Source organism: Agelaius phoeniceus, chromosome 2, assembly GCF_051311805.1.
Source record: "Agelaius phoeniceus isolate bAgePho1 chromosome 2, bAgePho1.hap1, whole genome shotgun sequence".
Classification (NCBI taxonomy): domain Eukaryota; kingdom Metazoa; phylum Chordata; class Aves; order Passeriformes; family Icteridae; genus Agelaius; species Agelaius phoeniceus.
The window spans coordinates 115,510,826-115,636,612 of record NC_135266.1 but is presented as its reverse complement, the minus strand read 5'-3'; the positions used below and the strand labels follow the sequence as shown (position 1 = coordinate 115,636,612).

Sequence of the window (125,787 nt, the reverse complement as noted above, 5' to 3'; positions counted from 1 at the left end):
CAAAGGACTAAAAAAGTAAAAATAAATTAGTCATTTACTAGGCTTCTTGCTGCTCCTTGACATTATTTTCAATGCCATCAGTGGCACTTAATGTGGCACTTGGGGACACAGTAATGGCAATACAGAAGCAAAAGCAGCTGCACAGGGAATTTGTGCTGAGGAATCAAGGCAATTAGGAAAAGGTGCTAGAGCTGGGTTGAGTCAGATGTGAAAAAATTGCACCCTGAAATGTGATGGTATTGGTAATCATAGGCAGAAGAGGTGATTTTCTCAAACTGGGCAACTTCCAAAAGATGGGAAATTATTCAGAGGTAAAAATCAGAATTCCAGCCAGCATTCGGCTACATATCTATTCAGAGCTGAACTTCACAACAGCTGCACTTATAATGCTGCTTTGCAGATCTAGCACTTGAAAGATGTGGAAAATAAAATTCAGGATGAATTTTAAGAACGCAACAGGAATAACCAGCGTGGCAGATGTAGATTTAGGGTATTCTGCACTTTCTGAAGGATTTGTTTTTAATGTGAAGTATGTACCTTCACACTCTGTAACATGTGCTCTGATTCCCTGACAGATTCGTCCTGCACAGTCCCGCTGGAATATTGGCACTCACACCATCTATAAACAGACAGTCAAGGTTTGTGTCTGTCAGGACTGGACTTCATTTTATTTACTGCATGGTCTTTGGGGGTGGGAAGAAAGGGAATTAATCAAAAGAAGCATGCAATTCTCCCTTCCTCCTTCTCTTTATTTATTTATTTTTGAAACTTGAAAGCTCTCAGAGCTCCTCATTATTCCCAGGGTTCATTTTTTATTCTTTTTTCCCAGTAGGAAAGCAGCTGATCTCAGCAGGTGAGGGGCAGGGCAGATGAGCTGTTGGAGACAAAAGGCATTTCCAGAGATCATCACAGAGATAAGGGGTCCTCTGGTGATTACTAGGGGTGAAGGAGACAGGGTGCAGAGGCACTGGGGGGCTGGGGGAGGAGGGTGGAGGTAGAGGGTGCAGAGCAGGAATAGGCACAGGGAATGGTCTTCCAGGGGTCACAGTGGGGAAATTTGCCTTTCTGCATGCAATGTGTTATCCGTGAGTGCTGTGCCGGGCATTTGTGGGATTGCCTCCAGTCTGGCAGATTTAATGCTGGTGGAAACCCCTGTGTGCGTGATGTACTAGCAGTGTTTCCTTGTGGGACACTCTGTGTGCTCCAGCCTGTCAGTAAGGAAAAACCCTACAAGGAGGAGGCCCTTAGTGTTAAGTGGTAGTTGAAAATATTTTTATATCGCTTTGGTCATGGGTTTTGTTTGCCTTTGCCCCCGGGGAAGGGAATTTTAAGTTTCTTTTCAAAGGACTGTTTCAGCACTCAAGGTCTGATGTCTCAACAGACTGGGAGTAGCACAGAAGGTACACAAAGGATAACAACCATCAATGACCAAACAACACCCCTGGTCAGAGAAACCTGGTCCCAGAAAAACTTGATAAGAGAATCAGGGAATGAGAACCTAATGAACATTGAAGGCAAAGAGATTGATAACCAGTAGGAAGCCAAATACTGAGAACTGTGTATCTTGGGGCCAATGAACACTGAACCAATGAATTTCTATGGGCTTTGACTCTGTGAAAAATCTGGTAAAATTGACGTGTGATGGAATGATTTCCTCTGCACAGCTTGGGCCCTGTGTGGATGAAATTATTTCTGTTGCACATCCTGGCCAGAACAGCATCCTGGCCAGCATAAAGTAATGCCTTGATTCTCCAACATTAAAAATGCTGTTGGTGAGTTTTTATTTTTCCTGCAGTTATAGAGACAGCAGGGAGACAGCTCAAAATTACACATATTACGGACAACTGAGAAACTCCTTCAGGGCCAGTGCACTGCCACATATAGTTCATGACCACCAGCACAGAACAATGACAGACATTCACTTCGAGGACAGGAAGAGTAACAGCCTGCAGTACCCTTGTGGCAATCATTTCTTTTACAGGCAGGAGTCTTCTAGTTCAACTGAAGTAGAACAAGCAGGATTACAAAACTTGGCAGTGTTAAAGCTGGGATAAGAAGCTTCAGCGGGAATGAGAAAGCGAGCGATGGCTCGGAGAGAGCGGGATGGAGAAGGGAGTGGTGCCCCCCGCTCAGGGTGATGCGCACCCGGGATTTAATGACCTGAGCCATAAAACCGGAGCCATGAACGTGGCGGGAGGGCTCGGGAGGAGCGGGCAGAGCCCCCAGCCCCGCTCCATCCGCAGTGCGCGCAGCGGCCGCGTTGCGGAGCTCTTGGCCCGCGGTGGCGGCGCGGCCGCCGCGCTCCGCAAGGGAAAAAGGCAGGAAAGGCAGACAAGAGAGCCCGCCCGTGCCACGGCAAGAGGGAACGAGCTCCGCAGGCAATTGCTACCGGATAAGTCGTGGATACTGTGCTCTGCTCCGCCCGCACGAGAGGGATCCCGGCGCAGCATCCCGTGCGCGCTGTGAGCATCTTCCGTGCGGGTGGCAGCGCCTGGCCCGGCCGGGTGGCACTGGCGCTGTGTGCCCTGTCCCGGGGGCTCTCTGTGCCCTGTCCCGGAGCATCTGTGCTGGGCTGGTTTAGCATCGCGGAGCTGCGGGAGCCGGGAGGGCACTGCCCTCCTCTCCCGCCTCGCTTCACGTAAAGCAGGAAGGCACAGAGGTCCTGCAAGAAGAGGGTGGCTGCAGCAGGCAGATTTACTGACTAAAACCCCACCGTTTTGGCCCAGAGTCTGGGGGAAAACTCCTGGATGGGATTTCCCTGGGGTACAGCCGTCGTTCCTTAGCAGCAGGTGTCGGGCACGCTGAGGAGGCGGCAGGAAAGGTGATGGTGGCATGCAGTGATGAAAGGCAGGAAAGGAGTTTTGATGCTGAGGTGACTGGGGCACTGTGGGCAAGCCCAAATCCAGCTCGTGGCTGGAGTTGGAAGAGCAGCAGTACAATTATGGGTCATTTCATTCTCGCTGAAACCCTGGCTCTACCAAGCTTCGTAATTGGCAGTGCTCACCCTGTGCAAGGGTGTTTGCAGCTCAACAGGTCTTGTTCAGGTTTGCAATAACTCGTGATGCAGGGAGGGCACCCTAATCTTGATCTGAAAAAATTAAACAAAACCCAAACCACCCAACTTCACCCCCCTGGCAGTTCATTTCAGGGGGTAGCTGTTAAAAATGTGTACTGTGCTTCTCATTTTCAATGACCTGGATTTAGCTGTCAGCCCCTGCCTGGGGCCATTCCTCTCCCTGCCAGGTCCAGTCACCCTTCCTAGAGCAATAGAACCGAGGGCTGTTTGCATTAGGGATGTGTTACTGGCCAAAACCTCGGGCTCAAGTTTGTTTCCTTTGTGAAGAAACAATGTCTGTGCTGTTGGCTATCCTCATCTCACTGAAAAACTCTCTTCCTACTCCTGCTGTGATGATGACAGGCTCCAACCTGGGGCAAATCCATGGGAACAGTGGTTTGGAGGGCAGTGGCCCAATGCTTTCACACTGGAAAAGCAGCATTTGCTGGAGAGAGTGAGGAGCTTTTACCTTGGCTCCGGCCCACAGGCTTTCTTCAAAATATCCCTTTCACATGGAAATTGCTGCCAAGTGAAGATTGCTGGCTCTGGCTGGCATGTCAGCCAGGCAAGAGACACAAAGGTTCTGTATCAGTGGAAATACGTGACACAAAGGAAGGAGAAGGGGTTATTTTGTGTTGGATACTGTCATTGGCCAGCAGCGTCTTTGTGGCAGGACTGGGAGAAGGGGGAGTGGGTATAGGAAAAGAGAGCTAGATTTATTAACATTAATTCCAAAAAATCAGTTTTCTGCTGAAGGCAGCACCGCTGGTCTCAAATTTCCCTGCCTCAGAGTCACTTCTTGAGTCCCTTGCCTGCTCCATGGCCAAGAAAGCACACCTGCATTAACTCTGCTGCACGTAATTTATTGAGCCATTTTACTACAATCCATTTTTTGTTCCCCATCTCCAGCAAAACAAGAGACACTCCTAGCATGGCCATCCTACACATTGGTTTTTAATCAGGATTCCACTGTGCAAACAAGGCAGGTGTACTCTGAGGTACAGTCCCTGTCTGCATTTTGACTGTCTTTGGAGATTGGTCTACGGCAAATTCCCAGATTTTTCTAGGAAATCAAATCATACTTTTGTGAAATAAAGTTAAAGACAGAAAGGCACCACTTGGTCTCACCTTTCTTACCCCAAACCAGACAATCAGGCACTGAGTACCAAAAGCATATTGAAAATTCCCACCTGAGGTGTCTGATGTGTGCAATATCTCACAGGAACCTTGACATTTCCTTAGAAAGGGTAAGTTGTGTCTCAAGGGAAGAAATCCAGTCCATGGTGGACTCTCACAGTGCACCTGACAGTGCAGAACTATTGCAACATGAGCAAGGGTGATAGTAAGAGTGATCCACCCCTTCTGAACCTGCTCGGAGATTCTGGGGATCTGGCATCACCAGCTGAACTTCTTTTTCTCTATGGATCTCTGTATTTTGTTGTACAGCCATTTCCATCAGGTTATCAGGCTGGAGCTCTTGCAGCACGGTTTCCTCATCATCTTGCTTGAAAGGCCTTTTGAGAACTTCTGTTTTCTTAGAAACTTTTAAATGGTTGCTTTAAGATTTATTCACAAATTAGTGAAGGTGATAAAGAAATGCAAGGTGCTGCACCTGATCTTTGGAAGTTGCAGACATGAGGACCTCAGAGCTCCTTGCAGTGCCTGAAGAGGGCTTATATAAAAATGGAGATTGACTTTTGCATGGGCAGACAGTGATAGGGCAAGGGAAAATGGTTTTAAACTAAAATAAGAGAGATTTGGGGATTTTAGAAAGAAATTCTTGACTGTGAGGGTGGGAAGGCCCTGGCACAGGGTGCCCAGAGAAGCTGTGGCTGCCCCTGGATCCCTGGAAGAGCCCAAGGCCAGGCTGGATGGGGCTTGGAGCAGCCTGATCCTGCCCATGGCAGGGGGTGAAACTGGTTGAACTTCAAGGTTCACCCAAACCATTCCACGATTCCATGAAGTGATTAAAATGTGATTTTGTGCACACGTTGACTTCAAATGAAATTATTTATTCTCTCCTTGAAATTTCTATTGTAATGTTATTGTTTTCTAAGTCATCCTGAACAGAAAGAAGAAGACTTATTTTGAAACTGTGGTATTTATTGTGTAATTTTCCTTTCTTCTTTCTGGAATAAAAAGTGAATTTTATTCACATCTCACTTCAATTCTGTGGATATCTGGAAATTTATGGGGAATGAAACCAGAGCTATTGAATTTCAGTGCATTTTAAATACTTGTCAGCATCAGCTTCTGCTCTTTCCTACAGGCTTACATGGTGCTGTGTCTCCATGGGCAGCTTGCAACAAGAAACTCACCACACCTGAAACCCTCTTGATAAGGAAAGACAAATGTTAATGGGCTTGTTTCTTTTCTCTTTTCTGCTTATTCTCTGCTTTTTGGAGCTCTCTGCTATCCTCATTTTTAGGCAAACATGCCTTACCCCATTTCTGTCACTCACATTTCCTTCCCTCTGTGCTGTTCACCTCCTTGTGGAGCCTTAAATATCTCTTTTGTTGCATCTCACTGTTCATTAGGATATTTAGGCATTTTCCAGCTGCTCCATCTGGGGTTTTTAATTGGAACAAGGATGCCTGAGGGCTAAAAGAGGCAAAGAGAAGATGAGGGAGCAAGTAAGGTGTGGGTAGGGCAGAATACAGATTTTTCACAGCTGGGAGAGGAAGGAGGTTCCCTGCAAGCAAGCAAGAGAAGGGGAAAGAGATAGGAGGGAGCCAGGTGAGGGCCAGGTGAAGGGAGTTTAAGAAACTCTGATTAGTTAATGTTTGTAAAGTGCTGCTGAGGTGGCAGAGTCAGCTGTGAATGCTAATCTACTAATCTGTGTTTTGTGGAGTGTCCTGGTTCAGGAGTCTTGGCTGATTAATCACAGCTGATTTGTCAATAGCAAGGGCTGATGGGAGTGTAAGATAAAAATTAGGCAGCAAGGAAGGTTAGGCTTTTCCTCTTCTGGAGCAGAAAGGGATTTTACTTTGAGGAACTTTTAGAAGATTTCCTGTTTGAGTGGAGAGAGCTCTTCCCCCAGCAGAAGGACACCCTGGCTCACCCTGGTGTGCCCCTGCCCTGGTACAGAGAAGGTTGGTGAAAGTTCCTCTCTCATTTCTGTAACATTTTCTAGCAATATCAGGTGGAATGACTAATTAAAATAGCATTGTAAGAACCCTTAAACAACTCTGTCTTGTTTCAGGTGGTATAAAAATCTCATCTCATGTGGTTTGTGGGAATTGAATACAGAGGTTGGGGGAAAGCAACAGGTGACAAGAACCTTTTTGTGTGGCCCAGTGGCCAGCCCAACAGTCTGTGTGAGCTGGGTCTGGTATCCAGAACTGACATGATAATAGCAATGATGGCAAGGGAGAGAGATTATTGCTGGAAGGAGCTTGTTTGGTCATCTTTAGAACTAGAGTTGGTTTGTAGTGGGGTATTCGAGCAGAAATTAAAAGCTGGTGATGATGTTAGATGGAGGGATGGAGTTACTCCTTGCTGGCTTGGTCTTCATGATCATGGTGAAAGTTCTCTCAGAAGAGATGTGACAATCAATAGCTGTAGCAGCTTTTGTTCTCCCTGTGTCTGTGTCAGGCTTGTGGGCCTGAGCTAAGGTATCCTGAAATTATTTGGTGTTGGTGAATGTGAGGCATTTTTTTTTGTTGTTTGCCTCTTTTTGGAAATGAGTATAGCCTCTGTTTGTGTTAGTGCTTTAGCACAGGTGGTGACCCTTCTGAAAAACCTGAGTGCCTCATGTCTGGTCTCTGATAAGTGTCTTCAAAAAGTCCTGGTGCTCTCTTCTCTCTGCTGCTCCTATACCTTGGTTTATCTACTCTCTGTGTAACCGTAATTAGAAGTGCTATTGCTCAAGAGCAAATCAATCTCTTTTTTAAACACAGTCAGGACAGAGAATCACTTCTTGTTTTAAAAGAGAAATCAGAGTTTAAACCTGCATGTTAAAAGGGCAGTTAGAAACAATGCTGACCTTTACCTGCTAATTTAATGTTTCAAACACAGGAATGATGTGCAACTTCAGTGGCAATGAGGAGAGTAAAAACCCCAACCTTTGCTCCTGTCTGTGATGTTCTGTTCAGGCTTTCTTCATGCCTGTGATGCCAGCAGTGCTGCTTCCTTGTCTGATTCCAAGGAGCTATGAAAGGAAAGATGTGTGCTTGGGATATCCTGGTTCTCCCCCTGCCTCCAAAGAAAACTTGGCTGTCTGGGGGAAAATCCTAAATATGTCAAAGCAATGAACTGTGGATAACAATGTTTTCAGAAGGGATGTGGCAGAGCTGTTTTTCTTTTGGGGTGTGTAAAGGTGAAGGATTGATGTAATTTTCAGGGGGTAGAGAGAGACAAAAATAAATATTCTTCTTTGGAAATAGAAGATGAAAGACTCTTGAGTGATAGCCAGAGCAAGGATTTTGGGAGCCTCCTTGCTAGGTAACAGCCCCCAGGTCTCTGTGTCCACTGGTAAAGAAGGGCATGTGAGATGTCCCAAAAGCCTGAGATTTCTGGTCATGGCAGAAAGGCTTTCCCCTGCTGTAGCTCCTGCTTGGAAAATGAAGAACATCTGCAGAGAAACACTCGATGATGTCCTGCTAATCTGCTCAGTTGTGCACTGCAGAGGGGAGCCCTCAGATGAGACTCTGGCAAATAAACATCAGCTGAACAATCTTCATTTTATTTGGCTGTGAGACAAATCTGGGAAGTGTCCAATGGGTTTCTCTGTCTGTGGTGCAGTGGAAATACTCATGGATGGTTTTGTGCCCTTGAAGTGCTGGTGCTGTAAAATGCAACATGAAATACTCTTCTGCTATACAGTGACATGAGGCTCTGTGGGTTTAGCAGTAGTGTTTTGAGCTTTATTTTTTCAAGGAACAAAATAATAATACAAGACCCCTGTTCTAGCTACTCTTGATGGGAAGGTCACTAGGTCAGCTCTTGTTTCTATGTCTGATATCCAGGCCTGAGAGAGTAATTTTCAATGGCTGTGCCTTCTCTTGTTATCATCTTTGGAAGCCACTGTTTCCTTTTCCCTCCATACCAAAGACAATATAGGGCAAGGACAAAAGCAAGGATGCTGGGCTGGTGGGAATCAGGGAGCATTTGGACACTGATGCCCAAACATGAACATTAAGATGAGTTGGGGTGCAGGAGCTTAACCTAAGCAATCTATCAGAGAAGCCTTTGGGATGGGCTGGCTGCTGGAAAAATGAGTTGCTGCAGGTAGGCTGTGTAGTGGCACCTCTGGTGTCCCACAAGTTGCCTGCCCTACATACTCTGACCTATATAGTAAAAGCTGAACCAGGTTTTGCACTGAACACACTTTTCCCAATCATTTGGGAAAGCAGCTTCGTCACTGAGTTCTGTTTGTCTGAAAAACTTGAATTGTTTGTGTTCTGTTTGTGGCTTCCTGGAGCTGAAATCTGCCTGGCTCCTGACCTTCAGCAGATCCTTTAGGACTTTCCCAGTAAGGACTTAACTGAGATATTTTAATACCATGTGTTTACAAATGTGTGCTGAAAAATGTGCAGCTTATTCTCACTGACCATTCCCCTGTCCTTTCTCCCACTCTTTTATGTGGAAGTATAATATTGCTAAAATAGCAAAATCTGTAGGATTTGACCTGGAATGTGGTTTGGATGCTGTGCTTGGGAATAACACCTTTAGACTTGTGTTTTTCCTGCCATCTTCTAGAAAATTATTCTTACCTCAAAATATGTATTTATTAATGGAAATACTCATTTCGATTAAGTTCTGAAATGGAAATAAATGTCACCAGAGTTTCTCCATATCAAGTTATTCACACAGGCATTTTTAAATGTTGCTTTACATATTCATGCTAATTTGGGGGAAATACTATTTTATGTATGGGTTTGAGGTTTTTTTCTTTTGGGGAGGGCTGTTTTACAGGAATGTTGCAGGATTTTTTTTTTCTTTTAACCTTGTTCATGTTTAGTTAAACATAAACATAAAAATTGAGGGAGGAATATATTAAAACAGAACAGGCAAATCTATAGACTTCTTGAAGGTTTCCCCACAGTCTTAATAGGGACCAGGATTTAATCTCAAATAAGTGATGTGGTTTTTGTCCTGTCCTCACAGCTTCTTCTCTTTATGTTTAAAAACAGTTTTTGAATCTCCTTTTGTATCTGGATATTCTTCCTTTATCCTTGTCATATATCACTGAGGGAGGAAGGGAGCAGAATTTTAGGATTTAAAAAAAAATTGCATGGACATCAGTTTTCTGTTTGGTTTTTTTTCCTCTCTGGTATTTCACAGGGAAATGTCCCTGGAATGTGTGTTTCTCTGAAAAAAATAATTTAAACCTAAGTCAAACTTTTTTTTGTAGCATCTGTAAGGGATCCATGGAGCTGATAATTGTGTTAATTCAGCTTAATTTCTTTTTTTTTCCAGTGAATTTCATGTACTTATTCTGGATTTGGCGTTAGCAGGGTCTGAAGCTGGCCTGTGCTTGGGTTTTAAAGGATAATGGGCCTCAGACCTGTTTCAAAGACTTGTTGCAGGATTAGGGCTGTTTGATTTTGCAGTAGGAACTCTGGTTTTTTAATTTGATATACATAGATGGATTTCTGGGACCAACAAACCAAGCTAAGGGAAAAATGTCTAGGCACACTTCAGGAACTTGGAACGTATTTTAACAGCTCCTGGATATGAATGTTCAGGTGCTCATCAGTAATTTGCAGGACTTAGGACCCATAATTTCTTTAACTCTTTGCTTCTCTATGTAATTCTTTCCTAATCCACTCCTGGTGTGCCATCTTGTATGTTTGGCTATTTTTTAGTTCTGGCTGTATGGCATGGACAGCTCCTGTATAATTTGCTGTCTGCCCTAATTTTCAGACACAATCACTATAGTAGGGCACAAAAGGAAATGCTGCCTCATCTTCGTTTTCACAATGATAAAGCTTTTTGACCTTCCTAGTATTTAATTTCTGTCTTTTCCCTCAGATCTTTTCAGTGTGAAAGCTATTTTTTTTCTGGGAGTGAATAAGGAGGGAGGGGAATCTTGGAATTAAAACCAACCCCCCATCTAAACCTGTGTACCAAATGCTAAAACAAAAATGGATTGCTTTAAGATAAAATTGGTCTTTGACTGAAAACATGTTTATCATACAGTGCTTAAGTCACAAAGCATCATTTATTGATGGGAAGTGATGAAAGACAAGGTTAGTCAGTGCAGACTTGATCATGAAATTGCAATTTTATTAATGGATGCAGAACCTTATTATTGTTTTCCAGAATAGTAAAAAGAGGCAGGGTATCTGTGGCTGTGAGTGATGGATAGCTCACTAAGCTTTCCTATAATTTGCTTAATTTCAGTAGGATTTGTATAGTGAAAGTCAGTGTTTTACAGGTATGTGAGCCTCTTAGGTTTGTATTTGGAGAACAATAATTTATTGGCAATTCCTCTTTGGGAAAGGCAAAAAAAAAAAGTGTATCAAGAATTCCACACAAATGCCAGTAACTTGAAAAAGCCATAGGCATTTTGTGGCTTTTGAGCTACAAAATAACATCATCTCTAAAGCCTTAAGTCCCAAAGCATAATATGGAAAAAAGGGATTTGCCTAATGGAAATTAAAAAAAAATGTTGCTCTGCCACAGATTGGACCAGAAGCAAATGCTGAAGAGGTAGCTCATCATTATTCTCTCTTCTAAAAGAGGAGAAAATTGAGGGACAGCAGCCTTGATCTTATTGAGAAGAAGATTGAAGCAAAAGACAAGGTTGGTTGTTCTCGCTTCAGAAGGGTCTGAAAGCTAAATTGCAAAATCAATTTACTGTGGTTACTGTAACAATTTAACTGACGTGATGAAAAGATGGAGGAGGAGGAGGAGGATGGATCAGAGAATCCACCCCCACAAAATATCTGTGTGTGCAGGTGGCAAGTGTTGGAGCTGCCAAGGGTAGAGCTGCCACGACTGCCTTTCCTCTAATGTGACAGGCAGCCATCTCCTCCCCTTTTCCATCTCCTCCCAAGGTCTGTGCTGCTTTCCCTGCTCAGATTTCCCTCATCTGGTGATTTTTAGGGGTTTTAACACCCTAAATCTGATTTTTGGGTGTCACTCACATGGGGTGAGTGACACATTTGAGTGTCTCCTTTCTCCATCTTCTCCGATGTCCGTTCTGGTTTATCTACTCAGCTTCCCCTCCTCTGACAATTTTTGGGGGTTTGACCCCCAGTCCTGTTGTTTTGGGTGTCCCTCAAACAGGTGTCTGTCTCCTCCCCAGGTCTGTGCTGCTTTCCCTGCTCAGATTTCCCTCCTCTGCCAATTTTTGGGGGTTTTAATCCCTTAGATTTAAATTTTGGGTGTCACTCACTTAGGCAGCCATCTCCTCTCCTTTCTCCTTCTCCTCTGATGTCTGTGCTAGTTTAACTGCTCAGCTTCCCCTGCTCTGAGAATTTTTGGAGTTTTAACCCCCAGTCCTCTTTTTTTGGGTGTCCCTCAAGCAGGTGTCTGTCTCCTCCCATTTTCCATCTCCTCCTGAGGTCTGTGCTGCATTCCCTGCTCAGATATCCTCCTTGTGATAATTTGTGGGGGTTTTCAACCCTAATTCTGTTTTTTTGGGTGTTGCCCAAACAGGTATTTGTCTTCTCCTGAGGTCCATGCTGCATCCCTGCTCAGATATCCCTCTTGCGATAATTTTTGGGGGTTTTCCACCCTAGTTCTGTTTTTTTTTGGGTGTTGCACAAATGGGCAGCTATGTCCTCCCCGGGTCTGTGCTGCTTTCTCTGCTCAGGAAAACCTTGTGAGCGTTTTCACCCTCAAATCCTGTTGGTTTGGGTGTCTCAGACCTGAGCATCCTCCCTGTCTCATCCTGCTGGTGTTTGCACAGCACCAGGAGACATGTGCTGCCCACCAGCTCCCGCCTGTGCCCCGGCAGAGCGCCGCAGTTCACTGCTCTCCCATCTATATTAATTGAACATGCTGTATTCTGCATACACCACTGATTACCCTCATTTATTTCGGCTCCTAAAGACCCAAGGATTTCTGTTGCTTTGCCCTCCCTGCATTGTTTTACTCATTTGGCTCCAATTAGCCTTGGCTAATGAAAATACATTATACTGAGCCTCTCGTTACCCTGTTGCAGTTTCTAATGACATAATTTGTGAGTTTTGAGCCTTCTCAAGTAGAGACGTTAGGAATTGCATTACAGTTTCTTTGGTGGAGTGGAGAAATATTAATTGCAGGCATCTGGGCTCCTTCCTTTAAAGAAGGCTGGTGATTTTTACTTAACTAATAAATGTTGACATAATCAGGGAGGTATCAGCACCATATGTTGGCCTTTTGTGAGATGCAGATCTTATCCCTGCCTGGCTGGGTAAGGAAATGCTTCAGTGTTAGCACCATGTCTTGGTATATTTTTAAAGCATCACTCAGCACAGGCAGTTTGCTGTGAGAGAAGAGATGAAACCTATCTTTAAAGAGCAGGTGGGCCATTTCCCCAGCCATCCAGGTGAGGTTATCTTTAATGATAAACAGATGCCAAAAGCTGCGTGTGTGCTACCGTGCTTATCTCGCGTGGTATTTGCAGAGCCCCTTTTTGTTAGCAGAGCTTTGCCCTGGGGACTCTGAGGGAGAGGGTGGAAGGGAGCCAGATGGAGCAGTCAGCCTTCTGTTCGTGTGGGGTGTGCTCATCTCCTCTCCCTCCCTTCTCCTTTCGGGAGCGGCGTGTGCAAACATCGGGCCCTGAGGATGCTGCGGCAATTAATGAGATTTGAGGGTCAAACCTGAAGGAGAGGTGTGCTCCTGCCCTTTACGGAGGGATTGTTGGTGCCACTCTCCTGCCTCACCATGCCATGGAATTAATTCAGGGAAAAAATGTACCAAGATTGAAGAAAAAAAATAAATTCACATGGATGTGATGAGTACTGCCAAAAGGCAACAATAATTCTTCATTGTGTCTAGTCCAAGCTGGGTTTTAACAGAGCACACTTCAGCCCTGAAAGCTCTGCACATCCTCCTGTTCCTTCCTTACCTGTTGGCTCTCTCGACAAGGAAGCTTCACAAAATGTCCCTCCATCTGTCTCTATTCTTTGGAGGAGTTTCTTTGGCTGGAAAAAAATCCTCTGGATTTTTCTGAAAACTTCTCATGGCCTTGTTTCTGAGAGAAAGGGAGATGTGATCTGGGGGTAGCTGGCTGGATAAGGCTGCGGTACCTCAGGGATGTTTTCTCGCTGTCAGTCTTAAAAATGTGTATAAAAAGAGGTTGTTTAGCCCATAAGTAGCTGTTAAAAAGGAAGGGGGGGAGCTATGGGGAGGCATTATAAGCTGTGGCATGATTTGAGTAGCTGCCTGGTAGCATTCCACATAGCCCTCTTTGTTTGAGGCAGCAGTTGGCTGCGTGGCAAGGGCTGGGAGGATCAGTTCTTCTCCATTAATCACCCAGCTCAGCATTGCCTCTCCTGCCAGCGAGCAGAGTCGGATTCCCCCAGCACGAGGTGTTCCATTTCCCCATGAATGGGATCAATCAGGCCTGCCCAGCCCCATGGGGGTGGCCGTGGCTGGCTGGGAGTCCTCCAGCTGAGCATGGGCTCAGTGGCTGGCAGGGCCTTGTCCTTATCCTGAGGAGCTGCAGCTGGCACAGCTTCCACGGGGATGAGCACTTCTGGGCAGGACAAGTGCTCCTTCACTTCAGGAAGTGTCACTTTATTGTCACACTTCTTGGTTTCAGGTGTTTGTGTTGTCTTGCTGAATTTTTCTCCATGGGTTTTATGGAGCAGAGCAGTCCAATACTTTGCTCCTGACTCCCTTTCAATCTCTCTGCATGCTCTGAAGAGGTGAGATGGGCTGCTGCTGTATTTATCCTTCTTTTGGTTTGGCACTGGCAAAAGCGAGAATTATTTAGGAAACCCATTATCAGGTTGCACTCTGAAAGCAGCACACAAATGTGTTTACTTGATTTGTTGGTTAATATCCTTTATTTCTTGCCTGAAGGCAAGATGGGAGTTGATATGTCAAGAAGACAAGCTGAGAAGAACTTATTTATTTATTAATGAAATAAAATAGTGCCCCCTCCAGTAGCTTGTCCCATTTTAGCATTAACTGCAGGTACTTCCTCCACACACATCCGCAATCCAGGCAAATGCAAGCCTATAGTGTCCCTGGAGGTAACAAAATAATGTTTTCCAGCAAATGAGAAATAAGAGTTAGAGTTAGGACTGTTCCCTAACCAGCCATGTGCCATCTTCTCAAAAAGAACTGCCAGAGAGAGTTGTGTGACATAAAAAGTACATTTTTACCTCAAGAAGTTTGTAGGATGAAGAACTTTGCTCTAATGGGCAAACTTGTGTTTTCCTGAGGATGAGGATGGAGGGGCATTGCTCACCCCTTCTGGGCTGGTGGTTTGAAGAGTAACAATGAATTTTATTGTCTTTTGTGACTGGGGCTGTCCCTGGCTGAGGTGGATCAGTGTCTCATAGCAGGGGTCTTGGTGGCCTGTGTGAAGGTGGGGATGTGCTGGGGTGGGTTTCAATGCCAGCTCTGGCTTTGGAGCTGGGGGTGCTTTTTGCTTTGCTGGCTCTTCTGGCGGATTTGCAGAGCAGGGAGGGGCTGGAGCTGTGTGAGGAAGAAAGGAGAAGGTGGCTGAGGTGCCACTGGAGGAGATTTGGCATGTGGAGGGGGCAGGGAGCCAGAAGGACTTGTTCTCCTCTGCTGGCAGGGTGACTCTGAGCATGCAGAGTGAGGAAAATCTACTTGAAAAATGAATTTTTAGACAAGAAGTGTCATTTAAGTAAGAAAGCAGAATGTGACTGCTCTTCTCTATTAAGATGTGACACAAAGACATACAAACACACTTTGGGGTGTCCAGAGCACCATGACCCAGATTCTTCTTGATTCTCTCCCCTGCTCCTTTTTTTTTTAAATTTTGGAGACATAGTGCTAGAATACAAGACAAGAACAGAAATCATTGGGCAGTCTTCAGTTAAGAAGACTTTTATCCTTTAAATAAATCCATCCTGCCACAGAGTGGAAAGCTAAGTGGGGCAAGAGGAAAAGAGCCCCTGAGAGGACCGGCTTATTGATCCCTGTAATGAATAGTCTTGTGTTAATCTTGCTGAGGCAGCGTCTCAAGACTTATGGCATTTGGCTGGAGGTAAAAAACGTGTGTGTGTGTGTGAATTCATGTCTCCATGAAGTGTTCCAGCCATGTTTTGATGTGCTGGCTGAAATATTATGGCCAGGCTAAATCAAAGCTGGCTGCTTTGGTTTGCCGGCTCAAATCCTGCCTCCACCTGTTTTGGAGGAGAACAGGAGATTGTTGGAAGGGATATGTGATTCTCCCTAACAACAGCAGAGTGTAGACCATGATTATGGTAACTCTGTTTGGATAAGGTGGCTGAGGAGACATTTTTAAGTGTTTAACCTGAATAAAAGGCTTAGAAGCCATCACTGGTGTACCCTGGTACATTTTGGTGACAGTCAGTGTGTGCATCTGGCCAAGACTTCATCTCTGCGCAGTGTCCCCCATTACAGCTGCTGATCCCAACTGCAAAGCTAAAACTGTGTCCTTTCTGCTCTTTATTAAAGATGTTGACAAAATCTTGCCTTTATTAATTAACCAAACCCATGCCCACTGTAACTGGAGGTAAATCCAGTAATTTTGTGGAGTTGATTTGTTTATTCAAGGTTAAAATCTGGCCTAGTGGCCTTTATTTGAATGGGGATTGAGTAATGTCACCAGCAAGTTTCAGTGCAAGTGTCTTGGGGTCATCTCCTTGTTTAGATGTTGCATTACCCTTCCCTATTTTTAATTGAGGTTCACTCTGTCTGGGCCCACTTTACTTTCTTCAGCATAGGAATAAAAATTTTTGAAGAGTTTATTTTTCAGAGGTTCAGTGTCACTGTACTTGCTGGATTGATAATCTTAATGGGTTATGTTTGGAATGGTTCCAAATTCTAATTTTGGAAATTGAATTGTTTTAGTGATTAAACAAAGTAACTGAGGGCATCACCCTATTAAATAAGATATTTCATGCATATGATTAATTGTAATCTCAATGTAAATCGTTTTGATTTAGAGATTAATGTTGATTCTTTGCTTCAAATTTACTGTCCATTTGTTTTCTTAATTAAAATTAAAGGTAGAAGACAGATAGCAGAAGAGCCTCTTCAGGATGTTGATGTTCACTTTGTTAAATAGAACATTTTTCATTAGGAGGCTCAGAAGTAATAGGCTTGGTATAACTGTATTAACCCTCAGACAATAGTGGATAGATTGTATGGGTTTTCTATTGCTGGCTAAGCTTGTCATGCTTTAGATCACTTAAAAAATATTGGTAGCTGATTTTCTGGCTTGAATGCAGTCTCTTTCAAAATTAAAAGGTAGCCTTTGAAAAATAGCTTCCTGCTTTTTAGAGAGGAAATTTCTCCACCATGCTACTTGAAGAGAGTGTATTTAAAAGTATATCATGTTCCCAAGTCAAAATAAGAGTGTGTGGGGGTAGAGGGAAAGTCTCCTGTTCCCCATCACACAAAGCATCTATGCCTGGTCCTGGTCCAAGTGGCTCCAGCATCATATCAGCTTCTATAAATGGTTATCTTCTCATTGCTCAGCTGTTCAACTAAATCCAGTGGGGTGTGTTAATGCACTGTGTTATCTCTGGGTATGAAAGCCAGGAGCAGTACAAGGGCAGTATTGACACAACTCTTGTGTTTCCAATATATGCTGAACAAAATGTACATAAAATACTTTATAATACAGAGGGAAGCCATAGAAAGGATTTATTGTGTTCATGCAGTAGAATGGTAACAACATTAAAAGCTTTTTAGTGCAAGGATGTTGGGCTTCTGGGGAAAATGAATATCACTGATAAAGCTGCAAATATGCTTTGTATTAATGGGGTATGTTATGATACAACATGAGGATCTTAATTCATCTTAATAAGAATACAAATTATTGCTACAGCAAAGCAGTATTGAAAATCATTGGATATCAAATAATGACAGCGAATTCCCCAACGTCACCACTCTGGTGCCTGATTGTGATTTACAGCAGCAGCATCTCATGCTTGATTTCTAGGAGATCTTGAGATAAGTTTGATCAAACTACAAAGGCAGAGGAAACTTGGAAAAACAAGAAGTGCACCAGAGAGCCATCAAGTACACTGAAGTAATTTGTGATGGATGTCTGACTGATCTGATCCTTGGCTGCTGCTTGGTTTTCTGTGCTGTTCCTTCCCAAGATGTGTTTTTATGGCTTTTGATGCAAATGAAAACTTCTCTGCCCTTTAATGTGTAGACCACCTGCCCTCTAGGAAGGTGGAAATCATCTGGCTCATGTCTACAGCCTCTTTCATTAAACCAAAGTAATCTCCTTGCATAACTACTTCTGATCAGATGATATTAATCCATTTTCAGTTGTAAGCTTTTGGAGTTGGGGTTTGTGAGATACAGCTCTGATAGAGTAGCTTTTTTCCCTCCACAAAATGGAAAATTCTTTCAATATGGAGGCTCCAGCTACCATTTCAATAACAACCATTTAAAATGTAACTTTTATTAAACTGTGAATGGTTGAAAACTTGGTTCTGGTGCATTCCTGGCATTGCTCATGCAGTGAGCACTGTTAAGCATTCTGAAAACATAAACTTAATCTAGTATTTCCTGGTGCACTTCTCCTATGAAAACTGATTTAAGCCAGTGCTAATATAGGGAAATCCTCCATTGGTTTAATTTTCCAAAGAGTATGTTAGTTTAAAATTTAAGGAAAATTTTCAGAAATCCTCCTATAATGTTTGTAATATCAACACAACAGTGTATCAACACAAGACATCAGTGAGATACAAGATTAAAAGCAGCTTCTGCTGCCTCAAAATGTGCTTTCTCACATGTCCTGCAGAACCAGCTTGTTTTCAAGATCTGTTACTGGTTGCACTGTAGCTCCCAACACTGTTAAAAATTTCCTTCTTTTCCAGATGTGTGTTTCCTTATTTTCTGTGTGTTTATGAGGCAAGCAGGGTTTGGGCTCTGTGTCCTTGTCAGTTGTGCAAACACAGCTGGATGGGAGAGGACAGCTCAGTGTTCCCCCTCTGCTATTTGGTTTCCTAGAGAAATCAAAGATAATGATAGGGGAATGCTGCCCTAATTTAGGCTTTATTGGAGCCAAGCTACCACTTTGTAACCACTATAGACAGAAATGTGTGCTCCCACTGATCCTAGCAGTGTGCAATTCCCTAATTATCCCCTATCAATGGAGAACTTCCCATGGAGATCAAGGAGGCACTGAAGAACTGCAGAGAAGTACCTGTCTATTTATCCTTTCAAAGACCTTCTAAGGGAGGAAAAGGGAAGCCCTTGGGCTGCTCTCCCATTAGTTACTCCAGGAGGAGGGGGACACCTCCCCTTTTGGTGAACTCCTTGGCACAAGAGAGCAAATGCATCATCTTCTCTGTAGGGACAATGTCTTGCTTTCCTTTGTTTCCTCTTGTTAGATGTGAGCCAATTTGTTCCTGATGCATTTTGTCCCTTTCTAGTTAGCTTTGTGTCTTGTCTTTAATGCACTGTGATTAATGTTGGTTCTTTTGTATTCCTCAGCCATGTAAACTTGTTTTTGACATATGATTTATGTTTCTTTCTGTTTTCAAGTGCCTCTTTCTGGCACAGCAGTGATGGTCTTGCTATGCATTCTGTTCCTCTCTATCAGAAGAAAAGCTGTTTTGCTTAAAATAATTATGTATGTATATACTCATGCCTTTTTTTTTTTTTTTTGGACTGCTTTAATCCACAGTGTTATTTATTACTCCCATATGTCAAATTCTCAATTGCTTCTCTTCTATTCTCCTGTTAGTCAGGACTGGAGCAGAAATAACTCCCCTCTAGTACTTTCTCTAAATTTATTTTTTGTGATAGCTGGAGGTGGTAAGGGGAGTTTATCCAGAGATTATCCCAGTGAATTCCAAGTGGTCAGTGTGGCTCTGTGCTGCTTTATCAACATCCCAACTTCATCCAGATCAAGTTCTCTGCTGTATGCATCAGTGACTTCTTTTCTGGGCTGCTTTAGATCTGGTGATAGTAAATAGTGACATCACCCTTTGGGCTTTATTTTTCCTTTTTGTTTGGCTTTATTTTTCCTTTTTTTTTTTTTTTTTTTGTCTTTTTTCCTCATTTCACACTGAATTTCACTCAGAATTTAATGTAATCAGTTCCTGTGTTCTTCCTACAGAGTGAGTGGTGCTCAGCTGTAGAGTTTGCTCAGGAAAGCCTCTTCTAGTGCTGGTTCAAGTATTAGAGCTCCCATTTGCTCCTTTCTCCCTCTCTCCCCTGCTCCCAGGGCTGCTGAACAGACATCCAAGTGAGTTTCCCTGAGTGTCAGGCTGCTGCTCCTTCTGATAGACTCTATTACAGCTCCTTATCACTTCCCCAGATTTCAGCCCCCTGGGCCAGATCGTTGCTTTTGGAACACTCGAATTTTGTTATCCTCTGCTGTTCAATCTGCCTGCAGATCTCTCCCACTTGATAGGCAAGCTGATACTTTCCCCCCTGCTCCTCTTAACTCTGCTCAGAGACACTTCTTGGTGGGATAATATTTGCTAGTTGGAGGAGCCAGAGATGCCTTGCTGGTGCCATCTGCACAGCTACAGAGAGGCATCTGTCTCTGTCACTGCCAGCCCACAGGATTTGTGCCTGGGCTCCAGCCTGGCCCCCACCCAGCCCCATCAGTCACAGGTGAGCCTGGTGCCCTCCAGCTCCTCTGCAAAATCAGGGACCTGCTCTCCAAGAGATGGGCAAGGGGAGAGGAAAAACATCCACAAAATCTTGCTTTAAATGTGGCTTCTGTTCTGTATCAACATTTGGAAATGGAGGTGGTTTTATATTAACACAATGGAATTACAAAAGGCTTATCAATCAGAATGGTAAATTGTAAAGGAAATTAAACTCTTTTAAACTGCCTTGCTGTGGAGTGCCTAATCACTGCAGGGGATAGTGCTTAATCTGAAACCCTTCCTGATGCTGCTTTCCTTGCAGGGGTGGGAGATCACCTGGAATAGGAAAGCAGTTTTTTTCAATCAATTAAGCACAGTATATTTACTTTATGTATATGCATGTATATTTTATTCCTTATGTCACTGCTTATTAAACTGAAATCCATCATCATAATTTTTCGATGACTTATAATTTAACCTTTTGCTCTACATAAATATTCAGTTCTCCTTATAGCAATCAGAAGAAAGCCTGGTGAACCTAATAATGCAGGATTTAATACAAAATATGTGCAGGAGATAATTGGTGAAATGACCTTTCGTTTGTGGCAATAACTTCATACTCCTGATTCAGAATTATTCCCCTGCCTTCTACCTCTTTAGCCTTGTTGTTTTGAATAATGACATCTCTCAATTGGCAGATAGCAGATCTGAAGGAAGGAATTTTCAGGAGGTGATTTATGCCCCATGGACCCACTTCTGCCTAGGGTGGAAATGTCTGAGAGCCTGTCAGTAAATGAACCTCCAAAGTGAGCACTCTTGGAATTGCCCAGGCTGGCATTTCACACTGAGCATGCCCCAGGACCCTGTCTAAACATTTTTTAGCTTTTAAACATTTGTAATGAGAGGACCCAAAGGTGATTATGGGGTTTCAAGGGTTGCCAAGTGCTGCTCAAAATCGAGGTTTTTCAGGGCTGTCAGTGAAGGAACCATGACAAGGAGTTAAATCCCAAGAGTGGAACTTCTCACACGGGCAAAATCTGTAATTCAGGGGATAGGCAGTGACTGTGTGAGCTGGGAGAGGTGGAGCAGATCTGGGGGTGGTTTCCAGGAACCAAAATTTGAGGCTTTAGCCAGTGTTGGGAGTCCTTCCCAGGAGCCATCTCTTCCCAGCTGCTTTGTCCCATAATTGTGCTTGTGTGGCAGGAAGTGAACATTTCTCTCAGTTTCTGTCAGTGTGGAGGGGGCACAGCTGTCTAGGAGTCAGCATCAGAGGGCAAGGATTTGTTTCTTGTTTGTGCATGGGAAAAGGAGCTCCCTCACCTCCTTGGTGTGCTTGGCACCAGCTGGAGTCACTGTGGTGAGAAATGGCAGCTCAAGAGGCAATTTAATATTTCAGTGCTGGATAAGAAGTGTGCATGCCTAGGGAAAGGCTGTTCTCCACCTGCCTGGTTTTGTAGGGAGAGAATTCCTGTCATTATTGCCCAAGAGCCAGCTGTGACCATGGACAGCACCCCCTGCAGCCCATCCTGCTGTTGGAGGGCATGGATGCTGTTTAAAATCAGGGTATTTATGGTTAGAAGGGATCTACAAGGTTTGTCTCATTCAACCGCACCATATTCCAGTTCCCCAGAACTTGGACACTGCAGCTTGAGGATTTTGAGCTTAATTGTTCATTGCTACCTGAATATCTCTGATTGGAAAACATATTTATGAATGGCTGTAGGAAGCTGGACTTTATAAACATTCCAGAAAAATAGTCTGAGAACCAAATGCTACCAGATAACAATTACTAGTAAGGCAAGAAATGTGATTGAGTTAATAGAAAATACCCCAGATTCTCCAGTTGGCTTTTAAGCTAACACTATTCCTTTTTTTTTTTTTTTAAGATGAAAGGTAAAAATGTGTGTGTTTTCAGTACCTTAATTTTAGTGCCACTGTTTCAGCATTGGCCTATTTTTTTCCTTACCTTTCTATTCCCATATATGTAAAAATAACTTATTTGCTAAAGGGGCAATTTAAAATTCATTTCACAGTGGACAGAGGAGACCAGAAAGATTCCTTAAAATACTTCTCTTTATTTTACATCTTGATTGCTCCTGGACACGATGAAAGCCCATTTTCCTATCAGAAGCAGCCAAGAATTGAGGCCAAGTGCCAGCAACAGTGGATGGTGCTGCAGAAACTTCCATCCTCTGCCTGCTCAGGCCCAGAGGAGCTTTATGTGAGGAAAAGCATCTTAACTCACACTATTTAAAGTGCTTTGGAGCTGAGAACTGTTTGCTTTTCCTTGTGAGTCATTGTCCCTTGAAGGAAACCATCCATTTCCATGCAAATATTTAGTGGAAGTGTTTCTCCTTGGTTTGGTCTAACATGTAGGAATTGTGGGAACTGACAGAGACAATATCTCAATTTTCTGTTCCTTGGCAGCTTTGTCGCAGGAGCAGTCACTGGCCATGCTGCAAAGGCCATGTACCCTAGAAAAAGTTTTGAAGCCATGCATCACTTTGGGAAAAACTGACCTTCAGAGCATAGTTTTTAAACCATGTAGTGTCCTATGTATGAAAAATGCTATGTGCCTTCTGTCTCCATGGAAAGGAAAAGGGGGAGGTCCTATGGCACAACAGTTGAAGTATTTCTATATCACTTACTTTATTTTAATAACTTGTATCTACCTAGCCTGAGATCTATTTTACTTTCCACAGTGTCTGGGATCTTTAAAGCTGTATTCCGCACAATTTTTCCAGTGAGAAATTTTTATCATTAGGAGCCCAAACAGGTTTGGAAGGGTGTGATGAACATGAAACTAGCCATGTGGTCTTGGAATATGAATTTGGTGTGCCATTTACCCTTGACTTCTGAACAGAGAGGCTGGAGGTATTTGCTTGTGGCCAATTAATTTTCCAGGAGAGTGTTAGCAGGTTATTGCTATGCTTCAAAATAAATGAAGTTTCCATAATAGGTATAATTCCCATAAAAATATGTATTAACTACCTGCAGATTAACAGCAGGGGAGAAATAAATGGGAAAAAACCTCACCACAAAGATTTTTATGGGAAGTTGCCTAGAGGAAAAGGAGCTGGGGGTGCTGGTGGCCAAGGAGGCCAAGGATCAGGAATAGTGTGGCCAGCAAGATCAGGGCAGTGATTGTCACCTGTGTTGATGAGGCCACACCTCAAATCTTGTATCCAGTTCTGGGCCCCTCTCAACAGAACAGGCATTGAGGAGCTGGAGTGTGTCCAGGGAAGGATCTTGGAGGTCTTTTCCAACCTAAATTATTCTGTGATACATTTTTTTGAGGCCAACTCTTTGAAAAGAGACAAATGTTTGTGGAGGCGGGGAAGGGTGAAAGCCCACTGCTGGGAATGATTTAGTAGGGACTTTATTCAAACAACTTTTGTTGTGCATTTCAGAGAGTTGTTGGTACCATAATGAACATGTGGGGGAAGGATTCTGGGTTATTTGAAATAAAAAATGGAGAACTAAACAGCTCAGGTGAGCAGGCAGGATTCTTACCTCATGACTGGTGGTTGTCTCATAACCCAAATTTTCCTGTCTTGTGTTGTCCCCTGTGCTGTGTCCCCTCAGGAAAGGATTTTGCAGGAATGTGAAAACTTTGACCACTTCTGTCCAGTATTGAATGAGGTTGGGGAATGTGGAGTGATGCCAAATAACAATTGGTCTTGCACCAGGGAGTTAAGCAGCACCTCCCTCTGCTGACAGACAGGGACCTGATCTGGCTGGCTGGGGGTAGGAGGAAAATTATTTTAAAGTAGCTTCCATACACATTTGTTTTGTTGAAATTATATTGTACCCACTGTTTCCCCACCACCAGAACCCCAAAGTGTATGGATGCCACTTCATGTACCAAAGGGAAGAATTTTTTGCTATAATATTTGTAGTTGTTCTTGGCATTTCTTTGCTAGAAAGATGTGTGGCTGGAAAGTTTAAGGTTACTGCTATAAAAATGTCATCTATTATTTGAAAAAAAAAAAGAAAAAGTGATACATGGCTATATGATAATGAAGCACTTTGATTAAAAGCATCCAACAGCCTGTGATGTATGGGAGCTCGCTGGAAGACCATTGGAGTGTAATTAATTATTAGCTGTTCTTTATGAGCTCTGGTTGCTCTTGCAGGATTGATTGTGAATGGTGGCAGAGAAGCAGGCTCTTGTTTGGAGTGCTACACAGTGAATATCTGGGTGCTGGCAGGAGCAGGTGGTGTGAGATGGCTGATGGAGAGCAGAGCATTCCCCCTGCAGCCACTGAAGTCAGACAAGTTGTTGAGGCCATGGAGCTGCTGCTGGTGGTCTGGTTGGGAGCCAGCACAGCTCCTGCCTGGTGGGTGTGGAGCTGTGTCCTAAAAATTGTGGTGGAGCACAGCAGGACTCTGCTTGGGCTCTCAGCTTTGCCTCAAGGGCTGGACACACACTCTGCCACAAGGTTTTTGTGCTGGTCTCCATGGCCCCTCCTCTGCTCTGGGGTTAAATTGAGAAGTTAACATAATTTCTCCCCTTTTATGACCTCTATATATGCTTTAAATTGAGCTTTTCTGAAAGGAATAGTGCTAATTCATTTCAAGAGACATCATCTGAGAAGTTTTAGTACTGCAAAGGAGTTTTGTAATTAGTCAATCAATAATTTGAGTTAATGAAACTAAAGCGAAATAATAAAAAATGCTTTCCCTTATTTTCAGAAATCTTTGTTTCCTGTTAATGTTGCTCTCTGTCACAGAGTAAAACATTTTAGGCTATCACTACATCTGCAAGCATCAGAACCAATTTAATACAATTTTTACATATGTAAAACCCTCACAAGAAGTTAAAGGTTTGTCTTACTGTGGTTATTGGGCTAATTTGGCCACCTGAACTCTCGGGAGAAAGAGCCTGAGATATTTCCAAGATCTTGTTTCAAATGCAGATGAGAAACTTAAGTTGCTGTTTTTATTATTATAATATGAATTCATTGAAAGCTGTCAAAAGATTTTTCAGATGTACTTTTCTGGATGAAATTGGAAGAAAAAAATCAGATGCTAGACATGCTGCTGAATTTCATTAGAAGCAAAAAATCAGAAACCCCCAAAGCAACAAAACAACCCCAATCCAAAAAGCATTTAGTGATAATTTGAAAAGCAAACAGAACACTTTGACTTTGGATGGATCCTGGGAAGCATAAGACAATCAATCCATGTTGAGTATAGGGTTATCCCATGAAAGAACAGGTAAAATTTGGAAATGTTGAAACTCTGTCTCAACACTTTGTACCCTTACTCTAGGGTAAAACTTGAGTGAAATTGAAAACTGCTCTTATATTATGCTCTGGTCTACATCAAAATAAAAGAATAGTGCAATTAGTCTTAAAGATTGTCCTGTTACTTTTGGATTAGAAACTTTGTATTAAAACAGTTTTCTTTTAAGGGTCTTTGCTGGTGCAATCAAGAAAATCATGGGTGGTATGTTTCCAACCAGTCCTTTGCACAACAAATAATGGAGAGCAGTGGATGACAGTCAGGATTGGGATTATTTTTACTTTTTCTGGAATCATCTATTTGGGGCAGCTGCAAGGAAAAGAGTCTGGGGAGGAGCAAGCGTGGCTGGGAATATTTTTTATTAAATACGTGAAGGAATGAAAGGCCAAGCACCAACTGCCTGCAAGGCTCCAGCCTGCCCTGATGATGTGAGAGGGAGGGAAAGATTTCAGGGCTCTGTGAAACAGCCCAGGGCTGCGGCTCTGCGTGTGGTTTTCCTGGATGTGGTCAGGAGCTCCCAGTTCCCGAGCTGAAACCTGGAAGCGCTTGGGCTGCAGATCCCCAGCAGTGGTTCCTGCAGGTCCAGCCTTGGGGAGGCATGATGTTGGGAGGTGAGGGTTTCTTTCCCTCCCTCTCGATGGGAAGGGGATCTGTGCTTGGAGGGGGGTCTCTTCCTTACTATTCAGTTGGGAGATAAACAGGATCCAGCTATGGTCCTACTCAATGTCTTTTCTTCCTGAAATGTCTTTTTTTTTGTAGTGCAGTCCCACTGCCACTTACTCTGTAGCTTATTTCATATGGGAAAACAATAGTTTATAAATTACATTTGTGGTTAACTTTTGCTTATACATCATAAAGAGAAATATCCTATAATTATTATGGTCCCCTAGTAAATGCACTGTTATTACCTAGTTATTTTGGCCATATGGATTACACCATATTCAAGGTCCCAGTTCAATAAAAGTACATCTGGTTCCTGGGCTGCAAAAACCTATTAAAGATTGAGGAAACCATGCAAATAGATTTATATGGTCTTTTGTTGCATTTTACAGTGTTTAATTGGCCTTTCTATTGCGAGTAACCATGACAAACTTGAAAATCTGGGAGTAGCTACTTTGAGCAATAGGCCTGTAGTTCCTACAGAGTTAATAATATCTGCCATTCTCCTGTTAGGACATGTTTTAAGGGTCTCACTTGTTAGAGTCTCCTCCACTTCCTTTGGGAGAATATCCCACAGCCTCATAGATCTCCATGTCAGGAAGTCTTTGACCACAATTTATGTAACTGCATATGTTTCATATGGATTTCTCCTTGGCCTGTGCAAAATATGACACAGGGCTTCAGCAGGGATTAAAAAAAGAAAAAGGACTTGAACATGAATGGCATTAGGAACACTTTCTATGTAGTCTATAAAGCTGGTTCATTAAAAAAGCTGAAAATGGGCTAAAGGGAAATTTTTGGGGGAGGGATTCCACAGCTGCAATTAGCAGCATTTCAGCTCATGGAAACAAGTTTACTAGGAGCAAAGTAGTAACAAAAATATTTTTGCTTCCTCTCCACTGATAGGCTCCTAGCCAAGCAGACTCTGAAGTTTTCTGATGTTCTTGTGCTTCAAACAACCATCACTTGCAAATTTTCAGACTTTCTCCCCTATTTTAATTTACATGTTCCCCTACCTTCAGAACTTTTGAAGTACTTAGTGTGTCTAAATTTGTTGTGTGTATTTACAGCAAATTTAAGACTTGTTCCTGGTTTAGCTCAGGATATTGAGTGCATGTCCCCCACCAGAACTCCTGATAATGCCAGTGGAATTGTGTGTGGTCTTTTGTCAGCTCTGAAATCCAAGCCCAGAACCAGCACTTCTGTGTTTTAGATGGGAGAGATGGCTGATGTTCATTAGGCTTTAATCTGCTGCTGGAAGTTTCTTTGAAAAACTGCTGCAACTTTTTGCCTTGGTTCTTTTCCTCCCCTCTTTCCTCCCGAGTAAATCTTTAATGAGGATCTGAGTAATTTAGTGTATCTCTGTTTCTGAAGTGAGAGGGCAAAAGTTTTGCTTTCCTTATTAAGATATTTGTCTAAGATGGTTCTGGATCATTTTCTTGTTGGCATGATGACGACTTTTTTAGCTTTAGGCTCATGCTCTCAGCTGTTATTAAAGTGTGAAGTGATAAACTCCTTTTATCTGAAAAGATGTTGGAGACTTAATCACAAGACATACCCAGATAACATTAATTTCTGCTAACCCATTTTAAGAGAGTGAAAGTTGAAACTTTTTGACATTTTTCATCTTTCTGTAAGGAAAAATAACTTTGGAAGAAACTTCATCTGGTAATCCATGCAGGAATTAAAATTACAGTGCAGGAAGAATACCTGGCCTACCAGAGCTGAGTTCCTGTGCAGTCAGCTTACTTAAAATGGGGAAAAAATAGGATGAATGTCCATAGGATTCACTGGATTTCTCTTTGGGACCAAGCATTTCCTTGGGGCTGCCCCCCAGGGACATGGGCTATGCTGTACACTCAGGGGGATAAAAACCCTTCTCTTCTTTTCTCCAAAACCAAAACTTCAAACCACCTATACCCAACCTTTGCTTGTGCTAGAGCCCAAAGTGCAGCTTCTGTGCATAGAGGGCTGTGACACATTTTTAGCCTGAAAACACCTTTATTTTATTATTAATGATCTGGACTTTTTTTGAGGGGGGGGTTGTGAACAGAGATTGGTTTTGCTGTGTGAGGGCACGTTCCACTTACAGCTGCAGAGTGCTGTGAGTGGAAAAGGGGCAGGAGAGGAGCTGCAGGCAGAGACTTAATGAAAATGGGAGGGAAAGTTTCATAGGAAATCCATCTTCCTAGGAAAAGAGACAGAGGAGAGGGCTCCAGCAGCAGGTAGCTCAAAATCCAGATTTGAGTGAAGGGCTGTGAGGAAGGGAGAGGAGCAGGAGAAGGAGCTCCCACCTGGAATGATGCCACCAGGAGCAGCTGCTCACCCCACTCCTGCTCCGGAATTTGTAAGGGCAGATTCCCTGCCAGGGGAGGGGAAGGGGGAGCATCCAACATCTGCCACATTCCTGGTTTCAGTGCCTGCCACAAGCTGCCTTTCATGGGAACACATCAAGGCTCCCTCCCCTCAGTGTGGTGTCTGGCAGGGATGATGGGAAATGACAAAGCTGAACCAAAAAAATCCCATCCAAACATGTTATTTGGCTAAAATGTAAATAAAGGTCTTGCAAAACCAGTGACCTATTTCCTGCCCTCTGGCTCCCCAGATATGTCTGGAACTAAATGTTTGAGTTTGAATGGTTTTGCAAATCAAACCCTTTATTTGGGTGAAAGAAGTAGGTAATACAGATAAGTAGAATAAAATTCCCCATTAAAATGAGCATGTAAAATTTGTCTTTGTGGCAGTGTTGTCATTGTCTTTACATTAAAAAAAAAAAACAACTTTGAAGCATCCAACTTCAGTTGAAGTCTGATTTCCTTAGAGTTACCTGCTGTTTCACAAGAAATAAACTGTATAAAATGTAATACCAGATTTTTTTTTTACTTTGTGTGAAATGTATGGGTATGCTTGACAGACTGACGCAAAAAACAAGATCCTTAGGAAGGCAATATGCTCAGGGTCACAACATCTGTCTTTAATGTAAATTGGACCCTCTTCAGGCATTTTCTCATGTGCTGTGTTTGCACGTTTTTGTTTATTATTGTCAGATGATTTGCCTTTATGAAAGGGCCATGATCTATTAACTATTTACATACACACATCTGTCTTGTAGGGAAATCTACTGGCACAGGAGAGTGTGTTATGGCTCGTAAGGGTGCAGGTTCAGCAGATTGCTGCTCCTGTGATCTGCATGAGCTCTCACAAGCAATGTTTGCTCAGCTTTGCAGCTGTCTTAGCCTCACACATGCATCCTCCTGGGCTGTAGCTGTAGTTTTCACTCTTTCCTGGAGAATGTTTACATTAAGATGCTCAAAAAATCAAGTAGACTAAAAATTAAAACGGAAATAAATCCTGAGCAGATGTAAGCAAGCAGAAGTCTGGTTCAGCAGTTCTGGGTTTGGAGTCCAGGAGCTACAAGAGACTCTTGCATTTCTGTTTATCCTTTGAGTAGGTTTCTAGCCCTGTTCCAGGTCATGTTTTTCAGATTTTTCCCTGGAACAACACAACTAAGAGAAATTAAAAAGAAAATAAATAGCATTTTCAATTGAGTGCAGAATTTCAGGTAGGACAGCCTGATCCTTCATTGGGGTTTGACAATAGTGTGCAGGGTGAACTGCAGAATATGAAAATCCATGTTAGATTATTTTTTTTAAGATAATCTGCTTGCTGCTACATGCTAGACATGGTGAATGCATAGATTACTGCATTGGCTGGGCAAAAAACATTCTGTTTGTGGTGGAATAGCAATGAGGAGAGCAGGGTGCAAACTCACTGCCATTCTGAGTAAAAGGAGCACCAGCAGCATGCTCTTGTGGTAAAAACATGACAAAGATCAAGGCAAGAGGTTTCCAAGCTGTCTCCTCCCTCAGCACCATGGATCCAGAGCTGCCAAGATCCAAATTCATCTTCCCTTTGTATTTAAAAACTACTCGGAGAGGTTTGCTGAGATGTTGCATTGTCACACTTTGCTCTTCTTACTGCTCTCTGCACAAAGGGATGTAGCTGTGACTTCTCAAAATCATGAATATAAAACTTTTCTGTTTTTTCCCCTGTGATTTTTTTTCTCTTCTTGCAAGGTTTATATTTGCATCTCCCCTTTCTTGTGATCAAGTTCTAGCAAGCTACTTAGATTTTTCTCATTTCTCTGTGACTTAAGAAACAAACCAAAATTATATATGGGCAGCTGTTTTTTGTGGGTTCCCTCCCAAGCTTTCCTTATAGGGGTTCTGGTAGGAATATTTTACTTTTTCTTGTACATTAACACTAAAAAAAAGTACAGAGGGCTGATATTATTTGAACACAGGATTTTCTGTGAAGAGAATTCAGCTTGGCTTTCAAATTCGGAACTCACGTGCAAGTGTCGCAGGGAGAAATCTGAATTCCAGCATCTTCAGTCTCTACTTCAGACTTGTGTGGTGTCTGCTTATGGGGCGTGTGTGTGAGGTGGGGTTTTTTGCATGTGGTTAATTTTTTAGGTTTAGTTGGGTTTTGTGTGTGTGTGTGTGCATTTTACATTCAAGTTTAGATTTTTATAACGGCATGTGGGGGTGGCTTTTTCCATTCCACTGTTCCTACCTAGATGATATCTCAGCTTTGGAATTTTTTTCTGAAATGAAATTTAGCACAGATATCTTCATCCAAGCAAATTTGAAACAAATATGGTTGTAAAACCTGCTCATGTTTTCAAGCAGATGTTCCAATACAGTGTGATCTACTTACCTGGTCAGTACATGACAAAAAATGTCCCATTTTAGATGCGTGGACTTTTCCTGAAGTTGCTCACATCTGGTGATATTTTCATTCTGGGTCATTTTGTGGAACCTTTAAAATGAGAGCCCTTTCTGGTGAAGATGTTTAGGTTGTGCCAGGTGAGGGTTGTCACTCTTTACAGCTGATGTCAGGAATGTTTATGGGATGGGATTTGAATCCTTGGGATTACCCAGTGTGGGTGAGTCATGTTTTCACTGCACTCACACCTAAGCTGATGAGTTAGGCTCTTCTGGCTGGTGCATGTAGCAAAAAGCCAGGTGTGATATTTGTAGCACATTGGCTCAAAAATGTCTTTTTGTTTTTGAATTGAAAAGTTACAGGGCTTGTACAAATGTGCATTTTTTAACTGGGGAAAAAAGAGGGTGAAAAAAGATCTGTTTTCATTAATTAGGCTTTTTCACCATCCCATGCCATTTCTGGTTAATGGTTATTTATTTTATAGTTGTTTGAGTTGGAAGAGAGCTTGGAGAACATCTCATTCCAACCAAAGTCCCATGCAGTGCCTGGTAGAATCAAATCCTCTGCTGGGTGTAGGGTACTTCCATAGGTTTGGAGCAGCCTGCACAGCCCTACCTATCCCCGTTTCTGGAATTGCCAGCCCTAATTTCTTGTCCTTGCCTCTACCAGTAAATAAAACACTCCCACCAAGAAATTCTGCCTTCTTAATCCCCAGTCATCCCTTATCTGTTGGTAGCTTGAAAGCAAAATTCAGATAGCAATATATTGATTTCGATGTCAGGCTATCAATTCACTGTTTCCGATTAAAAACCCAAATATACAATATCTAATTATGTTGATAAATTTTGGAAGGAAGATTAAAAATACTTTAAAAATCAACTGAATACAAGTCTGTATCTTTTTGAAATGTGGATTGAATGCAGCTGTCTCTGGCTGTGCATTTTTAGGCTTGCTATCACCCTTTAGAATGTCACTGTTTTAAAGCTGAATAAATATCTAATAACCAAGCGATAATAAAAATGTTTTTTACTTTTTTACTCTTCTCTTCCCAGTGGCTTAGGAAAGGTTACAAACCCTGATATCTGATTAGTGCTCCTAAGGGTTTTCCAGTAAGTTATTTAACTATTCTTTTATTAATTTAATTTATAGTAGTCAATGAGAGCTAAATGCAGGCACAGTATTCAGGGTCCCAGAAAAACAGACATAAATTATGAATAAGTTTAAAGAGCATGATGTATCAAGTGATCATCCTGGTAAACCACCAGGAGTTTGGTGTCTGTACCACAGACATTTGCAGTAATCCAGCTCTGCCTTCCAGGACAGAGCTTTCTTTTAGTCTTCTTTGCTGCTCTGCCAGTTCCCACTCATCTCGTCTCTAAGACAGGGAAAGATTTCAAAGCTGGCATTGAGTGAAACATATGAAGTGCACTTAAAAATGCAGTGGATGTTAGCAAATGGGTGGAGTAATTCTGTATGACATTCTTACTGTCTGGTATAGAACTGCAGGCACCTCCATGTGGTGTCTGGAAAATTAAGAAAAAAATACAAAACAAAAAACTTTGTTATATTCTATTTGCCTAGATCAAAGCCAGTTCACAAATTCTTAGTGTTATGGAACATCTTTCTTAAATCTAAATAAAATTCTGTCCACTCTTTGCCAGGTTTTAAGGTCCAGATGGCTCAAGCTTGTATTTGTGCTGAAGGAAAGGACTCTAATCTGTCTTAATATTCTTATAGTAATCACCAAAAATGTTGTAGGGTCTTGGGGCTGGTTCCTTTGAAAACTTAGATGTGCTAATAGGTGTTTGTCAAAGCGAGGTCCTTGTGGACTCAGCCCCTCAAAAAGGTGGTTGAGTCAATGTTTATTTTTCAAGGCATGCAGGGATGCAGAGGTTTATATAAGATTATGTATATAGAAGTTAGTGGTGTAGAATTATGAGCTATTTGATTAAATGGGTGCTGAAGTGTTCAACTCCTTAAAGACCAGTTTAGCCTGGGTATTTGAAAACAAGAACCCTTAATCTAAGTCATTACAGCTTTGGTATTGTAACCAAATATAACTGTGCTCATAGCAGCTGTGGAATAAAATGGAAAGTGAAAATTAAACAGGGGAAGATTTACTGCTGTTTCAATCATGCTGAGTTATTGTAGTCATGTAAGAACACTTAGAAAAGCATGAAGCACTTAGAATGCCAAGTTTCTACAATATTATCTGGCAAATAAAATGGTGCAGTATTATATAAGTTAATATTTCTTGACACATGCTGACATTTTAGTTAAAGCTTCTAAATTATTTTAGACTTTAAGGAGAATGTACATATTTTTTATGCATTCCTGGCAAAGTTTTCAAGTTGTTTGGTGTGGAGCTTGCTTGATTCTGATCTGCCCTGTACACTTGTAACTTAGAGGTTTTAAATTTAACTTGGGCACTTGTTGGTTCTGCACAGAGGTTGAGTGGGAAGTTCTCTGCTCCGATAGCATGTGCCCCCCAGTTTTAATATTTTATTGTGTGAAGGTGTTTGGAGGTAACACCATCTTGTGACATGATCACAGTTCCTTTAAACTGTGGGAATATCATTGTAGGGAGTGATCATGCTGAGCTCTGGAGGAAATCCAGAAGCTGCTTTAGGAACTACAATTAGGTTTTAGTTAGATGCAAGATGTCAGTGCTTGGACCTGAGAGGAACTTCAAGCTGGTTATCCTGGTGCTGTCTTGCTTAAACCTGACTTTAGCAGGTTGTTGGAGAGGTACCTGGAACATCCCAGTGGAATACCAATAATCTGTGCACTAAATGCAGAGTGTATGGAACAGAGACTCTGCATGGATTACAGAGAAATAAATTCAATAAAGTCTGCGTGGCTGCAGCCAGGCTGATTCCTCCTTGATGCACCTCAGACATTTCTGTGCACACATTCCTGGTATCCAGAATGCAGCCAGACAGGGGGACAACCCTGATGTCATCTCTCCTGGGTCTTTGGAGGGTAAGAAAAGAGAGAGAGACTCCCCAGCTAGCCCTGGGTGGGCTATTTCACACAAAGTGGGACATGATTATCCAGTTCTTTCCCTTGTGTATTAAAGAGAAAAATAACCAAGCTAGGCAGATTTGATCCAAAGCAGAGGAAGCAGACAAACACCCAGAGAGCATCCAAGGAGTGTTTTTTCCCTCTTGGCTTTCTGAAGAACATCCAGCTCAAGGCAGTGAGGGTGAGAAATGAAGCCTGCACAGATGAAGGGGTTGCTGTTTTGTGATGTGCAGGGTGTGAGCGCTTACCATGCAGAATGCACTTCTTTGTGACAGGAATGTGCCCATGGCACCTTTCTGGAACCTGGATCCTGCTACCCAAAGAGGGAATATGTGGAAATTAATTTTGGAGGATGTGCTACTTCCTAGGATTTGAGGTGGGAAGGGAGGGTTGAATTAAGTGTGAAGGAAATAAGCTGAGTCAAGTTCCACAATTGTTTCATTATGGTCACCACTCACTGTCTGGTGGATAAACTCAACCACTTTAATAAGTTTTGGGGCTGCAGTACACTGAACTTGCTGTAGGAAAAATTGGAGAGATAATAACTACACCTCACAGAAGTATTCAAATCATGTAGCAGAGGCTGCATTTCACAATTCCAGCGGCTGCCCTATGGGTCACTGTAGCTTTACTGTGCTTGCTCTGAATTCTAAATATTGTCCTGTAAGCTCTTGCCTTTGGTCTGTTGGTGCTTCATGAGAAGCTCTACTAAAATATTTTAGTATCTGTGGCAGGATAAACCTTGGAAGATAAGAGAACTTCAAGTCTTTGTAGTGTCTTGGACATGATTTAGCTGCTTTGCTTATGTGAGATAATAAGTAGTAAAATGAATTATTTACATCCATATGAGCTCCTCCAGTAGCAGTGCAGGAAGAGAGCAAAGAGAGAGGATTTTTTTGGAAGAATTTCTGTGTCAGGCTGCATTGTTTCCTAAGCCATAAAACGAGCTGAACCACACACAGTGGCTGCTGTGAGGTCTCTGCTCTTGTGCTGCTGCTGTGCTGAACACCCACCTCTGACCGCCTGCTCTCACTCACCCCAAAACATCCAAAAAAGAAATTCAAACCACAAAAAATGCCTCAGAAACAACTGCCCTGTCCTATCCAACCACACAGTCATCCTCAAGCTGTTCTCTAAAATAGGCCTTGCAGTGAATAATATGGAAGGGCAGGTGAGTAGGAGGCCAAACAACCTGGAGATCTTTCTTCTTTATAAATCAGTGCTGGAAAAATTATCTTTTATTCAGAGTGGGGATTCAAAAGTCAGTCTGTATTCTCAGCTATTTCTAGTTATATTGCAGATGTGTTCTGCTGGAAAAATTCATGGTTTCAGATGTGATTGCACCTGAAGTTATCCTCTACTTATTTGACCTCGCTTCACTGGGAAAAAAATTTGTCTTTATTCTCTCATTAGGAGACCTGGTTCCAATACTGTGAAGCTTTGCTTTTTTTGTGCTTACTTTTTTAGTAAAGTTAATTAACTATTTTCTGAAACACATGTAAAATACAATTAGTAATATATTTTACTGTGTTATTTTTGACAACAGGCAGATAATTACCTTCAAAAAAATAACAGATTTTAATCTAAATAAGTATCTAAATTATAGTCGTTGAGCTGTGAAGAAAAACAAATCCAGCTAATCCTTATTTGCATGTGCCAATTAGCTAAGTGTTAATCAATCTCCTATATAAATGAAAATGAGGAGACTCAGCTCTCTGGTAAGATAATGTTTCCCATTAACAACAAGTAAAACCTTCTATTGCTATTAGAGGAGAAAAAAATCCACTTCTCTTCCTGTTTAAAATGCCAATAAAACACAGCAATAAACCGCTTTTTCTTTTTTAAAAACTCAGTTTTTACATACCTGTTTGTTGAGAAACTTTTGGTCCAAATTTTATGATGGCTTTTATGATTTGTGAACACCAAAAAGAATGCAGGAATGGTTAAATAAACAAGCAGTTTTGTTCTCTGCCTTCTTTTCCCAGTGCTGCCTCCTAGTTCTGAAGAATATACCTTAGTACAGATACTACTTGGAAGTATGAGCCCAGTAAAAAAATTCCCATATGGGGAATTGTGATGTTGAAAGTACAGTGTTTTCTTGCATGGGGAAGCAAGGAACAAGCATTTTGATTTCTTTTTTTAAATATCATGCATAGGAATGTGAAAATAACTATGTGTGTGCACTGCAAAGAAGTTGTGTGTGCCTGTGTTTGTCCAAGATTTATCTTGCGCAAGCTACGGGATGATAATTCCCTTGAAAGAGAAAAAACCCCTTGATTGATCCCATTCTGCACAAGGGCAAGAGATGCAAACCAGGACTTAATAACAGCTCTGGGAGGATAAATGCCAGCTTACTCTGGTAATCTCTGGGTATTTCAGAGACACCAGTGCAAGGAAAGAAGGACTATGTGTAGCAGCCATGAGGAATTTCTGCACATGCCAGAAATTGTCTCTGTAAGCAGAGCCATGTCAGACTTCCCATGCTGGAAACTCTGCCTGGTTTGTCAAACCACTTCAAGGAACATGATTGTAAGCATGTGAATATCCTCAGGACTGCTTAAACAAATAACATTTCCATGTTAACATCTATATCTCTATCTCCTTCACACTGATTTTGATATAAGGGTGTGGGTTTTTATGGGTTTGGGGGTTTTTTAAAATTTTTTTTTGGGAGGAGACTTTTTGTTGTGGTTTGGTTGTTGGTTTACCAGAGTAAATTCAACTTTTAGATGTGTGTGTCCTTTTCAAGCTGAAAAATGAAGCAGCAGACTCATGCTGTGAAAAGTGAGCTTTTTCAGAAAGGTGTGCAGTGATCATGGAGTGATCACCACAGATCACCTTTGGAAGGATTTTTCTGTATGGTTGCTTGATGTTTTCAGGCAGAGTGTGAGTTCATCTGTATTTTCAAGTGTTGTAGAAGACAAAACTGAAGCATTTTAATTTCCTTTCTATTGTCTAGATCAGTATATATTTTTGCAAGAGATTATACGTATACTTAGCATAAATGTTAGTGTTTTAAATATCATTTTAATTTGTACATTAAATTATAGTTCCATGCAGAGAAGGTGGACAGTGAAGCCTATAATGTTTTAGGCAAAGGGTAAATTTTGTGTCATACCTCTGTGATGAGTGCAAGTGTATTTTGCTAAAAATGAATTTTATTTAAAGAGCACACAAAACTTTTCTAGTCTATTTGAAATTTCAGGTTTTTCAAGGGCCAACTTTAACATGTACAAGTATTCTCTGAAAATGTCAGCCTGAAAATTTGTTAGCAGGTGTCAGGATTTTGAGGAGTAAATGTACGCTCATGTAGGGTTTTGAAATTCAGGTGTCTATTGTAGCAAGCTATTCACTTAAAAAAACCCCCCAAACAACAACAAAAAGAAAAAGACAACACACTCTGTCCCTCCCCTCTGCAACTGGACAAAGGAAAGAAAATATAACAAAATATAACCTTGTGGGTTAAGGACAAAGATCACTCACCAAACACCATCACAGACAAACAGACTTTACCTGGGAATGCTAATTGAATTTATCACTAAAAAAATCAGAGTGGAATAATGAGAAGTGAAGTAAATCTTAAAAACAATGCTATGCAATAAAAGCTTTGTTAATAACTGTATTTAAATCCTCAGGCTAGACAACATTTTTTAAATGTCTTTTTTTATTCTAAAATGTGAAATTCTGGAGTTTCTACTAAAAATAACTGCACAGCCATTTCCGCCCCAACAAAAAAACCCAAAATCTCAGCAAGGTCCCCTAAAGAACACTGGCAAACTGGTGGTACTTTGAGACTTCAATTTTCCTGCTGGTATTTTGTGGGGAAAGAAGCACTGAACCCGAGTCAAGTTTTAAATGCTGACATTAAGCCACTCCCTCTCTCCCTATACCCTTCTTCCTTAGGAAGAAAAGGACTATACAAAAATTGGTTTCATTAGTTCTTGAACTCGATATTGATCTCACACCAATTTTGACTCAGTCCATTTGACGAACTTGAACAGAATTGCTCTTGGCTGAGGGCAGTGGAGAGCTGGAGACCAGAATTATCACCAATTAGTTAAGGATAATTACTCATTCTCTTCTCAATGGGCTGCAGGTAATGCCCAAGTTAATCTGCTACATGACATGCCTACTATTTTTTTTTTCTTTCTGTGTTTTGAGATGAGTTAAAGCAGTAAAATAATTTGCTCATGCATCTCATAGTAAGGATAGATGTGGCCATTTTAGCCAATTTGTTATGAAGGGTTCTTTGGGCACTGAAATAAGACATTCTTCAAGTATATGTGTATTTTCTGGTGTAGGGATGGAGTCCCAGTTAATGCTGAATGAAGCAATTTTTTGAGTTGACTGTTGTGCTCACAGGGCTCTTTGTTTATCAACTCTAATTTGTTTTATTGCTGTACAGTGTGATGTGTGAGTAGGTGATAATTCAGCACTTGTGATTTCCTTCTGACTAGTCAAGTATTCATTGTTTGCTGTTGTTAGAGAGGTGAAAATGTGGAGCAGCCTTGGGAAGGTTTTCCAGTTCTGAACTCTGTGAACATCTTTCCACACTTCTTGGAAACTTGGGTTTCCATTAATTATTTTTCCAGACAGCAAGTTGCTTTCAGAAGTAGTCATGAGGGAAGACTTTCATTTTTAGAATAATATAGAATGAAATGTGTGGAATTTCAGCAAGTACTCACATATAAAATACTTGGATGTGGAAAATTGTGATCTATTTTTTCAAGTTCATGTGGAATGTCAATGACTAAACTGCAAATAACCCCACTAATGAACAAACCCCACATATTTTGTATGGATCACTTCAAGCATTGCCTTGGTACCTGAAGTAAACACAAAGAAAAGCAGTGAGACAGCTCTTTACCCATCCCACTTAAATTAAAAATGAATAACCAACTTCTTCCACCCTCAAAACACCCTCTTGTGTCCCTCTAAACCTGACAAGTCCATTGATTTTGACCTTTCTTCTTGCAGTTGCCATCAGCCTCGCTGATGTTTGATCAAATCAGAAATGAATTGATATTTGGAGGTGATGTGTTCTGGAGTCCATGACACAGAGTGTCTTTTTTTTCAAGGGATAGAGATTTACAAAACCTAATTTTCCCAAATATCATTCCAAACTATCTGTATTTCTTGGAGTAAGTGTAAAGCCTCTGTTTCCCACCATGTCCTGCAGTTTGATATTTGCAACGATTGGGAGTTAATGAGAAGGGAGCTGAAATTCAAGAATCACTCTTGTTCTGTGATTGGCTGACTTGGAGCTGAGAGAGGTCCTGATTTGCATTAACTGTCTCATCTAGGAAGAGGGAGCACAATAATTGTCATAAGTTCATCAATAGTGGGAATAGAAAGCGATCTAACAGTATTTAAAATGTCTTGCACACTCATATTGAAAACAGCATGAACAAATTATTGTCAGATCCACATGCTGTGGGGAAGAGAGATGAGCTTTTAATTGTTCTATCACAGGAATAAATTAGAAAAGAATGGTTTATTCTTCATGGATAGGGAACTGCCATGGTGGGCATGTATTTGAATTCTTTTCAGTGCTGAATCTCTGTTATATTTGCATTTGTTCAGCTGACCTGTGAGCCTGCAGATTTAAACTTTAATAGTAACCAGAGTCTCAAAAGTCCTTTTGTGCCCTGGCAACACATTGCTCTGATTTGTAAATAACCTTAATTTTTTAGATATTTCTCAAGTTTTAGAAAGCTCAGGTATTATTTATGTGAGGCATGAATTTTTCTTTGCTGTAATTGTCTCACCTTTCTTTTTTTTTGAAATTTCCTGGTGATGCTGTTTCACTGGCAGCAGCAGAACTGCCAGTAAGACAGGGAATTTCTTCTCCCTGCATGTTCTGTGAGCAGAAGACAGTGGATGACACAGCTGCTAAAGCTTTGCACCTTTATTTTGACCATTATTACAATTAGAAATGGACTTTTAAGGACCGAATCTTGTCTGGATGTGTGGATAAAGTTATGACAGACAACACTGCTTGTGCCAGGGCACGGGAATGTTTAAGGCTGAGGGACATACTGCATAACCAGGAGTGTTCAGCCTCACAGAGAGGAAATGCAGAAAGTTCTCATTTCAGCTAATGCAGATTTTCATCAGTTCCTCACACACAGTGCAAGTTTTTTTAAAGTTTTCATATAGCCAGTGATGCTAAAATAGTGTTGTCACCATCATGCATCCACATGGATGCATGGGCTCCATAGCTGCATTTCATGTCTCATTTAAACAAATAAACAAAAAAAATTGACTGATGTATTTAATAGATCTCACACTGTCAAAACAAGCTGCTACTTTTTTGTTGTCCTTTGAGGCAAAGTAGGCTCAGAACAATCTTGACTACCTGGAAGCAAATTGTGGTGAGGTGTATGTTGGTCTCTTCTCCAAATTAGCAAACAACAGGACAAGTGGAAATGGCCTCAAGGCAGCTCCAGGGAATGTTTAGATTGGTGATGAAAAAAAACTTCTTCACTGAAAAGCTTGAGGAGCTGCCCAGGGCAGTGGCTGAGTCCTCATGCTGGTGGGATTAAAGAGAATTTTGGATGTGGTGCTCAGGGAATGGCTCAGTGCTGGCCTGGGCAGTGTGAGGTTAATGGTTGCACTCAATGATCTCAGGAGTCTTTTCAAACCCAAATGATTCTATGACTCTGTGAAATTAAGTCAATTAAAATTTCATACCAAAAATTTATAGAGGGCTGGAAAAATGAAAGCTCAGCAAGACCCAAGCTTTCAACCAAGATCAAGCCTTGTGCCTCCACTAGAAGGATGGCTGCTAAAAAATGGTGATATAAAATAGAACCTATGATGTCATTTTATTAACCTTTAGTATCTTAATATTGAAGGTGTACCTGAGCTAGATTTTACATATTTTCTTTTAAGAAAGAGTAGTTAGAAATGCAATAAAAAAAACCAAACAAACAAACCAGTCATCTGATTATTTTAACTCCAAAGACCAGGGAATTCAAATAAACCTCTGTTTTGATGTTGCGTGTCAGCAGCAATGGGTATAAAACCTAAAAGTGAAGGAATGTTTTTCTTTTGCATATGCACGGTGAGTTTGTGTGATGTCTGAAGGTTGTTTGTTAGGAAAGCTGAATCTTTCCTTCAAATATTTATATTCATGGATTAAATTATGCTATACTCTATTTGGAGACCTGATCCTAGTTGGAAATAGCAATTAAGAAGTGTGCTATTAAATATCAACTCAATTTTTGGTCAAGATATGACATGTGAATTTTATCTCTAGTAAATAAAGTTGCTGATTTCTGCCCAAACTCCAATTTTTTGCACTTGGATGTATAGCCAGGAAAGAACTATTTCTGTCATTTGGGCAAAATGGTGATAAGAATTTTCCTTGGGTAAGAAGATCATAAAGTCTTACATTTACCATCACTGTCTACTTTTCAGCTAAATATTGAATTTAAACTCATTGGGCTACCCTCAAAGCATACTAAAAGGTCCAACAAGTAAGAGAAAGAAATGCACAATTTTGTTAAAGGAATTTAATCCAGCAGCATTTCTTTATTATGCCTTTCTTGTATTTGAATTCAGCAATTATTTTTTAAAGGCTGAACAGCATGAGACAGCTTTTACTCCAGCGAAACACTAATTGGTGATTTGAGAGAAATGTTAAGTATTTCCTACATTCCTTAGTTCTATTTTTCTGCCTCTGCAGTAAAAGCATAAGGAGGGGAAACCTGACAAAGGAGGAGCCCACAGTTAGTAAACTCTTCACTGCTGGTATGTCTGTCAGGAAATTAGATCAATGAAAATTAATTCACTCCTATAAGAGTAATTTCCTCACTTAATGTCTTCATCTAACATGAGGGTGCCTTCTCCCCTGCCTGCTTTGAGAGCAGTAAATCAGTTGAGCTCTCTATTCCAGCCAGTGCTACAGAGGTCCTTAAATTCTCAGTATGATATGGTAACATTTTCCTTTCCTTTTTGCTATTTTTTCTGAGGCTGAAAGTATCCCATGAGCTCAGGAAGGAGTTGTGATTCTGTGGCGATCTTGGTGCAGAGAGCATGCTGAAGATTTTTCAAATTACCTGCTGCTTTTTGAGCCAAAAGAGGCTGTTTCTTAATTTTATTTTTTTTTCTGCCATAACCTGTGCTTTAAGTCACCCCACTCTTCTCCTTCTTTTTCCCATGTAGGACAGCAGGATTATCTGGCAAGGCTTGTCCCCTTTAGTGAACATAAAAGTATTGAGAGGGGAGAGGGAATATTTCATGCTGTGATTCACTCACTGAGCAAGGTTAGGACAAATGTTGTTTTAGTTACTGTGACTGCCTTTCTTCTCCAGCCACTGCTTTCTCTTGGATGGGATAGCAACATCCTGGGGCTGGAATTGTGGTTTTATCACCTGCTCAGTGGGACAGATCTTCTTTCTGAGATCTTGTGTGGGTGCAAGGTCCTTTCCTTTGGTACAAAACTAGAGGACAATGATATGACAATATCTTGATCTAAAGTAGTGAACGGTATTCATATGGCCTCCAGCCATATTTTTTCTTAAGCTCTCCATGATTTTCTTAAGGACTTTCAAGAACTGCTTTTAGCTGTTATTAAAGCCTGAAGAAACGGAGAGGATTCAGGGAAATAACTCTTTGCTGCACAAGTTTTCCATGCTCAATAATCTGTGCTGTAACTGCTGCAGTAGGAAGGCTGGGAAAAGCAGATTCCCCAGGAAAATGGAACATCCAGATCACTTCCAAACACACTGGGTACTGTTTTGCAAGAACTGTTTGGGAGCTGGGCATCAGATGTTTTCTTCCAACCCAGTAAAAATGGTAGGGACTATGATTAAGTGTTGACATTTCTGCTCCTCAATTACTGTTTTCTCCTAAGCTATCTCGGTGTTATTTGGCTGTGCTGACCTATAGGGCTTTCTTAACCTTTCTGTAAACTCAACTGCCAGTCACAGGATGGATATAATTACTCTTTGGTGCTGAAACAGACCTTTTCTCCAACTTTGAAGGCTGAAAGATTGCCTCAGGTATTTGGTTAACTGGCTGAACTTTTTTAATTGGTACAAACTGTCTGTAAAAACTTCTGTTTGCCGGCCATGCACCAGCTTTGCTATTGTAAATTTATACACTCATTCTGATTATATTCCCTGATACAGGATATCAGCATATGATCAATGAAGCATGGCAAGATTCTGAAACATCCCTGGGGGCCATCAAGCCAGAATTAAACACTAATACATAAATTGGTATCAGTTAATCTAAAATTTATAAGATAGACTGGCTGAGTTAATGCTTAAAATTGGATTATCTTTTAAATGCTGTTGTAAAGTTTATTTCCCCTTACTAGTTCACATGAAAACCACATTAAGGAATACTCAATTAATTTTGGAGTTATGTGATAAAACTGAAAAAAGGAACTGTATCTAAGGTTTGTATGAGGTGCAAAATAATAACAATGTTTTCCTTAAATAATGTGTGGGCTGATATAGCCAACTTATTTCAATTCTATGGCTTTCTGTCCCAAAAAAAAAAAAAAAATTGCAGTCAACATTTGCAGATCAGTTCAGATGTTCAGAATGCAGTAATTTTAGAGGATAGGAACTTTGTCCAGCTTGATAAAGACTCCACAAATGCTTATGAAAAATAAAAGGAAGGCAAAACCTCACCAGTGCCCATCACAAGGGGAACTTTGGATCCTTTTAATTGAATACCACCATACTTTTTCAGAAAACTTATTTTGCTTTTCTAAGCAGTTAAATTCTCATTAGGAAGGATCTAATTATATGGATCTGATATTCAGAACTAACCTAATCCATAGAAATGTCTGAGTTATGTTTCTGTTCAGGAAATCCATCATTCTCCTTAAGAGGAATTCTGGCTGTCTCAATAAGAGAATGGCTTATGGCTTACAGGATTGAACGTGTGATTTAATTCACAGGTCACTCATAGACGAGTTCTGCTGATGGGGCAGGTCCCTTAAGTGCTCCTTACTCTCATTTAATTTCCTTTCTGTAAGGTGGATTTGTGCACTCTGCTCTCTTCCCCCATCTTTATTTTGTCCATTTAAGTCCAAACTGATCTTGTGTTTGCTGGCCATCTTTCCTGTCCCAAAGGCAGACTGGTTGAAGAATTATCCTGGAATGGGCTGAAATCTGGGTGGAAGGAGTCAAGGGGCTGCACATCACTCTGTCAGTCTGTCATTGCAGTCCTCATGCAGGAACTTGAACAGCTCTGGGTTTCTTCTCCTCATGGAGAAGAAACCTCATCCCATGGCTAAGGTGATGCTTTCAAATGTCCCAAATCTCCAGTTTTTTTGTGTAGTTAAAGGCTGGTAAGGCAGTGTATTCCTGGCTTCGCATCTCAGTGTTCCTGCATATCAATTCCTCTTTGCATGTCCTTACAGTGAGTGGCAGCTCTGGAGCACTTTTTCCTCAAATTTTTTCATTCAAAATGTCTGAAAGCTCAGATTTTGGCAACTAGAAAGTGCAGACTCTTTAGGACTATGTGATGTACTCAGGATCTGAGAGCAGACTATCTTAAACCCCAGTTACCTAGACTCTTAGTGCAATATTTAGTTTTGGCTTTCAAGTTATTGAGATATTTTTATATTTTGTATACCTACGCATATATTTATATCCGTGATGTGTGTACACACATGAACACAAAGATGTTTACTTTGCAATCTTTTTGCTGCAAGTAAATATTACTATTTTTGTGAAAGGTGTCATGGACTGACTGACTCCTGTTTTCCCCCGAGAAGCAGTGGAGCAGTTGCAGGTGCTGAATTACCTTCAGAAGCAGTCCATGAATTTCAAGAGGATTTAAACCTCAATCAGAAGAGACAGTTAGGCAGGCACCTCTTGACAAGACTTGTAGGAAAAAGAACCCCAACCTATAATCCCAACTGAAACTGCTGTAAGATTTCTATCAAACTAATATTTATCACAAAAAGCTTTCTTTCACTGGATATTTTGGCTAGCCTTACATATTCAAGTTCATGTAAGTGTTTTAATACTTTGATCCATTTACAGCTCTAAAGCAGCTTGACATGACTGGGCCATTTTTTTATTCCTCACATTATAAAGTGCATTTGTATAGAAAATTTATGGGTTGCTGGTTATACACCTGCATACATTTTTTCCTTCAGTGGATGTAGCAAAAAGGGAAAAAAAAAGTTGGGAAAAGATATGGTTGAGAAAATGAAAGCAAGACTTCAATAAAGCTTGCTACAGAACGTAGAAGAAACAAATATGATTACAAAAATGGTTTATGTGTTGATGGTAGCCTAGAGAAATTAAACTACTGCAGGACAGAATGGTTACAGGAACTGAGAGTGCTTTTAATCTGCTAAACTCTAGATCACTGGCTCTGGCTCACCTTGGGCTGTAATAGTAGAAAGTATTTAATGGATGACTAATGAAGTGTCAGCTGTACCAGCCCATTCCTCACAGGGAGTGCAGGGAAGGGGTTTATGCCTGCAGCCACTGCATTTGGCTTTCTAGACAATGCAGAAAATAGTGCTTTGTGGCTTGACGTTTTATTATTATTTGATTTGTTTGTACTGTGGGTATTCCTGGGGCACTAGCGTGATTTTGCTCCTCAGCCAATGGCCATCCATGGGACCAAAACTCTGTGGATGTTGCTGTGCTGTCAGAGGTGGCACTCAAAGGTGAAAACCTGTCAGGGAGCAGCAGGGGCAGTGCTGTCACTGGGCACACACTTGCAGGACATCACTGAGGTGATAGCATGGCCTCAGTGGCACTGAGCTGCTTTGGGCAATGGGTGTGTTCCTTCCAGATCATCCCAAAAAATGCAGTGGATGCAGTGAGTCAGGATCAGAAAGGCACAAGACCTGCCTAGGCACAGACTTGTCTGTGGTGCAGCTCAGGTAAAGATCAGGGCTCACTGGGAATGCAAGGAAAGGAGAATGAGGGAGGCTGGGAATATCTCCAAATGCTGCTTGAGGAAGGTTTTGAAATGTGAGGGAACAAAGCCTCTGGGTCTTTTTGTAAAGGCAATTTTAGTAGCCCACAAATATGAGGCACCCGCACAGGCTGAACTCCTCCCTCCAATCCAGAGCTCATCCTTTGATATTAAGTGCTAACAGAAGTGTTAAAATCCAGTGGTTTTCACTGGGAGCACCACATGGGCCCTTCCAGTGACCTAAACAAGTCCCACAGCCCAAGAGCTCTGTGGTTACTGCATGCCCCATGGTTCCTCTGCTGTCAGCAGCCCCTCACTTCAGCTACTTGCTATCTCCTTGAAAATTCAGGATGAGATCTCAATGGTAGGAGGAAGGGATTTATTTTCATCACCTGCTTTTTATATTTTGGTCTCCATGCTTCATTCCCTGCCAAGTCCCTCATGCTTGAGTGTAGCTCTTCCTAGCAATTCACAGAGCCACTTCATTACCATCCTTTGAAAACGTCTTCATAACTCCTACGCCGCCTGACAGTTGTCGGGCAGCACTTGGAGAGCAGCTCAGATGAGGTGCTGAGAGCGTGCTCTGTCACTCTGGCCAGCCCTGCCTGTCACCCAGCCGTGTCCCCAAGGCCCTGGCAGACGGATGGGACCGTTCCCCCGCGCTCGCGCTCCCTCGCGTCGCCGCTGACGCCCGCGACTGCGTTTGCCACCTTATAATTGAGCTTTCACTGGGTTTTGTTGCTGTGCTGAGGCTTTTTTGGCCTAGTGCCACATCTTTCTTGGCAGTACTGCTGACCAGACAAAGCGCATGTTGGGCCATGAGTGCCCATACATATTTTTTTTCCTTTTGTGGCTGCTCTGAGGTTGTTTTTTCTCCCGGATGAACAATGAGGATGTTGTGTGACTGCCTGTTGGGTGTTGTCAGTGCAGCAGAAGGATGAATGCCCCTGATCCAAGCTGTGCCTGGGAAGCCCATGTGCTGGATCTGGCCTCGGCAGGAGGCTCTGGCCCTCCCAGCTTGTCTCCTGTGAGTTCTGCCAGGTGGCTGTGCTGGTGCTGAGCGGTGCCTGCAGCAATGGGGCAATGAGAGAAATGTGGCTGGTCTGAGAGATGCACTAGGAGAACCACTCTGCTGGTCTGGAGCTCTGTCCCAGCCAGCCCCTACTGTCTGTGTTCTCACCTGATCTTTGCAAAAGAAAATCCTGCCTCTTCTTTTAAAGGGATGCATGGCTGAAATAAAGAGTAAATTTTGAGACTTATTCTTCCCCAGCTGTTGGGAAGATGAGCAAGGGCATTTTCCATTGCTGTGCACAAAAGACACACCAATCCAACCTTCTGCAAAGCTCTGGGCAGCATGAATTACCTGGGGCATTGCTTACCAAGGCCCTTGGCAAATTTCTTCCCCTCTGGTTAGGAGGTGGCGGGACTTCTTTTTCCCCCGATAAAATAGGGGTTATCAGATCTGCAACTGCACCAGATGGACCCAGTGAAAATAGCAATGCTTGTCTGGGAGTTGCAAAGGGGAGTTGAAAGTGATGCACAGGACAAAGATATTTCCATTCAGAAGTGTCAGACAACAGGAAGTGTTCCCAGCAGTTTCTCCAGAGCACTTCAGATGAGCTCTAAAAACGTTTCCCAGTTTTCTGTAAATGAATTGCTGGTGCAAAATCTCCCTCCGCCTAAAATTAGGGGTTAAAGCTAGGTAAGCATTTGGTTTTGCTCTCTGAGGCTGTCCTGTGCTACAGGGGATGGCAATTCTGTTCCCAGCCCCCTGGGGAAGGAGGGACATCCTTCTGAACTGCCAGGGAGGCACCTGGAAAAGGGATCCAGCTGCTGAGAGCAGGGACACTCAGGATCCCTGCTGCACTCCTGCGTTTCAGATTGCAGAGAAAATGGCAGATTTCACCCCAAAGCACAACCCTGTAAGCTTTTGTAGCAGAGCTGCCTGATTCAGAATGAGTTATCTCAACTCTATGAGCAAAAGTACACCTGATGCCTTAGAGATGGGGGAACAGGCTGTTCCTGCAGCAAAACAGAGTGGGAAGAGAAGCTGGGAAAGATTTGAGAGGTTAAACAGTACCTGTGACTTGGCTGGCCTGGGAAAACCAGCCCCAGGTCAGGGTTTCTTGGGCTGTTCAGTGCTAGGTGGCAGGTGGTTAATTAACACCACAGCCCCAGGCACTCTGGGTAGGCTCTTCTCAAAGGAAGGCATGGTCCTGCCTCAGAAATTTCCATTTCCAGAGCCCGGCCAGTTTCTGCACAGGCCACCAGAGGCCAGTGTTAGTTGTCCCAACTCTGAGTATCCGTGTGTGTCTCCTTTACTTTGTGTTTCTGTAATGCTGAGGATGAAGAGGTCCTGCCTTGCAAAGGCACGTCAGTATAAAATAAGATGTAGAGTAATCCAGTTATAGTGCTTTGTGCTCTGAGAGATCTCAAGGTAGTAAGGAGACTAGCAGGGCACCAATTTCCAAAAAAACCCCTTTTGACAGTGTATAAATTCAGAGCTCAGCAATATGAGGTGACAGTAGCAGTGGGTTTCTCTGAGGTGCATTGTGTATCTGCCTAATGAATGCTTTTCTTTGTGAGCCGTGATCTTTTTCTCCCTTTATCCTCACTATTCCCTGTTGGATGTGATAAGAGGTATTAAAAATAAGTGAGCATGATGTAGCCTTTTTCCATTTTAAGAAGGCTAATTGCTTCCTGATAATTTGATTCCAAGTGAACTAAATAAAAGCTTCTAGATTGTGGAGACATAGATATGAAAGCAGGAAAGGATCACTTTCAGCTGTTTTACTTCATCTTGACCTAAAATGCAGTTGGATTTATTAACTTTTTTTACCAAGCCCAGTGAACAATGACTGCAGCACAGCACCTCTTTTAGGGAGAAAGATAAATCTTGCAGTCTTGATTAAGAATCTTCTGTTAAGGATAATGTTTATCTCTCTTGAACAATGTCTGCATAATTACTGTTTTTGAAATACAGGAAAGCTTGAGCCTTTTCCAAAAATGTTTAGAAGCATGTTATTTGTCTATTTCTTTTTCAACCACCAAAAAACTCTTTCTGATCTTTCTTTGATCTTTCTGATGCTCTTTATTTAGGTTGGGGCTGGTTACAGCAATGTATGATAATCTCCAGATATAAAAGATGAATCAAGACATCTCAATATTAGATCTCTATTTAGGACATGTAATGAAGCAGCACTCAAGATCCTATAAAATAGAATGATTCAGCAAAGGGACTTCTGTCACAGCTGTGGTTTTGAGGCTGTTTTGGGGTGGTGATGTCTGCAGTTTGATTCATGCTCCTCCCTGTGTGCTCCAGTCCCTTCTCAGAGGTAAATTCTGGGTCTTTGGATGCAGGCAGAGCTGGGAGCGTGGAGACATCTCCCCTGATTGAATGGAGCTGTGGGATTTCCCCTCAGATCTCTGTGTGTGCTTGGTCATTCCTGGGTCAGGTCCTGCGTGCCAGCCCTGTAACCCTGTCCCTGTCCCAGCTGAGCCTTGCATGAAGCAGAAAAAAATGAAATAAAGGGTGGCCCCCAAACCTTGTGCATACAAAAAGAGAGGAGAAAGTTTGATTAAAAAAAGCAGAAACTCCCAGAAAACTGACATTAATTTTAGAGTAGTTCATTACTCATATTCATTACATTAAAATATTGATGCATCACTGAGATCACCTTCAGTCTGTGCATCATATTTTCTTAGGGTATTGACAGGGAAACCTAATTGAGCAAGCATTAGACGTAGGAATTGGGAGTGGGAGAAAGAGGAGCTCAGCTGAATGTGGCATGATTCACAAGGACTCCTCCCCAGCCATTAATCTGTGGTGTGTCTGCAATAGTGTATCCGTAATTAAATATGGAAAGGATGAGTTAGTGCCAAAGGGATGCTGCTCACAGGCAGGGAAGGAGCCCCAAAATAATCACTGTTGTAGTAGTGCTTGCTTTCTTTTAATATTTAGATGCCACCTTAAGAGAAGTAAATCTTGAAGTCATCTTGATAAAGCTTGTCTTAAATGGTGTTATTGCACTCACCTGGTATGGAACTACTTGAATTCTCAGCTTCAGGCATAAACCCACAGTTTTTCTCACACTTGATCTGTAACAAGTTAAAAGGTTTTGTGCTAAGTGTTTCTGCAAAACTTGCTCAAACTGGTGGGTTGAAAATGAGCGTACCAGGACTCATAATGAATTTTAATCAGTATTTTTTATCTTTCTTCTAAAGCATTTGAAAGTTTTGTCATACTGTTTCCTCAAGGTTCAGTTGCAGATATTTTTTTTTTGGTGAAATTTGAGCAGATGGTGATGGATTGTCAAAGGTTTCCTGTCCTACACCTTCCACTTCTCTCGTCATTGTCATCTCTGATTTTGATTGCAAACAGGACATCTTTACTTAGCCAAATGAATGTCTATGTTTGGGCAGACAAATGTTTCAATGTTAGATTGGGTGTGGATTTCTTTTCTTCCTCTCCTAAATTTCCTGAAAAAAAAATTAACAGGACATAATGTCTAGTTTAATTAAAAAAAGAAAAAAAAGAAAAGAAAACAAATCCAAACTATAGTTCTTAGAAGAATGCCAACAAAGATGACCCCGCAAAATCCCTAATACAGAAAACCCCCAACCCCTTAAAAAACCAGAATCCAAAAGCAATACCTTCAAAGCAACTTGTGCTTGTTAACTACACCCAGTGCTCTATCTGAAGGTAGCTATAAATGAAGTAGAACTAAAACCTGTTTCAACATGCTTGTCAAGGAACAGTCACCTCAGTTGTGAAAATGCAATTCCTCACTTGTTAATTTCTTCAGAAATAGGCCTTTTTTTTTTATTAACCATTCTTCTAGTCTTTTTTCTTTCTCTAGGTAAATTCTGTGATTATGCTGTGCATTTTAATGAGTGTCTGCTGTGAGGTTTTCTGTGTGGTCTTCACTTAGAAATACTGCTGTCCTTTACAACACAGCAAAGCTTCAGGTGGCATTGCCCAAATTCTCTGGGGTCAGGGGCAGAGGAAACCTAAATGGAAATTTTCTGGTTGCTCTGAAATTTTCTGGTGCCTTTTTGGAGGGAACTGGGGCTGTGATTCCAAGATTGCAAGGTTGTGCCCTCCTTGTGCCACAAGAATAAAGCTCCCACTGAAGCCCTTTCCCAGCCTGGGGGCTCCCCTGGCTGACAGCTCCCTCCCTTCCAGCTGCCATCCAAAGTCTGAGGCACTCAAGATGCCTCAGCTCATTTTCTGAGCTTGAGTGAGCCTCCTTGCATTAGTGTGAGCTGTCCAGGAGCCTGACAAGCCTCTTTCCCTGCAGCTTAGTGAAGGAAAGGGGAGACATTAGCATACAGTTGTCCTTTGTGAGTGGAAAAACATAATAATCCTTTTTTCAGAGCCAGCGCTGCGCGGACACTCGGAGCGAGGGGTTTATTCTGTCATTTCTGTGCCTGAATAATTGCTATTGCTAATAATGGAAATAACATACTAGGTGACTGGGTTACCACGCTGATCATATGGGATTTGGGCAAACTGCTCCTATGGCTCATTTAGTTTGCAAGATTTCACACTCTGTGAATCTTCTCACACTCAGTAGGAACTGGCACGGCTCTGCAAAACCATATCAGAGGGAAAACAGGAGTGATGCAGACACATGAATTGGGGATATCTGCCTGAGACAGGGCCCCAGTCTCTCAGGGAACAGAGCTGGTGTCAGTGTGGACCCTTGACATGATGCCAGTACAATTTCACCTGATTTTTCTGCTTTTTGGGTTCAATATAGTTATTTTTAAGGCCATGTTATATAAGTGTTATCAATGCAGGCTATATTGTCTCTTTAGACAAACTGACCTTCAAGTCTACACTGACAAGAATATGCTTTGAAGCTTCTTTCCACAAAGATATTTTCCCTAATAATTTCTATTTTGGCAACAAACTCAGACTGCTGAAGGATTTTGGAGCTGTCCAGCTGATGAAAGCATTCTCTTTGTCTCATTATTTTTTGAGGTCGGGAGAGAAACATTTTCTTTTAAAAGCAAGTGTACACATATCCTCTGGATTACTTGATTGTGCATCTGCTCTTTTCAGTTTCTGTAAATATTTATACAAATCTTCATGATTTCCTGTTCACTGTAAAATTTTACTGGGTTGCTAATGCTGATTGTATCTCAATCACCCCCTTAAATCTTCCAATTCAGGAAGAAATGGGGAAGGCAAACACTGCACATTTCAGATAGAGTTTTTATTTTGTTTTATCTTCAGTGAAAGAAAACAGTTGCTTAATATTTATTACTTTTAACTAGAAACTGATTAGAGGCATTTGGACCAAAAGGTCCAGTTAAATCTTTTTATTTCTGTGTTATATTAACCTTGGCCTATGACAGAAGTGTGCTGGTGGCAGATCAGCCAGGTTTTTCTAGCTAAGCATTGTTCATTATAGTGTTCAAGCTCCTCCACAATGAACAGTCTTCAGAGTATTTTCATGGCAGGGTGCAAGTCAAATTGCAGAAATGTGCAGTCCCCTCTGACCCTTGCAGTTAAGGGCCCTTGTTCTCATAATTTTAAAATGTGTGAAGTAACCAAGTGCTTTGAGCAGGCATTTACAGCTGTGTTTAAAGCAAATACACTGCTTCTTAATAATCTTCTCCCAAAGAAATCCCTCAGAGTGCCTTCATATCTGTTCCAGCTCCCTGAACTCATTAAGTCACATGGATACTGTTCTTAAAATCTAAGATCTTCCCAGGATGGAGAGGTCCAAACAGCACAACTTTATGAAATTCTCTTTAAGAGTAAGCTTTTTTAAAATTTTTTTTTAAAACAACAGGAAAGCTTCAGGATTTAAATGCCAAGTGAGTTTTATGAAATTCTGTTCAAAAGAGTTTGGAATGAGTCAGTCCTGTATTATGATGCCACTATTCACATGTGACTTAAATCCTGTCAGTGCCTCAGAATGGAATACAGAGGTTTTGCTCTGTTCCTGCTCAGGCACTAAATAGCTGGGCAAAGCCTGTGTCAGGAATGAGTATTAACTTCAGCAAAATTGGGTGAGTGAGTGGGTGAGAAACTCCAGCTCAAGACAAGCTGTTTGGTGGCCTGCCAGATCAGGGCTGCAGCTCAGACAGGGACATAGGAGCAGTGACTGAAGTGCCCTGTGTCCCTCTTGCTGCCTTAAAAAGAGTGGAGCTTAAAAACAGCACCAGTGGAGCTGTTACACAATGATCTGTAAGATGGTGAGCAATGAGTGGAGCTGACTATGTGCCCTGATTTGATAATGGAAACTTATTTCCTAAGAATCTGCTTAAGTGCAAGTGTAGATCCAGGAAAAGAGGGGTAAAAAGGGCAAAGAAAAACAGAGCAGCAGGAATCAGAGAGGATCAGGACCTTGCTGGCTCAAAGTCCTATTTTCTTCTGGCTGGATATGGGATCTCAAGCTGGTTTTGATGAGTTCTCAGCACCTGCAGCAGAACCAAAGAGCAGCAGTGGCTCAAGTTCTTGTTCCTGGTGCAGAATGGGTTGACCAGATGCAAACTGCCTGCTCAGATCTGCAGGGGAACCTCTGTGCTGTGTGGTCCAGCCCTGCTCCTGCACCATCATGTGCAAAGCCACATGAGACCTGTGGAGTGTGGAGGACTTTGGTTTATGCCCACAGACCTGGTGGGATTGTATTTCTCTATTTTTCATTTTTCTCCTTCTCTCATGGCAGAAATCTGTGCAGTATCTGTACCAGCTGTGTCCTGTGTGTGCCTGCTAAACACCTCACTGGTTTACTTTTAGAAACACCCAAATGCCTCCCGCAGCTTCTGTTGTCCTTGAAGGACAACAAGCCCCCTGTCCTGATAAACACAGAAATGCTGTGAGCCAGAAATTGTGGTGCATTGGGTGAGCCAGGCGAACTCTGCACATTCTGACCTCACAAGAGATAAATTTAAAGGAAGGTTAGTCTGCAATCCAGAGCAGGATTGATCAAATTTGATCTATCTCACTTTGCTGCTGAGGCTCAGTGGGTGCTTTGGACCTTTGCTGTGTGTTTAGATCTAATTTAGAACACATTATTAAAGCTTCATTGCCTAGCACTTTTCTTTCTTGGAATTCAAAGAGACTTCCAGGTTCTTGGGCTGGTTTTGTTGGTTTTTATTTTGTTTCATTCTTGGCACAGCTGATGCAGTGTGTGGGAAATGGGAAAGTGAATCTCTGCTGTTACTGGTTTTAACTGAGTGCTCTAGAGTGTTTGCACCTTAAAAAATAGGAGAGAATGTTGAATTGAATAATGCAAGAGTAAATACATTTTTATACATGCTTGATTGTCTTATACTTTATTCATATAATTATCCAGTATACCAAGACTTTTCTATTCAAATTCTTTTGGCTGAGTTGAAAAAAGAGCAATGAGAAAATTTCTCAGTTCTCAAAGTCTGTTTATTGCCTTAAATCCTCTATTTTACAATCAATATTTGCACAAGGATTGTTTGCTGTGCCGTACTTTCTAGAAAAAATTCAAGTTGCAGAATGTATAGTTTCAGTAATATTTTTGTTGCTTTAATTTTTGAATAATTTAATATTAGCAGACCTACATGTGCTGTCATTGTGGCCAGCAGGACTGTGTGGCATACCTGCTGCTTATATGAACAGAATTCTTGGAAGAGAGGAACATGCTTGACATGATTCTGACTTGGCCAAGTTTTATTTTGGAGTAATATCTAAAACAGGAGCAAAAAAAAGAAAGTGGAGTAAGCACCTGCTTGAGGAGTCCTGATTGTATTATTATAAATATCATATATTTGCATGACTCTTATAGAAAGAGGGAGCCAGTTGTGACATGAGATGACAAAGTGCCACTGAATTCAGAAGCATGTGACAACATAAGCAGAGGACTGATCTGTTGTTTTTCAGTTGTGCTACAGCTGACAAGCAATCCCAGAGCTTTCCCTAGGGAAGCCTGTCCTTTTTGTGAGATGCAATTGATTTAATCCTTGAGTGCACCTCTATCTTCTGACAAACACCGTAGGTCACGTACGTTCCCAGTGCGCACATCCAGCTTTTCTGGGCATCGTTTGCTCCTGGAAAAAGGGTGGTGCTGGCAAAGGACATCATACACTGCCCTGAGACTCATCTCCTCCTGATAAATATGGTATGATCTAGCACTGGGGGACAAAAAATCCCAGACCTTTACTGTGTTTCCATGTCAATTCTTACAGTCATCCCTTTCTTTCCTTAAAATTAATACTTTGCACAAGAAGGTTTACTGTGAAAACAATTCAAACTCTCTTGTTTTAGGTGCACCTGAATGCACACACAGATACATAGGCACACATCAAACCCTGAAAATAAAGAAACCTGGATGATTTTAAGGCAGTCTCATGATCCCAAATTGCTCTCTCTTTCTTAATGCACTTCTTTAAATAGGCAGCTTTCCTCTTCTGCATGGGTTCTCACTGAAGCAATGTTTGGTTGCACCAATTACGTGGCAGAATTCTTTCAAGCTGCTGTTAATATGAAAATTTTATTAGTAGGTCAGTCATTTTGCTTTCAAATCTCAGTTATGAAAGATGTGTAAATATCATTTTTCTGCAATGTCTTTTATTGGTCTCCTGCAAAATTCAAGGGTAGCAGAAGAAAATGTTGTGTGTGACTCAAGCTAATGAGAGATGGAACCATCCTAATACCCTGAGGAGATCACATGGGTGTAACAGGGAAAGGCACAAAAAGGTTTCATTTCCATTTAAAGGAAAAAATATCAGAGAGCAAATAAACTATCACAACAAATATGTTTTACAATATTCTGTAAAATAACCCTAAGTGTTCCTGAAGTTCAGGTCCTTTCATTTCACCAGATCTTTTGCATTTTGCATGGTGCTGTAGCTGAAAAACATTCCTTTGTTAATGTAACCTCGGTGCTGAAGTAAACCATGCCACAAAGCCCTCAGTTTTCCTGTAGCTCAGGCAACAAACCCAGAACACACTAGCACTGATTTACCATGGCTCTAATCAGCATTTCGCACATGGAAAACTCACCATGTGTTTCAGAACCCTTTGACACTCATCTCTTTCTAATACAAGTGCCTGTTTCTCCCTCTGCTGGTTTCAGAATAAACGCCTTGTCAAAAAAAGAATTAGATTTTGACAGCTTTTTTCCTATGGTTAATTGAGGTGATAGATACACTTGACATTTATCTCGGCGCAGAAAAGAAGATTAAGACATATTTTTCTCCGTGCATTCTCTGTATTAGAGGAGGTCACTTTCCAGGGTCTTTTTAATATGCCTGTGCAATTAATAGTGGTGATAATTCCGCTCCATATCACAACCTCTTTAAAGTTCTCTTTCAAACTGACAGATAAAACTCTCTCTTCTGTACACAGGACTTGAATTAGACTAATCTTTTTCAAGTTTGCCCTGCAGGCCTTCCCCCTTCACAGTCCTGAAAATTAATACTGTCTGAAAAACACAAAGGATATCGTGCTAACTCACTTAGTTCAAAGCAAATGAAAAAGAGTCATATTTCAGTTTCCTTTAATTATTCCCACTGAATTTTTGAGGGCGTCCCCCTGAATTGTTACTTCTGCAGTAATGCGATTTGAACGTTCCACTTGTTAAGTGTCCAAGCCTATTGTGCAGGGCTTTCTGCTCCTTGTCATGCTGAGCAGCTCTCAAGATTTCCACTGAAGCCACCAGATGAATGCAAAGTTTGGATAAATACATAAGCCCTGGCTTATGTAATGTGGTTATATAATAATAATAATTTCCAGAGTGGAATTAATTAATGCTGCTCAGAAGCCCCGACGATTAATTCATACAGTTAAACCCTCTTAAGCAGAGTTATTAAAAGATCAAAGCCCACATATCAACCTTTCATATCCACAAAAAGAGTGCAAGTGTTCAAAATCTGCAGTTCACACATGCAGAGCTTTGGATTAAAGGCTGCTTCTCATGTAACATTATTATTGTTTTAAAGGCTGGCATATAGCAGAAATAGTCTGTAAGGTGTTAAAATAATTATTTTCAAATATTTTCCCAGGTCTGTTGACATCTCTTATCTCTATTAATTACTTGGATTTGACATCAATAATTTTTTTAACATCCCTTTTCCTGTTTAAAACATGATGTTCTGTGTGCTAATAGTTCAGGGAACATGTCAGGTGTGCTCTTTCTTCCAAACATGTTGCCTTTGGATGAGGCTTGAAGCTACTAAAATTTTACATATTCTGTTACAGAGTGTATAAGTATGTAAATATTAATAAGGAATGTGTGGACTTTGGGAGAGTTATAAATGCCAAGTGTTCCTGCTGCTTTCCCCACAAAACTCTTGCTAACACTTGAGACTGTTGGTGCTACCAACATTTGCATGAGTGGTGTTTGAAGGATGAAACATCCAGCATGAGTATGCTTCACTCCATTTTTTTAGGCTTAATTTTTGGAAAGCATCTTCATTTCTCTCCTATTAATTGTTGACTTGGACCAGCAGTCTAGCAAAGTACTATGTTTATTGGTCCCTGATGAGAAAAACAGATGTGGTGACGGTCCTTTTGATATGGAACGTGTTTCAGTATTTAGCAAAGAATTTTTGTTTGACACGTGTGGTTGAGACCTGTTTAGCTCCCAGTTCTGATCCTGTCAGCAATCCCACAGGTACACAAATTGTATCCAAGTGCAGCAGTCCACACTTGGAAACTGGAGTTTTTAGATTCCTATCAAACATTGCTGTTCTGCATTGTAGATCTGTGCAAAATAATTTTGGGTAAGCACTTAATTAACCTTTTGTCTCCAGCTTCTCATTCTCCAAAAAAGTGTGCTTGGGTGGATTTTAGTTTAATCCAGAACTTAGTTTGGACTTTTCCACAGATATTTCTCAAAAGAAAAGGTATCAAACCTGAAGTTAGGAGAAGTATTTGCATTCCCATTGTCACTCCTTTTTAATCTGTCTTTCCATCAGATGCTCATCCATTTCATGCTCATGAAGAAATTATCAGGACTTTGACACAGAGTTGCTTGCTGCTGTTTCCATGGAAACAAAAACTTTGGGTTGAAGTTAATACAGAACCATTATGTGTGTGTATAATAAGTATATCCACATGAATGATGTGAGAAAAGGTTTCTTCTGTGGAGTGTAAAGGGCAAAACTGGCACAGCTCTTTTGACCTTTGACTGATAAATGAGGGGCTGTCAGCAGAAAACCCCAAATCTCTCCTTTCAAGAATGTATTTGCTACCTGCCTGTTGTAACCTGAAATTGGGAGTTAAATTATAAAACTAAGGATTAACTTATATTTGGTGGAGAGGTCAATGCAAAATGCATTTTTTTTATCCACAGAAAAATGTGTTTGTTATAGCTATCTCTTCTGTGTGTTTGAGTCATGTTGTGGATCTGAGCTTCTGTAGGGCTCAAAATAGCTGGGATTTTCTTTCTTACCCTGCATGGGTAGTTTTTTTTTGGGAGCTGAGTTATTGTTTGTTTAGTTCTTTATGCTATGAAGCAGGACTTTTTTTTTGGTGCATGGAATTTGGAATTTTTGGAATTTTTTTATGCAAGGATGGTTGGTATTCTGGTTTAGTTCTGCATGGGGTTTTCTTTGTCTTGATTAGGTTTATTTCATTGGTTGTTTGCTGTTAATTCATGTCCTTACCATTTTAGCAACCAAACTGCTTGGGAATGACACAATCTCCTGTGCCATCCTTAGAACAAGACCTAAGGAAAAAAACCTTGAAATTCTTTTGGGTAAAGCTCAATGAAATGTTGATACATATCTCAAAAAAGGACATATTTTAGAATTTACACCTTAACTCCATTTAATTAATATGATTCATAGGGTGCATTTGATTAAATGACTACAGAAAATTTCTGAAAGATCTCGGTGTCACAAAACTAGTCAATGCAGGTAAAATTTTCCTGCAATTTTCCAGGAATGTGGTTTTTTTTTGTTGTTGTTGCTATGCCTTATTTTAATAGATAGTTATCTTCCAAACATGGCATTTATTTTTGCCCCAGTGATGTCCAAGTTTTAAAAATGCAGCACTCTGTGTTAGATTTTGAATGCAAGTGCCAAATCACTATTAAGTTACATCAGCCTGTGGGTAGCTGATGCACAGGGCCCTGTGTGTATTTTTATTGCAGTTCTCAATTCTCAGGAGTGAGAATTTAAAAAAAAAAAGATGCTTTTCAATGGTGTTTTTTGAGGATGATGCCTACTCTGGAAACAGAACATGTTCAACTCCTTTTTACCTCATTAGTCGATCTTTCCTTCACTTTTTGTCTCCAGCTGGCAGGCAAAAAGATACACTCCTAATTTCCTGTCTTTGCACTCTCTAAGGAATGCTGAAATGGATGGTCCTTGCACTTGTTTTCACTGTGGAATTGGTTTATTGAATCAAAGAAAGGCACTTGGCACTTAGTGATTTAGCATCAGCTTTCAAGTTTTTTGATGATGCCTCATGTCCTGCCTCCAAGAAACTCAGTTGCTTCTTCTGATGGATTTGAAGGCTACAAAGGGATATGACTCATTTTAAAAAGGGAAGACAAGCTTCAATTATCTCTGGAGAGGTCAATATCTGTCTCTTAAAACTCTGGAGAGGCTGAAATTCTGAATGTTTATCAAGTGCCAGTTCCTTTGGTCACAGCTGCAAGGAAACAATTTTTAACCTTAGGCCATGGCAGAGGAAAGTGTGCCAAACCATAATGAAAAGATATCTGTGTCCTTTCTCTTCACTTGAAATAATTAAATGTGCCAGGGGAGGTTTAGGTTGGGTATCAGGGGAAGGTTCTTCCCCCAGAGGGAGTTCAGGCACTGAACAGACTCCCCAGTGAATGGGCACAGCACCAGCCTGACAGAGCTCAAAAAATGTTTAGACAATGCTCTCGTGCACCTCCTGGTGTGATTTTTGGATTGTCCCATGCAGGGTCAGGAGTTGGACTTGATTCTTGCAGGTCCCTTCCAGCTCACGATATTCTCTGATTTCACCTGTCCTTATGCCTTAAAAAACAATAATTATGGAGCTACAGTGCAATTGTTGTTGAGTGTTTAAGCAGCGTGTACAACATTTACTGGCTTCTGTTTCTCCATGAAAACATGCTAATGCTGTCTGTTTTTCCAAGTAAAACAAAATGAATTGGGTTTGTAAGAGAAGGATTAACATGGGACACCTGGAAACCAAACTCCTCTCTTGAATTACTCTGCATGCCTCTGCCCAGGTAATTTCAGTGCTTTATTCTCCAATTTACACCCACAACTGAGGTAATATTGCTTGGCAGAGGTGTCATAGGTTAAAGTTTTTTAAACCCTAAGATAGAAGAAACTGTGCAAGAACAAAGTGTTGCACATTCTCTCTCAAAACCAGACGCACGGTTTTGACACCTCTGTGACATTTTGGAGACATGAATCAAGTCCTAGCAGTATCTGTATGAAGTATCTTTAACTTGATAAACAGTAAAGCAGATGACAATAAAAGTAATTTTATTTCAACTCCTTTAGGGATTAAATACCTCTGAGATTCCAGGTATCATATATCAGGATCTGGAAAAGCCTAACAGATGTGGGGAGATGCTGTTACCATTTATTTTCTGGGTTATATTTAAAATCTGGTTGTTCCTCTTTTTGGCCAAGCTGGCATCCCGTTGTGTCCCCAGGCACTCAGTCACCTCTGCAGCCTGGCAGGGAGCAAACAGCTGTACTTGCCTTGGTTATACCTCATCAGAGGGATTTCAGCCTGGGGAGGGAAGAGGAAAGTAAATTTTTCTGTCCCACTGAAAAAGATGAGATTAATTTGTGTTTTGTAATTTTTGTTATGCTGGCAAAGTTGTGTGGTTCAGGGTGCCCAGCCCAGAGAACTTTTCAGGGCAGACAAAAGTGACCCTGTGGCTTCCTGGCCCTTGCCTCTGTGTCACCCCCAGACATGGAGCAGGAGCCCTTCTTAATTTTATGTGAAACTACCATGTCCAAATGGTGGCATGGGGCGGAGTTCTACTAAGCTGAAATAGGCATCAAATAATGTAGAAAATTGTTTTTCTAGCTGCTGCTTTTCTGGAACAGGACATCTGAGGAAGGAGGGAGGAAAAAGAAAGTAAAATTAAATGGAAAAAACAAAAATAAATGAAAGAAGAAGCTTCTCCAAGTGCCTCTTCTCCCAGTCTTACTAGAAATCAGGTTGGTGTGTTTGTTTGAGATGAAAAATCCTGTTTTGGCAAATATTGGCCAAAGTTTCCCTGTTGTTAGTCTGACTTCATGAAAAAAAAGATGTCAAGATCTCAAGCTGGCAGATGTTCCTCTGTCCATTAAAATTCCTGCTGTTGGAATAATAACAAGGAAAGAACACATAGGGTGATGTTTTAACCATCCAGTGCTGGTTAATGTGCTAAGTTAGAGATGTATACAAAATGTTGCAGCTTTGATACAGACACTCCCAAGGACCTGGTTTGTTTATTTTTACCATGTAATTTAATTGCTGAGAGGGAAAAATAGACAACTCCTTTTTTTTCTCTACCTAATTAAAGAAATAATTTTTAGAAGAACTCTTATCTTTGCAAACAAATGTTTGCTTTTTTAAAAACTGTTGTTTGCTTTTCAAAATGGGCTGAAACTGAAGGCTTAAGCATCAAAAAACATTGTTTCAGATGAAGCGAACTATTTAATTCTGAGTAAATTTGTTGCAGTTAAGGTTAGCTCATCAGTGGAAAAATATTTACATTGGTCTACTTGGGACTATTTCAGAACAGCATAAAATTTAAATTATCTTTACATGAAGTTTAGATCCCTTAAATGTAAGATGCCAAAACTGTAGTCCCTACCTCCTTAAGGATTTTTTTGGGATTCTAGCCAAGAATCTGTTCATCATAGTTAAAGTTGTCACAATTTTGGATGCCCTATTCACACCATCAAATTCTGCTTGAAAAGTTCAATGCTAGAGGTTATGCTTCCAAAATCAACTACTTAAATTCCTCCCTGCCATCTTGAGGAAATTTGTCAATGTGCTCTGAGATGAAATCCCAAGATAATTTTGCCAATAGAGGCAATGCTGACAATTCTCACTTCTAGGCTCAGTTTTTTCAGCCAAAAATTGAGTTTATTCAGCTCCTTGCTTGTAAGTGATTTCACATCTCATCTTTTGTCCCTTGGCTGATTTCAGTCTGCTTCCTTCATTTGTCAGAGCTGTATATAATTTTTAGAGAGCCTCGAGTGTACCAGGAATGATATCATCTTCTTGTAGTAGAGCAACATCAAAGGGTTTTTAAAATATTCTGCAGTCATTGCTTATCTTACAAGGAGATCATTATCATTGCTCCTGTTCTACACATGCTTAAGTGGATGCAGCAATTTGGTTAAAAGACTGAGGCATATTTATATCTTATTTTAAAGTAGGTTTGATCTGGAGCTCAGTGTTCAAGCCTTTATTTAGCTCCAGGCTTTTGATGAATTTATGGGTGGTGGTTTAATCTGATGTATTGCCTGCAAGCAGTGCTGGGTGTTGTGGTGCCTGTTCCTTCTCAGGCCATGTCTGTCCTCAAAAATGTGCCCAAAATTTGTCCCAGGCTGCCCAAAAGTGCTGCTGCCACGTGTGGCAGGATGGCATGTTCAGTATTTGTTCTCTGCCTCAGGGATTAACCCTGGGAGGACCCTCCCTAAAAGCAGCTCTGTGCCATATGGCACCCCCAGGGACATGAGGCAGAGGATGGTAAATAATGCCTCAATTCAACCTTTTCATGGTCTACTAATAACCCAGTAACCTTAATTTAGTCCTGTGTTTGGGAAAGCATCAGCACCAGCAGTGCCCTCTCCATTCAGGGGTGTTGGCTGATAAATATTGCACTTGGCACTGCAGGCACCGTTTTTCTTGTTGATAGAGGCACCGTGGCATTTTATGTAATGGAAGTCATAAAATCATTATTGAAAAGCTCTGGAATTTGATCAGAGAGAGAATAACCTCTGAATACCCACTGGTGAGCCTGGGCTCGTACCACACAATTATTTCAGGGCACTTAGTTTGCTAAATGACAATATATTTCCTTCAATCACAGACAGGTTTACCTTGTGTTTTATTGGAAGGCTCGTGGACTGTGTCATGGGATTATTGGTCTCAGACCGTGCCACATCTCTCAGCAAAGACAAGTGTTGCAGTCACTGCTACAGAATTAATGCTATTGATCAGTAATAGCTGAACATAGCTGCATTTTTGTAGGGCATGAAAGCAATGCTGGGGCCCAATTTGATTTCCTGATGTAATTTAGGTGATGAAACTTCACCTAGGAATTCCTGCATTGATGCTCTTAATGTGCTGCTAAACAAGGTCATCTGTTTCAGGAGTTTCCACAGCTGTCCTGCTGGTGGCTGTGTGGTCAGGTTGAGCCATTAACATGAGCTCATAATTTGTAGAATAATTTCTGTCTTGCACAGCTTTAATTCTTCTTAGAACTGACAGTGAGTACAGATTGTTACCAGACAGAATTCTATGGACTTTCCCAGTCTCTTCTTCTCCAGTTTTGTGGTGATTTCTGGTTCATCTTTGCAGCATAGGTTTCTCCCCAAATATTTATTTCTGTCACAGCCTCCAGGATGTTTCTGAAAATAAAGAGCATCCAGGCTCCCAAGGGACTACAGCCTGCATATGCTCCAAATTATTGGTGCTGTGAGGAGAGGGAGGAATTTATTTTTTTTGGCTGCTCCTGACCAGCAGGATCATTTTTTTTTGGTGGTCTCAATATTGCCTAGAGCTTTCCTCTTCTTCTCTGACTTGGAGAACATCTGAAGTCAGTGTTTTCTTGTATGCTTTGTCCACTGCCCTGGCAGAAATCAACAGCCTGAAATCCCATGGCCTGACTGTGTGACAGTGGAAGCAATAAACCAAATAATTCTCCCAGCTAGAAGAGAATATTGTTTAAGAGGTTTGAGCAAGTGTCAGCTAGAGATGGAGGAAGCAAATAAAGAACTGCCAGTCTCATGCTGGAAGAGACTCAGAAAGTTATATTGTGGCTTAAAAGTGATTTTTTTCTGCTTTTTACCTTGATTTTCTGTTGGTTAATAATGTCTTCTAGCATTAATTGTTCATTCTCCTATCCTGTGTACCTACAAGCTTTGTAAATATTTCAGAATTATTCTTTGTTCATGCTGTCTTCACACCCTGGGAGTGTGGGCATGCCACTGGCCCTTCACCAGCCAAATGGCTGGATTCAAACATTGCTCTAAGGGTAAAATGATCGGGGTTTTTAAAGCATTGAGTATGGATTTGGGGAAGATTATATAATTTGGTTATTTGCATGCATTGTTTGAGTGATATTAATCCCTATTTAGGAAGCAGGAATTGATCTAAATCCTGTGCAGTTAAGGCTATATGTAAAATACAGTTTCAGGGCTTTGAAAGCAGGCTCTTCATGGTGGTACACACTGGAAGGATGAGATCCAACAGGCAGAAATGGAAACAAACCCCTTGGATTGGATAGAAGGAGAATTGTTTTCCCCTTTGGCACACTGAGGCAGTGGAGCAGTTTCTCAGAGCAGTCTCCAGCCCTGGAGGACCCAGTGGTTGTACTTAAAGACCTCGTGAGCTCCCTTCCAGCCCCAGCTATGTCACAATCCTAATCAAGACACCACAATGACAGATTCTGCCCCACACACCCAACTCTGTAACAAGCTATGATGGAAATTATTTGTTACAAAATTAATGAGTGGCTGCTCTATGGTGGTTTCCTACCTCAAATTTGCCATTGTATTGCTTTTTCCTGTGGTAATTAAAAAATTGTGTGTTATGGATGAATTACTGTAAGATGCCTGGTGTTAATTGAATTTCAGTTTTTCAAATATATTCTTGCCTAGGAAAAATACTCAGGTGATTTCCTTAGAATGGGGGTGGTGGGGCAATTAAAAATTTGTCTTTCTCTACCAAACTGAGATACCCAGAGAAACCTTCAGGTAATGATAAATCACTTTTTCTCTTATTCTCATAAATCTGTGTGGGTTGAAATGGTGTTATAGATGTTTAAAAAACTATCTGAGATGGAAAAGAGATCATCCCCAGACAAAATTTCACTCTTATTTATACTCTTCATGGAGATTCCCCAAAGGGAAAGAAGTTTTGACTCAATCACTTCCCTGGGCAGATGTTCCAGGGTTCAACCACCTTTTTCATGAAATGGCTTTTTTTTTTTCCCCCCCGTAATATGCAATCTAAACCTTCCCTGTCACAACATGAGGACATTTCCTTTCATCCTGTTATTTGTTACCTGGAAGAAGATATCAACCTCCTTCCAGGCATGAACCCAGCTCCCTCAATCACTCCTTGGGGGGCTGATCTTTCTCTCCCTCCCCTGCTCTCACTCTCTGAAAGTAGAATGTAAAATTTTTAATTCTTTACTCGGCACTTGTAAAGACAATTTTCAGTGATACTGTAAGTGTTGAGGGGCTCTTGGGAATAACTATTTACACTGGTGTCAGTCTCTGTAATAACGATGAACTGAGGACTTTTGGAAAGACTTTGTGAGACTTCAGTCTGAGTTTTAATGCTTATTGAGTTTCTGTTTGGAGGACCTTGGATATCTTGCATTTGTTTCAAAATTCACGTTTATCTTTTCTTCTTGGAAAGGATGTCGAAGAAAACTGTAGATTTCACTGTTTCTGGACCTTCTGCCCTCTTGAAATGAACATATGAAATTCACCAAGAAGTTTGCTGATCTACTCAGTGACAGGACATGATTTTTCAGGGTGTTCTTTGGATTTAACTCATCCCGTCATTCAAAAGCTCTTCTACAAGAACACTTCAGTATTTTGTGCTGAATTGATGTCCAACAGGTTCCTCCTCTTCATTTCATGGAGAGGATCTTCTTGGGTTGTTTATCTGACCTTTTAGGAATTTTCTATCCTCCCAATAGGCCTGGCATCATAGTCACAGGTAACAATGTTGAAACTCAAAGCTTAGTTCTCTTACCAGAAAGCAAAACAACCCTGGCAAAATATTTTGGTTTTCATGAGGTCTGGGAGGAGATTGAATTGAGTGATGGCCTCCCTCTGATGTTTTTCTTCTTAGAAATGAATCCATGTTTACTTATACTTTCTCTTAATTGGATGGCTGAATTTACCTTCTGGTGTGCATTAAGTTGTGTAATTAAGGGTTGATTAAAGCTGTGGTTTCAGTTTAGAACTCAGCCTGAAGAAATCCAGTATTTTAATAAAACTCATCGCGTTGCTCTATTTGTTTCCAATTTTTTTTTTTTTTTATTTTCCAAAGACTGCCTTAAATTATTTCACTTTTGTGTTTTGGTAGGGCTGCATTGAATTAAAAATCCTGGGTGTAACTTTGCTAATGTTTGGGACTGAAAAGTTAGAGACTTCCTGCTCAAGCATATTATATTCCTGACCCCTGGTTTTGCAGTTGGAGAAACAGATGAGCAAATGGGTCATATGGAAAATGGATCAAGTGTCTTGGAAGGGTCATTAATGACTGTGCAAACAGAATAGGAAAAAAAAAAAGCCATAAAAGGAGCAGAATATTTTATTGCAAAGATTGAGGAAGGAATGTGTGCTGCAAAAGCTTTTCGAACGTGGAGGTAGGTCAGGTTCTGGCAGACTCTGAAGTTCTTCAGCAGAAACTTTAACAGATCATATTAGAAATTTTCATTGAAGACCAACAGCCCATAAAAGCAGAAAATTCCATTCTCTGTGGGCTTATTCTTTTCCCTGCTTAGGTAAGTCCTGAGCTGGGTGAGAGTCTGTAAAAGAACAGTAACATTGGAGAAAAAAATAGAGGAGGATTGCTTGGAAATTCTGAAATGAATTCTGAAAGCTGAAGACTCAAATAACAACAAAAAAAGCAATGAGAACCTGAGAGAGATGGATACTTTTTAGATTTCATACTGAAACTACTCAAAGTTTGAAGAGAGCAGGCCAGAACAGATTAAAAGCCAGGAACAATAGAAAAATATTGTGAGTACCCATTTTCTCAGGGGATTTTTGAGGGACTGGGTTTGGACATTTCTTTGCTGCAGGCTGTTTAATATCCCTAGCCAGAACAGCAATTTGCATGCATGCAGCACTCCTAAAAACCAAATTTTCTTTAGAAGCAACTTCCACAGCCAATGGAACACAAGATAACATCAGCTTGTGTGCGCACAATAGTTTGGTGTCTCTAAAACAGCAACTTCCCAAAAAAAAAGCTGAATAACCAAACAATTTTTTTTAATTGCTCTTTTCATCAAGTTTTGGTGTTCAAAGGTGATGTTTTGTGCTTCTATTTAAGGTTAAATACTTTTTCTATGTCTTTGGCTTCTGCTAAATAGGGAATACATGCAGATTACATATACTCAGGGTTTTCCAGTGCACTCTGTTGAAAGCCATTCCTGAATATCCCTTGCCCATGACAATAAAATAGATAACTTCTAGCCAGGTTCACCTGCAAGATCCCTTCCAAATAAAATTTCTCATTTTAGCTATCTGGATACTGGAACGCAGTTGTGGTTTTTTTTTTCTTTTGTTTTGGTTTGGGGTTTTTTTATGTGGGTTTTTTTTTTGTTGTTGTTGTTTTTCTGTTTTGTTTTTGTTTTTTGTTTGTTGATTTTGGTTTTTTGTTTTGTTTCTTTGGGGGTTTTTTGTGTGGAAAGGGCATCTACTTTCAGCCAATTGCCTGATTCCTATGTTGTAAGTGCACAAAAGTGTACTACATATAAGTCAGCACTTGATTTGAAGGCTGTGTAATGAAAGTTTTCAAGCTTTTTTTTTTTCCCTCACCTACAAAAACAGTTTCTATAGAACAGAAAATGGTATTTTGGCAACTTTCAATAGGTGAAAATGCTGAGGGATGCCCTCCCAAGGCAGTTATTTCATGTGCCTGCATGCCAGGAGATCTTGAAATGTTTTCCAGCTCTTAGAAACTCTACCCAGTTCGATTTTTACATTTTTTAGGATGGCAATGATTAAAATGTTAGAGATGTGTTTTCATTGACAAAGTACTTTTTTTAAAAAAAAAAAATTCTTTGACATCTAAAAAATCTGCTTTTGTGATGCTCTTCAAATTTGGGCAGTGTGATGTATTTCTTCCTGAGTGTCTCTATCTTCTTGGAGGGTTAAGTTACAGGAAATATTTATTAGAAATACCTTTTGGCCAAATGCTTCATTTGCCGTTAAAAGCAGAACAAAAAATTACAAAGCACTTACACTGCTTTATAAATAAACAGGAGCTCTGAAATGTGAATCTGGACTTTTGATATGAGGACAGTTCCTCCTGTGCTGCTGTGGAACCATACAACTCCTTTAGATCCTTAGAAAATGAAATGATTTAATGTTCTAGACTCAAGCATTGTCCTTTCATTTTCTTAAAACTCTTGGGAAATATTCCTTCTCAGAACAAAATTTATTATTAAGTAATATTTTAACAACTCGTAAACTGAAGTGTTGCACATGATCATTGTGAAAATCCATATTTCTTTCTCCTGGAGCTGATGGATTAAGGGTTTGACTGGAAATGAACAAATAACTCATTATTTTCTCTAAAACTGCATCAGACTCTGTCTTCCCATTGGCAAAACTCGGAATAAAAGTGTATGGTTGTAGAGTTAGCACTTCTGCCACAGTTCTAATCATGGGGTGCTGGCAGTTTAAGTAACCTCAGATCAAGTTTATTACTGATAATTTATTGCTAATATTACTTCAGCTTAAGCTGAAGAATGATTAAAAAATAATGACTAAACCTGGTAAAACTAGGGATATGTTTATTGAAAATCAAAGGTATGCAGTCACTGTGGGGTTTTTTTACTTAAAAGAAATATTTTGGCACTATAGGTATAATTTGTTCTCCACAAATTTAGTGTTTTTATTCCAATGTTACCATAAATAGGCATAGAGAGGGATAAGAATTGCTTTTCTGTAAAAACCAACATGACTCATTTCTGAAACATGTTTTATTTTGCAGTGGAACACTGATTTTTGTGCTTTCTAATTTGGAAATAAAATATTTGTTTTCATACTCTTCCTATATACATATATCTCTCAGTGAAGGTTTAAAAATATAAAGAAATATATTTTTATTCTTTTAGTGAAAAATATCTTCAGAATAGTCACATTCCTGACAATTGCTTCATTTGTATGAAAAGCTCATATTTTTAAAATAGAAAACTGTTTAGTTTTTTTTCAGAAGATAGTCAACCAGCTCTTCTACCAGACACAAATTCACTATTTTGAGAAAAATACTCTTCTGGAAGGTAAACTATAACAGTGAGGTTTTGAAGTAATTTGAGGCATGTGGGTACTTTGTTGTCCCCAGTATTTAAAAACCAAACCATGCTTTTACCTGTGCTTTTCCTGGATGTAGCAAAATTCCCACATAGCTCTAATTTCCTTGTACTACTATGAAAATTATCCTCCTGTAGCTTAATTTATGGCAATATTTATGCTGCAGCCACTTGCATATCCTACACAAAATCAATATACTCATGCCACAAGATTGCATCATAATAGATTTCATAGATTACTACCATTTAATATCACAACATTTTTCTTTAGTGCTGTGAGATTTTTTTTTCCTTCTGTGGTACAGACAGGGAAAACTAAGAAAGGAAAGAATTACTAACCAGAAGATTTATGGATTTAAGTCAACTTTGGGAAAGAAGTAAGGTATTTTGATCTGTAAAAGATAGGTGAATTTCAATCACTTGGATTTACCTGACAGGCTGTTGAAATTAATGACTCCATGAAAACATTTCAGGCTGCCAAAATTAATGCTTACATTAAGGAGTGTGAATCTGATGCCTTTTTTTTTTACAACAAAAGTGTTATTTAAAAAGACAAGGAGTAAATTTCAGCTCCTTTGATTTCAGAAAGAAATTTGCCTACATCTGAGTTTGACATGGCTCTTGAATCTGTGGGTAGAGTGAAAAGTGATTTTTTTTTCTTTTGCTGACATAAATGGAGAATGTTGGTTGTGTTTCCTGCTTTTTTAGATGTAATTTCTAATTTATTTATTTTAGCTATAACCCATATAAACCGTGCACAGTTTCTACAAGTTCTTTTTACGTGCTGTATGGACAGAGAAAAAAAGGCAACAAAACAGATAAATATTCTGCATCCAAAGAGCTGTCATTTGCTGGAGCACTAGAACACAACCTTCTTTTCCTAGTGCCATCTAGAGGAAGCACATTTTTATTTTTCCCAGCCTTTAAAAGGGCAGGAAACACCCAGGAGAAGCTGCAGTGGTGCTCTCCCAGCCCAGGGATTTGAGCCACCTCCCTTCTCACTGGGGCACTCCCCAATGTTTTGATGTTGTGGTGGTTTCGTGATTGCCACCAATTTCCTGCAGCCAAAACATGAATTTGTCATAACTCCGAGCCTGTGAGCAACTAATTGAAATAAATCGGCCGTGACCACTTAGGGCCAATTGCGACGCTGGGAAAAGGGGTAATGGAACATCATAATTAGGGGCTGTTTCACGGTGCTCACCTGAAATTTTTGCACAGATTGGGGCCTGCTGGGCTGCTTAAGTAAGTATTTGCACGCTAACTAGAGGGATATTTGATCCACCTCAGTGTCAAGAGCTTCCAGGAGTTTAAAAATTCAAGAGGCGGGGAGTCTCCGCTGGGCTGCGGTCGGCAGTTTGATTCGGGTTTTATTATCAGCAACAGCTCCATAATAAGCAGGACCTGTCCTCTTGGATTAGCTCTGCCTCAGCAGCTGCCCACTCTGCCTCTCCCTCCTCCTCTGCCTCTTGCTGGAAGTGGAAGGGGCCATCTGCAGGTTTTAACTTGCTTTTCAGGCTTGGATTGTGGGATAGAAAAAGGGCAATAAGCGTGCTTGTCCTCCCGCAAAATGATCCTTCTCTGCCCTCCTGCCCTTTATTTTTTACTCTGCATGCCCTGAATGGATGGATTGTAGAATGGCAAATGTGGAACTAGATAGACAAACATGAAATTTGGGCTTTTCTCAGTTGAGAACCAGTGGGATTTATCTCCTCTGTAAATAGCAGAGTGCATTGTAATGATAAAGCTTTTCTAGATACAAACACAATCGTTAAACACCTGCACATCTTTGTTTATTTTGCAGGACTTGAGCTTGATGTGCTCTTTCATCTCCTTTGCAATTTAGTGGCTACGTTGAACATGACGTGGATAAAATATTTAAATACAATAATGAAAAGGCTTTGCCTTTGTTTTGGTGTTTTCTACAATGCTAATATATTAATTACCACAATGAATAATCTTTGGTGGTCTCTCCTCGGTAGAGCTTGGAGCTTATTATTAATTGTTATTATTGGCTCTTGTTATGAGTGGTGTGAGCTTGTTACATTGCTCAGAGAGTCCGCAAAAATTCTGCAAGAGCTGAAGTAGAGACTGACAAAAGCCCCTGCTTCAACAGAGGGGAGATTTTTAAGTTCCCTGAGGTCACCATCCCATGGCATGAGAGGACACTTAAGTCATTGAAGCAATGAACTCTTTCCAGACTGATTAAAACAATAAATCTGTCAGGGAAAACAAAATTTGGAAAGAAATTTATCCATGAGAAAATTCTAGTTTGCAGTGGTATCTGGGCATTCAATGCATTTCATGGTTTGCAGTGAAACATGCAATAGGGATTCTCATGGCAAACAAGGACGGTGACAGAACAACTTGCTTTAGCTCAGGTGAGAGGTCATAAGGATTGATTTTAATTTTTATTTTTCACATGAGTGCAGTCCAAGTAAAAACCATCTCCTTTAGATCCTGAGGCTGGTGATGAATGCAAAGTTGTAATCTTCCAATTTTTTTTTTTCATTTTTAAGACATTATTTATAAAAAGAAAGATTGAGTATAAATATGCTGATGTGGTTTTTTGATAGGAAATAAGTAATATTTTTCCTTTTATTCAGTACAATATAATACAATTTAAAGACTCTAGCCCATTTATTTTGTGAATAGTTGGGTCTTTTTAAGGGAAAAAAAACCACCAAACTCTTAATAATAAATTTAGAAAAACTGCAAGGTCACATTAGTTTCAGTAAACCACATTTTATTCTTGGACAGCAAAATAGACAGTCTGAAAAGAAAATCTATAATCAATGGAGTTAATCCAACAAACTAAGCATTGAGACATAATTCGGAGGACACAAAAGCAAAACTTAGATAATTTACTTTCTAACATCCAAACATTTTAAGCCCTAATTATCTCTCTACTGTTTAAAAATCAGGCCTTTTTTTAGGGTTCATAAAAATATTTAAGAAACACGAAAATAGAAGGAAGAAATTGACATCTTCTTTATGGAATATTTATAATATTCTAAAAATTTTTCTATAGATGGAGTTGTTCCGGCTGTTCTTAGAAAAGTAACATCTCTTGAAAGCTGGGTTGGAGATGTAAAAACAGGAAAACAACTTGGATTTGAGGAAGGAGTAAAAGGTATATTAAATGCTTTTAAAAAAGCCACAAAACAAAGTAAATTTCCCTGGAAATTGATCTATTGCTCATGCATATTATGGTTGTTTAAAGAATGAAAAGGCAGGAGCCCCTTAATACATTGTGAAAGCTTTGGACTTGGCTTGATGCAATTATTGGTGTTCTAAAATGTATTTGCTTTTAGGATACCCCATGCAGCAGGCTGGAGAACCATCAGTCATTTATTACCACACTAATGCTTTGCTGTGACTTTGTTCCTATGGCTTCTGGACCCACCTGGAATGATCTGGAGGCTGATTTAAATCCTGTTCCATTCATTTTGATTTTGTTCTTGTAGCCCCTATTCTATTTTATTTTTTTAATCAAAAATATATGACACGGAAAATTGATGCTGTTGTCTTTCAACTAATCTAGATGCTTTGTTTAATTTCCTAATTAGTGTTTCTATTTTTTTTTTTTGTTCTATTGCATGTGCTAATGGTGTTTAAGGGTGGGGGTTTATTTGGAAAAGCAAGGCAAATAATGTAGAGTGCCATGCCTGCCTTGCTGAACTCTCCCTGGTTTACTGCATTATTAAATATTGCATAAATTATTCAATGTCCTTTATATCAAACAAATATTTTTTTGCAAGCGGCATTGTGTGAACAAACGGGTGTCAAGCAAAACCCCCAGACAGAAATGAAATGATGCTTCCTTTTCATTCCTTCTAAAAAAACAGTGCTCTCCTCTTCCTTTTATTTTTTTGTTTTGTTTGGTTTTTTTAATATCACTCAGACAGTGGAAGAAAAAACAGTGACAATTATGTGAACTGCTCACTTTTTGTGTGATATTAAAATATTCCCTTTCTGAGGCAGCCAGAATGTGGCACAGAACGTGACATTCAGTGTAAAGGGAAAGGCAAATGCAGCACATGGGCTGGACTGCCCTCAGTGGCAGCTGAGTTTCTCTCACACTGCTGCTTTTGGTGTTTTGGAAGCCACTTAGGAGTGAAGCCTGATGGAATGGCAGCAAAATCTGCTGCAGAGGAGAGAAGGCTTGCTGGGGGAAGCAGACAACACAACACACAAAGTGGATGGATTCAATGGATCCAACCAAAAGCATCTAAAAGTCAAAGACCAGTTCATTTAAAAAAAAAAAAAAGCTTTTTAATTTCTTTGTGAAGGGCACCTCAGGCACTTTCCTCGTGTGAAAAGTTCTGTTATATGCAGGAAGATGACAATTTTGGGGTGTTATTTGTATGTGCAAAAATGCCAGCTGGTTCAGGCCTCCCAAAAGAGGCTCTTGGGGAGGCAAATGGAGATGCTGGTGGAGGGGAGGAAAAAGCCACAGTATGGAAAAAAAATGCTTTTAATGCACAGTCGAGGTGGCTGGGAGGGGGGAAGGGTTTTCTGGTTTGTTTTTCTTTTTTTGAACAAAGGAGAAGGTTCCCTGTACGAGCACTTGTTCTGAATGTTGCGTGGTCAGATTAGCCATGCTGCTCTGAGCAGTTTAAGGAGGTCTGGGAACTCAGAAATCCCTTCCTCTGCCTCCCCAGCCACAGCCACAGCCAGGAGCTGAGCTAAGTAGCAGAGAAGTGTGGACCCAGGCAGGAATAAAGGCCCCTAATTGTAGGATGAGGATTTGGGAATGCATTGCTGAGGTTTGTGCATCTTTCCCTTTGGAATAATGGAAATGTGTAGGAAGGGGGAACTGGGCTGGAGAGTGAGAGGTCAGGGAGAAAGGAAGCTCCAGGCTTCATTGCTCAATTTTGTTCTTCAGCTTCTCACAAATAAAGGGGTCAGTGGAGGGAATTCCCATGCCTGCTCTCTGGAGAGCTGGGAAGGAAGCAAGGATTTATTGAGTGTCTCTTTCTGTCGCTTACCTTTTCTTTACAGAGATGTTTGTGTTACACAGGGCAAACCTCTGACTTGTGGAAAGCAGTTAACAGGTTCACTGCTCGGTACAGAGGCAATCTGATTTTTATTTTTGGTTTATTTTTTTGGGCAGGGGAGGGATTTGCCTTGAGCAAATGATGGTTTTGTGTTATACAAAAAAGAAGGAAAGGAGGACTTTTAATAATGTAAACTACTGATACAGAATCTGGTTCTCCAATTATTGTTTGGTTTGGATAGTGACATGAAAATGGGAAAATATATTAGAAATTAATTTGCCCTGTTTCCTTGTGCCTGTGTCCATTTTGCTCTGCTTTTTCCTTGGAGATGCCTGGTTTCAGTTTGTTTTTATGCTGTGAAAACACATAGGGTGGGTTCTGTCACTTGGCCTCAGCCTGCCCTGCCCTGCATGTGATATTATGGAAACCTTGGAGAGCAGCATCTCCTTTAGTGGTGCCCAAAGGTGAAAATGAAGTGGGGTTGACACATCAGAGGCTGCTCCCTTCTCTGCAGTTTTTCCAATTGCATCTTGGAAAAATAAATACTCAAGTGCCATGCACTATTTGATTTTTGAGCAAGGGGCTGGCTGGAGTTGCTGTTATCAACAAAGTCAGGCTGTACAAAGGGAAGTGTTTATAATTATTTACTGTGCTGCAGCAGCATCCACAGGGTGTGAGCAGGAAGGGGCACCCTCTGTGCTTCGAGTCATGTAAACAGAGGAAATCATACTTCTGGCTACTGGGAAGTTTATAGCCTTAAACTCTGTTTTTTTCTTTAATGCTAAATCTAAGCAATAATCAGCCTTTTCTCTCGCAGAGGATTTTTCTTTTCATGAAAACTTAAATGCTTGCATTGTATCAGCCAATAAAGTTTTAAAATATTGGATTCCTTTTTGTGGGATATGAGATAATGTGGGACAATATGGAAGGGTGCAAAATGAAGAGATTGGGGGCAGGATTTTAAAACATCATGAAAAGATGCTGCTTAACGAACTTAACGATGTTTCACTTTCATGGACATTGTTCAACACATAAAAAACGAAATAATTTGTGTTAGATTGCTAACTGGACAATTGCTCACTCCACTGTGTGAAATGTACTCAGAGAATTATTTTATTTGTGTGTTTGACCGCTCTGAAATCACTCTTGCTGTGGTCTTGAAATTCCCTCTGTTTCTAATGATCTCCAGTAGAGCCTTATTTGATATCTAAGAGAAAGAGAATCATATTAAAGGCTACATAGAGGACCAGCAATTTTTTCTAATTTTTAAATTTTTTTTAAAATTATGAAGTCTACTTTTTCTGGAAAATTTGCACTGCAAGTTCTAATTTTTTTGTGCTATAAAAAAAATCTTAGGTTTTGCCCTTTATGGATTAACTACCACAGTTATTTTATAATTTTCTCATAGATGATACTTTTTTCAAAGAATACACTGGTTTAGGACTATATTTTAAAATATATAGTTAAGATATATTATAAAAATTCTGGTATGTAGTATTGTTATTGAGATATGCTGCGGATTTTTTTTTTTATTGTAAATCTCACTGGGTACACTTTTCATATTGAAGTCTTACTACAGGTTTCCTTTCTAAATACACAACGTTAAACTTCCATAATAACAATCAATAGTTCCTCTTTTTTTTTTTCATATTTTTTCTTTTATTTGTATTTTAAATTTGGGCATTTGGTATACTTTGTTATTTGAGAATGTGAAAGTTCAGTGTCAGATTGTTTTCGCTGTGTTTTAAAAGGATTATATCCTAAATGAGATCATAGCTCACATGGGGGGTTTTGTGTTATACAAAAAGTAGGAAAGAGGACTCTTAGAATTGTAAACTACTGATACAGAATCTGGTTCTTCAAATATTGTTTAGTTTGGATAGTGACATGAAAATGGGAAAATACATTAGAAATGAATTCGTCTTTAGCATATAGCACATTTCTTTTAATAATTTTTACTCTTCCATGTTGCTGTTTATTTTTTAATATGTAGGATCTCTTTTATCATTTTCTGGCATGCTTTCCTTTATACAAATTCAGTGTATTTTAGATTTGTCCCGAAGACCAAAGGGGAATAAGAAATTATCTTCAGGAATTTGTTATAATTACATTATATCCACATGAGCACCAAAAGAATTTAGCATGATTAATGCTATTATAAGGTATAGAAGGGTCAGGAACAATAGTTTGCTCCTGTTCTAAAAAGAATTAAGCACTTGCGCCAGAAGAAATCCAAGAATTCAAACTGATTTTTTTTTATATATATAGTTGAGAAAATAGAAATAGCAACTGTTTTATTAAATACTTCTGAGAAACTTAATAGAAAATACTGACAAGTGTAATTTAGTTTTGTTGTGGATGTAAGCTGATAAGTGAAATAAACTTGCAGAGAATTAAAAGAAGCATTTTCTTCTCTGTTTTTAATGTTAAATAAAGTGACTCAACATTTAATCCACTTTCTTATATCAGAACTTATCGGCCCACAATAAAATAATGCTACTTGTATTTCAAATAAAATCTTTTTATCTCTGGGAAGGTGGAACAGACTCCATTGCTACCCCTTTTTATACCTTTTGTGTGCAAATAGAGGGATGATTAGTACTAAAATCAAAACTTGAGTTAGAAAACCCCCAAACAGCAGCAATCTCACAAAAATTATGTGTAGCAATGCCAAGCTGCAATGCAACCTTCAGCAGGATTTAGGACAAAGTGAACAAAGTTTCAATTTTCCTTATGAAATTCTGGTTCTAGCCCTGATTTTTCCCCCTCTAAGAGAGGTTGTCAAGGTCAAAGCTACATTAAGCACTAGTCAGAGCATTCTCTTGATGTGTTGGTCCTGATTAGGAGCAGCACATCAGGATAATTTGTTTTAGTAGCATTTGGAGTTTGTCCCCCAGTGCGTTTCTTCTGCAACTTTGTGTGCAAAGGAAAATAAATGTTATTTTATAAATAAAAGTTATATGAAGGAAAATAAATGTTATTCTGTGATGCTGTGGAGGGAAATAATTTGTATTGCTTTGGTTGCCCGTAATCCATGCACTCTGTAATTATCATTAAGACTTTGTTTGTTTGTGCATTTATGTTTTTAATAGAGAAAATGTTTAAATAGGTATTTCTTTTTCACAGTTAACACACTGAAGTAGGTTCATTCTTTCTTTCCCTGTCTGGGAGGAAGAAGAGTGAATTTCATTATATTTAACTATTCACTTAAGTGTGATTTTATCTAATTGCTGGGGTGATTAGTATACTTGGCTTTTATAACACCATAAAATGAAATATTGTGACTGAGACTGTATTTTTAACTCTGGTTTATTTGGTTCACTAACAATTAGAAGCTGAGTTCTTTGGAGCTCATTTAGCTTTACTGCTAGCTAAGGAACTGAGGGGAATTTGCTTTGTAGTGGCTGTGAAACATAGCTAGAATTATTTCCTTGTGTGATGGGAAATCTCTTTACAAGCCATTTTTAGTTAATGGTAGCCAAACCACTGTGAAAATAATAATTGGATTTTGCTATCATTGTGATTAAGCAAAACTTTGTTTATGTTTTATGCTGGTATTTCTTTTTTGTACAATCTTGATGCTGTTTGCTGATGATATTTGCTTCCCCCTATTGTCTAATAGCTCTTGTATTTACACTTGCAGTTTTCTCCATTACGATATGATGTTAAAAACTCCTTCCTTTTTAAAAAATTAAGTGTCTGGCATGGACATGGCAGGGCTGGGGGGGACAGGTGGGATTTGACCTGGGATTCCAGCAGGGCATGGGGAGAAGAGAAGGGAATCTGGGACACTGTTTTGGAACTTGGAGAGCACTCAGTCATGTTTTTAACCTGCTCCCTTGAGAAATCCAGCAGGAGAAAGTCATCTTTTGATACTCATTGCTTAGCAAATTATCTGCATATTTCTGGTTCTGCAGATGGAAGCCAGGCTGAATGTTTGTATTTCAAGAGGCTGTGCAGGGAGGTTGCTGCTGCAATAGTGCAGGAGAGTCCTGGTTTTCCTACATTGGAAACTGTTTTTCAGCCAATGTGCTGACCTCTGAGTTTGGTAAATACTGCTTTCTATTCCATGCATTGTGGAGAGTGCACCTCCTTCTGAGAACACCCTTGGGTTTTATATGTAGGCGAGGAATTTTATTTCTTTCCAAGTTTCGTTAGCTGGATGTAACGATAATTTCCTAGGTGCAGTATGTGCATTAAATTAGTTTTGCCTGGCAGTTTGAAAAGCATTGGTTTAATATAGAAGAGCCAAATAATGATAATTTTCTCTTTTCTGCCTTACAAGGGTGGTAGGTGCAGACAGAGGAGATGAGCACGTACCTGATGGTCTTGGCAAGTCACCTGCTCATTAGATAAATATGAAAAGAGACAGCTTTCTTACGGCCACAAATCACACATCAACTTTGCTTACTTGTCCCTGACCCTTTAATTTGTGAATTTTTTGCTGGTAGCAAAGGAGCTGGAAGCTGTCTGAGGGTGAGGGGGTTTGCTGTCTGTCGCCTGCACACCTCCAGTTTGGATGGTGCATTTGCTGCGTGCCTGAGGCTCCTGCATATTTAAAGGCTGGGTATTCAGGGATTTTCTGTCGTGCTTTTCCTTGCTGCTCTCATCACGCAACCACAGCAGAGCAGCCCACACAGCCAGACATGGCTGGGGCTCTCTTCCCTTTGTATTTTATTTTTTCCCCCCTTCACCAAAGCTTTGCCGTTGTCACATGTTTGGGAGGAGGAAAAGTTGCCAGGCTGAGTGTGCAGTTTTATAATTCAGGTGTCTGTGGAGTGTTTGCCTGTTGACACGCACAAGGACTTGGGCTTAAAGGCACAATGTTCCTTTTCACTCCAGGAAAAGGTGAGGGCAGGCACATGAAAGTGCTGAAAATCACTGCCAGGAGCAGGCAAAGAAAAAAAATTTAAACTAGAATTAATATTCAAGCAAAACCACAATTACCAAGTGACTTGTGAGGCACCAATTGATTAAAAACTAGTGCTTATATTTGAAATGTAAATATTTTTAAAATTGATAATTGCATTTATTTTCCAAGAAAAGCTGGGGAAAATGACAGTGACACTGAGTGGTACGTGGCATCACTTAATTAGCTCTTCATTGTACATTTGTTGCTCTGCTCCTTAAATAGTATTTCTAATGAAATTCAAACTCTGATATAATTAATTAAAAATGTGCTGTACCTATTTTGCTTCATAACCATGGTAGCTCCCATCTTCTTTCACCAGAGGATAGGAGTAGCTTTAGTGGTAGAATAAGAGAATAAGGGATTAGCTGAATCTGTCTGCAAACAGAAATATTCTGCTGCACAACTCAAGTTGGATAAAAAAAAGAGATTCCCCCTTCTGATGATTCTCTGGCCCTTGTTTTCAGTTTAGGTAACCGTAATTTTCTTTTTCAAATGAATGTAACTGAATTAAAAGAAAGAAAATTTCTCTGGCCTTTTTTTTTCTCCCCAGTGTGAAATCCTTAATCCCATTTTAAATACCAACATCATTAATGGCAGTTAAGAGGATGTGTACTTTGATACAGGAAAAAACCCAGACATTTAGGTATTGGTATCACACTCGTGGTGTTCTGTGTTGTAAATTATTTGCAGATGAGGTTAATTGAGCCATCTCAGTGCACAGCTTTAATCCTGACATGAAGGTCACAAATTGAATCATAAACCTGTGTGGTAATAATCAGCATATAGCCTTTAAAGGATATCCCTGGTGAAACTCAGTGTGAAATTAACAGTTGCATTTCTCAAAGCCTGCTCTGAATTAACATCTACACCATGGTGTAGTTTTTAGTATTAAAAATATTGTTTTAGTAGAAATACATATATATTTTCAAATAAAAATGGATATGCTAATTTATAAAAAATGATTTTTATTTAATGTTTCATTTTAGAAAAAAAATTGTTGGATCATTATAGAATTTTCTAGATGTAACTGCTAATTTCAAAATGATACAAAAACCAAGTTTAGAGAATTAAAAGAGGGAATTTTGTTAATTTTCCTTGATTTACTAAAAAAGTCAATTACTATGACTTCATTTTTGTATTAAAAAAAAGTCACAGTAATTGCAGCAATGGTAAAGCAATGGATGTAAATGAAGCTGATTTTGATAGTTTCCCATATGAAACTGGTTTTAATGTCACTCCCACCATGAAAATTTGAGTGATGTATTGGTGGCTTTGAAAGAATGAGAAATGTATGTCCTACAATTCAAAATAGGAAACAAAAGAGGTAGAGAGTAATGGAAGCAATTCATAACTCTTTCCAAATATGTTTCACTTTAGAAATACTTTGTGAGTCCCTCACAATGTTAAAATTGATCTAATTTGAACTATAAATATTTAGGGTTTCTGAGATTTGAGAGGGAAATATGTATCTCTTAACTCAAATTATCTCATTTCATTGAATTATGGAGAATAGAATATAGGAAGTATGGGTTGAATCTCATTTCACTTGAACAGTGAGAAGACCCAGCACAAAGAAACATGAATTTGTGATCTTTTAGTATCTGTTTTACTTAAGAGTGTTTTGTAAGTGCTGTGAAATCCATTCAAGTATCATAGTTTAAGGAAATGAAGTTTATAGACAAAATTTCAACTCTGAATATACCTCATATATATAGGAAATATGAAGTGTTACTCTCTAGCCCGGAAAACATCTGTGAAGAAAAGTGTGTTTTTAATTCTGTTTCACTTGTGGAAAAACCCAAACCCTTGAATTTGCAGGAAAAAGAGTATTACCCCATTGTGGCTTTTTTCACTGCAAGGTTGGAGAAATTAAAAGCAATGGATGACACGTTTCATTATAAAAGCATGAGATGCGTTGTTATGTAGCACAAAGGGTATTGGCTAATCAGTTATTCTGCATTTAAATATGGGTTTAAATGAGATTAGTAATCCGGATTGTGCAAGAGATTTCCAAGTCTGAAGGTCAGAAAACATGCTGATGAGATAATAGGAAGTATTCACAAAAGCTTACCTGCAGTGGAAATTCACTTTTCAAAGAAATCCTCCCACCAATATACTTTTGGCCATGTGGTTTTCACCTGTAATGCCCAAATTTTATCAGTCTACCTGGTAATTTGGAAATAATCCAAGTCTCTTGGGGACAAATATGAATAAATCTTAAATCTGTGAAGTGATTTAAATAGGAAATTGTTGAGATTTTTGGTGGGGATGGGTATGTTTTATTAAGTCTAATTCTATTCTTCAGGACACAGTGTAAAGCAGAACAAGTCTGATTCCTGTAGGGTCTTGGTGATACAGAAATATGTGGAGAGAGAGAGTTCATCTGTTTAGCGTACTGAATATTTTTCTACAACGTTTTTCTGGTTTTATGCTATTTCACTTGAAATTTAAAAATTATGTTTTGAAATTGCTAATTATTTCATTCCAAAGTGGCAACTTAAAAACTTCAACTGGAAATCATACATGATTTTAAATTAGCCTAACAACCACAGTTTCTTTTTGTTTTGTGGTTTAGTTTGGGTTTCTTTGACAAGTCTATTAATAAGTCTTGTTAAGTGTGGAATAAATCTATAGGATTTATATATTTTTTATATATATATTATGTATAGAAATATTTTTTTTTTTGCGCAAAATGTGGCACAAAAGCAGGTCAGATTTCCATAATAAAATGAATTTAATAGTTATGCATGTGTGGCAATACCTATAGCAGATAGCCAGGCATTTTTCCCAGCCAGGGAGAAAGAGTCATGAATGTCATAGAAGAGAAAAGTAATTTTTTTCACTTTTTGGCTTTCATTTTTTCTGAAGATGAAATATTTTTTTTGATGTGTACATCTTCAGATACAATGTTAAAGGTTGTTTTTTTTTCCAAGAAGTTATTCTGTGAAAATTATCTTTTAGTTAAGAGCAAAATTATTTGTGAAAAAGTTTCAATCAGTGTGGAATGGATTTTTTTTTATTCAGCTCAGAGATGTTGTGGTTAAAAATCAGACCAAACAAGAGGTCTGACAGAACAATATATCACATTCAGGATGAACACAGAAGCATAAATTCAAATCTGTGAGGAAGAGCAATTACTCCAAGAAATGTCGAATTGTTGCTGACCAGACGTTATCAAAAGTAACACAAAAATGGTGTTGATGGCTTTGGCTTCCTCCTGGACGAGAAGCAGAGCTTGTCACACTCCTGAGCCCTTCTGTGGGAGTGGGTGAATCCATGGGATCTCCAAGGGGTTTTGTGGGGAGAATCTCCCCCTCTGGGAGTTGGGGACAGCTGCCTCCCGTGGTCGTGGCAGCGGGGGGGTGTAGGGGCAACACAAACTGGGATATTTCCCAAAGCAAACCTCCCTTCCCCCCAGCTTTGCCTCGGCAATGAGATGTCATCCATAGCTGAGTCTGCACCAATTGTGCTTTTATGAGCAATTAAATAATTAACAATGTTGACATCTAAATTATATTTGCTTGGCATCTTAGTTAACCCCTTACTGAGACCTCTGGGAAAATTCCACGTCTTGGAGCCAATCCTTTAGACTTGGGCAGACATTTCTGCTGCAGTTCTGTGATTTCACATCCATGTTTCCTTTCCTGCTGTTACACCTGGAGATTTCAGGGTTGATTCTGCAATGAATTTAGCACTTTTATGCAATCCAGTGAGATGCTTTAATATCAAAGTCCATGACACTGTTTTTGCACTTCAAGGGAAATGTGTCCTTAAGCAAAATACTAACTGGATCAAATTCCTCACTGGCTTTTTGCTTCTTTCTTCCTGAGTAAAATCAAATTAGATTTTCCACAAGAGTCAGTGTCTGTTTGAGAAACTAACTTAAGCTATTTGTTTGACTCTAGTTAATACCAGAAAGTTTTGGGTGGGGGATGTTTGTTTGTTTGTGGTGGTTTTATTTATTTTTTCCCTAGTTTTTAACCAGAAGAGTTGAAGTTTTATTTATTTAATATACAGCAAGCACAGCATTTCTTTCTATTTCAATGGGCTCTCATTCATTCAGATTTTTTTGTAACTAAAAACCTCAGAGCTCAGGAATCAAGTGATAGTTGTGTATCAGCTCACTTGCTTTTTCCATCTCCTTAACTGATGAAAGTAATGTCATCTCTGTTGTTTCAAGGCATCTTAAACACTAAAAATAATGTTGTGATCAAATCAAACCATAGTCTGCCCCTCAATAGGAGTTTAAAGAAGAGAAATCTTTCCCTCAGCTTTTCCTTGGCATTTATCTCAGCAGTGCAGGCTCTAATCAGGAAATAAACTCAGATCCAATTAGCTTTATCACTTAATTACAGATGTATTCTTGGATTTATGCTTTACTGACCTCACTGCCATTGAAATGAAATTATTTAACTTCTGGAAAAAAAATCTCTGCAAATTCACACCTCTCCATTCATCAAATAGTTCTCTTTGATGCCAGGCAACCAGTTGCTTGTTTGACTGCAGAAATAACAATATTATAGCCATGCTTGGGCAGATGCTGCTTTAGTCACCTCCAGGTATTCAGTTCTTCATTCTCTGCCTGTTTTCCTGCCTCTCAAATCCATATCTGTGGACATTTTCTCTATTCCTTTAAATTCTGACAAATTAAAAGCACTCAGAAAGCTCAAAATACTTTGAGAAAGCACGGGTAAAACCATAGGGACCTTTGGAGAATCTTGCCCGTCTTTGAAGACTGAATAACTGTGCAATGGTGGAATTTTTTGGGGTGTTGTGGGGTTTCCCCCCCTTTTTCTTTTTTCCTTTTCTTTTTTTCTTGTGACTCCCAAGATATTTTTAAGAATAACTGGGTTTTTAGTTGTTAGGTTCAGTTTGTTTCTCAAGCTGATGCTGCCTGCTACAGAGCCCAAACTCTAACCTTGTGTTCTAAAGCCAGCTTCCCAGGAGATGCTTTTTTAGGCTTGTGTCCTAAGGAAACAAAGTTTGATGAGTTGTTTTCTCAGTCCCATCCTCTCTCTCTTCTTCCCTCCCAAACTCTTTTGAAATTCATTCCTCTGATTTAAATTAACTTGAAAATGAAACTGAAGTCTCAACAATTTTCGAAGTTCAGTAAGTTTACTAAGAGATGTCCAGGGATAAGAGAAAATACCCCAAATTACGCTTCAGTTGAGGAAGAATGGTCTGAACAGAGTGCACAGATGATCTGATTGTTTTATCATTGTTTTATTGTATTTGTCATGGCCAGTGAGGGAAAGAGGCCACAAAAAGCTAAAAAAATTTCAGAAAAAAACAACTTAGTGACTTCTGTTTGGGGAATTAACCAGCCATGCTCCAGTCCCAACCATTTTGTTCTCAGAACGATGCAATCAGTGTGGAAAAGCTCCTCATGCTGGGATGGGCTCCCTCTGGGAGATTGCAGGTTTTTGGAGGTGTTCATTTGCTTTCCTGTGTTATGCTTGACATAAAACCCTTACTGTCTGCTGGTGGGTAGGGGACAACAACTTGAACAGTGTGAGGGTGGTCCCTCCAGAAAAGCCACCAAAGCATCTGCATTTTAGGGGAAAAAATGCTGGGTTTTTCCACTTACAAAGGTGTTTCACTGACATCAGTGCACCACAAGGAGATAACAGCTCTATGTCTTCCCTTCTCATTTAATTCCATAATTTAAATTTTGTGTGTTTTTTTTTCCTTACAGAATTTCTCATGCTTGCTAATTTCTCTATCAATTTCCTCTTTCATCTATCTTTTATGCAGGAATTTATGACTATGGGATTTTGACTGTGTACTCACAGTATTATTTCTCCAAACATTAGTAGAAATGTTATAGGGAACATGTTATTTTTGTGTTGGATTTCTGGAATGTCCTTTTTTGTGTTTTGATTTGCTTGTTCTTGTTTTTCTTTTTTTTTTTTTTTTTTTGGCAGTACAAAATTTTCTTCAAAATTTGTTGAGCTCAATTGTTTTTTAAATCCATCTGTATAGTCATCACCTCTCCTGGGTATGATGTTATTTATGTGTGGTATTTATTTTAATTTTACTGTGAAGGTTTTGTTTGGGTGTCCCTCACTATTTGGGGAGGTAGAGCAAAGGAATATAAAAAGAAAGCTGTACACAATTCTTTGCTTACAAACTGCTTTTGTTTTCATAATGATTCTGGAATCATGGATGCACTCCAGGGTAGATTAGCATCTGCTAGTGAGAGTTTAGGAGAATTAACCTTGTCATGATTGATTAGAGAACAGTCTCTCAAAGTCAATCACATTTGACCACCAATTTTTTTGTTTGTTGTCAGAGCTGTGATTTTTAAGCTTGGATTGAGATCCAGCAGTGCCTGGCTGTTAATCCAGGCTGTCCTGCTCCCCAGGCTTGACCTCCTGCTCCTTCCCATTGTCCTCCTTTCCTCCTCCTTGGCACACAAATGACACTACTTACCTTTCCTGAGATGTGCTGCTGTGGTCAATTAAGATTTGTAACCTCTCTGAAATATTTCTCTGACAGGATCTGGGGAAACAGACCTGCTGTTTATTCCAGCCTTGCGTGTACAAACTCTGCTGTTTGAAAACCAGGATCCTATAGCCAGCATTTAATTTCTTGCATCTTTTAGACTGGTTCAAACAGCTCAGACCCTTGATTTCAATATTCTGACTGGATATTATGTTAAACTTTGAGTGCTACTAAGAAGGTAACTTCAAATGCTATTTATTTTGCTCAATTCAGTGGGAGAAGAGCTGTGGTACTACATGATTTGTATATTTTAAAGGAATATATTGTACAGCAAAAAAAAGTGTTTATCCCAGTTAAATTTAGGGCCGGTGCTGTGTCAGCTTGTGCTTTAATGCTGATCCATCCTCCTTTTGTATTTTGTCACAAATACTTGAACAATTTCAGCTCTTCTCCAATAGGTCCTTCCTTCCCCTGAAGGATATTTTATTAATTGCAGTTGTGCCCTGATTATGTGTTCACTCATCTTTCAGGACTTCAAAGTTTCTCTGCCTTGTCTTCCAGGTGTTGTAGTCAACCCTCAGAAGAGTCTGTCCTTGGTGCTGTGGAAATGGGAGCAAAATTTTTGATTTTGTTATTGTTGGTGCTTCAGGGGAAGGTGTTGAACGTAAATTCAGGGCAAAATAGGTGTGAGAGGACTGAGGGAGGGTGGAGCAAGCTGGGGTGAATAATTCACTGAGCAATTAAGAGAATCTGAGGGCTGAAAGATGAGTCAACACCGTGAGCTGTTTTCCTTAGGCTTGGAGAGAAGCACCTGTGAGCTCTGGCGCCGTTCCTGACCAGGTCATGTTTGTCCTGCTGCTGCACCATCCAGCCTGCAGTCATTTAATCCAGTTTAGAGAAAGGAAGTGAAATGTTTTAGCTGGTTTCCTAAGGAAATGAGGCTTAAGCAGTCACTCCACATGCCAAATTTGACAGAATTTTGTGGAAGTCAGCATCTGGGATCAGAAGAGAGAATAGGTTAATGTTGTGCTAGGCAGAAGCAAGGCAGTGGTCATGAGGATGCACAGAGCTGGACTGGTCACAGCATGTTCTGTTCCTTGCCAAGAGAGTCAAAAACCCCAAAATTTTATCCAATAGTGGAAACACAGCTGAGTATTGAAGAGTAAAAAGCAGGAGGGAAGGAGCTGGGGTTATGACAACCACAGAAAGGATGAGATGAGGCAGAAAACCATAGGGTTAGGCTAGGAGATAAATAAAAGATGTAAAGATATTGTGATGGGGGTGACAGAAGACCTGAGGAAACAGAACTCATTGAAAACAAGTTTGCTACAGCTCCATGTTCTGCAGCAATGTTTTAAAATCCTGAGACAGCATGATGAAGGAACAGGGGAATAAATCAATATTGGCTGATCATGTTCCTGCATTTACAGGGGAACTGAGAGGACAACTTTTTTTCTTGGTGATGTTAAGGCCAGTTACTTGTAGGAGCATGGGTTCAAGATGCTTGAGATCTGTTTCCAAGTTACTGTCATATCTGATTTAAACAACTCCTCCATAACTGGAAAACTGAATCACCTACAATTTTAGATTGGTCCATTTTATTTGTGAACTTGATCTCTCTTCTCCCAAGCACCATCTGCTGCAGCACCATACTGATGTACACCTCACTGCATTTCAGGGAGATGAGGAATTTGGCATGAGGCAGTGAGGGGAGATTGAAAAAAGAATGCAGGAGTTCATAAGGGACCACGTACAAGTCATGTGTGATGAAATAATGCTGTCCTGGTAAATAGAGATGGCTTAAAGAAGTGAGAAGCCAGAGCTTCAAGCAGCAGAAATAGTCCATGTGAGGTAGGGGAAGGAAAGATGAGGATTTCTTGGATGGAGAAGTAGCAAGAGAGGGAATTCTGGCAGCACAGGCAGGCTTGAGTGGGTAATTGAAATGCACTGCTGAGCACACAGAACCAGGGGATGAGACTGAGCTCTCTGTTGTTCTGTTTTCTTGTGAGGTGACAGAAACAAATCTATTGAAGTCAGAGAACACGTTTAAGTGCCTTTTGAATATTTTTCTGTTAATGACTCTTCTGGCAGTCCTTCAAAATCCATAAGCTTGTTGATTTAAAGAGCTTTTTTATTAACACACTCTCCTTAATCACTTTCTGTTGTTCTCCTTCATGAAGGGGGAAAAAAAGGTAAAAAGGTATGAATAAAAACCCTCTGGTCTTTCTAAGGGGAAGAGGATTTGCTGTCTGTGCAGGTGACAGATTAATTTGAAATCTGATCTCTCAGCTCTGTGGCAATGCTGAACACCTTGATAGGACCCAACCATTTTACATATTCTTACTGTTACAGAAAAGTAATTATTTTTTTCAGCTTCAGGTGTTTGAAACTACATCTTAAGCAGCTCACCACAAAAGCAGGAAAGTATTTTAAAAAGGGATGTACTGCTGAATAAAAAAAGAATTAATAAACTGGAGGTGAAGTCCATGTGCAACCTATTAAATTATCCACGATTTAGACTGTGTTCTCAAGTTTTACACACCAAAATGTCTAACCTTAGACATGCAATGTAATCAGCAGGTCCCCAAACGTGTCATAATGTTCTTCATAGTGTTCTTCTTCTTGTTTGCACAGCTGCCAGATGGTGTGTGCCATATCCCATTTCACCACATTATTATTATTTCTGTCTCAGGGCTGGTGAGAGCTGCGGGCCGGATGGGATATTTCACACTCGGAGCTGCTCTGTGAGTTTGATCCATGTATTAACAAAGGCTGCATCTCTGCAAAGCCCCAGCTTGGGCAAGAACTTGGGCTGTGGAAAGTGTAAGTTCTTTGGGGCAGATGGTCTTCATGCCTTATCCTTAAACCTCCCAATAAGCTTAGCCCAAATTCTACCTCCCTCGCCCTTGTGCACATCCTAACAAACCTCTTCTAATCAAGTTCCTTTTCCCGGTAAAAGTCCACTCTGTCAAAATCTGTCATGGAATCACAGGGTTGGAAGGGATTTTTGAGGGTGGAACCCACCCTTGCAGTGAGCAGCTTGCAATCAGCTCAGGTTGCTCAGAGCCCCATCCAACGACAGTAATTTTAAATTTGATCATGACGTTTCCATCTCTTAAAACTGTCCATTTCCTTCCTCACTTCTGAATTCCTTAATGACGTCTCTGTGTGTGCTGTCTGTAGCTCCTGCCCTCCAGGTTCCCCTCATATTCTCTCCAAGCCTTCCTTTCCTACATACTTCCCTGGAATTTTCTTCTTGCCACCCCTGCAGGTTTCCTCAGTGCAGGTTTTAGGGTGGCACCTTCATCTTGGCTCCATCTATCCCCCACCCTTTCCTGCTGGAGGTCATCTCTCAGTGACTGAGACATGTGGCTTGCGTGTCCCCTTTGACTACAGAGAAATGGTCTCCAGACCTTGTTCCCAGGATCCTAAATCCAAGCAGTCACATCTTCCCATCTTTTCCTTGGTCTGGACTGCTACCACTGTGCTTGGCTGGTCTGAAGTGCTAAAATAATCCTGCAAGCCATTGGTTGCATTAACTCCCTTTCTTCTTTGTATTATTGCTTCTCCTTTCTTTAGGATTTCAGCTTGTAGCATATGGATATTTCCTAAAATAATTCCTTTTTCATAGCCTACATGTGTGGAGACATAGACAATAGTAAATATGTGCTGAACCAGAGGCAGAATCCACAAGGAGTTAAATCCAAATTTTCCAGGAACAGGGAGAGAATGAATGAATGGATGGTGTGGAAATCAGAGTATGGATGTTGTTGCTTTCCATTCCTGTCTGTGTTTTAGCTGCTCTTTATGATCTTAGGGAATTAATTTTCCAACTCTGTATGTGGTTTTTCTCCTGCACTATGAGTTGCTTCCACAGCCTACTCCTAATCACAACAGAACATTCCAGAAGAAGGAATGAGCAATGTTTACAGCTTTCCAGAGATGATTTTCTCAGCCTCTCCCTGGTGTGTCTGTCTGTGCATGTCTGTGTGTGTGTTTGCTTTCACAGTCAAAAGCATTCTTGGCAAATGGAATCTCCAAGTGAAGAGAATGCTCCAGCTGTTTATCTATTATGCCTTTTGGCACCAGGGAGCCAAAAGTTGGACTCCACAATAAAGCAATCAGTTGCACAGAACTTGGCCAGCTCTAATGGGAAAGGGAGGCAGCAGCTATTCTAAAATATCCATTCAGTAGGTTAAAAAAAAAAAGTTTTATAAAGTACATATCTTCTCTTTTTTGCATGAGCAAGGTTTGTCCAACAGCTGAGGAAACAACTCCTTGAAAGAGTTAGAAAGTAGATAATAAAGATACATTAGCCTAAGAAGTGATTTTTTTTGTCAAGTAAACAATGGGAAAGAAAAGGCAAAAAGAGGATTTGGGATTGGTATGGGCTGAGGCTTATCTGAAAGTATGTAAGGCTGATTTCACCCATCATCAATTTCTTGTACAGATGCTTGTCACAGCCAGTGTTGAGCTGAGAGCATCTCACTTCATCTGCTTGATGTCATCAGATTTCAATAATTCTCCTTTGCATCCCCTGGGCCAAAAGGGCACATGGTTCCTTGCACCTTAAGTGGTAATTCTGTTAACAGCTTGGATGCTGACAGCAAAATGGGACCAATATTTAATATGCCTTAGATGTAGTGTAAAGTTTAGCTCATTTTTCATCTGGTGCCAGTTTTGTTCTCTTCCAAGGCATTCCAGTAATTCTCACAGGATTGGTCTTTAGCTTCAGATGCTGCATCGTCTTTTGTGTTTATACAAGTGACAGGATCGTTCAGCCTAAGTCTCTTGATATGAAGTAGAATTTAATAATCATAACTGTTGCCTTTCTCTCCTTCCCAGTACTTCCCATAAATTCTTAGACACAATTTTCTAGATAACTGGGAAAAATTGTCTAAACATAATCTGGTCCATAATTACAGCCCTCCAAAAGGGCTAAAATTCAAGTTTTCAGGACAATAAAAGGCTCTGCATCAGTACAGAAACTTCTCTTGGCAGTTGTTCTATGAGCAGATGTGTGTGCTCAGTTTAAGGCATTTTTATAGTTGTAACCATCCTGGGCAAGGCTGGGGGACAATTGAATGTGTACAAGAGAAGGTGGCATTAAATAGTGAAAAAAAAAAAACCTGAAAGAAGCAGGGACGAAAAAAACCTTTTCCATTCCCTTTATTTATTCCTTGGTCTCTTGTTAATGCCAAATCTTCTCATGAAATTACCATTGCAGTTGTTCAAATTGCCAAGTGTTAATGAGAATTTGCAGTCAGGAGGGACTTAAGGAGACAGCTTTACTTTTAGAGCTGAGGTGTTGCTGCAGGGTAACTCCGAAAAACCAACTTCTTCCCACTATTTCCTTGCTGATTTTCCTAATTTTGGTTCATAGGGTCACACCTAGGCTGGTGATAGTGGGCATAGGATAAAAGGTTCTGGGAAAAGACTTCTGAGAAGCCAAGGTCTGCCCTGTGCCAGATTTGGAAACCAAATAGGTAAATATAAAAAAAAAAAGTTGGGTTACACAGGTCTGCTGTGTTGTGAATTGAAACAAAAATAAAACCTGACCCCTGGATTGTGTCAAAAAACCCCACAAATTAAAAGCACAAATTATCCCTAGTTATTGCTTTGGCTTATGCTGTACAGCATTAGCATTGAAATTCACAGTCCGAACAGGCACAAATTGATTAATACTATGTTTTATTTTTCAATAAGGGTTGCATAATTCAAAGAAATATTATTTTATATATATACATATTCATTTATACATTTATATATATGTATAGCGTAGCTTTTAGCTACTTTGCAACAAGTCTATTCACTCTGGGTAAAGATCCAAGATTTAACCCCAGAGCAGAGGAATTAAGGAAGTTATTTTTGATGGAGCTTTAAAGGGAATATCTGCTTGAGCCCTTTTCAAGACAAAATTCATAGACCTAAGAGGGTTATTGATGATTTTTATATCACCAAAGAACTTGGAGCTCTAAATGGACCAAAAAGTGTGTGCAGGCCACCTACCTGGCTGGTTTTCCCTTACTTGAAGTGGAATTATAATCCTAATTTCAGTGTTTGTAGCTGTAGCTCTCTAGAAATAGTAACTGAACTTGAAATGACTGCTTTCTTTGCGTCTGTTTTGCAGTTAATGTTTGTTTCTGTTAGAAAAATGCTCTGTCAATGAATCAAGGTGCTCTACTGGAATGCAGAGCTCACATCAGAAAACTTCTGCTTTCACTCTCCAGTGACATATTTTTTAAATTAATTGACTTTCTTTTCTTACTGTATTCAGCAATACTGCAATCCTTAGGAGTATCATGATATTTTATTTAATTACATGAAAGATTTAAAAGATTACTTATCATTAAAATAAAAATAAATATTAAATACCACAGGAATGTCCTTGGAAATTCCGGGGAAGATGACAAATGACTTTAATATCTGCAGGTATTGTGTGGTTATCCCTCTACCTATAAGAATGGAGAATTGAAGTTTTGGGGCCTTTTCCTTACTGAAACTATTTTTAGCCTCAATTTTGCCCAGAAAAACATTTGAGAATACAACATGGACTGGTCACTTTCACAGCAAAACAAGAATTAAGAAAAATGTGTTAGGAGGTTTTTCTAATAATTTGGTTTTATTGGCAAATCTGTTTCTGGTCACTCGCTTTCACATGGAGATTGAAGTATGACTTGCATGAATTGAGTCTACACATACATTGAACCACAAGCTCTTTTTTCCCATCATTAATAGGTTGGTTTTGTGATTTTGAAGTAGCCTGCCCTGAAACCAAGTCTGGAACTGTAATTTCATTTTCTGAAAACACTCAAAATGTCAGTAAATCCCACCAGTCTGAAACAAAATAAAATGTAAATGTATTTTAATTTTTGTAAGTGACATAAATACAATTTATCACCTAAGTAACAGCTAATACTTAATGTTTATGCCTTCAAACAGAGAAGCTGCTTTACTTAAAAACGATGCAATTCACATTGCCAGTACATATATTTTTAAAGAAAAGGAAATAAAAAGAGAAAATTTTGCTATTCTGAGGGAAATATATTTACTTTCAACCATTTTTTGACAGTTGAAAAATCTGTTTTTTAGTAAATTTTTGCAGTATAATTTCACCATAATAGATATTTCTCATTGGTATAGTAAGTACAAATAGTTCAATCTGTGGCATAAACATGACTTTAGAACATGTAGTTATTGAGAATTATTATAATGGAATACAGGACTAAGACTGAAGGTGAGGTGAGCACTGTAGAAAATGGTAAGAAGAATTCTGAAAAAATTGGGATTTCAAGAGAGTGTCAGTATGTATTTTTGTGCATGGATTTGAAAATAGGAGAGTCCTAGAATCTCATTGGATGGAGCATTTTTGTCCTCTAACTCTGCAATTCTCAGAGCTTGTTTGTTGCTCTGCCTGTTGTGGCAATGTCATATTTCCCTTTCCAGAGATTTATGAGCATTGCTTTCCCCTCTTCTTTCCCTCTTTCCCTGCCATAAAAAAATTCCCAAAGGAACTGACTAAAACAGAGCAAACATTTTGTAAAGCAGTCCCTTAAACAGAAAATCTGCCAAAAGGAGCATTTTGCTGTGATTCCCTTGCCCCTGGTATGTACATCACAGTAATCAGTGACCAAGTTGTTGTTTCAAGTGTTTATTCCAACTGTGTTTTTCTTGTATTATGCAGCCTTGATAACAAAAAGGAGAAAAATCCTGGCAAGGCTGAAGATGAATTTTCCCTAAAAGAAAAATATCACTGCTCCCTTTAAAAAGCACACAGAGTCTGTAAATGCTCTCCTAAAAGTTGAAAACTGTTTATTTGATGAGAATCCACAGCACAAGTGCCTGATTCATTTCCCAATTCTTCACTGACCTTTTGACTTCCTTACTGCTGCGTGACACAAATTGTGTGATCCTGTCTGTGTGCTGTTTCTTTTTGTCATTAGCCATGATTCATCTTCTCTGTGACTTGTCAAACTTGAGTTATTTTTAATCCTTTGCTGGGCCTCCCTAAAGGCTTTATATCATATCTCCTGACACTGCACATGATCTCTCAATCCCTATTGTCCTACCCTAGTCGGATTCCTCATGTTTATTTCCTAACCCTGATAGGGTTCCATCTATTATTGCTCTTCTTAATAAATCTGCAGTTTTTGACAAGCTACAGCCACTTTCATTTTTCCAAACAATTTGTATGAACCCGTTAAACAAAATCAGTCACAGTAACAAATCCTTCAGGGCCTCTTTGTTATATTCTCATTTGGCAGGAGATTGTTCCAGGACACAATTTTATGGCAAAATATATTTCAGACAGTTTAGTTTCACCTCTCACTTCATTAGCCAGAGTAATATCTGGAAAAGTTTGCTGCTCTTCTTGCTGTTTTGATGATTTCTGCCCTTTTCAAATGTGAGTTGAGCTTTTTTTAATTATTTACTGACTGTATCAAAGGAGGTTTCCTTCTCTTCTGTACTGCCTGCAGTGAGAGGATGTGAGGAAGTGGCTTTAAGGTGAGATAGGGGAAATTCAGATTAGAGATTAGACAAAATTTTTTCACGGTTCAGGTGTTATGGAGCTACAGGGGCAGTGCTGGATGGACAATTGGACTGGATGACTTCAAAGCTACTATTCCAACCTTGATGGCTCTGTGATTCTATTGATTCCCACTTGCAATATTTAAGTGAAAGGAAAATCAAATCTGTTTGCCTTTGTTCCAGAAGTGAAGCTGGAACAAAGCTTAAGGTTTGTCTTGTTTTTTTTTTATTGATAATTTAATTGTTAAACTTTTGCTGCTAAAAACTACAAGAATTTTGGTAATTCTACTAAGAGTATTTTCATAAACCTCAGGAATTTAGGATATAATCTCATCGTTAAGAGAACCAAAATACATTCAAAAACAGGAAAAGCACAGTTTAAACATCGAAGCAATTGTATTTCTGCTGTGTCGTGACATTTCAGTCCTGCTTCCACGTAAATTACTGTTTTCAGGATGTAGAAAATTATGTACAAGCATCAGAGTTGCTGACATTCTTGCATGGGTTTCAAAAGTCACTTTCAGTGACTCTTAGGATCTGCTTAACTTGCTTGGAAAGCAGAAAATAGAACTGAAAAATAGAAGCTACTTTGCTGCTTCTACAGTCTCTGCTCAGAAAAAACTTTGTTATATCTTTGTTAATGTTGTATTTGATTTATGAAATCTAAATGAGAAAGAGTAAATTACTGATTAAAATAGGGATTATTGTTTAGACAACTATGGAATATAAGTGTTGTCCAGTGAAAGTTGTGTTCTTCTGAAGAGAGGCGTATTTTCCAAGTATCTCTATAAAATTACTTTGAATATGTTTGGATGTGGGGCTGAACCAAAGTGTTTAATTTTCATGATAATGTTTTTGTTGATTTTATTGTAATTCCTTGCAATCTAAACAAGACTGGATCAAATATATGCAACAAAGATTTTGTTTTTTTCAAGAAGGTGAATTTAAAATTCTTTGTTATGGAATAACAGTGAAAGATAAACTCAAGAAAAATCATGATGAGGATGAGGCAGGTTTTCAGTTTTGAAATTAATTTTGCAATGCCATGGGTTTTTCAGAGTTACAGAGAGCCTTCAATTTATGCACATCTTGAAGTTAAACTGGGAATTTGATTTCTCATTTCACCTAAGATGGAGAACACTGAGCAGTGTTGTTGCCTGGGACTCCACAGTGCCTGACAACTCTCTTTTGACTACAAACAAAATAAATATTCTCTCTCACTGAGACCTAGCCTGATGCTGGCAACTGTGATGGGGAGTTCAGAAACCTGGGGGCTGCATGGCCCCATATCCAACCCAAGGGCTCAGTCTCAGCCCTGGGAAGTTCTTGTCCTCCTCAAATAGAGATGGTCAATGGGTTGGGAACTGTCAAGACTTCCAGCATCTGTGTGCTTCTGTCCAAGGGTAATATCCAGCTCTAAAAAATAGTGCTAAAATCTCCTTTTTCTAGGTTGATTTCCAATGTCAAACCATTTCAAACACATCAGATTTGAGGTAAATATCTCTGCTTTTTATGAGGAAATGATTGTTGGAGGAAAGCTTGAAAAGCTGTTTTGGAGGGGAACATTTTTGTTGTTGATTGAATTGAAAGCTCATGTCTTTGAGTTTATTGTGTGTTCATCCAATATCCTGCCCATTTCTCTGGTTTGTCTAGTTAGTGTCTTATTTAAATATCTACTACATTAGATAAAGTGAATTATTTTATTTTGTAAAGCTAATGATATGCCTGGAAGAGATGAATTATTAGATTTCCAAAGCACAAATTCAAGAAACCATATGAAATTTTAAAAAATTAAATGAGCAGTAATATTTACAAGCATCATAAGCCGCAGGGGCAGGTAGATTGTGGTGGGTTTCATGTTATTTTTTCAGGCTGCTGTGTGGACTATTCCATCAGTCTTTGGCTGTTAGAGGAGTGGGAGGTGATGCAGGAAAGGAAAGGCTGAACCTGAACAGGCATGGGTGAATTTACCTCTCATTCAAAAGCAGCTGAATTAGAAGGAAATGAATGTAAAAAGGCTGATGATTAAACACTTCCCAAACTCGAGGAAAATGCTCACATAAACTTCTCTGAAAGAATTAGTAAAAGGATTTCCAGCTCCCAGCCAAGCAAGAGGCAGCAATAAGTAGTAAGAGGCTCCTGGGCAGAACATGATCTTAATTTTTTTGAGTGTTTCTCAATCATATGAATTTATAGAAGAATACATCTTTGTGTTTCTGGTTCACATGCCCCATCAGGAGTGACTCATGAGTCTCAGAGTTTGATAAATATTCAGCTGGTCTTATCTGATCCTTTCCTGCACTCTTTTGGAAAGCTTGCTGAATTTTATTCTGCACCTTTCCTGGTTTAGAGCTGATAAATACTTGATATTGAAATCATATAAACAATGTCAGTGTTTTTAAGGTTTTTCAGAGCTAAAATGCCCCATCTGATCACGTTTCACCCTTTTCAGAAAATAAACAGGATGCAATAGATTTTTATTATCTTCTGTTCCAAAACTATGTCAGATTAGCTGCAAAATAACTTTTGTTTGACAATGTTGTATAAATACTTCTTACTTGAAATGTTAGTGATACCAAAAGATTTATACCCAAGAGCTTTGAAGTATTGTCCAATTGTCTCAGTGTATACAGCATTAAGAAATGTTTTAACTTTTGTAGCTTTGAAGGGTGTCTTAATATTAAGCAAAAGCTGGTGTGCTTCTGCACCACATGGAAATGAGGAAATATTCCAAAGCACTTTTCCTTTTTGATAGTCCTTTATTGGGTGATGCTGAGTGACCACTTCAAAGATGAACCCCCTGCATTTGTGTGTTTGCACAGATCTTAACTCCAGCCCAACTGGGGCCTAAGGAACTGATGCAGTACAAAAATGACTGCTGGAGTTTTTGGGGAACAGAGCCATGTTTTAAATCACACTTTCATGAAAAAAGAATCTTAGTCCCTTATTGCGAGAAATGATGGATTGTATGAGTTGCTTTTTATAAAATAGCAGGAAAGATTATTTCAGAAAAGAAAGCAGAGACAATTGAGAAAAGGGAAAACCAAAATGTATCTTGATATCATTATTGAATTTGGTAGCAGAAAGAAGAAAAAAAAGAGAAAGAAAACTAGATGTTAAAAAAACCCCAAAAGACATCAATAAGTCTTTGAAAAAAAAGCCTGAAAGCTGTGTGAATTTGCAGCTTAAAAAGAAAATTTTTAAAATATCCTTTGAATTGAACCCCATTGGCTGATCCCACCAGCATCAGGAGCTTTAATAAGACCATCAGTTTTGAAATCCACTGGCAGTTCATCAGGTTTCCTACTGGTGTCAGTGCAGTGGTGGTGCTGCACTGCATTGAAACTCTTGCAATATTTTGATTCCAGCAGTCTACATTTATTTCTGCATTTGCGGGGGTAGGAACAGTTTCAGGATGGGTCTTCAGCCCATAAAAAGCACTTCAAAGGAAAATCACTTAGAATGAACCATCCTTTTAATTTTGTCACTTTTTGCAATGAGGGAACTTTGGAAAAGAAGCCTGAGGATGAAAGCAGCAAATAAAGCTGTGAAAAAAGCCTTGAGATATTCATCTGCCTTTCAAACACTGTGTGCTCCATGGCCATTGTCTTCTTACCTCGAGGTAACACTCATCTCTGGGAATTTTTACCTCAAAGCTTATGAAAATGGAACAAAAAAGTTTAAGGTTTTGAGTAGTATTTGGAAGTATTATTTTAAGAGAAGATTGAATTTGACAAAAAAGTTTTTTTTCTTTTGAGTAATTGAAATATAATTAATTTTTTCAGAAATGATCAGTAATAAGTGAAGCATTCAACTTTTAAAAATTTATTATTTTCTGGTAGTCTCTATACTCAAAAGAAAAAAAATGTATTAGGAACTTTTAATAGTGTGGGATAACAGATATGGTCACGATGGGTAAAAATGACAAACAGAACAAGCAGGAACAAGGTACTTTTGTGCCTAAGACTGTTGGATGAAGTTTAAAAGAAGTCATATTATTCCTAGATTATAAGCATTCAATAACATCAAAGAATATGTGCTCAGCACATGGATACATATATTCAATAGAAATAACTTTTTCTCTCCCTCACTCCTCAAATATTATTTTTTAAAACTGTTGAACTTTTATTTAATTCTATGAAGTGTTTCCTTCTTTTTATTCAGAAGTGCTTGTGAAATTTATGCCAAATGGAGGCCTTATTGTTGATTTAATATTATTTCAGTACAAAAATATCTGTGCAGTACGGTAGCAAGTGCCAATGATTCAGAAGTGCTCAACTCCATTAATCTCACATTAAAGATATAGATAATTTCCTACACAGATAAAAATGTCAGGCAATATAAACTCAGAAACAGAGACTTTGCATGGTATTTTGTTCCTCTATGCTCATTTTTGCATCCTTCTCAAATACCACATGAATTTCAGTGGTATCAGGCTTTGTGCAAGTACATAGAAACCAGTGGGGGGAAAAACTCCAAAGGGAACTTTTGTTTGAGTTTCTGGATATTTATTCTATGCAGGATTTTCTATTTCCCAGGGGCTTTCTCTCTTTTAAGTGAAGCTGGCTGGCTTGGTTGAAGGGTACAGATTTCCTGTCCCTGTCTCTGTAAGTTTGGCACCACAACAGCCTTAGTGCTTTCAAAGAGAGAGAAGAGAGCCCAAAGAGACTCAGCCCCTCATCCCAGCTGTGTCCCGACCGGCTTTTAGGGAAAAGAAAATGAAGGAGGCCTGAAAAAGAGGAGCTCTCATGGAAGAGAAGAAGGGAGCAGGAGGGGAATATCTCAGAATTATGGAGCTCCTCCCATGCCAGCCCCTGGTGCCATCAGTAATTTCCATCCCACCCTGGTAGGGTGGAAATGCAAGACAAGATCTTTGTCCTGCATTTTTAGGGCCAGGAGATATGCCTAAAGAAATCTGCCCCCAAGCACTGAATTTTATTTACTTTTAATCTGATTTCTAGGCAGCATCAGCTGCATGTCCTGGCTGGGCTGTCCTTTTTCCTCACAATTAGCTTTGGGTCTCACCCAAATATTCTGTAGATAATCCCTCAGGAGAGGAGTTTGAGAGTGCCTTTGCCAGTGTTGTGCTTTTGGATGCTCTTCTCTCAGGTGGGCACTGTGCATAGAGAACTAACCTGGCTTCTAGCTCATTTCTGATTTCTAACTCTGAGTTGAGATGCTGGATTTCCTGCATGACAGACCTATCACTCTGTCCTGGATTCCTCACTTAACTTGTCTGAAACACACACAGTCTCCCTCTTCGCTGGCTTTTGAAGTTTCACTCAATTTTTTTTTTTTTATTTATTTTTTTCCCTGAAAAAAGGGAGAACATTCCCTTTGAATTTACTGCCCTTGGATGCTTCAAGCAGCTGTGGGTGAGAACATTTGACATGAAGTATTGACATTTCAGATGGATCTCTGGCAGCCTTTCATGGCTACTGGTGCCAAGCTGGGGTTTAACAGAGTGGCCTCCACTGAGTTGCTTTGCAAAAAACACGTTGTGTGAGGTGTTCTCCTAATATTTCATATTTTAAGCCAAAATAAATATTGAGGGAGAAGTAATTAGGGTGATTTGTGTACACTGAGGTTAGGAAAGATGGACCTGCAGGTAGAGGGGGATGATTTGTCTGTGGGCAATGTCCTGCTGGTTTAGGAGAACAGCTCCCTGACCCACCCAGGTGTCCCCAGCCATGAGCTCCTCTCACTCTGGGCACGGTGGGAGCTGATTTTCAGTGTCCAACAGGTTGTGTGTCCCATGGGCTGAATTGGTGATCTCATTGCCACCTGTTTCTGAACTGATTTTGGCCAGGATAAGGTGCTGCATAAATTTTCCCATCCCTTATAGGTGGAACCCCAGTGTGCCACTTCCTTGGAGGTCATTATTGGGTTCAGTCCATTTATAGTAGCAGGGATTTCAAGTACTAATGTGGAAAGACAGTTCTGATGTTACTGCAAAGAGTGGTGCCTGAAGACAGTTTTTAAGTAGCAGAAGTTGGAAAAAAATTAAATTACAAAGCAATTGAATGGCTTGACACAATCACTTATTTTGCAACTTTCCTTTTGGAGAGGATCACCCCATCACAAAATTATTTTTTAAAATTTATTTTTGCCATATTTAGGCACCTGCCCATTGTATGTGCAGCTGAAAGGGGAGAAGGAAATTAATAAGGGGAGGAGTAGGTTGTGGTAATTTCTGTTATTATCTTGTTTTATGGAATAATTTTGTACCCTCCACCCTTTTTTCTTCTCCTGGAAGCTGCAGGTCCACATCAACCAAATCTCTTGGAAGCAGCAAGAGCCAAAAGGATGTGACTCCTGTGTCCCCAGGGAATGAGGAGGGTGGCAGGAGGGGACAGTGTCAATGGCAGGGAAAGGGAGTCCCAGGGCATTTTTTTGTTTGTTTATTTGTATTTGCATTTCACACAGAATAACTGTTTTGGTTTTTAATGATGTGTGAGGAGTGTTGCCAAAAATAGAAAACATTCATTTGAATTTTCAATGAAGCTGATTGTACCTCTCTTCCATTTAATTTCCATGAATATTCTAAGGACTATAAAGGGAATATTTACTGGAGCAATAAATGTTATGCTAATTCTGTGGGACAAAAATGGGAAGTGAGTTTCAAATTCCAAATATTCGCAATGATAACCTATTTTATGCAGTACCCATTCAAATCCAGGCTTAATTTGCATTGAAGTCAGAGACTTGAGGGTGTCTCTAGACTTCAGGGTATTTGTACACCTTCTGTAGAATCAGAGAATCTAAAATGCATAAAGTAAAATTGTGCCTGATGAAAGCACTGCAAATTTTAGGAAAAAAGAGAAAAATATTTAATTTTTTTTCTTAAACCCAATTGGACAAAGAGGAAAATTTTCCATAAGCTTTTGCAGTCTTTGTGGATTCCTCCAAACAGGATGAGGAGCATGGCAAACCGTTTTGTGAGTTTGGTGCTGAGAGTTTTCCTCTTTCTGGCTTTTTTCTTCTACTGCTGAATTTTCCATAAAAGCCAAGATTTATTTGCATGATTGTATTGACAAACAGTTATATTTATACTAGAGAAGAAACCATTAAGGTGTTTTATAATAGGCTTTTGTTTTGCCTTTTTTCTGAAGTTTTCTTTTTATAAAGAAATTTTAATAAGCAGAATTTTAATAATGCTCATTTTTGGTATATTTCCAATATTTGTTTCAGAGGTATTTTAACCTGTAGTTAGGCAACTCACCAAAGCTTTTCCTCTGAGGATTTTTCTGCCTGAAAGACCTCCTTCAGTGCAGACAGGTATTTTGACTCTGTGTTACCATGGAGTGCATTTAAAATTAAATTGATATTGTCTTTTATTTTAATTTAGTTCAGGCCTCTTGCAAGTGCCACCATAGAAAATGAACAGCATGCTGAAATCTGGAGTAAGTGTGCAGGGAGGATCATTTCAGCATCTGTAACACATGCTTTGTTGTGCTGAAATTTCTTTCCTTTTGTAGAGGAGAAAGCCTAATATTTATGGGCTGCAAGATTTTATTTATAGTGTCAATAAAACCTCAATGTATTATCTATACATGAGACTAATGCTTTGAAATTTCCCCAGCAAACCAGCTTGATTGGCTTATTTTCCTCCCTTTCAATGAGAATGCAAATCAATAAATAGTATTTCATTATCTTGTGTCCAGAGGCTGATTTGGCAATTAATTGTGTTGGATGTGAGCTCTGTGGTTGAGGGGCTGCTTACAAGGAGCAGGTGATGGATGCACTCCCCTTCCACCTTTGGAGACCTCACTTTAATCCTGCCATAGGTCACACTGGGAATGAGTTTCTATGGGAATGTTTTACTCTTTAGGGCTTGTCTGTCCACATCATAAAGCCATCAGGCCACATGGAGTAGCTAACAGTAAATGCCACAGAAAAGCTGCTAACCACATCAGCAGGCAGCTTTGGGAAGGGCGATTTGTGTCCCTCAGCAGAACTGATTGGGAGCAGCCAAGCTCAGTTTGTCCCGAATTTCAGGCCCATTTGAAAAGCATTTTTTTCCCAGAGACCTTCCTGAAATTCCCTTAAGGCCCCAAGTGCAACTGCAGAATTGAGCATTTTAATATATTCAGGAAACACCCATTTGACAACAGCCCTTGTTGATTGGATCTTTTGAGTCATGATTACAAAATAAATCAATCCATAAGAATAGAGAGATGTTCTCAGAGGTGATTTGAATTCCAGTGTGACCTGTGCTCCCCAGGCAGCAAGAGATGTTCTCAGAGGTGATTTGAATTCCAGTGTGTCCTGTGTTCTTCAGGCAGCCCAGTGACCCCATCCCAGGCTGGGGAAGAATCCTTGAGCCAGAGCTTGGTGCCGCATCCAAAGCCTCACGACAGGAGCTGTGCCTCGAGTGGAGGTGAGAGGTTTATTATTTCACACATTCTGTGTGTGCCTTCATCATGCACACCCCCTATTTCTCATAAACTCCCTGCCTGCTGAGCAGGGAAAAGGAAAAGCCGAGTGGGAAGCGGGAGGGATCTGTCTGCAAGAGGCTCTTGTGCCTCTCACACACGCAGGTGTGACGGCCTCATCAGCTGCAGTGCCCCTGCTTCACACCGAGCCTGCATGAATAAGCACTCCCAGATTAGCTGGTAGGCCTTTCATTTAGCATTTCAAGGTATGACTGTGTTTCTGGCATGTGGTGTAATCACAGGGAAGAGTTTTGATGGATAGCAGAGGAGGAGAGGGAGAGAGATGCTCACTGAGGCCAGCTGATGCATATAGGGTCATTTATGTCTTGTCCATAAACTTATGAAGTACAAGAAGAGACTCCTGGGAGGCCAATGACACTAATGGAAAAGTTAAGTGTGAGACTGTACAGCTGGACTTGATGGTTTTTATTCAGAGTTGTTATTAATTTAGACAAAAGCAATCTAAAGCTGTCAGGAGTGCAACCTCTGCATGCACTTCTGTAAATTATCATAGTGTCCATCACCACAATAATAGCAACTCAGGTGTGGATGTTTGCCTTAGAGGTGAATCTCAACCTGCTGGTTTAACTTGTGATTTGGAAGGGAAAAATTACCTTTCATTCTCTAATAAGCTGTGGTGATCTTGAAAGTGTTGAGCTTGAAAGTGTTACAAAATGAAAGTGTGAGCCCACAGCAAAGGCAACAAGTTGAGTAGCAGGCATTACCCTTTAACTAGACTGTGGATGGCCATCAGAGGCCATTAGTTCCCAAATTCCAAATATTCACAGATATTTCTGTTATTGTAAGGAAAGCTGGCGCCAGCAGCAGTGAACTTTTGTTCTCATTTCCAGTTACACTTGAGTACAAGCTGTACCATGTAATAGTTGTAACATTTTTTTCCTTCAGAAAGCATCCCTCACCCTGATGAGAATTGCAGCCTGAAAAAGATCATTCTGATTCAGTGATCTCAGCTGTCACCTCTCTGACCTCACAAAATAGACTTTTCATCTTTTGTGTATCACCTCCTGCTTTCCTTGGGCACGGTGCATTCTCATCACCTCCTCCTCCAGGCTGACATTTGATTCATTGAGCTGCATTCTGATAGAGAATTCCCATATTAGCCCCTCTTCTTGGGAGACTGACAAAACCTTTGTGATGAATAAGCTTTCCTCTGAAGTTTGAGATAGCCTAGTGTATACCTGCCTTTTTTTTGTGATTCTACACCTATGGGGTAGGGCAGCTTCAGAACCAGGACATCTGTTACATGATATTTTTAAACTCTAGCCGTGGAGAAGCAGAAAATGATTTCATGTAATGTTAAACAACAGCTAGGTTCTCTTTCCTTTTCCTTATCTAAGGAAACATAACTCTGTGCCTGTGTCCCTAATTAGTAACACTTGCAAGCCTTGACCTTTCAACAGAGAGCTCAGCTCAGCCTCATCTGTAGAGAATTGCCCCTATGATGTAGCTGTGCATAATAATAAAAACAATTTAAAACGCATTAAAACGTTTAAAAACCCCACCAAAACCCAAACCACTTAAAAGCTTAGACCCAGACTTCTCCACATTTATTCATGTTGAGCAGTAATTTGCTCTGGTAATGGTCCCAATGAGGCAGTTTTAAGACACTGTGGACTGAAAGTAAGAGCATTGTTTAATAAATAAGCAGTTGTGTCCTTCTTTGTTCATTTATGGCTCAATGGTCTTTGTGTCCAGTTCATGATTTGTTCCCAGGACCAGCCTACTTTCAACACTTTGCTCCTTTGCCTTGTTTTGTCTGATTATTTCTCATAATCTGGTAGGAAAAAAAAAAAGGGTTGCTAAAGCACCAGCTGGAGTGCAGTGATTTTGTCCAGACTGCTGTCACTGTTAGGGATGAGTGAAAATGTTTATTTACCGAGTGACAGTAAGGCTTTTTTTCTTTTTATATGCCACAACCATATATTGCCAGGCCTCAATATCTTATTCCAGATCATAGAAGTGTCGTCTCTCTGAAATAATTGTAAAATTTAACTAGCTCTTTTTCATAAACATTGATTTAATATACCTATCTGTCTAGTTCAGAAAAAACAAAAAAAAAAGAAAGCCAGACTCCAAAACCAATACATTGTCTCTTAGTTGGTTCTATGGACTGAAGAAAAATAATGCAATATACAATTATTTTCTCTCTAGTCAGAGCACTTGTCCAGCGATTTCCATGGGATTTTCCACCTGATTACTTTACACTGGACTTCTCCCTTTGTATCAATAAATGAAAAAACAAATTATAAGTGTTTACAGCATAAGAGCTGCTATTGGTTGTACCTTAAATCTAACCTGTACAGGTTCTCAGATTTCCTTATTTTTACTTCATCTCATGGAGAAAATAATGGCTTTCAGTTTTATTTGGAGAAGAAAATATGGTAAGCCTCAGTACCAGGGGGGCTTTACCGTAGGTTGGATTCTTATTCTAATTAGGATGGAGTTATGTTAAAATAAATTCCCCACCTTGAAGGTTTCATGCATTAGAGAACAAAATTTCTGCTTTTAACAAAAGAGGTTTTACTGTTACATCAGCAAAATTGAGAGCAAAATCTGTGCCTGTTTTCCCTTTTTTGTGGAGTCAGTAACAGTGGCTGCCCATTGTCAGACAGAATAAGATCAAAATTTGTCTGCTATTATGCATTTTACTGGTGTCTCCTCTTTGCAATAGAGATGCCAAATCTATCCAGGTGATGTTTCAATGCCCAACAACTTGTGAGAAACACTCCCCTGTCTGTGTAGGAGCTGAATAATCAGTGAACCCAATCCAGGCCTTCGTGTGAGTCCCAGGGATGCTGTGTGATGGTTACCACAGGGCTTGGATTCGGAGGAATGTGTTTTTCCAAGATTAAAGAGGGAGTATGAGCCTGATTCAAGGAGTTCATTCCCTCCATGGTGATATTGCCCATCAAGTTTGATCTTTTTATACAAGTATATATTATACACTGCAGATTATCCTTTCCTGGGCTGTTTTCCCCCCAGATATTTCTGGTTTTAAATGTTAAAAATTATGAATATTACTGTTTGATCCAGGATGTAGGGATGTTTCTCTTCAGCTCCCCCCACTTTAATACTAAAGAAAGAATACTCTTTGTTTTGTTAAGTGCTGTTAACCTCCAGATTAGAAGATGTGGGGTTTTTAAATTCCGATTTGGAGTGTCTGAAAAGAATAATGTGTCTACATTTACATTCCAGACTTCTGGAGCTGTGATGAAAACAAGATTAAAGAAGAAATCATTGGCAATGGAGTGCTACAACAACTGAACTGCTGACTTTTTCAGTGGATACTAAGGTACCTTTAGCTGCCATTTTAGCAAAATGGGCTAAATTCTCTTCTATATTGTATTCTAAATTTCAAGAGGTACATCTAGAGGAAAATGCTGCCCTGCTACTGAAGTGTTTGTTTCTCTGCATTTTTCTATTAATGCTGGATTTTTTGCTGTTGCACATGTACGTTATACATGTGTAAGGGCCTTTTCCTGCAGCTGCCATGCAAATAGCTGTGTATTTTAGATGGCTGAGATCATACCTAACTCATCTCCCTTAAAAGCTACCCTTAATTTCAACACCTCCTCCCCCTGCTACTTGACCCAGGCTGTGTCTGAGCTACTCAGCTGTGGAAACAACTGCAAAGGAAACAGATAATGATGGTAAACTGGCGTGTCATGCTTCTCTTTGTGTATGGCCATTGTAATAGAGATCCAGCAGGCCAACAATGACTCATCAGTGGCACCAAGCCTGCAATTTTGCTGTGTTTGCAATTTCAGAGAAGAAAAGCAGCTCACAATGACACGTATTAAACTTTCAGATGATGCAGAAATGATGACGTACATCACTTCTATTATCAGCCAGACTCCAGGGAGAGGGTGTCAGATCTTTATGCAGCCCAGGTGCACATTTTTTTATAATTTAATCAGCTCAAAGCACCCTCATTTCACCAGAGAACTCTAATTCATGCCTTGAAAACCACACCATGCCCTCTGTCTGTCAGTAAATTACAGCTCACTATTCATAACCCTTACCTGCATTTAATCCAGCGCCCTCTGCGAGGAGTTCAGCCAGCTCTGCTCCACAAGCTGGACAAAAAATGCCATGAATTATCTTCATGGGGATTATGAATAGCAAAAGGGACTGCTTAAAAAAACACCAACAACCCAACAAGCAGCTGATAATTTGGTTTATGCAAATGCATATGAGAAGTGTATTCGTGCTGGTCTCTGGGAATGATGTTCCTCAGCTCAGCAAGGATGAATTGGTTGAGGGAGAGAGCCAGATCCCTGTCTGATTTCCTCTTTTCTGCCCCTTTTCCTTTCCCCATGTTGTCACAGGCCAGGGAATAGGCTGGCAGGCTGAGGAAGCAGCAATCCTGTGGGGGAAATTCAGCTCACCTCTTGGCCAGATCAAAGTCAAATTTGGAAACCCAGTTAGGTATGATCTCAGCGACCTAAACTATACAGTTATTTGCATGACAGCTACAGGAAAAGGCACTTTAAAAAATTTAAGGTGCATGTGCAACAGCAAAAGATCCAACATTAATAGACAAATTCAGAAAAGGGAACACATTAAGTAGCTGGGCATCATTTTCCTCTATATGTACATGTTGAAACTTAAAATAAAGTACAGGAGAGAGGGGTGGGGTTAGAGGGATGACCTAAGGAAATGCCATGGGGAGTGGGATGCATTTCCAGAGGGTAGAAACATGATTCAGGGCTGGGAGGAGGTTTTGGAGGGAGTGTGTGTGAGTTTGTTTTGCCTACCAAGAGTCCCTGCCAGCATGGGTATTCCTAATTCCCAGTTGGGTGTTCCCTAATTCCCATTCCGAATTCTCATGTGCCTCTCTCCCTCTGCTTGCCCCACCCTGGAGAGCTCCTCATGGCCCTGAGTGCTGGAATTGGCCACCTTGGTGTCCCCCAAAAAGCTTAATGGAGAAGCTGGAGCTGCTGTTTTGAAAGCTGTCCAAAGAGGATTTGGATGCTCTGCTCTCATTAAAAAAACTGGTGGGAAAACAGGTGCCAAAATCTTCCTGTTGACCTTGTAAATCTGCCTGCACCAAAAATCTCCAGAGAGAGTTGAGAAAGACAAATGCCTCTTCAGCTGACTGGCACTGGCTGATATCACACCAGTTTCAAAGTATTTTCTTTTTCTTATGTCTTTTTGTCTTTGCCCACTTCAAAATGAATGGTGGGGATGGGGAGTAAAAACCCACCTAAGAATTTTTTTAAATGTTTTTCATTTTGGAATGATATTCTTCTCTTATTTAAATTTCATTTTACAGGGAATTAAAAAAAAATCCCACTAGTCAACCAAAAAATTAATTTTCTTGCTGTTCTAGTTAAAACTATTTCTAGGGACAGAACCTGCCAGTCTTTGTAGGCATTAGCATAAACTAGGAGAAAATCTTGAAAATTAAGAAATGTACTTTATTTTTCATCACCAAAAGAGTATTTTTACATTCAAAGAGTGGGTGAAGAAAAGATAGTCAAAGCTTAATCTCCACTTAACTAAAACATTTCTATACATTTTACTCACACGAATAATTCCCAAGAAATGAGTCACAACTAGGAATGAAAAAAGCTTCCATAGACATGAAGAAAAATATTAACAGTGGTTACTACTTGCTTTAAAAGAGTACTGAAAAATAAAAATGCTGTGGAGGTTAGAGGGGACCAACATGCTTAATTTCTGTTAGCTGAGCTTTGTCATTTGGTAATCAAAGTAAATAGTGCAGGTTTTATGAAAGGAAAATAAATTATCTTAAAAATTCATGATTCCTGCTTAACACATTTGAACTTTTATAAATTTAAAAGATACAAAACATCTAAAGAAATCTTATTGGCTCATTCAGAGTAGCATTAAGTATAATGACAAAAGTCCATCTATGTGATTGTAGGGAAGTTTCTGATAACCTGATACATTTCCTCTGGTGATTAAAATATTTTGCATGATGAGCTGAGACACTGGAGTATTTTTCAGATTTGTAGATTTGTCAGTGTCATCACAGTTAAAGATTAACAGGGCTCCCAGTGCTTGCACTTGGAATTTACCAATAATACCAGAATAAATTAATCCAGATCCTCTTTTCAGAAAAGACCTGCCGCCCATCAGTATCATGTCCCCCAGATAAAAGTAATCCTGATGTTTTGTTCTCTGATATTCTTGGTGATGGTGAAGTTAAACATGCTTCAGATCCATACAGAATGACTGAACTAATCCTTTTTCCCCTTCCTATTTTTTATAATTCCCACCTCTCCATAGTGGGAAGTCTGTTGCTGATGAGCAGTGGTGTTCAGTATTTTGGAATTTCAACTCTGCAAAGACTGTGCAGTTCAGTTTGATGCCTTGGGAGTGGAGGTGGATGTGATGGAGCAACAGGTTGAGGCTGCACAATGACATACACAGATCAGAACAGGGAATAAATCCCTGGAAGCCCTCAAAAAAAGCTGTAAACAGATCTGAAAATAAGTCTGAATGCCTGTCATTGTGAATGGTGACACACATCTCTGTGCAGGTTTGAGCTATGTCAGAGCAGCTGAAGGTTGGGTGTAGTTACAGAGGGGACATCACAGAGTGTATCCATGTGTGCAGGTTGTGGATTCTGCCCAGTATTGATGGGACACAAAATTTGCATTTTCTGATAGTCTGTGTGAGTGGTGAGCGCTTTAAATTTCAAATAGCTTCAAGCCCACAAGGTTTGCCAGCACCATAGAAAGATGAAAAGTTGCTGCAAACCATTTTCCCTCTAATTCTTTACTGAAACACTTCCCCTTACTTATTTTAAAAGCAATAAGTATTTCCCCAGGGGATTTCTTGGCTTTCCAGCTCTTTTGCTGGTGCCAGATACCAGTGCCAGGGCTTTCTGTTGTGGTTCCAGTGCTTCTTGTGCAGGAATTGTCTGGAGGCCACTGGGTGATTTGGCTGCAGGCAGCAGAGGGGGCTGCCATGGCATTGACTCCTGGTGTGTTTCAGATTATCACAATTGACCTGGGGGTGAAAGGCTCTGGATCCCATTACCAACTCCCTGAGTCATCCTGCTCCTTCCAGCAGGGCTCAAAACAGCTGATGCAGGATGCTCCTGCTCAATAGCATCTGCACTAAGAGCACTTACTCAGATTTATTGGCCAGCATAACTTTCAGGTTTTGTTTATTGAACAGCAAATTGGTATTTTTATGGAGCTGCACTCATGATGAAATCCTCAAGTCCTTATGCATCTCAACTTTTTGCTGAGGACAGATATCTTGAGTAAGAATTAAAGGCAAGGCAGTCTGAGGTTATTTTAGAATCCTAGCATACTGTGAGTCACAACAATTTACTGGATATATTCAAAGCTCTGAATTCAGGAAATCCCCTGGTGTGACATTTTTCTGATTCGAATGCTGTGGCATCCTTTTAATTTGAGGTTGGGACTTAGGACACATTCTCATTACTGCTATCTGAAAGGCTGCACATCTTTGCATTTCAGCCCTATTGTTTAGTGTGTGTCTCTGAACGGAGGAGAACTGAGATAAAACAGTCCCAGAGTCAGGGAGGGGAATCCTTCTTGCTCTTGGATGCAGGTGAAAATCTGGACCATCACCACCCTGACATGTTTATCAGCTGATTTTTTCTTTTCCTTTTTTTCACATTACTCTAAACAGCAGATGATGTGTCCCATTCTGTCTGTATTACCCTCTAACCAGCTTTTGGTTGAATGATAAAACAAAAATGAAGCTGCTAGGCACCATCTCAAAATTTTCACTGCTTTCTTCTATTTCTACATAAAAATTGTGTGATCAGATGCATTGCAGACAATCACAGCACCAGAATTTGGTAGGGATGAACTTCAAGTGCTTTGCTTCAACATAATTTAGTCTCTATGGTCAGATTTTAAATTTTTTCTGCTCCTCTCACTTACTTTGAAATAGTTCCACTTAAAAGTGCTGCATGATCCAAAAGTTAGTGTCAAATAGATAATTTGGGCTAATAGAAACAAAATTTGCTTGAATAAATCCCAGATAATCTTTTGCAGAGCTATTCTCATAAAATTGTATAGAAAAGAGTTTTATACAATAAGCACTAAAATTTTGAGTAGTCAGTGTTGGATTCACGTTGAACTTCTTTTCTCCAGACACACTTAAACTGTGGAATTGTTTTCCTGAACTTCAAGGCAGTGTATTTATTTTAGATATAAAATTTGTAAATTACCAATGTTCCTCAGGCATCCTAACTGGTAATTTCCCACACTGTCATGTGGTTGTACTGTTATTTTTTTGGTTGTTTGTTTTGGTTTTTTTTTTTCACTTGTGCAATGCTAAAATTGTCATAGATTGTCAGGGCAACAAAGAAATTTCTTCTTTATGTCCCCAGTGCATTTGGTTGACAATTAATTATGAATTTTGAAAAGTGATTTTGGGGCACTGGAGAAAATAATAAAAAAAAATCTCGGCTATAGGAACAGCAGGGATAAACATTTGCTTTTATATGGAAATGTTGAAAAGAAAGAACAGAACTGTCTTTTAAAGCATCTTTTCTTTAAAAATATCACTACAAATTATTTATATTATTGATTGCACATCAAATTGAGGAGCAGACTTCTTATTTTTGAATATTTCTGATCCTCTTGTTCTTCCAGGCACCTTAAAGCCTGTAAATAGAAATGACAAATCATTTAGGAAAAACAGTTTGGAAAGCCTTAGTAGAGAATGGCCAGAATTTCAAATGAGAAGTAGCAAAAGCAAAAAAAAAATAGAGTAATCGGAAGATTTTATAGGTTTTATTGTCATTAGTGGAAAGAAGAGCAGTCTGGAAGGAAGTGGGCACATTAAATATAACTAAGTCTGCCACATTTCCATCTGCTTTTATGTATCCAAACCAGAAAGGAGCCACCTGCTAATCAGAAATGCCATGTCTCATTTATGAATGCAATTAGTCTTTTTTAGTTAATTGTCTTAATTAGTTTGGAAAACTTTAAACATACGGGCAGACAGCAGAAGATCAAAAGATAACAGTGCTGCAAATGGAAGTCATAAAAATATGATGAGTAATCAAAGGAGTTCAGGGTAAAATCATGAAAATTGCAGCATAAACAAGGTTGTGGTAAAAATAAGAATTAAAAACCTCAGCCAATTTTAGCAAAACATTATCTAAAGAAAACATTATCTAAACAAAACATAGGTTAAAAATGGGAGAGGGAGAAAAGCAGTGAAAATTGTGTTCCCAATACCTTGGTTCCTTCCTCACCTCCAAAAATCCCATGATATAAACACAGACTGAGGAAAAGGCAAATAAAAAGAGCTCAGTTCAGCATATTTAAGTATTCTGGTAAAGTACACACCTACTTTTTCTAGCCTTTAGCTGTTTCTTTATATATTATTTTTGCTTCTTCAGTTCTTTTCATGTAAAAACCCTACATAAGTAGGCTATGTACAAAGCACACACTGCCATCAAGGACAACAGTAAATGAATTTCTAGATTTTCTAAAGACTTTTACCCACTTTTTTTTTTGTTGCTACAGTGTGAGCACAGCCAAATTCATCCATGGAATTTGTACAAAAACGATAGTGCAGCTTTCACTGAGGAGCAGAGGACCTCTGCCTTTGGAAGCAGAATTTTGGAGTTGGGTCAGTATTGACTTAATTCTTTGGTGCTGGTTTCAACCTGCCAGTTGTTAATTTTGGTTTAGTTCTGGTCAGTGATATTCCTACCCCTTGGGGTAAATTCCATGCCTTGAGCAACTCCAGTGAAGTCCCTGGACAAGCACTGATTCTTTAGGAGGTTTGAATTGCTGTGATGTATCCATGAAAAGCCCATTCCCACTAATTATTTTCTTTAATTTCCCTGGGATTTCTCTATAATTTCACCCCTTCCTTCTGCAAATCTGTACTTCCAGGGTCAAACCATCCCAGGACCAAGAACTAGAGGATGTGTGTCTGATATTTTGAATATTTTGAAGACTGCTGGAAGCATTTTTGCTGCTTGGCATTGCAGGGGGCACCCCTAACTTCAGCCCTTCCCAGCTGGAGCAGTTCTTTGGCTGGATGACTCTGAAATGAGCTGCATCCATTCCATGCAGCAGAGCAACGATGTCATTTTGGCACAAATGTGTTTGTTTAGTTGAATTCAGGAGGTGTCTGGGATGTGCAACCTTGATTTTTATGAAAGAGAGCACCCAGGTGGCTTGCAAGACATCTGGAGTGTCAGGCAATGATTGGCTTGTAGCACAAACCAGATTTTTGTGATAGAGATGAGGAATAGTGAGCTTTAATTAAAAATCCTCTCAGCTTATCTTCTCACTCAGGGGAATGTGATTTTTCAACCATTAAAAGCAACTGGAGCGTTGCAGTATTTTTAATTTTTTTTTTTTTTCTGGAAGGAGAAATAACTCCTAATAGAGTGAGCTGTGCAATTCAGAAAATTCAAATGGGCCCCATTTGCTCTGCTCTGTAGAGGATGCAGTTTCTCCACTCACATCAAACACCCATCATGCTAAATAGGGAGTCAACCATCACCTGAATTAAACAAAATCCAGGGAATTGCAGGGAAACTGGAAAAAGGCCTCAGCTTGAAAAAAAATGACAGACCAGCACGAAGCCTGGATGTTTGTGAGCACAAATTATCATTTCTCAATTGTCCAAAATACTGGTTTCACCTGCTCAGTTGTTGGAGTTGATCTGCATAGACAGACAAAATATTGGCAGTTATTTGCAAGTTGTCAATAAATCAATAACTGATGTTAAACCACTTGAGCAGTTTTTTTCCACCTATGGTGTTGCTGAACAGCAAGATCACACTGTTGTGAGGCTGGAAGATGAAAACACTGAACTGCAGAGAACTTTTAGCTCTTTTGTGATATTGTGATGTTGCTCAGAGATAGTATAGCTTCTCCATGCCTTAAATAGTATGTGTGTTGTACTGATATTATTGTTTCTGTCCTTTGTAGTTATGAAAAAAATCCAGGGCCTATATCAGACAGCAAATTAACTTTTTTCCTCTATGTACAATGCTTATTTTGTAGTAGATGAAAGTGGGAAAAAAAGTAAATAATCCCACAACTCTCTCCTTTACTTCAATTGCTGAAGAAAAAGTGAATAAGAGCAGGTGTTTGAAAAACCCTCTCACATAAAGATTTCCACTTTCTTTGGAAAGCAAGAATATTGAAGGGAACCTACAATTCCTAGTTTCCTCTAGAAACAGTTACACTGACCTTCCTCTAATCCTTTTGACCTACTATTGTAAGGCTGCTTATAAACAGAAATAGAAACCACATGCTGTCAGTCAGGGCATCCTTAATTTCTCATCCTGAGTAAAATCAAACTAAATCCTTTGTGAAAGAGCTCATAATTCTTCTCCTTTCTTGCAGCTGAGAAGGATCATAATGGAAAGTGACACTGAAAAATCACAGGTGGGTAAGAGTTGTGGCAACACCTTTTAGAGCTGAAAAATATCCATCCAAGAGAGAAAAGGCTGTGGGTTTGATGGCTTTTTGTTTGTATGTTTGGGCTTGGTTGGGTGGGTTGGCTGGTTTTTGTGTGTGTGCACTTCTACAAACAGCCTCTTTATTATAACTACCTTCTTTTAAGAGGGAATTGAACTGTTCCTCAGAAATTAGTGTAATTGTCTTTTTAAACCATCTCAGAGCCATGGGATCAGTGGGGATGTTCAGGCAGGCAGACTGTAGGTCAAAGGAAAACCCCTAAAATGCCTTCAGCATAGATTTGAGGGTCTCAGAAACAGCGGTTTGCACAAGGAAATTGTGAGGAACCAATTTAATTTTGATTCAGACATTTTAGTTTGTCTCAACCCTGGTTGTCAAAAAAATCTTTCCCTTCTAGGCAGTTTGACTTGTAAAGGTAGATAGACACTAAATAAATCCCAGTTTGTAGGCGTGGGTATCTTCATAAATTACTTTTAATTACAGATGGAGATATCAACAACAAAAAAAAAAGGGAAGGATTAAAGAGAAGAGCAATTTTTAGAGAAGTCCTGGTTGGTCTTGAAAGACTCTGTCCAAGTAGGAACAAAATCAGAATTCCACTTGCATGTATTCATAAATAATTGATTAGAAGGAGTCATGTGCTTCTAGAAGATAACATGATTCTAGGGAAAAAAAAAAAAGTGACTATTGCTTTTTAGGAGCTAATTGGTGTTGTTGCTACTTTTTTAACCTTTTAGTCCCTTTATTTAGTTATAAATGTTACTGTGTCTTGGTTCCTCATTTACGCTAAGGCAGTTTTGATTATGTAAAAGAATGGATTGCACAAACATCTCTCAGGATAGGGTTAGGTGTTAATGAACCTGCTCTTTGGTTAGGGACTGCAATAAGTCATCTTTATTGATTCTGTGTGGCTCAATATAATTTTTAAAATTCTTTTAGATTATTATTTATTTAATTTTTTTACATTTTTTATTCCATATCTTCCTTTAGTGAGCTGTAGTAAGATATTGTCTGGTGTCCAGTGTATCAAGCATCCTGGATAATGGATTGCCATCCCAAATATTAAGCAATTCAAGTGATAGATTTTCATCCCATGACAAGTCAGGAGCAATTGCTCTTGGGGTCAGAATAGAACTGGTGGTGCAACCGTAGTTCAGAACTGCAGAGATTGTATGAAGCCTTTTGTTTCCGTGAAGTTCCTCATTTGCTCACAAAGTTCCTGATTTATAGTAAATAAATGTGTCTGGATATTTCCCAATATTTGAGTGTTAAAAAAAAATCAGTGAAAATCTGATGTGACTGAATTAATAAATTTTTTTTCTCTGATCTACTTGGAAGCACATGGATAGTGAGGTAATTGCTCCTTAATTCTTTTTGGAGTGGTGGATAACAGCAACTGATCAGGGATCCTATTGCTTGTCAGAATGGGTGTGGTTAGGAGGAAACACATCTCAACTCCAAGACCATGTTTCTCCTAAAAGGAAAGTACAACCAGTTGAGTGTCTCTAGCAGATGCTGGGTGTTTTAGATGTTCAAACCCCAGAGATCAGATATTCAGGTGTAAACTTGTGCCTGTGTGTGCTGGTTCCACTGGAAATTCAGGGCTGGGTCTCCCCTACCCCAAGTCAGCGTGAATGTGTGTGTTTTTTTATATAAAGTGCAAAGCTATCTCCAAGAATGATTGAGACATGCACTGTGGCTAAGAAATGATCTAAAGAAAGTATTTTGAGAGATCCTGATTAGTGTATTTAGTGTATTAGTGTACCTTTTGTACACAAGAATTACATATTAAAAACAAATTGCAAACCATTGTGAGCTTTTGGGCTTAAAATGTAATTACAATATTTCTATTGTTTACTTCATCAGGTTTTGCTTTAAAGTCCTGAGATGCCATCAGTTTTGGGGAGAAATCTCTATCAAGGTTGTTCTGTTTGCTGCATCAGTCGCTCACTTACATCGGGAGGACCCCGCAGCGCACGGCAGTGCCTCGAGATGCCAATTACTCTGATTTGGAATTTGTGTACAGTAATTAAAGAGCCAGGTAGCAGCAGACATGTGTTACCCCGAGATAACATGCTCCTTGGAAGGATCATGAGGCAGGAGGTGAAGTGAGTGCCTCCAGTGACCTGAGGAAGGCATTTATCTCAGCACTGCACGGGCCTGGGGGGCATTGCCACTGTGCACAAACTATCAGCACTATCAGCTGCTCTGTGATTGATTGCAGCATGTCAAACAGATGTTTAAAACATGTTCAGCCTTGTGCATCATGTGATAATTATGTCTGACTCTGAAGGACCAATGTATCAGGTGTGAGGAGATAGAAGCATGAAGTGTTTGCGTTTGTTTTTTTTTGTTTTCACTGGGATATGCATGACTGGCAAAAGTTATCTTGAAAGGGACTTTGAGCTCCAGAGTGCCACAGCTTCAGCAAACCCAACATCCATAATGCAGGAGTGTGCTCATGTGGAATTGGCTCAAGTGGAGCATTCAGAGCTGGTGTGTATTATTCCTTTTTTTCACAAATGTAGCTGTGCATGAGCGTGTGTTTGCACACCCAGAGCGATCTCCACAGTGTTTATTTTTAACCCATGATTATTTTTCCCCCTGCCCAGTGCTGTGAATTGTTTCATTTTTCAGGTGACTGACAGGGAACATTTTTCCAGCAGCACAGAGCAGCCTGGCACTGTCCCTGGGACAAGGGTTGGCTGCTCAGCACAGCCCTGGCAGACAAAGGGCTTTGTGTGCCTGCTCTGCCCACAGGCACCACATCACACCCAGGAGAAAGGTCTAGCTTTAATCTGGGCTGCTAGGGAAATCAAAGGGGGGGATTAAAACAAGAGCAGTGACTGATTTCCGTAGGAGATCACTTTCCTGTTTCATTTGATAGAATGAACAGCAGAATCAAAGCAAGGTTAGAAGCCCCATGTACCTTTTTTTTTTCCCAGCAATTTTTGTGATGTCACTTCACAAGGTGTTATAACAATGGAACACATGTGCAGTAACGATTTTAGAAATTTTCCTTATTATTTTTACCTTAGAATAATTTACATATAGCTGCTCTGACAAGGTGTGTGCCTTCTGAGTCATCAGGCTTGTAGTTAAACATGTTAAAGCTGATTAAATCTGCAGCTGTTTGTTTCTTTGCATTCTTTTGATCTCTGCTAAAAATAGCCCCAGTGCCTTCATAAGAACTAAATTTCAAAGGTATAGTGGGATGTTGGTTCAACATTGGATTTGAACAGCCAATAATGAACAGCAAAAATCTGGTTTGTGCTCAGAGGAAAGAGCAGTGAGAGGAAGGCAGGAGCTGTGCAAGAGTCCCCAAGCTTGGCTGGGCTGCCAAATGCTTTAACAAGGAGGGAAATGTTGTGCCCTTTAGTGGCAATGCCTCCCCACAAGGGAAATGTGCTTCTCTCATGTGTTTCAGACAAACTAGTGAATTTTTCTCCCCCCCCCTTTTTTTTTTTTGTTCTGTAAAATGAGGTTAAGGTGACAGTGCAGGATCTCGGCTCATTCTGTGCTGGCTTTCTTTGCACTTCAGTGGAATCCATATGGGATGGTGATATCCAACTCTGCATTGCTGCTATTTCTCACTTTAATGACCCTGGTAAATCTTTAATGATTGCCATCACTGTCAGAAGGGCACAAAGGACCCTCATCTGTCTTGATGCAACCTAAGAGAATATGCTCACAGATGTCAGTTAAAATAATGGCATTGGTGGTAGGTCACTTGGATTTTTATGGGTACCCACCTCTTCTTGCAAAAAGCAGTACAGAAATCCCACTCTTAATCGTTATAATCACTTAAAAAACCCTAACTGTCTATGTCTTAGGTTTTGGGGTTTTTTTATTAACTAGGACAGCACATTCCAGACAAAAAGAATTGAGACAGGCACTTCACAGGGATGGGCCTCCTCATTTATATATTCCAAAGCAGCTGAGACATAAGATCTTATTTTAAATTAGGTATTTCCAAGTGTGAGATTTTCATCCAAAACTTGCCTGAAAGTCCATGTCAGAAGAATCCATTCAACATTAGAACAAAGCTTTTTCCACCACTCAAGCATTGTTTCATCATGAGTGATTTCCCTATCATAGCATAGCCTTTAGGACATAATTCTCTCAAATTATGGGGTGTGCTGGCAACCCTGAGAGTCAGAAACTGGATATACACATCTCCTGCTCTCTTTAATTGCACTTGCCTGCCTAATTCACTGAGCAGCACAGAGAAGATGGAGCCCTGTGGGTCAACAGCAATGGATTCAATGAGGTCTTCACCTTCTAAAAATGTCATTAGTGGGAGTAAGAGCTGGCTGTGGGCCCCTGTGTTTGCTACAGCCTTCTGGAGAGCATAAATCTGACACAGAGGTGCTCAGGCTTGCTTGGGGAAGCTCCCACCCATTGTTCCAGTGCCTACCACTCTTGTTCACTCCATTTCTCCTGTGTCACCAGCTCATCCAAGTGTAGGGACAGACACTGAGCCCTTGCAACCTGTATGCACCCTTCCCAAAATTAAATGCTCATGCTAAGCTAAGTCACATCTTTAAACAAGTTCAGTTCCCACCAGAAGCTGTCCCCACATAGTTTTTCATGCCTGGTTCAGTTGCAAGGCTCAAACTGGGTTTGCAGGTTGATCTGAGCAAGGAGAAGGTTTTACTTGTCATCTCTAAAGAGGGACTTGGTGGCACTTCTGCTTAGTGGTGATGGAGTGTGGGATCAGATTAATCTCTCTCCTGGAGCTGGGCATTTTTGTTTTCCTTATTATAATGTATTCAACTACATATTAAATCTAAATTTTTCTTGCGTTCCGCAGAAATTTCAAGACACTCTCTCTCTGAACCTGATCAGTAAAATGTGGGTTTATTTAAGAGCCCTCCTTCTTGGGCTGTTGTTCAAAACACAAAGAACTTGAGAACTTTTCTGCTGTATGTGGTAGTTAATATTTGAATCCATTTAACATCCAGAGCATGAGATTAGGAAAGTGTGGATGACCGAGAAAACCACAATGTAATCTTATTTAAAAAACTAAAGTGTTCAAGCTCTAATAAATCATTATTTTATTCATAAACCATACATTCATAGCAGATTTTTATTACACTTCTGTGCTCACCTAACTTTGTAGTCTCTTTTGATTTTGTTTTTGTCTGCAGTTATTTTGCACTTCTAAGACATTTGATCTGTGTTTGCCTTTAGACCTCTGCCTCTTTGTATAGATTACTAGAAAGGAGCTCAATTACAATTTTGTCTCTGATGTGGATATTTCTTTATTGAAGGTTGTACAAAGGCATCCTTTCTCAAGCTCCATTTCAAACAGGTCTTCAAATATAAACTATAAAAAAATAAAAATAAATAAATAGCTAATCTGAGCAGGCCAAGACATGCCTAATTTCAGCTCTCATGGCTGTGTGCTTGGTACAATGTCAGCAGCAAGTGGTCCTAATCTTCTGTGCTACACACTTTGAGCAGTCTCAGGCCTTCCAATATTCTATTTGAGGAATTTTTGTTCAGCTCTTTGAAAAAACATCGGTTCTTGGAGAATGTATCATAGTACTGGGTTCAGCTGTAATTTGAGGATGCAGAATTCCCCTGTTAAATATGAATTTTCCCCCTTTGGATGTGGGATTTCCTGTTGGCATTTTGTGTTTTCCTGCTGCAAATAAACACAGCACAGAACTTTACGGTCTGGGATGAGGCAATGTGAGAGTGTTCTTCTGGGAATACATTTTTACATGTGTTAATATAAACGATGCAATAGTTCCTCAGTTAAAATTTTCACTTAAATGTATTTTAACCCACTTTGGCAGATATGGATTTATAGAAAGAACTGTTCACCCTACACTTACAGCACTTACTGTGATTGCTGGGTGAGTTCTGTGAGAATTTATGAGCAACGATATTAATTAGCTGAGTTATACATTTTATTAGATACAATTTTCCAGCCATATAATTCTTGGAATCTGAAAGACAAAAATTGACCTACTTGGGGTTTATTCCACAGTCAAGGCTAGAGATTTTGAGTCTTTCTCTGTAGGCATATTTTTAAGTAATGATGTAATAGTTTGAATCCATTTCCATCTCGTGTTCTAATATTTTCTTGATGCTATTTTGTCTTCAAACGTCTCTGAGATGAAAATTCAATTGATTTAGTGCTGCTGGTTTAGGAAGAGAGGGATGCATAGCTGAGTTTTCCCTGATGATATAAAGACTAGATAAGAATATTTTTAGTTAAGGCTTGGATTTCAAGTTGCTAAACATAAAAATCTTTTAAAGTATTTGAACATTGATGGACTTGATGTTAAGGAGGCATTTCAGAGACAGCTGGTATTTGTGTTTGAAGTTATGTCCTGACTGCTCTGCAGGATACAGGACTGTTCTCTATAGACTTCTAACCTCAAAGGAGCAGTCTTGCTGCTAATATTTCCTTACTGAGATGGATGGGAAGCAAAACAAAAAACGTTGTGTCTTCCCAACCTCTGAGTGGAAAGGAATGATGGGAGCTTAGCTGCACTTGATGGGAACAGGAATTGCCACACTTGGCAGGAAATGTCACGATTTTTCAAAGTATCAAATCTAGATCTGCCTGACAAAGTGAACATGCTAAATGATTGTTGGGCATGGGGGAGTGGATGCTTCAATAGAACACAGATTGAAGAGGAACAAAATGTCATTTGTAAGCTGTGGGCTAAAGCTTGGACCTACAGGTGCATGGTGAGCCTGAAATCCCCCACACCCTGGGACCTCCATGGGGCTCAGCAAAGGACCCAGATGCTGCAGCCACCTCCCTAGCTGCCATCTCAAGCCCATGATTCTCCTGTAAGTTATATTTCTTTTTGTATCTTAGCTCTATCATTTGAACTGAAGATAGTGAGGATTATGCCCACTTGCACAGGAGATGTATTTGGTTTTTCTGATCATCTCTAAAGCAGGGACTTGGTGGCACTTCTGCTTGGCAGAAACATCTTAGTAAGCATTAGGTCTGAAGAGTGGACTTATCCTAATTACATTCTTTATTCTTTGGTTTATGGGGTTCTAAATCAAGAAATACGTTAAGTCTTTCCTGTTTTCCCCCAGGTCTTGTTAATGGTTGGTTTTGTGCTTCCTAGAGGAAAATTGCTGTTATTGTTGCTCTTTTTTGTTAAAACAAGAAAAACTTTTCAGTATCTCACCTTTAAGAAGCTTGGGGAAATTTTTCCTTTTGATCTTCATTCATTTTTTTGCCCTTATGTAAACTTGAATTTATACTCCCTCTCTTAGTGGCAATTTGCTATGCCCTTCTGAGTTCTCATTTATTTGTCTCTCTTTCCATGCTATCTTCTGCTTCCTTTCTCAGTAAAATTAACAAGCTTTTGCTTACACCACAGCTCTGAATTTTATCCACTGACGGATCCAAATATGCTGCTTGTTTCTGCATGTTCTTTGTGTCTGGAGTGAATTCTGCTTTAGCACTGCAATTACCATTACAGCTGATTAGAAAATCAAATTTTTTCATTTGGAGTGTTTCACAAAAAGCAAGTTTCTAAAAATGCTTCCATTGAACACTGTAGGACTGTTCCCATTTTCTCTGTGAAAGACTGCAAGCAAATGTTGGGAGTTTTTTTAGCATTTTGTTGAGACTGGCACAAATGAAAAAAACCTACATTAGTTGAATTTTTAAAATTACATAAGTCATATAAATGTGGTCTCCTACACTGAAATACCTTGTTTGTATATGTATTTTTATGGTGCTGAAAGAAGTTACTGCAATTTAGAAGTCAGTATTATATCATATGCTATCATAATGAGTGAGAGTAGTGTGTCTTGCTTACCACAGACTGATTTTGGTTTTTCTAGAGAAATATGTCACAGAAACTCATGTTAATAACGTCCTGCTCATGTACTTCTGCTTTTAACAATGACTCATTGGCCCTGCCAGACCTTACATTGTACACCCCAAATAAAGAGCAGTCTTTGAAAATACTAAAAAAACTGTCTTGAAGTTTGAAATCAGAAAGGATTTAGTTAGTCTTGATCCCTGCAGTGGTAGCAATGAAATAATGGAAATCATCTGGTGATCTGGCAGAGGGAGGAGGAATTCTGAGGAGGAATTTGGTGTCAAACCCTAGTAGTGGTGCCAGAGCAGAGTCAGGAAGGGAGGGCGCCTCATCCCTCCTGCCCACACCACACATTGCTCCAGTGACAAAAATAGCAGTGCTGCTATTCCTGAGTCATTTGGGCACGTTCACTCTGTGCAGAAGATAATGAAGTGTTATTATTTCCCCAGCTGATGGAAAGGGAGCCTTCCTGGGCCTCTGTTTGCTGAGTGCTCTGGCTGTGAGGGCAGCACTGCAGGCTGAGCAGAGAGATCTAAGCCTACATTGCACCTGAGCCTGATCTAAGCCTGGGGGATGAAAGCACTGATTTGATCATGAACCAGCACTGGCACACTCTGGAAAAAAAAAGCCCAAACACAGCAGCCTTGTACACTCATCCTTTCTGTCTCTGATTCAAGCATTGAACCAAGCACATTTATGTACACATTATACAAATTGCCAGGGCAGCCTTACTGGTGCTGTTATTGAAACCACTGTTTGCTGTTTCTATAAAATTTAATACATGTGGGAGTCATCATAGCACAAACCCTGCCATGGTCAGCCTTCAGATGATGTTTTGTCTCTTCCCAGCCTTTGTTACATTCAGAAAGCTGAGCAAATATCCATCAGTTCTCACAGCAGAGGGAGGAATTTCTGGTCTCTTTCACAGATGGGAAAATGAGGCAGGGTGGGAAAGGACCTGCTGAAGGTCATGTGCCCAGCAGTGTCAGAAACTGCATCAGAGCTCATGGCTCTTAAATGCCAGCTGGTTTTGGGCTTTGTTTTTGTTCTGTATTTCTCCTTCAAAATCAGAGTGGTTTTGAATGAGGTAAATTGAAGTGACTGAGTTATCTTAAAAAAAAATAACTGGGCAATCTGCTGTGCACTACTCAATACGAGTTTATATTGGGTCTTCCTGCTCCTTATTTTTTTTTTCCAGTAGCCCAATATTGTGTATTTAGCCTTTATGCTGCAGTAGGACTTTGTAACCAAACATTTCAGTGGGTTATCCATGTCTTAGAACAGTGCAGCTCCATTTGCAGATCCAAAAAGATGCCATGATAACTCCAGACATTCCAGTTTGGATCTGAAGAGCCCTGGGTGCTGCTTTCAGCTTTCCCTCAGATGTTCTGTGTGACCCCAGGGAATTAATTTATTGCCTCCTGGTTTTTTTCTCATATCTAAAAAAGGGCAATAATGATTCTCTCCTTTTGAGGGCCTAGGTGAGGGTGTCAGATGCTCTGATCAAGAGGTGAGTAATTAAAAAAATTCATTTAGTGTTCTTTCAGGTAAATAAGCCAGGAAGTGAAGAATATACTGCACAATATAATGACACAACCTGTCTATGTCTCCTATTTTCCCCTCATTTTTATGTCACCCCACAGAGAATTGTGAAGACTTAATTCTACTTTATCTCCATCCAGGATGTTCTGGACCTCTGCTTGCATCCTGCTGGTATGTGATCCTTTAATGTGGAAGTATTGAATTAAATACCATCTCTTTTTTGTGGTTTTTTTAAATGCAATTCAGACTGCTGAAATCTGCTTCTGTAGTTCAGCAACAAAAGCAAGATCTGCCAAATTATTCAAAAATAATTAGAACAGATGGCAAAATATGGCATCTCAAACTTCCCAGAAACATTTAACATCCTGATTACATCTCACAGAATAAATGTTGACTGAGATAAGTGCAGTAAGGCACGTTTTATAAGTGCATTGACAGTTTTTGTTTCCCACAGACAGAATTATGGTTTAGTTACATTAGTAGAGACACTGTGATGTAAATTTAAGGCAAATCTCACAAACTAAGAAAATACAAATGGTAGCACCTGTAATCTTAATATTCCAATTGTTTGCATGACCACCAAGTGACAAGTAATCTGTCACAAGTGAATTTATTCTTTTATGTTTTTTGTTTGGTTGTTTTTTTGGGTTTTTTTCCCCTGCTGAAATGAATTTTAGTTCTTTCAGCCCAAAAAGCTGATGGAAATGTCTGGCCAAGTGAGTCTACCTGTAATGAGAAGACTTGTGAGGAGCTGAATCACACCCTGCAGTCTGAAGGAGCTCTTTGGTCCCTTTTCAGACCTTTCCAACCTCCTGCTGTGAGGTGAAAGTCGATCAGCACCTGTGAAGAGGCTCTCCATCACTGCATGGCCAGAAATGGCCTTTTTCATCCCGATTTGGAGGGCATTTCAGCTTGCCAGGAGTTAAAAGCTATAAAATAGTAGGACGAAGGGAAGAAAAAGGTTTTTTTATTCTGTCATTTTAATGGCTTTAAAGCTCACTTCTGTGACATTTTCAGGCTTACAGGGTGAGGTAGTGGTAGGAATTCCCAGGGTGAATGGTAAGTGAAAATGAGAAAGAGGAAGATGAAGTTTTTACTTCATTGCTAACTTTTAGGAACTGCAATTTTAGGGAAAGTAAATGACCCAAGATCCACCACAAAGGGTGTTGGTGTTGTCAGCAATAGACAGATTTCCATTCGTTTCAGTACGCTTTCAATCAGGTAGTGCAGAAGGAAGCCCATTTTATTTGTGGCATAGATGTAGGTGAAAAGATAAATTCTACTTACTGCTGACTCCTGTTTGTAGAGCTGAAGAAATCAGGCCATCACCAGCATTTCAACCTCAGAGACAGATTTTACCTATGTAGTCCCAGAGGCAAAGAAGGTGAAAAAAAAAAAAAAGTCAGAAATCAGCAGTTCAAAAATTATTAGGAAATCTCTGATGTTTTTAAGAGGCGAGCTGTAGAAAACTGACACCATGGATGGAGACAACATCTACTTCCTTCTCATGATGGGAACACTAAAAGTAGAAAATACAGCAATTTTTTCTTTATTTAAGGTTTCAGGACTCTTGAGTGTTGTTGATAAGTTGAATTCTGTCAGCTTAGTAAGCAGTTTAATTTCTCACCTTGATGCAAATAGATAACATGAGCCAAAGGGCTCAGGTGGCCATTATCAACCTAAAGTTTAGTCTTTTAGTGAAGGAAGAGATGGCAGCAATCAAATTTATGCAGGAGCCTTGGAGGGGAGGAGAAGAAAAAATTAACCGATTTCAAGTTCTTCTCTTATTCTGGTGGCACTTTGGCAAATTTGGGCTGATTCCTGAGGTGGTGTGCTGCTCCAGAGCTACCCTTCCCTGGAGAAAAGCCATTTGGAAATGAAAAGTTGTCCAAAGGAACATTGTTGCAGGAATCTGTCACCTTGGGTGATGTTTTTGGCCAGAAAATTTAGTTCATTTTGGCCTGGAAACGAACATGGAGCGAAATGTGAACAAGGGGGAGTTGAATTTTCCATAGGGGAGTTTCAAGGAGCTGCTTTGAGCTCCGTGCACCTCACCAGGAATTGCAGAATGTGCACATGCTAAATGCAGAAGAGTTGCTTGCAGGAATGGAGCAGCCAAGCTGATTTTGGCAGGGCAGAAAGAACACATTTTGGGATGTCAAGAGGCCCCTGTGCTCCCAGTTTGCTCTGAATCCAGAACAGCTGGAAGCATAACCCAGATCCTCCACGTCTCAGGCAGGTGCTTTATCACCAGAAAAATCAAAAGCTGCTCTGTTGCTATGAGATGACCCCTCAGTCAAATGTCAAAACTTTGAAATATTTTCTTAAGATGAAAGATTTTCTTAAGATATTCTGGAAGATGTGGAGGCCAAAAAGAGTTGCTTGAGGCTGATTGTTTCATTGATTGACAGTCTGTGAAGGCACCTTTGGTGTCCACCTGTACAACCACACAGCTGGGAGGCAGCACAGGAGCTTTCAAAGCTCTCTGCTCCCCGGGCAGCAAAAACAGAGGGGTAAAGGTGGAAGCCTGGTCTCAAACTGGAACACACTGAGTAACTCAAGTAATGGACTGATTTCAGAAGAAAATACTTTAATGGAGAGCATATAATAGTACCTGAGCCTAATTTCTAAACTCTTGATTAGGAGATTAGGAAATCTCTTGTGTTTTGGAGAGCTGGAAACTTGTAGGAAACTTGACACCATGGATGGAAGCACAGCTACTTCCTTCTCATGATGTGAACACTGAAAGAGGAGATTATGGCTTTTTTTTTTTTTTAATGTTTCAGGAGCCTTAAATGTTGTTGGTAAATTGAATTCTATAAGCTTAGTTAATAGTCATTATGAAATCTAGGGCTGGTTCTCTGAGAGGCATAGAGGGAGAAACTGCCCACCTCAGAGCTGCAGCAGGATGAACATGACTGCATTTCATTTCCCTATTATTTAACTTCAGGTGAGTAAATTGGTGCTGAAATTGTACAATATGTGTGGCAGGAAAACTGACACCACTAACTGCATTTAAGGTTTTCAGTGTAACAGCTTGGTTACGCTGAGCTTGGTCCCAGTGGTGAGTTTCAGACTCTGGAGACACCATGGTTTGCTGTACACACAAAGAATGCTGTCAGGTTGGGTTATTATTTTTTTTATGGTGTTTAATTATTGTGTTATCATGAAAACTGCTCAAATTGTTTCCTAGAGTGAGTCAAGACAGCTGCCAAAGTAACAT

General features: G+C 39.9%; 1 long non-coding RNA gene across 1 annotated transcript; it reads left to right on the top strand.

The window, feature by feature from the left end:
- The first annotated feature begins 12,406 nt into the window (after positions 1-12,406).
- Positions 12,407-121,168, top strand: LOC143693421 (uncharacterized). The gene is made up of 7 exons (XR_013181086.1): positions 12,407-12,536; positions 87,508-87,638; positions 101,626-101,724; positions 104,996-105,092; positions 111,292-111,397; positions 113,137-113,178; positions 115,078-121,168. It is a non-coding gene; the product is annotated as an uncharacterized LOC143693421 (long non-coding RNA).
- Positions 121,169-125,787: the final 4,619 nt, after the last annotated feature.